Raw genomic sequence first — 134,061 nt, forward strand, 5'->3', positions numbered from 1 at the left:
CTGTCCCCTTCATTATGCTGCCCTCTATCACCACTTCATTACTCATTTCTCCCACTGATTAAATGGCCGCCTATGAGATGGTGTCATGGACAGTTTGCACATCCTGCCCAAAGTTCCCACCCTCATTCATATCTGAGGAAAGGACCGTGTACCTGTCAGACAAGAGTAGATGTTCAGGCTGTAAAAGCTTTCATAGATATGTGAAAAGAAAAAGACTGGTTAAGACAAATATAGGTCCCCTACAGACAGAAACAGGTGAATTGATTATGGGGAGCAAGGACATGGCAGACCAATTGAATAATTACTTTGGTTCTGTCTTCACTAAGGAGGACATAAATAATCTTCCAGAAATAGTAGGGGACAGAGGGTCCAGTGAGATGGAGGAACTGAGGGAAATTCATGTTAGTAGGGAAGTGGTGTTAGGTAAATTGAAGGGATTAAAGGCAGATAAATCCCCAGGGCCAGATGGTCTGCATCCCAGAGTGCTTAAGGAAATAGCCCAAGAAATAGTGGATGCATTAGTGATAATTATTCAAAACTCTTTAGATTATGGACTAGTTCCTGTGGATTGGAGGGTGGCTAATGTAACCCCACTTTTCAAAAAAGGAGGGAGAGAGAAACCAGGGAATTATAGACCGGTTAGCCTAATATCGGTGGTGGGGAAACTGCTAGAGTCAGTTATCAAAGATGTGATAACAGCACATTTGGAAAGCGGTGAAATCATCGGATAAAGTCAGCATGGATTTGTGAAAGGAAAATCATGTCTGACGAATCTCATAGAATTTTTTGAGGATGTAACTAGTAGAGTGTATAGGCGAGAACCAGTGGATGTGGTATATTTGGATTTTCAAAAGGCTTTTGACAAGGTCCCACACAGGAGATTAGTGTGCAAACTTAAAGCACACAGTATTGGGGGTAAATATTGATGTGGACAGAGAATTGGTTGACAGACAGGAAGCAAAGAGTGGGAATAAACGGGACCTTTTCAGAATGGCAGGCAGTGACTAGTGGGGTACTGCAAAGCTCAGTGCTGGGACCCCAGTTGTTTACAATATATATTAATGACTTGGATGAGGGAATGCAGCATCTCCAAGTTTGCGGATGACACGAAGCTGGGCGGCAGTGTTAGCTGTGAGGAGGATGCTAAGAGGATGCAGGGTGACTTGGATAGGTTAGGTGAGTGGGCAAATTCATGGCAGATGCAATTTAATGTGGATAAATGTGAAGTTATCCACTTTGGAGGTAAAAACAGGAAAACAGATTATTATCTGAATGGTGGCCGATTAGGAAAAGGGGAGGTGCAACGAGACCTGGGTGTCATTATACACCAGTCATTGAAAGTGGGCATGCAGGTACAGCAGGCAGTGAAAAAGGCGAATGGTATGCTGGCATTTATAGCAAGAGGATTCGATGCAGGAGCAGGGAGGTACTACTGCAGTTGTACAAGGCCTTGGTGAGACCACACCTGGAGTATTGTGTGTAGTTTTGGTCCCCTAATCTGAGGAAAGACATCTTTGCCATAGAGGGAGTACAAAGAAGATTCACCAGATTGATTACTGGGATGGCAGGACTTTCATATGAAGAAAGATTGGATCGACTAGGCTTATACTCGCTGGAATTTAGAAGATTGAGGGGAGATCTGATTGAAACGTATAAAATCCTAAAGGGATTGGACAGGCTAGAAGCAGGAAGATTGTTCCTGATGTCAGGGAAGTCCAGAACGAGGGGTGAGGATAATGAGGATAAAGGGGAAGCCTTTTAGGACCGAGATTAGGAAAAACTTCTTCACACAGAGAGTGGTGAATCTGTGGAATTCTCTGCCACAGGAAACAGTTGAGGCCAGTTCATTGGCTGTATTTAAGAGGGAGTTAGATATGGCCCTTGTGGCTAAAGGGATCGGGGGTATGGAGGGAAGGCTGGTACAGGGTTCTGAGTTGGATGATCAGCCATGATCATACTGAATGGCGGTGCAGGCTCGAAGGGCCGAATGGCCTACTCCTGCATCTATTTTCTATGTTTCTTCTTGAGGGTGACCATTTGGATCCTTCTTCCTCGTCTCCTGTTGCACCCTCCTATCCTTGTCCTACCATCCATATATGAGGAAATTGATGAAAGAGGTACGACGGTCTCCTGGAAGAGTACCCTGGTACCTTCTCCCTGAGTGGCAGAGTCCCTGAATCTCAGACTCCTGCTTATTAATCCTGGCTGAAGTTCTTCTAACAATGAATACCTGCTGTGGACTTGCCTTGCTTTGCCTTGCCTTGCACCCTTAACTCCTGGTGGAGTCATCGGGACGCCGTCATGACAACCTTTGCACCAGTCTGTTCCATCCGTCGCAGTTGTGTGCCAGAGCCTGGGTCACCGCAATTGTTTTCCCTGTCCATTCTTTAATGTTGTCCATCTATCTTTTCCTCTGTCTGCCTCTTCTTCTTCTCCCCTCTACAGGTCTTTGCAAGGCCACTGGATCTTGTTACGTGGCCGTACCATCTCAGCTTTCTTTCTTTCTTCTTTATTAATCTTTTTATTGATTTTTAAAAAAGCATAAATACAGTCAAGAGGAGAATTATTTCAAATATATATATATGTCAGTAACAATATAAACCAAGATTAAGACAAATGTCAAAATCATAAATATTGTTAAACTAGTATAAAATATATAATAATAAAAAAATGAAAACAACAACACTCCTCTTACCAGTTTATAAAGAGAAAGGAAACAAAAATTGGGTTTTGAATGAAAGGAAAAAAAAACCACTACACTATAATAAAACAAACAAAAAAAAGGGACTGGATACATTTTGAGGATGCAACCAAAAAAAAAAGAAAGAAAGACTTTCTGATCAAATCTAAAAGTTTGATAAAAAGATTGAAAGTGTAATAAATCAAATTAAATGAAAATATTGGATAAAAGGTCACCAGATTTGCTCAAATTTAAAGGATGTATCAAATGTCCGACTTCTTATTTTCTCTAAACTTAAACAGGACAAAACGGAGGAAAGCCAATAAAAGACCGTAGGTGGATTAGAATCCTTCCACTTCAATAAAATGGCTCTCAGCTTTCTTTTCTTCACTGTTGTGAGAAGGTCTTTATGAGTGCCAATGTGGTGCTGGATGGTCTTGCAGACCTGCTCGTTTGTGATGTGGTTCAAGTATGAGATGCCCAAGATGTTGCGATAGCATCTCATTTCCAATGTCTGTATCTTCCTTTGTACTTCCGCTGTGAGGGTCCATGTCTCGCATGCATACAGAAAGATGGAGAATACCAATGTCACATGGTGTGAGCAGAATTATCTGCAGCTTAATGTGAAAAAGACTAAGGAGCTGGTGGTAGACCTGAGGAGAGCTAAGGTACCGGTGACCCCTGTTTCCATCCAGTGGGTCAATGTGGACATGGTGGAGGATTACAAATACCTGGGGATACGAATTGACAATAAACTGGACTGGTCAAAGAACACTGAGGCTGTCTACAAGAAGGGTCAGAGCTGTCTCTATCTCCTGAGGAGACTGAGGTCCTTGAACATCTGTCGGACGATGCTGCGGATGTTCTACGAGTTTGTGGTGGCCAGTGCGATCATGTTTGCTGTTGTGTGCTGGGGCAGCAGGCTGAGGGTAGCAGACACCAACAGAATCAACAAACTCATTCGTAAGGCCAGTGATGTTGTGGGGATGGAACTGGACTCTCTGACGATGGTGTCTGAAAAGAGGATGCTGTCCAAGTTGCATGCCATCTTGGACAATGTCTCCCATCCACTACATAATGTACTGGGTGGGCACAGGATTACATTCAGCCAGAGACTCATTCCACTGAGGTGCAACACTGAGGGTTATAGGAAGTCATTCCTGCCTGTGGTCATCAAACTTTACAACTCCTCCTTTGGAGGGTCAGACACCCTGAGCCAATAGGCTGGTCCGGGACTTATTTCCTGGCACAATTTACATATTACTATTTAATTATTTATGGTTTTATCACTATTTAATTATTTAAGGTGCAACTCTAACGAAAACCAAATTCCCTCGAGATCAATAAAGTATGACTATGACTCGAAAGTCCAAGTGATTTACACAGTCAGTAAGGAGAGACTTCTCTGGAAACAGAATTCTTCGAAGATGTGACATTACCGCTGATTCCGTCCAAAGGATTCATGATGAAGGAAATAAAACAGCTTAAAGGAACTGACCTTTTTCTGGTGAGTGAACACTGCACAAAGCTTCCTGATCTTGCAGGGGTTATCTCAGATGCAGGCCACTATTCCTGAACAAAGATTCAGTAAAGTCGATCCTTTATGAAACCGACGAACGACACCAACTTTACTCAATCCTTTGGGTTCCCATACTTTATTAAGGTTTTCACTCTCCAATACTAGACTGTAAAAGTAAATCAAAGGCGTATAACACAAAAACTGGCAACGATTGGTGAAACTGCCAGTACAACGTGTTTGTATCTTAGAATAGAAAGTAAAACTCCACTTTAAAATGAAACTTCATCATGAGACAAATACGTAGCATAACTGAGTATCTAACGAATTAACTGATGAATTAAAACTGCGTGACAACAGGGATTTCTCCTTTATATACCTGTAGGGAATATGTCATCATGTGATCTCACACTGGTGGGAAAATTACATCACCCCACCATCACAAGACCATTACATCATGCTCACAAGGTACTCAATTACATCTTGGTCATAAGACAGTCACAAGATTCCCACAGGTATGTAACACAGACGTACAAAATTTACACAACAGTCGAGTAAAATTTCCAAGGATGTATTTTCATCAATGAAAACAATTCTCAGCACTCCATGCTAGTACATACAATTCTGATAAGAAGTACACTCCATTGAACTTAAATGAAAGGACAACCCAGAAAAATGAAGAAATTATCACTATGGAGAAAAGATTTACCAATGGAAGGGCATGACCCTCCATGGGTGACATCCCCATGGTCTGAGCTGGATGGATGTTGACAAGGACCCATGAAACACCTGGCTCAGATATGGAAATATCTTCCCAGAAACAGAGGACTTCCTTCTGGTAATACAGGACCAGGTGGTTAACACAAATATTATTATAAATACATCATAAAATACCAATGATACATTTAGAAAATGCAGAGAAAAAAACAGAGAAACATTACAGTATCCTGCAGCAGTTTATCACAACCTGATGGCTTGTGCAGGGACAATCAAGTGGCAAACATTATTCACCAAAATCTTGCTTTCAAATCAAACTCATAAATGAAATCAAACCTTACTATAAATACAAGCCTGATCCAGTTTAGAATCAGAATATCACAAATTATATTATCACTGATCAGTTATTACTGATAGGACAATCCATATTCACCGTCCGGATATAATAATACAAGATAAACGAGCAAGAGCAACTTATTCAAACAGGTATAACTTACAGAAATCAGTAAGTGAAAAAAAACCAGAAATATGCTGAATTAAAAGAGGAAATTGAAAGGCTTTGGAACATGTACAAGGTATACATTGTCCTGATAGCATTCTCTATATCCGGTGTCATCCCAAAGGCACTCACAATAGCACTAATCACTTTGGCCTACAGAGTAACATTAGAGCAAATCTTCAGAAAGCCACAATACTAAACACCACTGGAATAATACAGAAGTTCCCAGCAATTGACAAATGAGCGTGCTTGGCTATACCCTTACCTCAGGTTTTACTAGCTTGAGTTGAAAAAAGAGCACTTGTTCTCTCTTCCTACATCCCACTTAGGATGATTGTTCCAACACATCAGAGTTCTGGGTTCCAAGACAAGTTGGCAAATTGGATATAAGTAATCAATCTAGCTGATGAGCTCCTTCATACATTAAGCACAAGCATTCAAGAAGGTATTGTACCCTGTGGACTTCCAACCAATCCAGTATGTCATGTGATATCAAGGTCAGTACATAACACTGTTTGATGTGGTAAAGCCAGTTTGTTGATGGAATTTACTTTCTCAGAATCAGAATTACCAGGATTCTGATTCTGAATTCTGAATTTAATATCATCAGCCAGCACACCCAGTACGTTTTACCAAGTACACTTTATAGATATTACTAAGTCTATGAAATTAATATAAATTCCATACAGAAAAGGAAGTAATGGAAAATAAGAGGCGCCAGACTTATCAAAGTCCAAGTTCTTCGTGCGCAACCGTTGGAGCTCAATCAATTCCTGACGACCACCCGGATCCTGTTGACTCACGGCTCGTGACCACCCGAAGTGATCGACTGGAGCCTTTCTGCACGTCCGCCGTCCTCTCCATCTCTCCTCCGTCTCCCTGTCAAAAACTCAGCATTATCATCTGAAAAAAAACGATACATGAACACCCTTTGGCTAATAGCACCCTGCTATCTGTAATAACCTAAGCAAATGTCTAGCTAGAGACTTTCTCAGCATTTAACATAACAAAGAAGACATTTTAATTTAATGTACAAAAAAGAAAGACCCCATACAAGTGCAAAAACAGATTTAAAAAGGAATTGATATATTGGTCATGGGTTCAATGTCCATTTAGAAATTGGATGACAGAGGGGAAGAAGCTGCTCCTAAGTTGTTGAATGTGTGCCTCCAGGCTACTGTACCTCCTTCCTGATGAATGAGAAGAGGGCATGTCCTGGTTCTTGGGGGTCTTTAATAATGGATGTCGCCTTTCTGTGTCATCACTCATTAAAGATGTCTTGGAGACTATGGAAGCTAGTACCAATAATCAAGCTGACTAATTTTACAATTTTCTGCAGCTTATTATGATGCAGTATCTTCCCCATGTACCAGACAGTGTTGCAGCCAGTCAGAATGCTCTCCACTGTAGATCTGTGGAAGTTCTTGAGTACGTTAGGTGACACAGTAAATCTCCTCAAAATTCTAAAGAAAGACAGACACTGTCTTGCTTTCTTTATAGTTGCATCAATATTTTGGGACCAGGTTAAGTCCTCAGAGATATTGACACTCAGGAACTTGAAATTGGTCCCTCTCTCCATTTCTAATCCCTCTATGAGGATTGGTTTGTGATACCTCACTTCACCCTTTCTGTGGTCCACAATCAGCTCTTTGGTCTTACTGACACTGATTGCAAGGTTGTTGCTATGACACCACTCAGGCAGCTGGTCTATGTAAACTAGTACGCTTTGCAGATGGTATAAATTCTTTTTAGGCATTCAACTAATCCTTTTTACAATCCCCACACTTGTCCAAACATGAGCAAGTACCTAACAGTTGTTTCAAACAAGTAGGGGAGAGAGGGCAAGGTAGCACAGTGGTTAGCATAATGCCATTATGACTCTAGCTGTAAGATCAGGGTTCAATTCCTGCTACTGTCTTATAAAGATATTATGCACTCCTCGTCACCACATAGGTCTCATCCCTGGTGTTTTGGGTTCCTCTCATGTTCCAAGGAAGGGTTAGGTTCAGGTTAGCGATTTCTGGACATGCTATGTTGCACCAAAAGTGTGGTGACACTCTCGAGCTGTGCAGCATAATCCTCGCTGATTTAATTTCACTCAATCAATGCATTTCACTCTATGTTTCATTGTACATCCATAGGGCAAATAAGATTCATCTTTAGGCAAATGTAAGATCTCCAGAATGACTCTCTGGTTGCCTCTGCCTGCCACTTTACCCACATATCCTCCTGACCATGATGAAGAAAGTCCAGCTTATAGTCTCTTTCTCTTTCAATCTTTTTCTGTTGATTTAAAGGAATAAGGATAAATACAAATCAGCGGAGAGGTTATCTTAAATATATATTTCAATAATAGTACAATCAAAGAAAGGAATATACACTGTCAAAATCATATATAGTGTTAAGCTAATATAAAGAGAGAAGAGAACCACTTCTCCTCTTAACAGTTCACAGAAAAAAAAAACTCAAGATTTTCTATTGTTGAGAAAAAATCCCCACTAAACTAACTTAAAAAAAAAAGCAGGACTGGGCAGTCCTTTTTGAGGATACAGTTAAAAAAAAGTGAAAATCCTTCTGATCAAATCTAAAAATTCAGAGAAAAGAAGTAATTAACTGTAAAAGTAAGAAGAATTAGACCATGTGAAAATATTGAATAAAGGGTCGCCTAGTTTGCTCAAATTTAAAAGATGTATCAAATGTCCGACTCCTTATTTTCTCCAAACCTAAACAAGACATAATGGAGGAGAGCCAAAAAAAAACAGTAGGTGGATTGGGATCCTTCCAGTGCAATAGAATAGCTCTCCTAGCTAATAACATTTCCTGCTTCCGATGGAATAATCCCAAAGATTGCCCTAAGTGAATTAGGTTGTAGGTCCAGACCTATGACTTTTGATAACGTTCTAAAAAACATCTCTCTAAAAGTTATTTAACTTTATACAGGACCAAAACATATGAGTTAAGGTGGCCACCTCAGTTTTGCATCTATCACAAGTAGGATTTATATTAGAAAAAATATGCGCTAGTTTATCTTTTGACATATGCGCCCTGTGCACTACTTGAACTGAATCAAGGAGTGACAGGCACAAATAGATGAACTATTAACTAAATGACAAATTTTATCCCATTGATTATCTGAAAGTGACTCTTGAAGTTCCAATTCCCAAGCACGTTTAACCTTATCATTAGACACCATTCGTAAATTCAATAGCCGTTTGTACATGATGGCTATCAATCCTTTTTGGAATGGTTTAAGCTGAAAGATAACGTGTATCATATTTGGTAAAGGAGCAAATGGGTAATTCGCTAACAAATCGCATAAAAAATTCCTAACTTGTAAATATCTAAAAAGAATTGTGCATCAGATAAGTCATATTTGTCCATTAGCTGAAAAAAGACATTAAACAATCCTCTAAAAACAAATCTAGAAAAGTTATTATTCCCTTAGTTTTCCATGTTAAAAAGGCCTTGTCTGATAGTGATGGTTTAAAAAAAAGAATTCAAATGGATATTACTAGAAAGAACAAAGTTATTTAAGTCAAAAGATCTGCGAAACTGAAACCAAATTTTTAATGTATGTCTAACAATGGGACTAAGATCTTGTCTACCAATCTTAGAAAACAAAAAGGGTAGAGGAGCTCCCAGTAATAAAGCCAAAGAGAACACCTTTACTGAGTTCTCCTCCAAGTCCACCCATGAAGGACAGTTCTGCTTATCTATACAGTGAATCCAAAAAGTAATATAACGAATATTAATTGCCCAGTAATAGAATCTAAGGTTTGGTAAAGCCAAGCCACCAGCTTTTTTAAATTTTTGTGTTAAAGGTTTACTCACTCTAGAGCTTTTATTAGTCCAGATATATCATAAGATCATAGAATCTATTCTATCAAAAAATGTTTTTGGGATAAAGGATGGAACAGCTTGAAACGTGTATAAAAATTTCGGTAAAATTGTCATTTTTATAGCATTTATTCGACCAATTAACAACATCGTCATACCCGACCACTTGGAAAGCATTTGTTGTGTATATTCAATTAAAGGAAGAAAATTATATTTATATAAATCTTTAAAATTTTTTAGTACTTTTAATACCAAGATAGATAAAATAATTTTAACAACATTAAAAGTTATTTGATCATATTGATCTGAAAAATTCTTAATAGGAAATAATTCACGTTTATGTAAATTTAACTTACATCCAGAGAAAGTACTAAATTCAGTAAATATGGATAACATAGAAGGAATAGATTTCCTAGGGTCTGAAATGTAAACTAATACATCATCTGCGTACAACGAAACCTTATGTACTTTATTCCCTCTCTTAATACCCTGAACAGAGTTGGAATCCCTAAGAGTGGTTCTAAAGCCAAATTAAATACTAAAGGACTAAGAGGACAACCCTGACGGGTTCCTGTATATAGTCTAAAATAAAGAGATTTCTGATTGTTAGTTATAACCGCAGCCATCAGGGCTTGATAGATCAGTTTGTTCCAGGAAATAAATCCCGGACCAAAGTTAAATCTCTCCGAAACCTGAAATAAATAGGGCCATTCCACCCTATCAGAGGCTTTCTCTGCATCAAGAGAGACAATGCATTCAGATTCTTGAAATGAGGGAGAATAAATAATATTTAACAATCTTCGAATATTAAAAAGTGAATACCTATTTTTAATAAATCCAGCTTGATCATTTGAAATAACAGTAGGCAAAATATTCTCAAGCCTATTAGCCAGAATCTTAGAGAGAATTTCGAAGTCCACATTCAGTAAGGAATTTGGTCTATAGGAGGCACATTCACATAGAACTTTTCCTTTTTTAGGAATCAATGAGATTGATGCCTCGTAAAAAGTTTTCGGGAGATTCCCAGAGGATATAGAATCAGTGAAAGTTTGACATTGATGTGATGCAAGCATTTCAGTAAAAGTCTTATAAAGTTCCACTGTATATCCATCTGGTCCCGGAGATTTCCCTAGTTGCATAGAGGATACAGCCCTAGCTATTTCCTCTTGTTTAATAGGCGCATCTAATGTGTTAATATCTTGAATAGAAATTTTAGGTATATTTAATTTTTGCAAAAATCTATTCATAAAGATAGTATTATCAGAAAATTCAGATATATAAAGATTAGAATAGAAATCCATTAATATCTTATTAGTTTCATGAGGATCTAATGCTTCAGTTCTATCCGGTCTACGTATTTTCAAAATCTGTCTTCTGACCATATTTGCCTTCAACTGACCAGCCAGCAATGTACCTGATTTATCAGCATGTATTTGAAATTGACTTCTGGATCTTAAAAGTTGCTGCTCAATGGGGAAGGTCAAAAGCAGATCATGCTGTGTTTGGTGTTCAAACCTTTCCTTATATCTATCTTCAATAGGTCTTACTGAATATGCTTTATCTATCCCTTTAATTTTATTAGTAATCACTAAAAGTTCCTCTTTGGTTTTCCTTCTTAAACCTACTGAATATGAAATTATCTGTCCACTAAGAAAGGATTTCATCGTTTCCCATATAACCAAATTTGACATACCTTCAGTTGTATTAAATTCAAAAAATAAAGAAATTTGTTCCTTGATAGAACTAACAAAAGTTGGATCTTGTAACAATATGGGATTCAGTCTCCACTGTGACATTTTCAAAATATTATCAGAAAGCTTCAAAGTTAATTTCAGAGGTGCGTGATCCGACAACGCAATGACATTGTACGCACAATCAGCAACGGAATACAGCAACTGTGTATCGAGAAAAAAATAATCAATTCTTGAATATTTATGATGTACATGTGAAAAAAAAGGAAAATATTTATCATTACGGTGCTTATATCTCCAAATATCAACCAAACCATATTCTAATAGAAAAGAATTAATACACGTCGCCACTTTACTAGGAAGCAACGGATTGGTTGATGACCTGTCAATTGACGGGTAAAGACAACAACTAAAGTCACCGCCCAAAATCAACTTATATTCATTTAGATTCGGGAGCACAGAAAATAGCTTCTTAAAAAATTCAGGAGTGTGTAGATTAGGTGCATAAACACACACTAAAGCTACCTTTTGACCACATAGCAAACCAGTGACAATTAAATATCTTCCAATCAAATCAGTAACAGTATCAAAATGTACAAAAGGGATGTCAGAGTTAACGAAAATAGATACGCCTCTAATTTTATTTATTGATAAAGAATGATATAAAGGTCCCTTCCAGAATTTAAAAAAGCAATTTTCATTCTGTCTCCGTATATGAGTTTCTTTCGTGAAAATAATATCTGCATGAAGTGTTTTTAATTTCTTAAAAATATTTTTACGCTTAATAGGATGATTCATGCTTTTCAAATTCCAAGAAATTATATTATTTTTATAAGCATCCACGTTTAAGATTTAATTTAAAATTTTATAAAGGAAGCTATTGCGCAAGCACAAACTAGATCCAAAGGAAAAAAAAGCACTGACTTGACCAGAAGGGACAACATGATTGATACAAGATATAACCTCTCAGAACTGACCAGTGAGAAAAAAAACTACTCTAATAGCCCCACTCCTCTCCCCCAAAGACCAAAAAGCCATCCAATAGGAGGATAGCATGCTAACCTACGACCATAACCCCAATCACCATTTTGCAGCTAGATTAACAAAGTTATACATTTACACCACCGATTGTAGACATATTAAAGAGATGAACAAATTTCAAATATTGTAATGTTATGTCTAACAATAGTTTAAACGTAGATGGCGATGGCAATCTTAAATTTATCTAAAGTATACTACGGTAATCATGTATTCAGAAAAGGAAAAATCCAAGCAAATAATATATTACAACTGAAATTTTAAAAAAAACTTAGAAACATAGAAAATAGGTGCGGGAGTAGGCTATTTGGCCCTTCGAGCCTGCACCACCATTCAGTATGATCATGTCTGATCATCCAACACAGAACCCTGTACCTGCTTTCTCTCCATACCCCCCGATCCCTTTAGCCACAGGGGCCATATCTAACTCCCTCTTAAATATCGCCAATGAACTGTCTTCAACTGTTTCCTGTGGCAGAGAATTCCGCAGATTCACCACTCTATGTGTGAACAAGTTTTTCCTCATCTCGGTCCTAAAAGTTTATCCTTAAAATGTGACCCCTGGTTCTGAACTTCCCCAACATTGGGAACAATATTCCTGCATCTAGCCTGTCCAATCCCTTTGGAATTTTATACACTTCAATAAGATCCCCCTCAATCTTCTAAATTCCAGCGAATATAAGCCTAGTCGATCCAATCTTTCTTCATATGAAAGTCCTGCCATCCCAGGAATCAATCTGGTGAACCTTCTTTGTACTCCCTCTATGGCAAAAATGTCTTTCCTCTGATTAGGGGACCAAAGCTGCACACAATACTCCAGGTGTGGTCTCACCAAGGCCTTGTACAACTGCAGTAGAACCTCCCTGCGCCTGTACTCAAATCCTCTTGCTATATGAATGCCAGCATACCATTCACCTTTTTCACTGCCTGCTGTACCTGCATGCCCACTTTCAATTACTAGTGTGCAATGACACCCAGGTCTCATTGCACCTCCCTTTTCCTAATTGGCCACCATTCAGATAATAATCTGTTTTCCTGTTCGTGCCACCAAAGTGGATAACCTCTCATTTATCCGCATTAAATTGCGTCTACCATGAATTTACCCACTCATTTAACCTATCCAAGTCACCCTGCATCCTCTTAGCATCCTCCTCACAGCTAACACTGCCGCCCAGCTTTGTGTCATCTGCAAACTTGAAGATGCTGCATTTAATTCCCTCATCCAAGTCATTAATATATATTGTAAACAACTGGGATCCCAGCACTGAGCCTTGCAGTACCCCACTAGTCACCGCCTGGAATTCTGAAAAGGTCCCGTTTATTCCCACTCTTTGCTTCCTGTCTGCCAACCAACTCTCCATCCACATCAATACCTTACCCCCAATACCGTGTGCTTTAAGTTTGCACACTAATCACCTGTGTGGGACCTTGTCAAAAGCCTTTTGAAAATCCAAATATACCACATCCACTGGTTCTCCCTTATCCACTCTACTAGTTACATCCTCAAAAAATTCTATGAGATTCGTCAGACATGATTTTCCTTTCACAAATCCATGCTGACTTTGTCCGATGATTTCACCGCTTTCCAAATTTGTGCTGTTATCACATCTTTGATAACTGACTCTGGCATTTTCCCCACCACCGATGTCAGGCTAACCGGTCTATAATTCCCTGGTTTCTCTCTCCCTCCCTTTTCAAAAAGCAGGGTTACATTAGCCATCCTGCAACCCACAGGAACTAGTCCAGGATCTAAAGAGTTTTGAAAAATTATCACTAATGCATCCACTATTTCTTGGGCTACTTCCTTAAGCACTCTGGGATGCAGACCATCTGGCCCTGGGGATTTATCTGCCTTTAATCCCTTCAATTTACCTAACACCACTTCCCTACCAACATGTATTTCCCTCAGTTCCTCCATCTCACTAGACCCTCAGTCCCCTATTATTTCTGGAAGATTATTTATGTCCTCCTTAGTGAAGACAGAACCAAAGTAGTTATGCAATTGGTCTGCCATGTCCTTGTTCCCTATGATCAATTCACCTGTTTCTGACTGTATGGCACCTACATTTGTCTTAACCAAACTTTTTCTTTTTACATATCTATAAAAGCTTTTACAGTCAGTTTTTATGTTCCCTGCCAGCTTTCTCTCATAATCTTTTTTCCCTTTCCTAATTAAGCCCTTTGTCCTCCTCTGCTGGACTCTGAATTTCTTCCAGTCCCCAGGTGTGCCGCTTTTTCTGGCTAATTTTTATGTTTCTTCTTTGGAATTGATACTATCCCTAATTTCCCTTGTCAGCCACGGGTGCACTACCTTCCCTGATTTATTCTTTTGCCAAAATGGATGCACAATTGTAGTTCATCCATGCGATCTTTAAATGCTTGCCATTGCATATCCACCATCAACCCTTTAAGTATCATTTGCCAGTCTATCTTAGCTAATTCACGTCTCATACCTTCAAAGTTACCCTTCTTTAAGTTCAGAACCTTTCTTACTGAATTAACTATATCACTCTCCATCTTAATGAAGAATTCCACCATATTATCGTCACTCTTACCCAAGGGGCCTCGCATGACAAGATTGCTAACTAACCCTTCCTCATTGCTCAATACCCAGTCTAGAATAGCCTGCTCTCTAGTTTGTTCCACGACATGTTGGTTCAGAAAACCATCCCGCATACATTCCAAGAAATCCTCTTCCTCAGCACCCTTACCAATTTGGTTCACCCAATCTATATGTAGATTGAAGTCACCAATTATAACTGCTGTTCCTTTATTGCACGCATTTTGAATTTCCTGTTTAATGCCATCACCAACATCACTACTACTGTTAGGTGGCCTGTACACAACTCCCACCAGCATTTTCTGCCCTTAGTATTATGCAGTTCTACCCATATCGATTCCACATCCTCCCAGCTAATGTCCTTCCTTTCTAGTGCATTAATCTCCTCTCTAACCAGTAATGCCACCCCACCTCCTTTTCCTTCATGTCTATCCCTCCTGAATATTGAATATCCCTGAATGTTGAGCTCCCATCGTTGGTCACCCTGGAGCCATGTCTCTGTGATCCCAACTATATCATATTCATTTATAATAACTATCTGCACATTCAATTCATCCACCTTGTTACGTATGCTCCTTGCATTGACACACAAAGCCTTCAGACTTGCTTTTACAACACTCTTAGCCCTTATACAATTATGCTGAAAAGTGGCCCTTTGTGATTTTTGCCCTGGATTTGCCAGCCTGCCACTTTTACTTTTCACGTTACTACTTTTTGTTTCATTTTACACCCCTCTGTCTCTCTGCACTTGTTCCCATCCCCCTGCCACATTAGTTTAAATCCTCCTGAACAATAGTAGGAAACGCTCCCCCTCGGTCATTGGTTCCAGTCCAGCCCAGGTGCAGACCGTCCTGTTTGTACCGGTCCCACCTCCTCCAGAACTGGTTCCAATGCCCCAGAAATTTGAATCCCTCCCTCTTGCACCAATTTTCAAGCCACCTATTCATCTGATATATCCTCCTAATTCTACTCTGACTAGCACATGGCACTGATAGTAATCCAGAGATTATTACCTTTGTGGTCCTACTTTTTAGTTTATCTCCTAACTCCCTAAATTCACCTTGTAGGACCTCATCCCGTTTTTTACCTATATCGTTGGTACCAATGTGCACCACGACCACTGGCTGTTCACCCTCCCACTCCAGAATGTCCTGCAGCCGGTCAGAGACATCCTTGACCCTTGCGCCAGGGAGGCAACATATCCTCCTGCAGTCTCGTTTGCAGCCGCAAAAACGCCTATCTATTCCCCTTACAATCGAATCCCCTATCACTATAGCTCTCCCATTCCTTTTCCTTCCCTCCTGTGCCGCAGAGCCACCCATGGTGCCATGATCTCGGCTGCTGCTGCCTTCCCCTGATGAGACATCTCCCCCAACAGTATCCAAAACAGTATATCTGTTTAGAAGGGAGATGACCTCAGGGGACTCCTGCCTACTGCTACGCTGTCTAGTGGCCACCCATTCCCTTTCTGCCTGTGTAGCCTTTACCTGCGGTGTGGCCAACTCACTGAACGTGCTATTCACGACTTTCTCAGCATCGCGGATGCTCCGGTATGAATCCAATCGCAGCTCCAGCTGCTCAATGCGGTCTGCCAGAAGCTGCAGCTGGACACATTTCCTGCACACATAGTCCTCAGGGACACTGGAAGTATCCCTGATTTCCCACATGCTGCAGGATGAACAACCACGGGGCCGATCTCAGCTGTCATTACCTACCCAATACGCTACAGCCTCGCCGCCTTCCTCGCTTCAAATAAAATACCGCTGCAGACCGTTCTCCTTTTAAACGAAATTATCCGGCCTTACCTCGTTTAGAGTGAAGCTCGTCCTCCAGCCTCTGCACGCCGAAGCCTCTCGAGACAAAGCCTTCCGAGCCTGTCTCCCTCTACTCCGTCACCCGCTACAACGTCAAACTGCTCCTTCAAACTGCTCTCTTTTAAATACTCCCACTGCCTCACGGACAGACTCACACGCGCTTGCGCAGTCCAGTCCCGATCAACCGCAGAGAAAAATGAGGTTTAGGAAGCAAGGATCAGATGGGTCTATTGAGGAATATAGGGAAGCAAGAAAGCAGCTTAGGAAGGGGCTGAGAAGAGCAAGAAGGGGGCATGAGAAGGCCTTGGCGAGTAGGGTAAAGGGAAACCCCAAGGCATTCTTCAATTATGTGAAGAACAAAAGGATGACAGGAGTGAAGGTAGGACCGGTTAGAGATAAAGATGGGAAGATGTGCCTGGAGGCTGTGGACGTGAGCGAGGTCCGCAATGAATACTTTTCTTCGGTATTCACCAATGAGAGGGAACTTGATGATGGTGAGGACAATATGAGTGAGGTTGATGGTCTGGAGCATGTTGATATTAAGGGGGAGGAGGTGTTGGAATTGTTAAAATACATCAGGACGGATAAGTCCCCGGGGCCTGATGGAATATTCCCCAGGCTGCTCCATGAGGTCAGGGAAGAGATTGCTGAGCCTCTGGCTAGGACCTTTATGGCTTCGTTGTCCACTGGAATGGTACCGGAGGATTGGAAGGAGGCGAATGTTGTCCCCTTGTTCAAAAAAGTTAGATGGGATAGTCCAGGTAATTATAGACCAGTGAGCCTTATGTCTGTGGTGGGAAAGCTGTTAGAAAAGATTCTTAGGGATAGGATCTATGGGCATTTAGAGAATCATGTTCTGATCAGGGACAGTCAGCATGGCTTTGTGAAGGACAGATCATGTCTAACAAGCCTGATAGAGTTCTTTGTGGAGGTGACCAGGCATATAGATGAGGGTAGTGCGGTGGATGTGATCTATATGGATTTTAGTAAGGCATTTGACAAGGTTCCACACGGTAGGCTTATTCAGAAAGTCAGAGGGCTTGGGATCCAGGGAAGTTTGGCCAGGTTGATTCAGAATTGGCTTGCCTGCAGAACGCAGAGGGTCATGGTGGAGGGAGTACATTCAGATTGGAGGGTTGTGACTAGTGGTGTCCCACAAGGATCTATTCAGGGACCTCTGCTTTTCGTGATTTTTATTAATGACCTGGATGTCGGGGTAGAAGGGTGGGTTGGCAAGTTTGCAGATGACACCAAGGTTGGTGGTGTTGTACATAGTGTAGAGGATTGTCAAAGATTGCAGAGAGACATTGATAGGATGCAGAAGTGGGCTGAGAAGTGGCAGATGGAGTTCAACCCGGAGAAATGTGAGGTGGTACACTTTGGAAAGACAAACTCCAAGGCAGAGTACAAAGTAAATGGCAGGATACTTGGTAGTGTGGAGGAGCAGAGGGATCTGGGGTTACATGTCCACAGATCCCTGAAAGTTGCCTCACGGGTGGATAGGGTAGTTAAGAAAGCTTATGGTGTGTTGGCTTTCATTAGTCAAGGGATAGAGTTTAAGAGTCACGATGCAATGATGCAGCTCTATAAAACTCTGGTTAGGCCACACTTGGAGTATTGTGTCCAGTTCTGGTCGCCTCACTATCGGAAGGATGTGGAAGCATTGGAAAGGGTACAGAGGAGATTTACCAGGATGCTGCCTGGTTTAGAGAGTATGCGTTATGATCAGAGATTTAAGGGAGCTGGGGCTTTACTCTTTGGAGAGAAGGAGACATGATAGAGGTGTACAAGATAGTAAGAGGAATAGATAGAGTGGATACCCAGCGCCTCTTCCCCAGGACACCACTGCTCAATACAAGAGGACATGGCTTTAATGTAAGGGCTGGGAAGTTCAAGGGGGATATTAGAGGAAGGTTTTTTACTCAGAGAGTGGCTGGTGCGTGGAATGAACTGCCTGAGTCAGTGGTGGAGGCAGATACACTCATAAAGCTTAAGAGACTACGAGACAGGTATATGGAGGAATTTAAGGTGGGGGGGTTATATGGGAGGCAGGGTTTGAGGGTCGGCAAAACATTGTGGGCCGAAGGGTCTGTAATGTGCTGTACTATTCTATGTTCTATGTTTACCTGGTTCATCAGCACAGCCTCTTTGATCAAAAAATCACAGCAGCATCTCTATTCCACACCCCCCGCCCCCCCCCGACTTCTAACGTGTGTGTGTTTATGTGTCCTTAACTCCTGGTGGAGTTGTCGGGGCGCTGTCATGACAAGCTTCTCTCATCATGCGGCATCTCTTGGGTGTCTGAAACCTGGTGGACCCCATCACTCTCCAGGATACTTTTTTTTTTATGAAGTCTGGTTGCTAGATCGACACTCAACCCAGATGGAAAGCGTGCACAGGAGCCAGCTGGATTCGAACTCAGGACCTCTCGCCCCGCAGTCCAGCACTGATGCCACCAGTCAAGTGTTGCATATAAGGGGTACTTATCACTGTTATGAACACTCACAGCCATCCAACAATCTCTTTGACCCCCTGCCATCAGGCAGGAGGTACCATAGCATTAGGACAGGAACTGTTAGGATGGGAAACAGCTTCTTCTTCCAGGCTGTAAGACTTGTGAACTCCTTGCCACAGCCCAGGTCTCATCACGTATGAGGCTCCACTAGCATCATACGGTTTAAGGTAGATGCACCTTTTTATTGGTCAATTTATTTGAGGTAATATTACTTTATGTGTTATGTGTGTGAGTTTTTTTTTGTACTGTGTTGTGCAGCTTGATCTGAAGGAATGTTTTCTCTTTTTTGAGATGATGAGAACACTCAGTCCTCTTTTATTGTCATTTAGAAATGCATACGTGCATTAAGAAATGATACAATGTTTCTCCGGAGTGAAATCATAGAAAACAGGACAAACCAAAAACCAAAACTGACGGAACCACATAATTATAACATATAGTTACAGCAGTGCAAAGCAATACCATAATTTGATGAAGAACAAACCATGGGCACGGTCAATAAATTCTCAAAAATCTCTGACTCGATTGGAAATAATGAGAGATGCTGGAAGTTGTGGGGGTGACACAGGAGTTCTGATGATGGAAGGTGGAGTTTGGAAACAAATGGGGGAGGTAGGGAGGGCAGACAGGAATGATGGGGTGGGGTTGCAGTAGGAGGTGTGTGTGGGTTACGGACAGATGGTGTGGGTAGAGGAGGGGAAGGAAGCGGAGTTACAAGGCTTAGGAAGGGTGCAGAAGGATCTCGGGAGATCAGGAGCAGAGAGAGAAGGGACAGATGGGGGAAAGGTTGCCTGAAATTGGAGAACAGAGTGTTCATGCAGTTGGGTTGTAGACTACCTCGTTGGAATATGATGGGCTGTGGAGGAGGCCAAGGAAAATCAGGTCAGTTTTGGAATCAATTCTCTCCCCCCCCCCCCCCCATCAACCTATTACTCCTTCTAATCAACACACACAAAATGCTGGAAGAACTCAGCAGGCTGGGCAGTATCTATGGAAAAGAGTACAGTTGACGTTTTGGGCCAGGACCCTTCGTCAGGACTGGGAGAAAAGTTGGGGAGTTAGAGTAAGAAAGTGGAGGGAGGGGAGGAAGAAACACAAGGTGATAGGTGAAATCAGGAGGGATGAAGTAAACAGCTGGAAAGTTGATCGGTGAAAGATACAGGCAGGAGAAGAGGGAATCTGATAGGAGAGGACAAAAGGCCATGAAATAAGTGTAAGGGGGACAAGCACCAGAGGGAGGTGATGGGTAGGTAAGCAGATAAGGTGAGAGAGGGAAATGGGAATGAGGAATGGTGAAGGTGCGGGGGCTTTACCGGAAGTTTGTGAAATCGATGTTCATGCCATCAGGTTGGAGGCTACCCAGATGGAACATAAGGTGTTGCTCCTCAAATCTGAATGTGGCCTCATCGCAACAGTAGAGGAGGACATGGACTGACATATCAGAAGGGGAATGGAAATGGAATTAAAATGAGTGGCCACTGGGAGGTCCCGCTTTTTCCTGTTGGATGGAGCGTAGGTGCTTGGCAAAGCGGTCTCCCAATCTGCCTCGGGTCTCATTGATAGACAGGAGTCCAAACCAGGAGCGCAAGATACAGTAGATGACCCCAACAGACTCACAGGTGAAGTGTTGCCTCATCTGGAAAGACTGTTTTGGGCCCTGAATGGTAGTGAGGGAGGAGGTGTAGAAATAGGTGTAGCACTTGTTCCGCTTGCAAGGATAAGTGCCAGGTGGGAGATCAGTGAGGAGGGATGAAAGGACAAGGGAGTAGTGTAGGGAGCGATCCCTGCAGAAAGCAAAAAATGGAGGGTGGGAGGAAAGATATGCTTGGTGGTGGGATCCCGCTGGAGATGGCAGAAGTTCTAGAGGATTATGTGCTGGACGCGAAGGCTGGTGCCGTGGTAGGTGAGGACGAGGAAATCTATCCCTGGTGGGGTGGCGGGAGGATGGGATGTGGACAGACGTGCGTGAAATGGAAGAGATGTGACTGAGGGCAGTGATGATGTTGGAGGAAGGGAAGCCTCTTTCTTTGAAGAAGGAAGACACCTTCTTAGTTCTGGAACGAAAAGCCTCATCCTGAGAGCAGATGCAGTGGAGACAGAGGGATTGAGAGAAGGGGATGGCGTTTTTACAAGTAACGGGGTGGGAAGAGGTATAGTTCAGGTGGCTGTGAGAGTCAGTGGGTTTATAATAGACCTCTATACATAAGCTGTCTCCAGAGATAGTGACAGAGAGATCGAGGGAGGTGTCAGAAATGGATCATGTAAATTTGAGGGCAGGGTGGAAGTTGGAGGTGAAGTTGATGAAGTTGACGAGCTCCGCATGCAGGAAGCAGGATCAATGCAGTGGATCAACCAGTTTTCGCACCAACCCTTCACACACCTCTTTATACTGACTACCATTCCTCCAGATGAGAAGTCGACTGTATATTTCACCCCAAGATACTGCCAGAGCTGCCGAGTTTCCTGTTCAGCTCGATTCTGCAGTCTCTTGTCTCTCCCGTAGAGGGAGACAGAAGTTGCAGTCAGAGTGAAAGTGACGAAAACTATGAAATTATATTCCTCCCGGCAACAAATGATGAAAACACCGAAGTGTCTCCTTATTGGTTACTTTGGAACCCTCTTTCTCTTACTTCGGTTGTTTTCTGTATATCTGAATAATATTCAAAGTCAAAGTAATTTGTTATTTGAATGCGTATATATGTCACCATGAGATTCATTTTCTTGCAACAATTTACAGGAAAATAAAGAAATACAACAAAATGTATGAATATCTATACATAAACAGACTGACAGGCAACTAATGTGCTAAGAAAGATAAAAGGTACAAACAAAAAATACTGAGAACATGAGCTGTAGAGTTCTTGAATGTGTATAACCATATAACAATTACAGCACGGAAACAGGCCATCTCGGCCCTTCTAGTCCGTGCCAATCTCCTACTCTCACCTAGTCCCACTGACCTGCATTCAGCCCATAACCCTCCATTCCCTTCCTGTCCATATAGCTATCCAATTTAACTTTAAATGACAACATCAAACCTGCCTCAACCACTTCTGCTGGAAGCTCATTCCACACAGCTACCACTCTCTGAGTGAAGAAGTTGCCCCTTATGTTACCCCTAAACTTTTGCCTTTTAACTCTCAACTCATGTCCTCTTGTTTGAATCTCCCCCACTCTCAATGGAAAAAGCCTATCCACATCAACTCTATCTATCCCCCTCATAATTTTAAACACCTCAATCAAGTCCCCCCTCAACCTTCTATGCTCCAAAGAATAAAGACCCAACTTGTTCAACCTTTCTCTGTAACTTAGGAGATGAAACCCAGGCAACATTTTAGTAAACCTCCCCTGTACTCTCTCAATTTTATTGACATCTTTCCTATAATTCAGTGACCAGAACTGTACACAATAGTCCAAATTTGGCCTTACCAATGCCTTATACAATTTCAACATTACATACCAAATCCTATACTCAATGCCCTGATTAATAAAGGCCAGCATACCAAAAGCTTTCTTCACCACCCTATCCACATGAGATTCCACCTTCAGGGAACTATGCACCATTATTCCTAGATCCCTCTGTTCTACAGCATTCTTCAATGCCGTACAATTTACCATGTATGTCCTATTTTGACTAGTCCTACCAAAATGTAGCACCTCACATTTTTCAGCATTAAACTCCATCTGCCATCTTTCAGCCCACTCTCCTAACTGGCCTAAATCTCTCTGCAAGCTTTGAAAACCTACTTCATTATCCACAACTCCACCTATCTTAGTATCATCTGCATACTTACTAATCCAATTTACCACCCCATCATCCAGATCATTAATATATATGACAAACAACATAGGACCCAGTACAGATCCCTGAGGCACACTGCTACACACCGTCCTCCAATCTGACACACAGTTACCCACCACTACTCTCTGGCGTCTCCCATCCAGCCACTGCTGAATCCATTTTACTACTTTGATATTAATGCCTAATGATTGAACCTTCCTAACTAACCTTCCGTGTGGAACCTTGTCAAAGGCCTTACTGAAGTCCACATAGACAACATCTACCGCTTTACCCTTGTCAATTTTCCTAGTAACCTCATCAAAAAATTCAATAAGATTTGTCAAACATGACCTTCCACGCACAAATCCATGTTGACTGTTCCTAATCAGACCCTGTCTATCCAGATAATTATATATACCATCTCTAAGAATACTTTCCATCAATTTACCCACCACTGACGTCAAACTCACAGGCCGATAATTGCTAGGTTTACTCTTAGAACCCTTTTTAAACAATGGAACCACATGAGCAATACGCCAATCCTCCGGCACCATCCCCGTTTCTAATGACATTTGAAATATTTCTGTCAGAGCCTCTCCTATTTCCACACTAACTTCCCTCAAGGTTCTAGGGAATATCTTGTCCGTTCCCAGAGATTTACCCACTTTTATATTCCCTAAAAGCACCAGTACTTCCTCTTCTTTAATCATCATACTTTCCATAACTACCCTTCTTGTTTCCTTTACCTTACACAATTCAATTCCCTTCTCCTTAGTGAATACCGAAGAAAAGAAATTGTTCAAAATCTCCTCCATCTCTTTTGGCTCCGCACATAGCAGTCCACTCTGATTCTCTAAGGGACCAATTTTATCCCTCACTATCTTTTTGCTATTTATATAACTGTAGAAACCCTTTGGATTTATTTTCACCTTACTTGCTATAGCTGCCTCGTATTTTCTTTTAGCTTTTCTAATTTCTTTCTTAAGATTCTTTTTACATTCTTTATATTCCTCGAGCACCTCATTAACCAAGCTGCCTATATTTATTGTAAATCCCTCTCTTTTTCGAACCAAGTTTCCAATATCCCTTGAAAACCATGGCTCTCTCAAACTTTTAACCTTTCCTTTCAACCTAACAGGAACATAAAGATCCTGTACCCTCAAAATTTCGCCTTTAAATGACCTCCATTTCTCTATTACATCCTTCCCATAGAACAAATTGTCCCAATCCACTCCTTCTAAATCCATTCGCATCTCCTCAAAGTTAGCCTTTCTCCAATCAAAAATCTCAACCCTGACTCCAGTACTATCCTTCTCCATAATTATATTGAAACTAATGGTATTGTGATCACTGGACCTGAAGTGCTCCCCACCACATACCTCCGTCACTTGCCCTATCTCATTCCCTAACAGGAGATCCAACACTGCCCCTTCTCTAATTGGTACCTCTATGTATTGCTGCAAAAAACTATCTTGCACACATTTGATAAACTCCAAACCATCCAGCCCTTTAACGAAATGGGCTTCCCAGTCTATGTGTGGAAAATTAAAATCTCCCACAGTCACAACCTTGTGCTTACTACAAATATCTGCTATCTCCTTACAAATTTGCTCCTCCAGTTCTCGGTCCCCATTAGGTGGTCTATAATACACCCCTATAAGCATCACTACACCTTTCCTATTCCTCAATTCCACCTCTAGTTTGTAGTTTGTGGAATAGTTCAAAGTTGAGATGAGTGAAGTTGTATATATGAATTATTATAAATTACTATAAATTGCACATTGCACATTTAGACGAGGACGTAACATAAAGATTTTCACTCCTCATGTATATGATGGATGTAAGTAATAAAGTCAATTAAATTCCATTTATCTATGCCAGTTCAGGAGCCTGATGGTTGAAGGGTAATATCTCGATGTAAAATTTATTATCAGAGCACTTACATGTCACCAAATACAACCCTGAGGTTCTTTTTCCTGCGGGCATACTCAGCAAATCTATAGAATAGTAACTGTAAACAGGATCAACGAAAGAGCGAGAGCATAGAAGACAGCAAACTCTGCAAATGCAAGTGTAAATAAATAGCAATAAATAACGAGAGCATGAAATTACAAGATAAAGAGTCTTTAAAGTGATATCATTGGTTGTGGAACATCTCAAAAGATGAGTGTGGTTATTCTCTTTTGTTGAAGAGCCTGATGGCGAGAGGGAGTAATTGTTCTTGAACCTGGAGGTGCAAGTCCTGAGGCACTTGTACCTTTTACCTGATGGCAGCAGTGAGGAAAGAGCATGGCCTGGGTGGAGAGGATCTTTGCTGGTGGATGCTGCTTTCCTACGACAGCGTTTCATGTAGGTGTATTCATGTAGGGAGGACGTTACCTGTGATGTACTCGGCTGAATGCACTACCTTTTGTCGGATTTTCTGTTCAAAGGCATTGGTGTTCCCATACCAGCCTGTAATACAGCCAGTCAATACAATTTCCACGACACATCTATGGAAGTTTGTCAAGGTTTTTGACGATATGCCGAATCACTGCAGACTCCGAAGGAAGTAGAGGCGCTGTTGTGCTTTCTTTGCAACTACATTTATATGATGGGTCCAGAACAGGTCCTCTGAGATAGTAACATCCTCCCCACCTCTGATCCTCCAATGAGGACTGGCTCATGGAGCTCTGGTTTCCCTCTCCTGAAGTCTACAATCAATTCCTTGGTCTTGCTGACATTGAGTGAGAGGTTGTTGTTATGACATGACTCAGCCAAATTTTCAATCTCCACCTTTGATACGGCCCACGATCAGCAGACTTGAATAATTAGCCACACAGTTATAGGTGCTAAGTGAGTAGAGTAGAGGACTAAGCAGGGTGTTGAGGGGGCTAGGCTTGCATCCAAGTCACCATGTAGACAGGAGCTGATACATTTCAACTCCAGCCTCTCAAAACACTTCATCACTGTGGATTTAAGATTGCCAGGTATTACCGATTGCCAGATATGATGTTGTAGCCATCACTGAATCATGGCTGAAGGATGGTTGTAGTTGGGAGCTGGATGTCCAAGGTTATGCATTATATTGGAGGGATGGGAAGATAGGCAGAGGAGGTGGTGTGGCTCTACTGATAAAGAATGGCATCAAATCAGTAGAAAGATGTGACATAGGGTCGGAAGATGTTTAGTCCTTGTGGGTTGAGTTAAGAAACTGCAAGGGTAAAAGGACGTTGATGGCAGTTATATACAGGCCTCCCAACAGTGGCTGTGAGGTGGACCACAGATTACAACAGGAAATAGAATTGGTGTGTCAAAAAGGCAATGTTATTGTAGTCATGGGAGATTTTAACATGCAGGTTGATTGGGAAAATCAGGTTAGTAATAGAACTCAAGAGAGTGAGTTTGTTGAATGCCTACGAGATAGCTTTTGAGAGCAGTTTGTCATTGAGCCTACTAGGGGATCAGCTATACTAGATTGTGTGTTATGTAATGAACCGAAGCCAATTAGGGAGTTTAAGGTAAAAGAACCCTTAGGAACCAGTGATCACAACATGATTGAGTTCAACTAGAAATTTGATAGAGAGAAAGTAAAGTCTGATGTAGCAGTATTTCAGTAGCGTAAAGGAGATTACCGTGGTATGAGAGAGGAGTTGTCCAAAGTAAATTGGAAGGAGCTGCTGGCAGAGATGTCAGCAGAGCAGCAATGGTGTGCATTTCTGGAAAAATGAGGAAGGTGCAGGACATATGTATTCCAAAGATGAAGAAATATTCATGTGGTAAAATAGTACAACCATGGCTGACAAGGGAAGTGAAGTGAGGGAAGTGAATTGAAGGAAGTGAATAGAGGATTGGGAAGTTTTTAAAAACCTACAGAGAGCAACTAAAAAAACCATTAGAAGGGAAAGTATGAAATATGAAAGCAAGCCAGCAAATAATATCAAAGTGGATGGTAAAAGTTTTTTCAAGTAAGTTAAAAATAAAAGAGAAATGAGAGTAGATTTAGGACCACTCAAAAATGGGGCAGGAGAAATAATTACAGGGGACAAGGAGATGGCTGATGAACTAAATGAGTGTTTTGCATCAGTCTTCATTGCGGAAGACACTAGCATTATGCCTGATGTTGTAGTGTGTGAAGAAAAAGAAATGGGTGCAGTTACCATCACAAGACAGAAGGTGCTCAAAAAGCTGAAAGACCTAAAAGTACACAAGTCACCCGGACCAGATGGACTGCACCCTAGATTTCTGAAAGAGGTAGTGTTCGAGATTGTGGTGGCATTAGAAATGATCTTTCAAAAATCACTGGACTCTAGCATGGTGCCAGAAGACTGGAAAATTGCAAATGTCACTCCACTCTTTAAGAAAGGATGAAGGCAGAAGAAAGGAAATTATAGACCAGTTAGCCTGACTTCAGTGGTTGGGAAGATGTTAGAGTCAATTGTTAAGGATGAGGTGATGGAGTACTCGATGACACAGGACAAGATAGTACAAAGTCAGCATGGTTTCCTACAGGGAAAATCCTGCCTGACAAACTTGTTGGAATTCTTTGAGGAGATAACATGTAGAATAGATAAAGGGGGATGCTGTGGATGTTGTATATTTGGACATTCAGAGGCCTTTGACAAGGTGCCACACATGAGGCTGCTTACTAAGTTAAGAGCCCATGGTATTACAGGAAAGTTACTAATACAGTAAGAACATTGGCTGATTGGAAGAAGGCAGCGAGTGGGAATAAAAGGATCCTTTTCTGGTTGGCTGCCAGTGACTAGTGGTGTTCTGCAGGGGTCGGTGTTGGGACCACTTCTTTTTATGCTGTATGTAAAGTATTTAGATGATGGAATAGATGACTTTGTTGCCAAGTTTGCAGATAATACGAAGATTGGTTGAGGGGCAGGTCGTGTTGCAGAAACAGGTAGGATGCAGAAGGACTTAAGACAGATTTTAGGAATGAGCAAGAAAGTGGCAAATGAAATATGATGTTGGAAAATGCATGGTCATGCACTTTGGGAGTAGAAAGAAACATATGGACTATTTCCCAAGTGTGGAAAAACTCCAAAAATCTGAGATGCAAAGGGACTTGGGAGTCCTTGTGCAGAACACCCTAAAGGTTAACTTGCAGGTCAAAAACACAAAATAGTCTGCAGATGCTGGGGTCAAAGCAACATGCACAACAGGCTGGAGGAACTCAGCAGGTCAGGCAGCATCTGCGGAAAAGATCCGTCAACGTTTCAGGCCGAGACCCTATAAAGAAGGTGAAGGGAGGGTGGGAAGGAGAAGGCAGGTAGGTTCCAGGTGAAAAACCAGTAAGGGGAAAGATAAAGGGGTGGGGGAGGGGAAGCAGGGAGGTGATAGGCAGGAAAGGTGAAGAAGGAATAGGGGAAAGCACAATGGGTAGTAGAAGGAGACGGAACCAAGGGGGAGATGATAGGCAGCTGGAGGAGGGGCAGTGTGAAACAGGGATGGGGGAAGGGAAGGGGAGGGAATTACCAGAAGTTGGAGAATTAAATGTTCAAGCCCAGGGGCTGGAGACTATCCAGACAGTATATGAGGTGTTGCTCCTCCAACCTGATTTTGGCCTCATCATGGCAGTAGTGGAGGCCATGTATGGACATATCTGAATGGGAATGGGAAGCAGAGTTGAAGTGGGTGGCTACCGGGAGATCCTGTCTGTCTTGGCGGACGGAGCGGAGGTGCTCGGCAAAGCGGTCCCCCAATCTGTGTCGGGTCTCACCGATGTAGAGGATGCCGCACCTGGAGCACCGGATGCAATAGATGACCCCAACAGACTCACAGGTGAAGTGTTGCCTCACCTGAATGGACTGTTTGGGGTCTGAATGATGGTGAGAGAGGAGGTGTAGGGCCAGGTGTAGCACTTATACTTGCAGGGATAAGTGCTGGGTGGGAGACCTGTGGGGAGGGACGTGTGTAACAGGGAGTTGTGGGAGGGAACGATCCCTGCAGAAAGCAGAGAAGGGTAGAGAGGGAAAGATGTGCTTAGTGGTGGGGTCCTGTTGAAGGTGGTGGAAGTTGCGGAGGATAATGTGCTGGATCCAGAGGCTGGTGGGGTGGTAGGTGAGGACAAGGGGAACTCTGTCCCTGTTGTGGTGACGGGAGGATGGGGTGAGGGCCGAAGCATGGGAAACTGAGGCGATGCGGGTGAGGGCATCATTGGTGATGGCAGGAGGGAAACCACGATCCTTAAAGAAAGAGGAAATTTGAGATGTTCTGGAATGGAAAGCCTTATCCTGGGAGCAGATGCAGCGGAGACGGAGGAACTGGGAATAGGGAATGGCATGTGGCAGGGTGGGAAGAGGTATAGTCAATAGACAATAGACAATAGGTGCAGGAGTAGGCCATTCGGCCCTTCGAGCCAGCACCACCATTCACTGTGATCATGGCCGATCATCCACAATCAGTATCCAGTCCCTGCCTTATCCCCATAACCTTTGATTCCACTATCCTTAAGAGCTCTATCCATCTCTTTCTTGAAAACATCCAGGGACTTGGCCTCCACTGCCTTCTGGGGCAGAGCATTCCATATATCCACTGCTCTCTGGGTGAAAAAGTTTTTCCTCAACTCTGTTTTAAATGGCCTACCCCTTATTCTTAAACTGAGGCCTCTGCTTCTGGACTCACCCATCAGTGGGAACATGCTTTCTGCCTCCAGCATGTCCAATCCCTTAATAATCTTATATGTTTCAATCAGATCCCTCTCATCCTTCTAAATTCCAGTGTATACAAGCCCAGTCGCTCCAATCTTTCAAAATATGACATTCCCGCCATCCCAGGAATTAACCTTGTGAATCTACACTGCACTCCCTCAATAGCAAGAATGTCCTTCCTCAAATTTGGAGACCAAAACTGCACACAATACTCCAGCAACACACATCAAAGTTGCTGGTGAACACAGCAGGCCAGGCAGCATCTCTAGGAAGAGGTACAGTCGACGTTTCAGGCCGAGACCGGCCTGAAACGTCGACTATACCTCTTCCTAGAGATGCCGCCTGGCCTGCTGTGCTCACCAGCAACTTTGATGTGTGTTGCTTGAATTTCCAGCATCTGCAGAATTCCTGTTGTTTGCGTTTTTAAAAATAATACTCCAGGTATGGTCTCACCAGGGCCCTGTACAGCTGCAGAAGGACCTCTTTGCTCTTATACTCAATTACCCTTGTTATGAAGGCCAGTGTGCCATTAGCTTTCTTCACTGCCTGCTGTACCTGCATGCTTGCTTTCAGTGACTGATGTACAAGAACACCTAGATCTCGTTGTACTTCCCCATTTCCTAACTTGACTCCATTTAGATAATAATCTGCCTTACTGTTCTTACCACCAAAGTGGATAACCTCACATTTATCCACATTAAACTGCATCTGCCATGCATCCCCCCACTCACCCAGCCTGTCCAAGTCACCCTGCATTCTCATAACATCCTCCTCACATTTCAGACTGCCACCCAGCTTTGTGTCTTCAGCAAATTTGCTAGTGTTACTTTTAATTCCCTCATCTAAATCATTAATGTATATTGTATACAGCTGCAGTCCCAGCACTGAACCCTGCAGTACCCCACTGGTCACCGCCTGCTATTCTGAAAGCGTTAATCGCTACTCTGTTTCCTGTCAGCCAGCCAATTTTCAATCCATGTCAGTATTCTGCCCCCAATACCATGTGCCCTAATTTTGCCCACTAATTTCCTGTGTGGGACTTTATCAAAGGCTTTCTGAAAGTCCGGGTACACTACATCCGCTGGCTCTCCCTTGTCCATTTTCATAGTTACATCCTCAAAAAATTCCATAAGATTAGTCAAGCATGATTTCCCCTTTGTAAATCCATGCTGACTTGGACCGATCCAGTTACTGCCATCCAAATGTATCGTAATTTCATCTTTTATAATTGACTCCAGCATCTTTCCCACCACTGACGTCGGGCTAACCGTTCTATAATTCCCTGTTTTCTCTCTCCCTCCTTTCTTGAAAAGTGGGACAACATTAGCCACCCTCCAATCCGCAGGAACTGATCCTGAATTTATAGAACATTGGAAAATGATTACCAATGCATCCACGATTTCTAAAGCCACCTCCTTAAGTACCCTGGGATGCAGACCATCAGGTCCCGGGACCTTATCAGCCTTCAGACCCAACAGTCTATACAACACCATTTCCTGCCTAATATAAATTTCCTTCAGTTCATCCATTACTCTAGGTCCTTTGGCCACTATTATATCTGGGAGATTGTTTGTATCTTCCCTAATGAAGGCAGATCCAAAGTACCTGTTCAACTCCTCTGCCGTTTCCTTGTTCCCCATAATAATTTCACCCTTTTCTGTCTTCAAGGGCCCAATTTTGGTCTTAACTATTTTTTTCCTTTTCACATACCTAAAGAAGCTTTTACTATCCTCCATTATATTCTTAGCTAGTCAAAGTAGTTATGAGAGTCAGTGGGCTTATAGAAGATGTCAGTGGACAGTCTGTCTCCAGAGATGGAGACCAAGAGATTGAGAAAGGGGAGAGAAGTGTCCGAGATGGATCAAGTGAATTTGAGGGCTGGGTGGAAGTTAGAAGCAAAGTCGATGAAATTGATGGGCTCAGTATGGGTGCAGGAAGCAGCACCAATGTAGTCGTCAATGTAGCGAAGGAAAAGTTGGGGAGCAGTACCAGTATAGGCTTGGAGCATAGATTGTTCCACATAATCAACGAAGAGGCAGGCATTGCTGGGGCCCATGCGGGTGCCCATAGCTACACCCTTGGTCTGAAGAAAGTGGGAAGAGCCAAAAGAGAAATTGTTAAGTGTAGATTGTTCCACATAATCAACGAAGAGGCAGGCATTGCTGGGGCCCATGCGGGTGCCCATAGCTACACCCTTGGTCTGAAGAAAGTGGGAAGAGCCAAAAGAGAAATTGTTAAGTGAGAGTACCAGTTCCGCCAACCAGAGGAGGGTGGTGGTGGTGGGGGACTGGTGAGGTCTATTGTCCAGAAAGTAGCGGAGGGCTTTGAGGCCTTCTTCATGGGGAATGGAGGTTTATAGGGATTGGACATCCATCATGAAAATGAAGCCGTTGGGACCGGGGAACTGGAAGTTATTGAAGAGGTGGAGGGCATGGGATGTATCCCGGATGAAGGTGGGGAGAGACTGAACAATGGGTGACAAAATGGAGTCCAGGTAGGCAGATACAAGTTCAGTGGGACAGGAGTAGGCAGAAACTATGGGTCTGCCGGGACAGTCAGGCTTGTGGATCTTGGGGAGGAGGTAAAACCGAGCGGTGCGGGGTGTGGGAATTATGAGTTTTGTGGCTGAGGATGGAAGGTCTCCGGAGTTGATAAGAGCGGTGATGGTACGGGAGACAATGGTTTGATGTTTTTTGGTGGGGTCCTGTTCCAGGGGTAAGTAAGAGGAGGTGTCAGAGAGCTGCCGTTTGGCCTCAGTGAGGTAGAGGTCCGTCCGTCAGATTACTACGGCACCACCTTTGTCCGCTGGTTTGATGGTGAGGTTGGGATTAGTGCGGAGAGAGTGGAGGGCAGTGCGTTCAGAGGGAGTGAGGTTGGAACAGGAGAGAGGAGTGGTGAAGTTGAGATGGTTGATGTCTCGGCAACAGTTGAAGATGAAAAGATCGAGTTCAGGTAGAAAGCCTGGAGGAGGAGAAGGGTTGGAGACGGGAGAAGGGGTCATCAGTAGGGGCAGGGGAATCCTTGCCAAAGAAGTAGGCTCGGAGACGTAGGCGACAGGAGAAGAGTTCAGCCTCATGGCGAGCACGGAGCTCGCTGAGGTGTGGACGGAGGGGGACAAAAGTGAGGCCCTTGCTAAGGACAGAATGTTCTGCCTCAGAGAGGGGAAGGTCAGAGGGGATGGTGAAGACACGGCAAGGGTTGGGACTGGGGTCAGAGGAGGGTGAAGAGTGGGAGGTCTCAGGAGGGAGGGGGAGTTGGGTTGTTCAGGGAGAGCGGGGTTAGGGGAGGATGAGGGATCAGAGGAATGGAGGGGACATGAGGGGTAGAGGGAAGGTTGGAAGTCGCGGGGAGGATAGAGGACAATGGAGGAGTAAGATAAATGGTTGGAACCAGCAGCAGTAAGAGTGGTCCCAGTCTGGAGAGGGTCAGGACCTCGGTCCGATCTGGGGGTGGCAGAACCTGAGGTCCAAGTTGGAGGCAAGTGAGTCCATGGCCCGCCGGAGACTGGTGGCCATGTCCGGGAGGCCGTGGTTCCAGTCAGGGTCAGAGTTAGAGGCGGGTGGGTCTTCAGCCTGCCGAAAGCCTGAGAAGTCGAGGTCCGAGGGATCGCGGTCCAGGCTGGAGGCGGTTGTCATCGTGGGCTCCAGGCGGGTGAGTTTGTGGTCCTTCTTGGACGCGAGGAAGGAGAAGAAACAGGGTTGGAGGCGTGAATGCGGCGGAGAATGAAGTATAGGAGAGGTCCATGGCAGACGGTGGAGAGAGAGGCCCGGAGTGGTGGCAGAGAGAGGGACAGCGCCCTTAGTTATCTCCGCATGGCAGTGAGCGTAGCACAGAGAATCCGGAGGGACCAGCAGTCAATGAAACGGAGGTACATGGAATCCTCGCTGCGCCCGAACTGGGAGGCCTGGAACCGGAGCTGGAATCCCTGTGGTACAAGATGACAGCGGAGACACGTTCCCAGGAAGGAGACGTGGCTGTGGTAGCGGTTCTGGGTCAGGATGTGGTCAGAGAGGCAGAGATCACAGAAGGGGACCAGTGAGAGAGGATCTCACTGAACTCCCGTCGAAGGGAAAATTTCAACGTCTTCAGGGTAGGCATACCTCGGAGAGACTTCGCAGTGGAGTAGCGAATCATAAACACAAAATACTCTGCAGATGCTGGGATCAAAACAACATGCACAACACGCTGGAGGAACTCAGCACGTCAGGCAGCAACCGTGGAAATGAACAGTCAACGTTTCGGGCCGAGACCCTTCGTCAGGACTGAAGAAGGAGGGGGAAGCAGCCCTATAAAGAAGGTGGGGGGAGGGTAGGAAGGAGAAGGCAGGTAGGTGCCAGGTGAAAAACCAGTAAGGGGAAAGATAAAGGGGTGAGGGAGGGGAAGCAGGGAAGGGATAGGCACCACTAAGCACATCTTTCCCTCTCTACCCCCTCCGCTTTCCGCAGGAATCATTCCCTCCGTGACTCCCTGGTCTACACGTCCCTCCCCACGGATCTCCCACCCGGCAGTTATCCCTGTAAGCGTAAGTGCTACACCTGTCCCTACACCTCCTCTCTCACCACCATTCAAGGCCCCAAACAGTCCTTCCAGGTGAGGCAACACGTCACTTGTGAGTCTGTTGGGGTCCTCTATTGCATCCGGTGCTCCTGGTGCGGTCTCCTCTACATCGCTGAAACCCGACACAGACTGGGGGACTGCTTCGTCGAGCACCTCCGCTCCGTCTGCCACAACAGACAGGATCTCCCAGTAGCCACCCACTTCAACTCTGCTTCCCACTCCCATTCGGTATGTCCATACATGGCCTCCTCTACTGCCATGATGAGGCCAAAATCAGGTTGGAGGAGCAACACCTCATATACCGTCTGGGTAGTCTCCAGCCCCTGGGCATGAACATAGAATTCTCCAACTGCCGGTAATTCCCTCCCCCTCCCTTCCCCTATCCCTATGTCACTCTGCCCCCTCCTCCAGTTGCCTATCACCTCCCTCTTGGTTCCGCCTCCTTCTACTACCCATTGTGTTTTCCCCTATTCCTTCTTCACCTTTCCTGCCTATCAGCTCCCTGCTTCCCCTCCTCCACCCCTCGACCTATCCCCTTACTGGTTTTTCACCTGGCACCTACCAGCCTTCTCCTTCCCACCCTCTCCCCACCTTCTTTATAGGGCCCCTGCCCCCTCCCTCTTCAGTCCTGATGAAGGATCTTGACCCAAAACGTTGATTGTTCATTTCCACGGATGCTGCCTGACCTGCTGAGTTCCTCCAGCATGTTGTGTCTGTTAACTTGCAGGTCGAGTCAGTGGTGAGGAAGGCAAATGCCATGTTAGCATTCATTTCAAGAGGTCTAGAATATAAGAGCAAGGATGTGATGCTGAGGCTTTATAAGGCACTGGTGAGGCCTCACCTTGAGTATCGTGAGCAGTTTTGGGCCCCTCATCTCAGAAAAGATGAGCTGGAATTGGAGAGGGTTCAGAGGAGGTTCACAAGGATGATTCCAGGAATGAAAGGATTATCATACTAGGAACGTTTGATGGCTCTGGGTCTGGACTCACTGGAATTCAAAAGGATGAGGGGGAATCTCATTGAAACCTTTTGAATATTGAAAGGCCTAGACTGAGTAGATGTGGTAAGGATGTTTCCCATGATGGTAGAGTCTAGGACAAGAGGGCACAGCCTCACGATAGAGGGGTGCCCTTTCAAAACAGAGATGTGGAGAAATTTCTTTAGCCAGAGGGTGGTGGATTTGTGGTATTTGTTGCCTCATGCAGCTGTGGGGGCCAGGTTGTTAGATGTATTTAAGGCAGAGATTGATAGGTTTTTGATTGGACATGGCATCAAAGGTTACAGGGAGAAGGCCAGGAACTGGAGTTGAGGAGGAGAAGAAAAAAGGATCAGCCACGATTGAAAGTCGGAGCAGACTTCAAGGGACCAGATTGCCTAATTCTGAGCAAGTGGAGGGATGGGTTAGTAAGTTTGCTGATGACACAGTGGTTGGAGATGTTATGGATAGTGTGGAGGGCTGTCAGAGGTTACAGCGGGACATTGATAGGATGCAAAACTGGGCTGAGAAGTGGCAGATGGAGTTCAACCCAGATAAGTGTGAAGTGGTTCATCTTGGAAGGTCAAATATGATGGCAGAATATAGTATGAATGGTAAGACTCCTGGCAATGTAGAAGATCAGAGGGATCTTGGGGTCCGGGTCCATAGGACACTTAAAGCAGCTGCGCAGGTTGACTCTGTGCTTAAGAAGGCGTACGGTGTACTGGCCTTCATCAATCGTGGAATTGAATTTAGGAGCCAAGAGGTAATGTTACAGCTATATAGGACCCTGGTCAGACCCCACGTCCCACGTGGAGTACTGTGCTCAGTTCTGGTCACCTCACTACAGGAAGGATGTGGAAGCCATAGAAAGGGTGCAGAGGAGATTTACAAGGATGTTGCCTGGATTGGGGAGCATGCTTTATGAGAATAGGTTGAGTGAACTCGGCCTTTTCTCCTTGGAGCGATGGAGGATGAGAGGTGACCTGATAGAAGTGTATAAGATGATGAGAGGCATTGATCGTGTGGATAGTCAGAGGCTTTTTCCCAGCGCTGAAATGGTTGCCACAGGAGAACACAGGTTTAAGGTGCTGGGGAGTAGGTGCGGAGGAGACGTCAGGGGTAAGTTTTTCACTCAGGGAGTGGTGAGTGCGTGGAATGGGCTGCCGTCAACATTGGTGGAGGCAGATACGATAGGGTCTTTTAAGAGACTTTTGGATAGGTACATGGAGCTTAGAAAAATAGAGGGCTAGAATTAAGCCCAGTAATTTCTGAGGTAGGGACATGTTCGGCACAACTTTGTGGGCCGAAGGGCCTGTATTGTGCTGTAGGTTTTCTATGTTTCTACTACATCCTTGCTTTTATATTCTAGTCCTCTTGAAGTGAATGCTAACATCACATGTGCCTTCCTCACCACAGACTCAATCTGCAAATTAACCTTTAGGGAATCCTGCACAATGACTTTCAAGTCCCTTTGTAGCTCAGACTTTTGAATTTTCTCTCATTTAGAAAATAGTCTGCCCTTTTACTTCTTCTGCCAAAGTGCATGATCATACACTTCACAACACTGTATTCCATCTGCCAATTCTTTGCCTATTCTCCTAAACTATCAAAGTCCTCTGCAGTCTATTTACTTCCTCAAAACTATCTGCTCGTGCACCTACCTTTGTATCGTCTGCAAACTTTGAAACAAAGTATCAATTCCGTCATCCAAGTCATTGACATATAAAGTACAAAGGAATAGGTCCTAACACAGTCCACTGTGGAACACCACCAGTCACTGGCAGCCAACCAAAAACAGTGCCATTTATTCCCACTCTTTGCCTCCTGCCAATCAGCCACTGCTTTATCCATGCTATTATTTTACCTGTAATACCATCGGCTCATAACATGTTAAGCAACTTCATGTGTGGAACCTTGTCAAAGACCTTATGAAAATCCAAGTTCACAAAATCCACCAATGCCCCTTTGTCTATCCTGCTTGCTATTTCTTCAAAGAATTCCAACAGATTTGTCAGGCAAGATCTTCCCTTCAGGAAACCATGCTGACTACAGCCTATCTTACCTTGTGCCTCCAAGTACCCCAAAACCACATCCTTAGCAATCAACTCCAACATCTCCCCAACCACTGAGGTCAGACTAACTGGCCCATAATTTCCTTTCTTCTGCCTCTCTCATTTGCAATTTTCCAGTCTTCCAGAAACAGAGACCATTGTGAATCTCGAGAATTCATTGTCAAGTTGAGACCAAGTCATTGCGTAGATTTAAAGGGGAGTTTGATAGATTCTTTATTAGTAAAGCTGTCAATGTTATGTGGAGAATGTTATCTGGTTGAGAGGGAAAATAAATCTGCCATGATTGAGCATACTTGAATTACTAATGGCCTAACTCCGCTCCTATGCTTTCAGGGGTTAAGCACCGACTACTACACTGAGCACCCACTCTAACGCACATATACCCCAACACTCCCTAATACACACAAATAGACACACGCCCGAACTCAACAGATACACTTGCACATTGACCTGCCTCACTCACGGATGGATAAAGTGTCCTCTGCAGTTGAAGGGGGCTGCAGGGTTGACGATAGTACGAATCCTCGAGCCGGCAGCCCTCCTGCACTATCAGCATGTAGTTCGGACAATGAACTTCACTGAGCTGTCTGAAAACCCGCTCTGAAAGTCCGAATGTGCCGATCTGCAAATCCTGGAATGGCGCAATCTGCAGGGAAAGGATGTCCCGGACCGCCGCTGGTTCCCCCACCGGAAGTTTCGGAGACGTGCAGTTTGTTCTCTGTTTCGTTCATCAGTTTTGATTTCCTCAAATAGAGATTTTACGGGAAATACTGAAATAGATCTCCGGGCGTGTTGAAACACAAAGGAGCGGTTCATGAAGTCAACAGTAGTAGGAGGAGCAGAGGTACAGCTGACCGCTCACTCTCCACGTCACAGTCATCAGTCGGGATTCAAGGTTCTTTGTTTGCTGGTTTGCTGTGCTCTTCGGCAACTGGTCCGACCGGTCCTGGGGCCCCTTCTGACTAGCTGAAGGTGCCGGGGAGCTGGTACCGAGGGTCTGAGACGTGTGACAAACAATAGCTGGACTAGACAGGCAACGTTACATTGAGACTGTGGGAAGGCGCTGCACCTCAATAACTAGAAAGAACCTGGATATCGGGTGCTTGGTGAAGGTCCTCGCTAAGCCTTGTTAATTACTCGTGCCGTCTTACGATTCGTCCCGGAATCAAGGCGGCCCGGCGTGGCTCTGACCGCCAACTACACCAATTACAGAGTATAAACAAACGCTTCAGCACAACTGGTCATGCTGATCAGTTTTGGCACCTAAACTGAGCCTATTATAACCCACATAGTTTTAAATATTTCGTGTCCATCTACCTGTCCAAATACTTTTAAGTGTTAAAGTACCTGCCTCAGTGGCTCTTTCTATATAAGATAATGAGACGTAGGAGAAGAATGATGCCATTTGGCCCATCCAGTCTGCGCCGCCATTCAATGATGGCTGATACTTTTTTCCCCTCCTCAGTCCCAATCCCCGGCCTTCTCCCCATATCCTCTGATGCCGTTTCCAATCAAGAACCTATCAAAGCTCTGCCTTAAATTCCCCCAACGACCTCATCTCCACAGCTGCCCGTGGTAACAAATTCCAAAAATTCAGCACCCTGCGGCTAAAGAAATTACTCTGCATCTGTGCTTTAAATGGACACCCCTCTATCCTGAGGCTGTGTCCTCTTGTCCTAGACTGCCCCACTGTAGGAAACAGCCTTTCCACAACTACTCCGTCTAGGCCTTTCAACATTTGAAGGTTTCACTCAGATCCTCCCATATTCTTCTGAATTCCAGCGATTACGCACCCAGAGCCATCAAACGTTCCTCATATGATAACCCTTTCATTCCGAGAATCATCCTTGTGATCCTCCTCTGGATACTCTCCAATGCCAGCACATCTTTGCTTAGATGAGGAACCCAAGTCTGTTCACAATACTCAAGGTGAGGCCTCACCAGAGCCTCATAAAGCCTCAGCATCATAAACCTGCTCCTGTATTCTAGACCTCTTGAAAAGAATGCTAACATTATTATTACTTTATTGTCGCCAAACAATTGATACTAGAGCATAAAATCATCACAGCGATATTTGATTCTGCACTTTGCGCTCCCTGGAGTACAAATTGATAGTAAATGTAATAAAAATATAAATTATAAATAATAACTAGAAAATAAAAAAGGGAAAGTAAGGTAGTGCAAAAAAAAACAAGAGGCAGGTCTGAATATTTGGAGGTACGGCCCAGATCCGGGTCAGGATCCGTTCAGCAGTCTTATCACAGTTGGAAAGAAGCTGTTCCCAAATCTGGCTGTACGAGTCTTCAAGCTCCTGAGCCTTCTCCCAGAGGGAAGAGGGACGAAAAGTCGTGTTGCCTGGGTGGGTCATGTCCTTGATTATCCTGGCAGCAGTGCTCCAACAGCGTGCGGTGTAAAGGATGAAAGATTGGTTTGTGTAATGTGCTGGGCTGTGTTAACGATCTTCTGCAGCTTCTTCCAGTCTTGGACAGGACAACTTCCATACCAGGTTGTGATGCACCCTAGAAGAATGTTTTCTACGGTGCATCTATAAAAATTAGTGGGGGTTTTAGGGGACAGGCCAAGTTTCTTTAGCTTTCTCAGGAAGTAAAGGTGCTGGTGGGCCTTCTTGGCAGTGGACTCTACTTGGTTGGACCAAGTCAGGTCACTTGTGATATTGATCCTGAGGAACTTAAAGCTTTTGACCTGTTCCACTTGCGCACCACTGATGTAGATGGGGTCGTGTGGTCCGCTACTCCTTCTGAAGTCAACAACCAATTCCTTCGTCTTGCTGACATTGAGGGATAGGTTATTGTCTTCGCACCATGCCACCAGGTTCTTAATTTCCTTTCTGTACTCAAACTCATCATTACCCAAGATACGGCCTACAATTGTGGTGTCATCAGCAAACTTGTATATTGAGTTCCATGGAAACTTGGCTACACAATCATGGGTGTACAGTGAGTACAGCAGGGGGCTAAGTACACAGCCTTGTGGGGCACTAGTGCTCAGAGTGATTGTAGAGGAGAGCTTGTCCCCTATTTTTACAGCCTGGGTCCTGTCTGTGAGGAAGTTGAAGATCCAGCTGCAGATCTGGGTGCTAAGGCCCAGGTTCTGAAGGTTAGGAATCAGTTTATTTGGAATGATGGTATTAAGGGCAGAGCTGTAGTCAATGAAAAGGAGCCTTACATATGTGTCTTTATTCTCCAGGTGTTCTAAGGAGGAATGTAGGGCCAGAGAGATGGCATCTCCCATGGACCTGTTGCTCTGGTAGGCCAATTGCAAAGTGCCAAGGTTGACTGGTAGGCTGTGGTTGATGTGTGCCATAACCAATCACTCGAAGCACTTCTTAGCAGTTGATGTCAGAGCCACAGGTCGATAGTCATTCAGGCATGCCACCTTGCTCTTCTTCGGCACTGGGATTATGGTTGCCTTCTTAAAACATGAGGGGATCTTAGACTGAAGCAGGGAGCAGTTGAAGATGTCAGCAAACACTCTAGCTAGCTCGCATGCACAGCACTGGAGAATCCGTCCCGGGACACCATCTGGGCCCGTTGCCTTCCTTAGATTTATTTTCAGGAAGGCCCTCCTAACGTCCTCCTCGGTGACGATGAATCTCGATGCCACCAGGCCCGGTTCATCCGGAGGGGGCGGGACGCTCCTCTTCTGCTCGAATCTAGAGTAGAGTACATTAAGTTTGTCAGGAAGGGAAGTGCCACAGTTATTGATATTCTCAGCCTTTTCTTTGCACCCAGTGATCTCATTTAGACCCTGCCATAGTCTACTGGCATCCCTTTGGTTAGCCTGGGCTTCCAACTTGGCTTGATATTGCCTCTTGGTGCCCTTAATGGTTTTCCGGAGTTCACTCCTGGATTCCGTGTAGTGACTGGTATCCCCAGAACTAAAAGCCGCAGCTCTAGCCTTCAAAAGGGACTGGACCTCATAATTCATCCAAGGTTTCCGGTTAGGGAATACCTGGATTGTCTTGTGAGACACACAGTCCTCTGTGCATTTCCAGATAAAGTCCGTGACAGCTGAGGCATACTCATCGAGGTTAGCTGCCGAGTCCTTGAATACTAACCAGTCCACCGATTCAAAGCAGTCATGGAGGACCTCATCCATTTCCTCTGTCCAACGCAACACCATTTTTGACACCGTGACCTCCCACTTCAGTTTCTGTTTGTAAGCCTGGAGGAGGAGTACGGCCTGATGGTCCGACTTTCCGGAGTGAGGTCGTGGGACGGAACAGTAGGCATCCTTGACTGCTGTTTAGCAGTGGTCAAGTATATTCGGGCCTCTAGTGAGGCAGGAGACATGTTGGTATAACTTTGGCAGCACCTTTCTGAGGTTGGCCTGGTTAAAGTCCCCGGCTGTAATGAGCAAAGTCTCCGGATACCTGGTCTCAAGTTCACTGATGTTGGCATACAGTGTGTTCAGAGCACACTCCATGTCCACCTGGGGGGGGTGGAATGTAGACCGCTGTCAGTATGACCGAGGTGAATTCCCGTGGCAGATAGTAGGGATGACACTTCACCGACAGGTGTTCCATGTCTGGGCTGCAGGAGCTTGTCAGTACCACTGTGTCCGAGCACCACGCAGTGTCGATCAGTAGGCAGACACCACCTCCCCTTGACTTGCCAGAAGACGCCGTGCGGTTCATCCGATGGATCGAAAATCTCTCCGGTTGGATGGCACAGTTGGGGGTGGCGGGAAGAGCCAGGTCTCGGTGAAACAGAATACACAGCAGTTGTGCATCTCCCTACAGTAGGTGAGTCTCCCTTTAAGATCATCCACCTTGTTCTCTATGGCTTGCACATTAGCAAGTAGGATGGTGGGCAGAGGGACCTTAAAGCCCCTCAGCTTCAATTTGACCAGCAGCCCAGCTCTGTTCCCACACTTCCTCGGTAAAAAGTGCATCTTTCCGGGTTTCCATCGATGCAATGTGTTGTTGGCAGCTCTTTGAAGTTGGAGGATGCATCCCGCGGGGATCGATCGGTGGGTCATTGTGTTTGCCTTCCTCACCACTGACTCACCTGTAAGTTAACCTTTAGGGTATTCTGCACAGGGACTCACAAGTCCCTTTGTTTCTTAAATTTTTGGATTTTTCACTGTTTACAAAATAGTCTGTACATTTATTTCTACTACCAATGTGCATGACCATACATTTTCCAACACTGTATTTCATTTGCCACTTTCTTGCCCATTGTCCTAATCTGTCTAAGTCCTTCTGCAGCCTACCTGTTTCCTCATCACCAACTGCCCCTCCACCAATCTTTGTATCATCTGCAAGCTTGGTAACAAAGCCATCTATTCCATCATCTAAATCATTGATATACAGCATAAAGAGAAATAGTCCCAATACTGACCCCTGTGGAACACCACTAGTCACTGGCAGCCAACCAGAAAAGGATCTTTATATTTCCAATCGCTGTCTGCTACCAATCAGCCATTGCTCTAACCATGCCAGTAACTTTCCTGTAATACCATGGGCTCATAACATGGTAAGCACCTTCATGTCTGGCACCTTATCAAAGGCCTTCTGAAAGTCCAAATAAAACATCCACTGCATCCCCCTTTATCTATCCTACTTGTAATCTCATCAAAGAACTTCAACAGGTTTGTCAGGCAAGATTTTTCCTTAAGGAAACCATGCTGACTTGATCGTATCTTGTCCTGTGTCACCAAGTACTCCATAACATCCTTAACAATCAACTCCCAACAATTTTACAACCACAGAGATCAGGCTATCTGGTCTATAATTACCTTTCTACTGCCTTCCTCCTTTCGTAAAGAGCAGAGCTACAATTCTCACTATGTCAGAGTCCAATGATTTTGGAAAGATTATTACTAATGCCTCCAAAATCTCTACTATTTATTGAGAAAAATGATCCAATATTACATGCATTTGTTGGAAAAAGTATGTTAACATTTGCTTTCAGTTATGTTTGTGATACAGGCATTGGAAATGAGATGCTATCGCAATGTCTTGGGCATCTCATACTTGGACCACATCACAAATGAGCAGGTCCACAAGATCATCCAGCACCACATTGGCCCCCATGAGAACCTTCTCACAACGGTGAAGAAAAGAAAGCTGAGATGGTATGGCCACGTAACAAGATCCAGTGGCCTTGCAAAGGCCGTTCTACAAGGAACTTTGGAGGGGAAAAGAAGGAGAGGTAGACAGAGGAAAAGATAGATGGACAACATTAAAGAATGGACAGGGAAAACACTTGCGGTGACCCAGGCTCTGGCATGCAACCGCGACAAATGGAACAGACTGGGGCAAAGCTTGTCATGACGGTGCCCCAATGACTCCACCAGGAGCTAAGTGTGTGAGGAAGGAAGGAAGGATGTTTGTGACCCCCTTGTACAGCAATAACTTCAACCAAGTGTTTCCAGTAACCGTTGTTCAGTCCCGCACATGGGCTCGGTGGAACTTTAGGTCATTCCTCCTTACAAAACTGCTGCAACTCTGGGATGTTGGTGAGCTTCCTCGGATGAACTGCTTGCTTCAGGGCCTTCCACAGCATTTCTATAGGATTAAGGTCAGGACTTTGACTCAGCCATTCCAAAATGTGAAATTTCTTCTTCTTTAACCATTCTTTGCGAGACTGACTTGTGCAATTAGCGTCATTGTCTCACTGCATGACCCACTTTCTCTTGCGCTTCAGTTCATGAATGGATATTCTGACATTTTCCTGTAGAATTTGCTGGTAAAATTCAGAATTCCTAGTTCCGTCAATGATGGCAAGCTTTCCTAGTCACAAGGCACCAAAACAGACCCAAACCATGACGCTGCCCCCTCCATGTATCTAGATGGGATGATGTTCTTATGGCGTAATGCAGTGTTTGCTTTTCACCAAACTTAACCCTTCTTATTTAAACCAAAAAGTTCTATTTTGGACTCATTTGTCCACAGAACATTCTTCCAATAGCCTTCTAGCTTATCCATTTGGTCTTTATCAAACTTTAGATGGGCAGCAATGTTCTTATTGGAGAGTAGTGGCTTTCTCTTTGCAATCCTGCCATCGTTGTTCAGTACTTGCCTGATAGTAGTCTCATGAATACTGACATTAGCCAATGCAAGAGAGGCCTGTAGCTCCTTAGATGTTACCCTGAGGTTCCTTGTGATCTGGAATATTACACGCCTTGCTCTTGGAGTGATTTTTGTTGGTTGACCACTCCTGGGGAGAGTAATAGTGGTGTTGAATTTCCTCCATCTCCAAAAGCTGAAAGTTTGTTCACAAACTTTCTAGTGCTACTCTATGTACCCTTAAGTCTTTCAGCTTTTTGTGCACATTCTCTCTTGAAATAGTAAATGCACTCATTTGTCTTCCCTCACACCCTCCAACATCTGGCACACTGCCAGTGTCTTCCACAGTGAAGACTGACGCAAAATACTTATTTAGTTCAACTGTTATCTCCTTGTCCCCCGATATTATTTCTCCAGCCTCATTTTCTCGTTGTCCTATATCCATTTTCATGTCTTTTATTTCTTACATACTTGAATAACCTCTTACCATCCACTTCGGTATTGTTTGCTAGCTGACTTTCATATTTCATCTTTTCCCTCCTAATGATTCTTTTAGTTGCTCTCTCTGAGGTTTAAAAGCTTCCCAATCCTCTATCTTCCCATAAATTTTTGCTTTATTGTGCCCCATGAGCTATGACTTCTTTTTTCAGCCATGGTTGCACTACTTTGCCATTTGAGTATTTCATTGGTTTGCAATACATTTATCCATCACCTTCCTCATTTTTCCCAGAAACTCATACCATTGCTGCTGTACTGTCGCCCCTGCCAGCATCTCCTTCCTAGTTACTTTGGCCAACTCCTCTCTCATACCACGGTAATTTCCTTTACTCCACTGAAATACTGCTATATCAGATTTTACTTTCTCCCTATCAAATTTCAGGTTAAACTCAATTATATTGTGATCACTGCCTCCCGAGTGTTCTTTCACATTAAGCTCCCTAATCGCCTCTGGTTCATTACATAACACCCAATCCAGCACAGCTGGAATTGGATGCTGCCTGGCCTGCTGCGTTCCCCCAGCATTCTGTGGGTGTTAGCTGATCCCCAGTTGGCTCAATGACAAACTGCTCTAAAATACCATCTCATAGACATTCAATGAACTCAGTCTCTTGAGATCCATTACCAACCTGATTTTCCCAATCCACCTGCGGGTTAAAATCTCCCATGACTATCATAACATTACCCTTTTGACATACCTTTTCTACTTCCCATTGTAAACTGTGGTCCACATCCCAGCTACTGTTGGGAGGCCTATATATAACTGCCATCAGGGTCCTCTTACCCTTTCAGTTTCTTAACTCAACCCACAATGATTCAACATCCTCTGATCCTCTGTCACATCTTTCTATTTATTTGATGCCATTCTTTACCCGCAGAGCCACACCACCCCCTCTGCCTACCTTCCCATCCCTCCAATACATTGTGTAACCTTGGACATTCAGCTCCCAATTACAACCATCATACCTGACAATCTAAAAGTGCAACAAGATCATCCACCTAAGTTGCTGGTGAATGCAGCAGGCCAGGCAGCATCTCTAGGAAGAGGTACAGTCGACGTTTCAGGCCGAGAGCCTTCATCAGGACTAACTGAAGGAAGAGTGAGTAAGGGATTTGAAAGTTGGAGGGGGTGGGGGAGATCCAAAATGATAGGAGAAGACAGGAGGGGGAGAAATGGAGCCAAGAGCTGGACAGGTGATTGGCAAAGGGGATATGGGAGGATCATGGGACAGGAGGTCCGGGGAGAAAGACGGGGGTGGGGGGGAACCCAGAGGATGGGCAAGGGGTATAGTCAGAGGGACAGAGGGAGAAAAAGGAGAGAGAGAAAAAGAATGTGTGTATATAAATAAATAACCCGTGGGGTACGAGGGGGAGGTGTGGTCTTCCTTCAGTTAGTCCTGATGAAGGGTCTCGGCCTGAAACGTCGACTGTACCTCTTCCTAGAGATGTTGCCTGGCCTGCTGTGTTCACCAGCAACTTTGATGTGTGTTGCTTGAATTTCCAGCATCTGCAGAATTCCTGTTGTTTAAGATCATCCACCTTATTTTTTGTACTCCATGCATTGGGATATAACACTTTGAGTGCTGTATTTGCTACCCTTTTTGATTCTGCGTCCTAAATGCACTGATATCACGCTGCTGGCTGCAAATTTGTCATATCAAATGCCTGTTGTTCTTGACAGTCTGACAGCATGTTATCTTTGCTTTTTCACTATCCATCCTATCCTGAGTCTCTTCATTACGGTTCCCACCTCCCTGCCAAATTAGTTTAAACCCTCCCAAACAGCTCTAATAAACCTGCCCGCAAGAATATTGGTCCCTCTCAGGTTCAGGAGCAACCAGTCACTTTTGTTCAGGTTATATCTCCCCCAGCAGAGATCCCAATGATCGAAGAACCTGCACCAACTTCTCAGCCACACACTTATCTGCCAAATTGTCCTGTTTCTGTCCTCACTGGCTCATGGAATAGGTAGCAATCCAAAAATTACTACCCTGGAGGTCCTGCTTCTCAGTTTTTGGCTTATCGACCAGCCTCTGGATAAAAAAAAACTGCCCCTCTAATTCCTATTTAATCTGTCCCTACTCACCTTGATGCAAAAGCCTGTAGTTCTTGATTTACCCAAACTAGGGAAAAGACAGCACATTCACTCATACTTTTCCCCACCTCTGTATGATCACTCCTCAATTTCCAACCTGCTCAACCTCTTTCCATAATTCAGTCTCTCTTCTCTAGGCAACATCCTCGTAAATCTCCTTTACAATATTTCCTGCTGAATTATATATGTCCAATAGATGGATAACTAAAACTGAATATTCTAAATGTAGCCTCGCCAAAATCTTGTAAAACTTTTACATAACGTCCCAAATTTTGTACTCAGTGCCCTGACTGGCAAAGGCTAGAGTGCCAAAAGGCTTATTCCCCATTCTGACTACCTAAAAATGCCACTTTCAGGGAACCTTGGACTTGTACTCCGAGAACCCTCTGTTCTACAACACTCCATTCACCTGTAAATGATTTTATTTGTCTCCTGAAGGTGCAACACCACACGCTTATCTAAGCCAATCTTCATTTTTGTCATTCCTTGGCCCACTTGCCTAGCTAACCAAAATACTTCAATAATCTCTTTGACAGGAGCTCAGTGTGAACCCCTCTTACTGTTCCCACTCTTACTACACTGTTGAGCCAGAAGGGCCTATTCTGCACGGTATGAAAAAATAGTAAAATAAATAAACTTTTATCCTAGTATTTTACCATTCCCTCCCTATTAATACCTGGATCTTCTTGTCTCCTGCAACTTTGCCCTTGGCACACATTGGACAAACAATGGCTGCGGGTCTGCCAGGAGGAAAACGTTTTTCACCAGTATCTAATCTCAAGTACGTACATCCATGCACATCTTCTGGCTATTACCACACTCCAAGCTGACACCATTTTGAGTTACACATTTTAGCATCAGTCGTGCATATATTATGGAGCAGATTTTGAGGGAAAATGTTTACTAGTTTGGAAAGGATGGAAATGATTAGGAATAATCAGCATAGTTTTCTGTGTGGAAGATCATGTCTCATGAATTTGATTAAGTTTTTTGCAAATGTAATCAAGAAAGTTGACGATACGGAATTCAGTAACACCTTTGATAGGGATCTGCATGATAGGTTGCTATGGATTGCATGGCATCCAGAGAGAGCTAACCAACTGGATAATGAATTGGCCTTATGGCAGGCAGCAGAAAATTATGTAGGAATTTTTTTTCAGATTAGAGGCCCATGACTAGTGGTGTTCCCCAGAGACTGGTACTGGGCCCATTGCTGTCTGTCATCTATATCAGCGTCACAAACATCAGAAAATCTGCAGATGCTGGAAACCCAAAACAACACACACATAATGCTGGATGGAACGCAGCAGGCCAGGCGGCACCTATGGGAAAGAGTAAACAGTTTCGGGCCGAAACCCTTGATCAGGACTGGAAAGAAAGGGGAGGTCAGAGTAAGGAGGGGGAAGGGGACTAAGAAATATAAGGTGCTCAGTCACACGTGAAACTGGGAGATGTGGAGGGGGTGAAGTAAAGAGCTAGGAAGTTGATTGGTGAAAGAGATACAGGGCTGGAGAAGGGGGAATCTGATAGGAGAGGACAGAAAACCATGGAAGAAGGGGAAGGAGGAGGAGCACCAGAGGGAGGTGATGGACAGGTAAGGAGATAAGGTGAGAGAGGGAAACAGGAATGGGGAATGGTGGGGAGAAGGGGGACATCACCAGAAGTTTGAGAAAGTGATGTTCATGTCATCAGGTTGGAGGCTACCCAGAGGTACTATAAGGTTTTGCTTCTCCAAACTGAGTGTGTCCTCATAGCGGCAGTAGATGAGGCCATAGACAGACATGTTGGAATGGGATTGGGAAATAGAATTGAAATGGGTGGCTACCAGGAGATTCCACTTCTTCTGGTGGATGGAGCATAGGTGCTCAGTAAAGTGGTCTCCCAATCTACGTCAGATCTCACCAATATACAGGAGGCCACATGAGGAGCACCTAATACAGTAGATGACCACAAAAGACTCTCAGGTGAAGTGTCGTCTCACTTGTAAGGACTGTTAGGGCCCTGAATGATAGTGAGGGAAGAGGTGTAGGGGCAGGTATGGCATTTGTTCTGCTTGCAAGGAAAAGTACCAGGACAGAGATCAGTGAGGAGGAATAAATTTACAAGGGAGCAATCCCTGCAGAAAGCGGAAAATAGAGGGGAGGGAAAGATGTGCTTGATGGGAGGATCCCTTTGGAGATGGTGGAAGTTACGCAGAATTGTGTGCTGGACGTGGAGGCAAGTGAAAACCCTATCCCTACTGTGGTGGTAGGAGGATGGTGTGAGATGGTACACAAAATGAAAGGGATGCAGGTGAGGGCAGCATTACTGGTGGAGGAAGGGAAGCCCTTTTCTTTGAAGTGGGAGGACATCTCAGTATTACTAGAATGAAAAGCCTCATCCTGAGAGCAGGTGCAGTGAAGACAGAGGAACTGAGAGAAGGGAATGGCCTTTTTACAAGTGACAGGGTGGGATGAGGTGTAGTCCAGGTAGCTGTGAGAATCAGTGGGTTTATAAAAGGTATCAGTAGATAGAGTGTTTCCAGAGACGGAGACAGAGTGATTGAGAAAGTGGAGGGGAGGTGTCAGAAATGGACCAGGTAAATTTATGGATAGGGTAGAAGTTGGAGGCAAAGTTGACAAAGTTGACAAGCTCCATGTGGGTGCAGGAAGCAGCAGCAAAACAGACAACAATGCAGTGTAGGAAAAGTGTGCGACAGACACCAGTGTAGGCTTGGAACTTCGACTGTTCCATGTAGCCAACAAAAAGGAAGGCATAGCTGGAACCCATGCAAATGTCCATGGCTACTGATTTTGTTTCAAGGTATGGGAGGAGCCAAAGAAGAAATTATTAAGAGAGAGGAGAAGTTCTGCTAGACAGTTGGTTAGTACCTTTGCAAATGACACTAAAATACAGTGGATGATTGCATTCAGAGTGAAGACGACTATTAGGATTTATAGAGGTATATTTATCAGTTCAATACAAGGGCTGAGAATTGGCAAATGGAATTTAGTTTGTATAAAAACATGGTTTTTCATTTTGGGTAGACAGATTGGTGTAGGATAATCACAGTCAATGTTAAGACCCTGGGGAGTGTTGCACAACAGAGGGATCTCAGAGTAGAAGTGCATGGTTCACTGAATGTAGCATCACAGTTAGATAGGCTGGTGAATTAGGCTTTTGGCATGCTAGCTTTCTTCAGTCAGGGCACTGAATATCATAGTTGGGATGTTATGTTATGTTATGTTGCAGTTATAGAAGTTTTGTGTTTATCGTTGGTCACCCTTCTATATGAATGATGTCATTAATCAGGAAAGAGAGCAGAGGAGATTAAGAGATGTTTTCGGGCTTGAGGGACTGAGTTCTGGAGAGAAGCTAAGCAGGTTAGGACTTTTATTTATTGGAGCAGAGGAGACTTTAGAGAGGTATACAAAATCATAAGGGGGACGTGGACAAAGATAATGCATACAGTCTTTATCACCAGGATTGGGGAATGAGGAATTAGAGAACAGTGCATCTCTATACTGGGGGAACTCGGCAGGTCCGACAGAATCCATGGAGGGCAATGTTTCAGGTCAGGACCCTTCATTAGGACTGGAAAGGAAGTGGGTAGAACCCAAAATCAAAAGCTGGTGATAGGGAGAATGAGGAAATACAAAATGGCAGGTAATAATGAGACCAGATGAGGGGGAACAGGTGGGCGAGGGTGGGGCATGATGTAAGAAGCTGGGAAATGGAAGACGTAAAGGAGTGAAGAAGAAGAAATGTAACAGGCGTTGAAAGTGGCCCACGGAATAAAGGAAAGGAGGAGGGGAAGTGATGGGAAGCTCATGAGGGCTGGGGAATGGGGAAAAAAGAGAACAGGGAGAGAGAATATGGGGGAGGGTAGAAATTACGGAAGTTCGTGAAAGCACGAGGTTAGAGACTGCCCAGGTGGAATATGAAGTGTTGCGACTTTGGCCTCAGTGGCAGCAGCGAAGGTCACGGACAGATATGTCGGTGTGGGAATCGGATGCTGAATTGTAACGAAGGGACGCCTGATCGCCTGAACATTGAACTCTCCAACCGCCGGGAATTTCAGCCCCGCCCCCACTTGTTCTCTGCTGCCATGGTGGAGAGCAAACCAACCGCAACTTCTGCTGTGGAAGTTCAGCACCGCCCCCTCTGTTTGTCCCTTTCGTTTCTTCTATCTACGTAAAACTAGTGTTACATGGACAATCTCTGCTCGTGGAATCGAAACTGATGAGCAAATCAGAAAGTATATCTGCAGGACTCGGCCCAGTCTGTGCAGAAGGGATACAGTGCAGTACTTGAACCGGTCCAGGACGGCTTTTCCCTGCATATATCGCTACTCAACATTAATGTCAACTCGAGCATTTGTCTGAAAACACAACGGAGCTCCGAGCACGGGTACTTTAATCAACCCAGTGAGGTTTAGAGTCTGACCCACGTACAGACAGCGCAGTGGGGATCCCCACTGAGACCACTCGAACCAGCGCTGCAGTCCCTCGTCAGCTGCAGACAGACAGACATCCGATCTACAGGTGAGTGAAACAGGTTGCCTGTGAGGGAGGTAGTGTGTAGTTGTGTGGGGGGCTGCATAGGTGGGGCTGTTTCTGTAAGACGCCAATCGTTGGTTGAAATTTATTTTTCTCCACTTAGGTGTAAATTGAAGAAACCAAACCGCTCCTTGTTCACTAAGCAGCTAAACGCTCAATAACAATCTGCTTTGCGCTATTTTATTGTAGTGGGTAAATTAGAGTTCAGATGTGAGTTCAGACCACAGAGCAGTTCAGCACAGGAGCCACTCATTCGGACCTGGTGCCTGTGCCGACCAGGATGCCAATGGAATATAATCGCATCTTGTTTTTTCAAAAAGTGTCTAATTTGTTTTCACTGGGAATGCCTACAATGCTTACGTAAATTAAGTTTTAATTGTACCTGGGCATACATTTACTGGTGCATATGACAATAAACTTGATTTTAGACTGGCCCATGGACAAAGAGATGCAGTTGATAGATTTGAAAAGTTGTCACAAATAAGGTGACAGTCTCTTGGAGTCGAGGGAGGGACAATTTCTTTGAGCTGCATGTAATGGTTACAAATCTTCCCACTGATGAATTTAAATCAGCATTGACAAACTTCAGCAGCTGGCCCGACCGATCCAGTGTCCCCTTCACCGTCAGGTCTGACCACATGAAGGTGTTGGGGATCTGGTTCGGAGGGGCTGAGGCGTGCAACAAGAACTGTCAGTTGCGGACTACCAAGGTGAAAAAAGAAACCGTGACTGTGGGGAGGGCGCTCCCTATCGATAACGGGCAAGAACCTGGTCATAAGGTGTGAGGTGCTCTCAGGGCTGCTGTAGGGTGCTCTCAGGGCGCAGGTGTGGCCCGTCCTCCGCTCCTACAGCTCGGAAATCACCCGAGCTGTCTTCAGATTCGTCTGGGGATCCAAGATGGAGCGTGTCAGACGGGCTGTCATGCACAAGTTCCTGGACAATGGGGGAAAGAACGTCCCCATTGTCGCCCTCACCCTGATGTCCAGCTTCGTGTGTGGGTGCATCAGGTTGTGTGTTTAACCGAGATACGTGGGCACCAAGTACCACTATGTGCCCAGGTTCTACCTGTCGCCCTGGCTGTGAAGGATAGGTCTGGCCCCACTCCTGCGCAACGCCCCCGTCAGCTGGTCGTTGCCGCCATACCTGTCCTTTGTAAAAAAGTTCTTCCAGGAGAACACCTTTGACCACAGGGCCATCAGGCAGTGGTCGGCACGAAATGTCTTGCAGGCACTGCAGGAGAAGGCCGTGATGGACACAGTGGGGTGGTTCCCGGAGCAGACTGTCCAGTTCATCTGGCAAAATGCCTCATCGCCAGATCTAACCAACAGGCACCAAAACCTCGCCTGGCTGGCGGTGAGAGGGGCCCTCCCAGTCAGAGCCCTCCTGTACGCCCGGAACGTCGTCTCCGCACCCCACTGCCCACGGGAGGACTGCAGTGAGGAGGAGTCTGTGACCCACCTCTTTGCACACTGTGAGTTCGCAGAGGTGTGGAGGAGGATGGACAGGCTCGTGTCACATTTCATCCCCAGCAGCTGCGTAACAGAGGACTCTCTGATCTACCGGCTGTTCCCGGAGACGCACACGGAGACCATCATCCGGTGCTGCTGGCAGATCATCAACTCGGTGAAAGACGCTCTTTGGTCGGCCCGAAACTTGATGGTCTACCAGCACATGGAGATGTCCGTGGCAGAATGCTGCCGACTGGCACATTCTCGGCTGCAGGAGTACGTGCTGAGGGACGCACTGAAACTCGGTGCAGCCTCCGCAAGGGCCCGGTGGGGAAGGACCACTATTTAGGTTTCTTATCCCGCGGGAGTGGGTGGGGTCGGGTGGTGGGGAGTATACCCCTCAACAATGGTGTGGAAAGGTGATACAATGCATTGCCACGTGGGTGGCTAAAAGTGTAGACATCCAGAGGCCATGGGGGAAACGTATGTAAAGGATCGAGAGTGATTGAATGGTTTATTGTATATAATTTAAAAGTGTATTTTGAAATTTAAAAAAAAGCATTGACAGACAAGAGAAAAATATGCAGATGCTGGAAGTCCAAACAACAAACACAAAGTGCTGGAGGAACTCAGCAGGCCAGGCAGCATCGAAGCAAAAATAGTACAGTCGATATTTCCGGCCGAGACCCCTGGGCAGGACTGGAGAACAAAAATCTGAGGAGTATATTTAAAAGGGTGAGAGGAGAGAGAAACACAAGGTGATGGGTGAAACCTGGAGGGGGAGATGAAGTGAAGAGTTTGGAAGTTGATAGGTGAAAGAGACCGGCTATGGAGGAAAGGGGGGGGGTAGAGAGAACCAGAGGGGGTCGATGAACGGGTAAGGTAGTAAGCGAGAGAGAGAAAAGGGGGAGGAATTAGTGAACGGGGGCGGGGGCGGATTACCGGTAATTCGAGAAATCAATGTTCATGCCATCAGATTAGCGGCTACCCAAAAGGAATATAGGGTGTTGTTCCTCCGACCTTGGTGTGGCCTCATCACGACAGTGAAGGAGGCCATGGATAGACATATTTGATAGCGCATAGGTACTCGGCGAAGGTGTCCCTACACCTCCTCCCTCACTGCCATTTAAAGCCCTAAACAGTCCTTCGGGGGAGTCGACTCTTCACCTGTGAGTCTGTTGGGGTGATATACTGTGTTCGGTGCTTGGGGAGGGGCCTCCTGTATATCGGAGAGAGCCGACGTAATGGTAGACCGCTTCTCCGAGTACATATGCTCCGTTCACCAGAAAAAGTAGGATCTTCAGTGGCCACCCATGTTAATTCCACTTCCCATTCCGATATGTCTATCCACGGACTCCTGCACTGTCGTGATGAGGCCACATTTAGGTTGGAGGAGGAACACCTTGTATCCCGCTTCGGTAGCCTCCAACCTGATGGCATGAACATGATTTCCCGAACTTCTGGTGATGCCCCCATCTCGCGTCGCCTTCGCACACCCCCAGTACCCACGCCCTCGCCTCCTCCCCGTCCCCAATCCCCACTCCCTCCCCTCCTCCCTGTCCCCAATCCCCACTCCCTCCCCTCCTCCCTGACCCACTCCTCCATCCCTCCCCTCCTCGCCATCTCCCGCCGCCTCCCCACTCCCTCGCCTCCTCCCCGTCCCCAATCCCTATTCCTTCCACTCCTCCCCGTCCACAATCCCTACTCCCTCGCCTCACCCCCGTCCCCACTCCCTCGCCTCCTCCCTGTCCCCACTCCCTACTCCTTCCCCTCCACCCCCTCCCCAATCCCCACTCCCTCTCCTCCTCCCCGTCCCCACTCCCTACTCCTTCCCCTCCACCCCCTCCCCAATCCCCACTCCCTCTCCTCCTCCCCGTCCCCAATCCCCACTCCCTCCCCTCCTCCCTGACCCACTCCTCCCTCCCTCCCCTCCTCGCCATCTTCCGCCGCCTCCCCACTCCACCAATCCCCACTTCCTCGCCTCCTCCCAGTCCCCAATCCCTATTCCTTCCACTCCTCCCAGTCCACAATCCCTACTCCCTCGCCTCACCCCCGTCCCCACTCCCTCGCCTCCTCCCTGTCCCCACTCCCTACTCCTTCCCCTCCAACCCTCCCCAATCCCCACTCCCTCTCCTCCTCCCCGTCCCCAATCCCTACTCCTTCCCCTCCTCCCGGTCCCCAATCCCTACTCCTTCGCCTCCTCCCTGGCCCCACTCCCTACTCCTTCCCCTCCTCCCCCACCCCAATCACTACTCCTTCCCCTCCTCCCCCTCCCCAATCCCCACTCCCTAGCCTCCTCCCCGTCCCCAATCCCTACTCCCTCGCCTCCTCCCTGTCCCCAATCCCTACTCCCTCGCCTCCACCCCGTCCCCATTCCGTCGCCTTCTCCCCGTCCCCACTCCCTAATCCTGCCCATCATTATTTCCCACTCCTCCCTCCTCCCCATCATCACTCGCCACTCCCTCCACTCCTCCCCATTGGCACTCGACACTAGACACTTGACACTCCTTCCACTCCTCCGCGTCCCCACTCCCCACTCCCTCACCTCTTCCTCGTCCCCAATCCCCACTCCCTCGCCTCCTCCCCATCCCCAATCCCTACTCCCTCGCCTCCTCTCGATCCCCAATCCCTACTCCTTCCCCTCCTCCTCATCCCCAATCCCCACTCCCTCGCCTCCGTCCCGTCCACAATCTCTATTCCCTCTCCTCCTCCCCATCCCCAATCCCTACTCCTTCCCCTCCTCCCCGTCACCAATCCCTACCCCTTCCCCTCCTCCCCGTCCCCAATCCCTACTCCCTCGCCTCCCCCATCCCCCAATCCCTACTCCTTCCACTCCTCCCCGTCCACAATCACTACGCCCTCACCTCACCCCCGTCCCCACTCCCTCACCTCCTCCCTGTCCCCACTCCCTACTCCTTCCCCTCCTCCCCTCCCCAATCCCCACTCCCTCTCCTCCTCCCCATCCCCAATCCCTACTCCTTCCCCTCCTCCCCCACCCCAATCCCTACTCCTTCCCCTCCTCCCTCACCCCAATCCCCACTCCCTAGCCTCCACCCGTCCCCAATCCCTACTCCCTCGCCTCCTCCCTGTCCCCAATCCCTACTCCCTCGCCTCCACCCCATCCCCATTCCATCGCCTCCTCCCCGTCCCCATTCCCTAATCCTGCCCATCATTATTCCCCACTCCTCCCTCCTCCCCATCATCAATCGCCACTTCCTCCACTCCTCCCCATTGTCACTCGACACTAGACACTTGACACTCCTTCCACTCCTCCGGGTCCCCACTCGCCACTCCCTCGCCTCCTCCCCGTCCCCAATCCCCACTCCCTTGCCTCCTCCCCATCCCCAATCCCGACTCCCTCACCTCCTCCCCATCCCCAATCCCTACTCCTTCCCCTCCTCCTCGTCCCCAATCCTCACTCACTCGCCTCCGTCCCATCCACAATCCCTACTCCCTCGCCTACTCCCTGTCCCCATTCCCTACTCCTTCCCCTCCTCCCCTCCCAAATCCCTACACCTTCCCCTCCTCCCCATCCCCAATCCCTACTCCTTCCCCTCCTCCTCGTCCCCAATCCCCACTCCCTCGCCTTCGTCCTGTCCACAATCCCTACTCCCTCGCCTCCACCCCGTCCCCATTCCCTCGCCTCCTCCCTGTCCCCACTCCCTAATTCTGCCCATCATTACTCCCCACTCCTCCCTCCTCCCCATCATCACTCGCCACTCCCTCCACTCCTCCCCATCGTCACTCGACATTAGACACTTGACACTCCTTCCCTTCCTCCGCGTCCCCATTCCCCACTCCCTCGCCTCCTCCCCCTCCCCAATCCCTACTCCTTCCCCTCCTCCTCATCCCCAATCCCCACTCCCTCGCCTCCGTCCCGTCCACAATCCCTACTCCCTCGCCTACTCCCTGTCCCCACTCTCTACTCCTTCCCCTCCTCCCCTCCCCAATCCCCACTCCCTCTCCTCCTCCCCATCCCCAATCCCTACTCCTTCCCCTCCTCCCCATCCCCAATCCCTACCCCTTCCCCTCCTCCCCGACCCCAATCCCTACTCCCTCGCCTCCTCCCCGTCCCCACTCCCTACTCCTTCCCCTCCTCCCCCACCCCAATCCCTATTCCTTCCACTCCTCCCAGTCCACAATCCCTACTCCCTCGCCTCACCCCCGTCCCCACTCCCTCGCCTCCTCCCTGTCCCCACTCCCTACTCCTTCCCCTCCAACCCTCCCCAATCCCCACTCCCTCTCCTCCTCCCCGTCCCCAATCCCTACTCCTTCCCCTCCTCCCGGTCCCCAATCCCTACTCCTTCGCCTCCTCCCTGGCCCCACTCCCTACTCCTTCCCCTCCTCCCCCACCCCAATCACTACTCCATCCCCTCCTACCCCTCCCCAATCCCCACTCCCTAGCCTCCTCCCCGTCCCCAATCCCTATTCCTTCCACTCCTCCCTGTCCCCAATCCCTACTCCCTCGCCTCCACCCCGTCCCCATTCCGTCGCCTTCTCCCCGTCCCCACTCCCTAATCCTGCCCATCATTATTTCCCACTCCTCCCTCCTCCCCATCATCACTCGCCACTCCCTCCACTCCTCCCCATTGGCACTCGACACTAGACACTTGACACTCCTTCCACTCCTCCGCGTCCCCACTCCCCACTCCCTCACCTCCTCCTCGTCCCCAATCCCCACTCCCTCGCCTCCTCCCCATCCCCAATCCCTACTCCCTCGCCTCCTCTCGATCCCCAATCCCTACTCCTTCCCCTCCTCCTCATCCCCAATCCCCACTCCCTCGCCTCCGTCCCGTCCACAATCTCTATTCCCTCTCCTCCTCCCCATCCCCAATCCCTACTCCTTCCCCTCCTCCCCGTCACCAATCCCTACCCCTTCCCCTCCTCCCCGTCCCCAATCCCTACTCCCTCGCCTCCCCCATCCCCCAATCCCTACTCCTTCCACTCCTCCCCGTCCACAATCACTACGCCCTCGCCTCACCCCCGTCCCCACTCCCTCACCTCCTCCCTGTCCCCACTCCCTACTCCTTCCCCTCCTCCCCTCCCCAATCCCCACTCCCTCTCCTCCTCCCCATCCCCAATCCCTACTCCTTCCCCTCCTCCCCATCCCCAATCCCTACCCCTTCCCCTCCTCCCCGACCCCAATCCCTACTCCCTCGCCTCCTCCCCGTCCCCACTCCCTACTCCTTCCCCTCCTCCCCCACCCCAATCCCTACTCCTTCCCCTCCTCCCTCACCCCAATCCCCACTCCCTAGCCTCCACCCGTCCCCAATCCCTACTCCCTCGCCTCCTCCCTGTCCCCAATCCCTACTCCCTCCACTCCACCCCATCCCCATTCCATCGCCTCCTCCCCGTCCCCACTCCCTAATCCTGCCCATCATTATTCCCCACTCCTCCCTCCTCCCCATCATCAATCGCCACTTCCTCCACTCCTCCCCATTGTCACTCGACACTAGACACTTGACACTCCTTCCACTCCTCCGGGTCCCCACTCGCCACTCCCTCGCCTCCTCCCCGTCCCCAATCCCCACTCCCTTGCCTCCTCCCCATCCCCAATCCCGACTCCCTCACCTCCTCCCCATCCCCAATCCCTACTCCTTCCCCTCCTCCTCGTCCCCAATCCTCACTCACTCGCCTCCGTCCCATCCACAATCCCTACTCCCTCGCCTACTCCCTGTCCCCATTCCCTACTCCTTCCCCTCCTCCCCTCCCAAATCCCTACACCTTCCCCTCCTCCCCATCCCCAATCCCTACTCCTTCCCCTCCTCCTTGTCTCCAATCCCCACTCCCTCGCCTTCGTCCTGTCCACAATCCCTACTCCCTCGCCTCCACCCCGTCCCCATTCCCTCGCCTCCTCCCTGTCCCCACTCCCTAATTCTGCCCATCATTACTCCCCAGTCCTCCCTCCTCCCCATCATCACTCGCCACTCCCTCCACTCCTCCCCATCGTCACTCGACATTAGACACTTGACACTCCTTCCCTTCCTCCGCGTCCCCATTCCCCACTCCCTCGCCTCCTCCCCATCCCCAATCCCTACTCCTTCCCCTCCTCCTCATCCCCAATCCCCACTCCCTCGCCTCCGTCCCGTCCACAATCCCTACTCCCTCGCCTACTCCCTGTCCCCACTCCCTACTCCTTCCCCTCCTCCCCTCCCCAATCCCCACTCCCTCTCCTCCTCCCCATCCCCAATCCCTACTCCTTCCCCTCCTCCCCATCCCCAATCCCTACCCCTTCCCCTCCTCCCCGACCCCAATCCCTACTCCCTCGCCTCCTCCCCGTCCCCACTCCCTACTCCTTCCCCTCCTCCCCCACCCCAATCCCTACTCCTTCCCCTCCTCCCTCACCCCAATCCCCACTCCCTAGCCTCCACCCGTCCCCAATCCCTACTCCCTCGCCTCCTCCCTGTCCCCAATCCCTACTCCCTCGCCTCCACCCCGTCCCCATTCCATCGCCTCCTCCCCGTCCCCACTCCCTAATCCTGCCCATCATTATTCCCCACTCCTCCCTCCTCCCCATCATCAATCGCCACTTCCTCCACTCCTCCCCATTGTCACTCGACACTAGACACTTGACACTCCTTCCACTCCTCCGGGTCCCCACTCGCCACTCCCTCGCCTCCTCCCCGTCCCCAATCCCCACTCCCTTGCCTCCTCCCCATCCCCAATCCCGACTCCCTCACCTCCTCCCCATCCCCAATCCCTACTCCTTCCCCTCCTCCTCGTCCCCAATCCTCACTCACTCGCCTCCGTCCCATCCACAATCCCTACTCCCTCGCCTACTCCCTGTCCCCATTCCCTACTCCTTCCCCTCCTCCCCTCCCAAATCCCTACACCTTCCCCTCCTCCCCATCCCCAATCCCTACTCCTTCCCCTCCTCCTCGTCCCCAATCCCCACTCCCTCGCCTTCGTCCTGTCCACAATCCCTACTCCCTCGCCTCCACCCCGTCCCCATTCCCTCGCCTCCTCCCTGTCCCCACTCCCTAATTCTGCCCATCATTACTCCCCAGTCCTCCCTCCTCCCCATCATCACTCGCCACTCCCTCCACTCCTCCCCATCGTCACTCGACATTAGACACTTGACACTCCTTCCCTTCCTCCGCGTCCCCATTCCCCACTCCCTCGCCTCCTCCCCATCCCCAATCCCTACTCCTTCCCCTCCTCCTCATCCCCAATCCCCACTCCCTCGCCTCCGTCCCGTCCACAATCCCTACTCCCTCGCCTACTCCCTGTCCCCACTCCCTACTCCTTCCCCTCCTCCCCTCCCCAATCCCTACACCTTCCCCTCCTCCCCGTCCCCAATCGCCACTCCCTCACCTCCTCCCCGTCCCCAATCCCTACTCCTTCCCCTCCTCCCCGTCCCCAATCCCTATTCCTTCCCCTCCTTCCCCACCTCAATCCCTACTCCTTCCCCTCCTCCCTGTCCCCAATCCCTACCCCCTCGCCTCCTCCCCATTCCCAATCCCTACTCCCTCGCCTCCTCCCCGTCCCCAATCCCTACTCCCTCGCCTCCTCCCCGTTCCCAATCCCTACTCCCTCGCCTCCTCACCATCCCCAATCCTTACTCCTTCCCCTCATCCCTGTCACCAATCCCTACTCCTTCCCCTCCTCCCCGTCCCCAATCCCTACTCCTTCGCCTCCCCCGTCCCCACTTCTTCGCCTCCTCCCCGTCCCCACTCCCTAATCCTGCCCATCATTACTCCCCACTCCTCCCTCCTCCCCATCATCACTCGCCACTCCCTCCACTCCTCCCCCTCATCACTCAACACTAGACACTTGACACTCCTTCCCCTCCTCCCGGGCCCCAATCCCTACACCCTTGCCTCCTCCCCGTCCCCACTCCCTACTCCTTCCCCTCCTCCCCCTCCCCAATCCCTACTCCTTCCCCTCCTCCCCATCCCCAATCCCTACTCCTTCCCCTCCTACCCATTCCCAATCCCTACTCCCTCGCCTCCTCACCATCCCCAATCTCTACTCCTTCCCCTCCTCTGCGTCACCAATCCCTACTCCTTCCCCTCCTCCCCCACCCCAATCCCTACTCCTTCCCCTCCTCCCCTCCCCAATCTCCACTCCCTAGCCTCCGCCCCGTCCCCAATCCCTACTGCCTCGCCTCCTCCCTGTTCCCAATCCCTACTCCCTCGCCTCCACCCCGTCCCCATTCCCTCGCCTCCTCCCCGTCCCCACTCCCTAATCCTGCCCATCATTACTCCCCACTCCTCCCTCCTCCCCATCATCACTCGCCACTCCCTCCACTCCTCCCCATCGTCACTTGACACTAAACACTTGACACTCCTTCCCCTCCTCCGCGTCCCCACTCCCCATTCCCTTGCCTTCTCCCCGTCCCTAATCCGCACTCCCTCGCCTCCTCCCCATCCCCAATCCCTACTCCCTCGCCTCCTCCCCATCCCCAATCCCTACTCCTTCCCCTCCTCCTCGTCCCCAATCCCCACTCCTTCGCCTCCGTCCCGTCCACAATCCCTACTCCCTCACCTACTCCCTGTCCCCACTCCCTACTCCTTCCCCTCCTCCCCTCCCCAATCCCTACACCTTCCCCTCCTCCCCGTCCCCAATCACCACTCCCTCGCCTCCTCCCCGTCCCCAATCCCTACTCCTTCCCCTCCTCCCCGTCCCCAATCCCTATTCCTTCCCCTCCTCCCCCACCTCAATCCCTACTCCTTCCCCTCCTCCCCGTCCCCAATCCCTACCCCCTCGCCTCCTCCCCATTCCCAATCCCTACTCCCTCGCCTCCTCCCCGTCCCCAATCCCTACTCCCTCGCCTCCTCTCTGTTCCCAATCCCTACTCCTTCACCTCCCCCCGTCCCCACTTCCTCGCCTCCTCCCTGTCCCCACTCCCTAATCCTGCCCATCATTACTCCCCACTCCTCCCTCCTCCCCATCATCACTTGCCACTCCCTCCACTCCTCCCCATCATCACTCGACACTAGACACTTGAAACTCCTTCCCCTCCTCCCCGTCCCCAATCCCTACTCCCTTGCCTCCTTCCCGTCCCTACTCCCTACTCCTTCCCCTCCCCAATCCCTACTCCTTCCCCTCCTCCCCATCCCCAATCCCTACCCCTTCCCCTCCTCCCCGTCCCCAATCCCTACTCCTTCCCCTCCTCCCTGTCCCCAATCCCTACTCCTTCCCCTCTTCCCCATTCCCAATCCCTACTCCCTCGCCTCCCCACCATCCCCAATCTCTACTCCTTCCCCTCCTCCGCGTCCCCACTCCCCACTCCCTCGCCTCCTCCCCGTCCCCACTCCCCACTCCCTCACCTCCTCCCCATCCCCAATCCCTACTCCCTCGCCTCCTCCCCATCCCCAATCCCTACTCCTTCCCCTCCTCCTCGTCCCCAATCCCCACTCCCTCGCCTCCATCCTGTCCACAATCCCTATTCCCTCGCCTACTCCCTGTCCCCACTCCCTACTCCTTCCCCTCCTCCCCGTCCCCAATCGCCACTCCCCCGCCTCCTCCCAGTCCCCAATCCCTACTCCTTCCCCTCCTCCCCGTCCCCACTCCCCACTCCCTCCCCTCATCCCCCATCCCCACTCCCTCCCCCTTCCCCTCTTCTCTACTTCTTCGCTTCTTCCCCACTCCCCACTCCCTCCCCTTATCCCCACTCCCATAATCCTCCCCTCCTCCCCGTCCCCACTCCCTCCCCACTCCATTCCCTCCTCCCCATCCCCACTCCCTCCCCATACTCCACTCCCTCCCCTCCTCCTGACTCCCTCTTCCCCACTCCCTCCCCATACTCCACTCCCTCCCCTCCTCCTGACTCCCTCTTCCCCACTCCCCACTCCCTCCCCACTCCCCACTCCCTCCCCCCATCCCCACCCCCCCGCTCCTCACTCCCTACCCACTCCCAACTCCCCACTCCCTCCCCACTCCCCATTCCCTCCCCTCCTCCCCACTCCCCACTCCATTCCCTCCTCCCCACTCCATCCCCTCCTAACCACTCCCACTCCATCCCTTCCTCCCCACTCTCACTCCCTCCTCTACTCCTCCCCACTCCCTCCCCACTCCCCACTCCCTCTCCTCCTCCCCACTCCCCACTCATCCCCTCCTAACCACTCCCACTCCATCCTTTCCTCCCCACTCCCTCCCCTGCTCCTCACTCCCCACTCCCTCCCCCTGTCCCCACTCCCCACTCCCTCCCCTGCTCCTCACTCCCCACTCCCCACTCCCTCCCCTCCTACCCACACCGCAGTCCCTCCCCTCCTATCCACTCCCCCCTCCCCCTCTCCCTCACCACACTACCCCCCCCCCACTTCCACTCTCCCTCGCTCCCACTCCTTCCACCCCCTCTTCCTACCCCGGTGGGGAACCGGGTTGTTCATGGGGCCGCTCCCCAAAGGCACATGTCTGCCCGGCCGCACACGGAAATATCAAATCAGCAGGCCACATGGTGAGTCTGAGAACGAGCAGCCATCGCCCGTGGAGAAGCGTAGTGTGAGCTGCCGCTGTAGATCACAGACTCCGACAGCACCCCAACCACTTTGAAAAGAAGAAAGAGACATTAGAAAAGAAGAAGAAGCTGTTCACAGGTAAACTGGAAGAAGTCACCTGGGTCTACAAAAAACTCTGGTGCCATCTTTTCCAGCCTCACAATTTTTCCTTGTGGCTTAGGCCTCCAAATCCAGGCATCAGTCTGGTAATTAACTTCTGTACCCTTTACTCCTATAGCAGGGCAACCAAAGCTGTACAGAATACCCACTTGCAGACTCGACAAACTGTTATGTAACTGCAACACAACTTCCTAATTCCTATACTCAGTGCCCTGTCCGAAGAATGCCAGCAAGCCAAATACATTCTTCACTACCCAAATGGCAAATAACGCTGAATCTGGTCAACTATAGACTTGTACTCTTATAACCCGCCGATCTGTAACACTCCCAACGACCCTATCAGTCACCGTGTAAGTCGCTTCCTGGTGTGCTCTCCCAAATACCATGCTTCACATTTACCTGATTGAAAGCCATTAGCCAAACTTCAGCCCATGTGCTGAACTCATCAAGATTCCTTGTAATTTCATGTAATTTCATAGGATTTACATAGGCTTTTGCATGATCTACCACACCACCTCTTAGTCTCATTGCATACTAAGCATGATTTGTACACTTTCATCCAAAATGTTTACATAAATCACAAACTACAGAAGTCCTAGCATTGACCCCTGTGGCTTGAAACTTGACACAGGTCTTCATTTTGAGAAATACCCCTCTTCCTAACTCTAAGCCAGTTATGTATCCAATTTACCATTTCCCTCCAGTCAAGCATAACTTCCCATGCACAAAGCCATGCGAACGCCTCCTAATGAAACTGTCTATCCCAATATTGTTAGATCCTGTCCTTCAGAATTCCCTCCATAACATCCGCTCTACTCATATCAGACTGACAAGACTGTATTTCCCTCGCTTGTGTTTTCTACCTTAAATGATGGGACAGCAGTGAGTACCCCAGTTTTTGGAAACTTCACCTACGGCTAATGATAAAGAAAACATTACTGTACGGGCCCCTTCAGTTTCTTTATCCAGTCTCCCACAACGTCGGAGATGCTCTTGGTCAGACTCTGGAGATTTATCCACCTTAAAGCACTGTAGGGCTGCCAATACCTCCTCCTGATAATCTGAATTTCCTCCAATACATCTCCATTGTTTCCCTTAACTCTTACGAAATCATGACATTTTCCTCAGTAAACAATGAGGAGATATATTTATTGAAACTCCCACCTGCAACTTTCTCCTGAGCCACCCTTGTGTTGGTTATATTGCTAGAGACTACTTGGAATTTTCCTCAACCTTTCCAGCCTGATCCATCTCATACCTTCTCTTTGCCTTCCTGATATCCCTCTAGAATATTCTCAATATTTTCTTAAATAGTCTTCACTAATTTAATCATTTTTTCTAATCATTTTACATTGATTAAGAGAAATTTCTTCTCCAAGGTTGTGGTGAACATATTCAGTTCAACTGCATGAAATAAATTAAAGTCAAATCATTCAATATATTCAAGAAGCAGCTGAATATTGTTTGTATCTGATGGAATCAAGAGATAGAGGAAGAAAACTCTCTCCAAACAGCCAATCATGATGTATTACTTCTCATCTTTGTTACCAGGAGGAATATAGTCTCCCTGTCTTTGCTGTTTTACTCTGCTTGCCTGAGAATTCAGTCGCCCTCTACAGGATAGACAAGAGACTGCAGATGCTGGAATCTGAAGCAACAGACAAAATGAATCAATTAGCTTTATTATCACTGACATAGGTCATGAAATTCATTGTTTTTCAGCATCAATCCAGAACATGTAAAATGATGATAAATTATAATAACTAATGCAAAAGAGGAATAGTGAGATTGTGTTCATGGATTGATGGTTTGATCAGGAATCTGAAGGAAGAGAGGAAGAAGCTATACCTGAAACATTGAATGTGGTTCCTCAGTCTCAGTACTTCCTCTTCACTAGTAGCAATGAGAAGAGGGTATGAAACAGCTGCTGAGGGTCCTTAATGTTGGATGACACTGCCTTGAGACACCAACTTTTAAGACAAAATACTGGAGGAGCTCAGCAGGTCAGAGTATCTACAGAGAGGAAAGAAGAACCAACATTTCATGCTGACAGCGTGTCTTCGATGGTGTGGACTGTCCTGTCTGTGATAGCCTCTCACGATCCTGTGCATTGGAGCCTCCGTACCAAATGGTGATGCAACCAGGCAGAATGCTCTCCATCTGTAGAAATTTGCAAGTGTTTGGTGATTTACCAAATCTCCTTCAGCTCTGAATGAAGTGGAGCCCCTGGTACTTCATCAATGTACTAGGCACAGGATAAATCTTCTCCGATGTGCATGGAGAGTCAGTGAGATTGTATCGGCTGTAGACCTGTACCAGAATCAGAATCAGGTTTATTTCACTGACATGTTGTGAAATTTGTGGTTTTGCAGCAGCAGTACAGTTCAATAGTGGTAGCAATACTGGCAGTAACAAATTACAGCAGGTCCAGGTCCTTGCTCAGGCAGGAGATAATTCTAGCCATGACCAACCTCTCAAAGCACTTCATTACAGTGGGAGTCTTTGAGGCAGCTCACCCGACTCTTATTGGACACAAGTATGATTGTTGCCATTTTGAAGTATGTGGAAACCTCCGACTACAACAGTGATAGGTTAGAAACCATAGAAACCATAGAAACTACAGCACAGAAACAGGCCTTTTGGCCCTTCTTGGCTGTGCTGAACCATTTTCAGCCTAGTCCCACTGACCTACACACGGACCATATCCCTCCATACACCTCCCATCTATGTATCTGTCCAATTTATTCTTAAATGTTAAAAAAGAACCCGCATTTACCACCTCGTCTGGCAGCTCATTCCACACTACCATCACTCTGCGTGTGAAGAAGCCCCCCCCCAATGTTCCCTTTAAACTTTTCCCCCCTCACCCTTAACCCATGTCCTCTGGTTTTTTCTCTCCTTGCCTCAGTGGAAAAAGCCTGCTTGCATTCACTCTATCTATACCCATCATAATTTTATATACTTCTATCAATTCTTCCCTCATTCTTCTACGCTCCAGGGAATAAAGTCCTAACCTATTCAACCTTTCTCTGTAACTGAGTTTCTCAAGTCCCAGCAGCATCCTTGTAAACCTTCTCTGCACTCTTTCAACCTTATTAATATCCTTCCTGTAATTTGGTGACCAAAACCGAACACAATACTCCAGATTTGGCCTCATACAACCTCATCATAACATTCCAGCTCTTATACTCAGTACTTTGATTAATAAAGGCCAATGTACCAAAAGCTCTATTTACGACCCTATCTACCTGTGACACCACTTTTAGGAAATTTTGTATCTGTATTCCCAGATCCCTCTGTTCTACTGCACTCCTCAGTGCCTTACCATTTACCCTGTATGTTCTACCTTGGTTTGTCCTTCCAAAGTGCACTACCTCACACTTGTCTGTATTAAACTTCATCTGCCATTTTTCAGCCCATTTTTCTAGCTGGTCCAAGTCCCTCTGCAGGCTCTGAAAACCTTCCTCACTGTCTACTACACCTCCAATCTTTGTATCATCAGCAAATTTGCTGATCCAATTTACCACATTATCATCCAGATCATTGATATAGATGACAAATAACAATGGACCCAGCACTGATCCCTGTGGCACACCACTAGTCACAGGCCTCCACTCTGAGAAGCAATTCTCTACTACCATTCTTTGGCTTCTTCCATTGAGCCAATGTCTAATTCAATTTACCACCTCTCCATGTATACCTAGCGACTGAATTTTCCTAACTAACCTCCCATGCGGGACCTTGTCAAAGGCCTTACTGAAGTCCATGTAGACAACATCCACTGCCTTCCCTTCATCCACTTTCCTGGTAAACTCCTCGAAAAACTCCAATAGATTGGTCAAACATGACCTACCACACACAAAGCCATGTTGACTCTCCCTAATAAGTCCCTGTCTATCGAAATGCTTGTAGATTCTGTCTCTTAGTACTCCCTCCAATAACTTACCCACTACTGACGTTAAACTTACCGGCCTATAATTTCCCGGATTACTTTTCGATGTTTTTTTAAACAACGGAACAACATGAGCCACTCTCCAATCCTTCGGCACCTCACCCGTAGACAGCGACATTTTAAATATTTCTGCCAGGGCCCCTGCATTTTCAACACTAGTCTCCTTCAAGGTCTGAGGGAACACCCTGTCAGGTCCCAGGGATTTATCCACTTTAATTTTCCTCAAGACAGCAAGGACCTCCTCCTTTTCAATCTGTACATTTTCCATGATCTCACTACTTGTTTCCCTTAATTCCATAGACTTCATGCCAGTTTCCTTAGTAAATACAGACGCAAAAAAAACATTTAAGATCTCCCCCATTTCCTTTGGTTCCGCACATAGCCGACCACTCTGATCTTCAAGAGGATCAATTTTATCCCTTACAATCCTTTTGCTCTTAATATACCTGTAAAAGTTCTTTGGATTATCCTTCACTTTGACTGCCAAGGCAACCTCATGTCTTCTTTTAGTCCACCTGATTTCTTTCTTAAGTATTTTCTTGCACTTCTTATACTCCTCAAGCACCTTATTTACTCCCTGTTTCCTATACATGTCATACAACTCCCTCTTCTTCTATATCAGAGTTGCAATATCCATTGAGAACCAAGGTTCCCTATTCCTATCCACTTTGCCTTTAATCCTGACAGGAACATACAAACACTACACTCTCAAAATTTCTCCTTTGAAGCCTTCCCACCTACTGATCACATCCTTGCCAGAGAACAAGCTGTCCCAATCCATACTTCTTAGATCTTTTCTCATTTCTTCAAATTTGGCCTTCTTCCAGTCCAGAACCTCAACCCTAGGACCAGATCTATCCTTGTCCATGATCAAGTTGAAACTATTGGTGTTATGATCACTGGAACCAAAGTGCTCCCCTATACAGACTTCTGTCACTTGTCCTAACTCGTTTCCTAACAGGAGATCCAATATTGCATCCCCTCTAGTTGGTCCCTCTATATATTGATTTAGAAAACTTTCCTGAACACATTTTACAAATTCTAAACCATCTAGACCCCTAACAGTATGGGAGTTCCAATCAATATATGGAAAATTAAAATCCCCTACCACCAGAACTTTATGTTTGCTGCAGTTGCCTGCTATCTCTCTGCAGATTTGCTCTTCCAATTCTCGCTGACTATTGGGTGGTCTATAATACAATCCCACTAATGTGGCCATACCTTTCCTGTTTCTCAGCTCCACACATAAGGACTCAGTAGACAAGCTCTCTAATCTGTCCTGCCTGAGCACTGCTGTATTATTTTCCCTGACAAGCAATGCCACTCCCCCACCTTTCATTCCTCTGCCTCGATTACATCTGAAATATCGGAACCCTGGAATATTAAGCTGCCAGTCCTGCCCCTCCTGTAGCCAAGTTTCACTAATTGCTATAACGTCATAATTCCACGTGTCAATCCACGCCCTCAACTCATCCGCCTTCCTCGCAATACTCCTAGCATTGAAATATATACACCTCAGAAGATTTTTACCACCACTCACAACCTTTCCATGAGCGGATTTGCTTGAACTTTTAACATCATTTATTTTCACCCCAGCCACACTGTCAGCTCTGGCACTCTGGTTCCCATCCCCCTGCGAATCTAGTTTAAAGCCTCCCCAATAGCACTAACAAACCTCCCTGAAAGGATATTGGTCCCCCTGTAGTTCAAGTGTAACCCGTCTCTCTTGTACAGGTCCCACCTGCCCCAGAAGAGCTCCCAATGATCCTGAAATCTGAAACCCTGCTCCCTACACCAGTTCCTCAGCCACTTGTTCATCCTCCAGAGCATCCTATTCTTACCCTCACTGGCGCATAGCACAGGTAACAATCCTGAGATTACCACCCTCGAGGTCCTGCTTTTCAACTTCCTACCAAGATGATAGATGTTGAAGATATTCTTGGGGACTTCCGGTAGCGCTCATGGAGTGAAGTCGCGTTCTTGACTCGCTCCATTACCTCTGAGTTTTTCTTCTTATGATCAGCTATATTTGAATTAACCATTAAGGCATCAACTTTTACAATACTTTGAAATAAATTGGGCTCTTCGATAATTGGATGCGTTTAAGGTCTGCTATGTCTAAGAATGGAAAAAACGGGAAGGACGGCAAACCTCCGGGTAGACCGAAAGGTACCGATTTCCCTCCGACTGAACCACCAGTGACTTTGAAAGCTATATCGGAGCTAATTCGTGAGGAAATTTCAACTAGTTTCCAGAAAATTGCCGATTCAATCGAGAAGATACAAATATCTATTATGGAACATCGGTCGGCTATATCTGATCTTCCAAAATCCACGCAATAAAGTGAGCTCAAGATGGAGAAAATCGAAGAAACAATTAATGTAATGAAGAAGAAACTCGACTTTCTGACCTTTAAAAACTCTGACTTAGAATCCAGAATGCGACGGCAGAATCTTCGAATGATTGGGGTGCGTGAAGCTGTTGAATCTGATAACCCTATGAAGTATTTTTCTCAACTTTTAAAAGATGCATTTCCTACTGTATTTCCTGACCAACCACCGTTATTGGATCGTGTTCACAGAGTTCCATCATACTCGCCTAGGTCAGATAAACCTAGACATGTCATTTTACGTTTTCATTACTTTCAAGACAAGGAGAAACTGTTTCGTTTCGTTCGATCTAAAGGTTACATTGATTTTCTGGATCTTAAGTTCCGATTCGTGGAGGATTTCAGTAAACCAATCCGGGATCAACGGGTTCATTACAGATCTGTGATGTCGGAACTCTACAAGATGGATTTAAAACCAGCGCTGCTTTACCCTGCACGTTTAAGGATTCGTACGTTGGATGGAGCCCTCCATTTTTTTTTAATCTCCATCGGATGCCCAAAGTTATCTGGATCAATTTTCACCTTCAACATCTTAATCATAATTTTTAACTATCTCCGTTGATCGGAGTTTGTGAATTTTTCGGTCTTAATTTTCTTTTTTGCCCTATATGGGCAGAAAAGTTTATTTTTCATTATTTAATATGGTTGCTAAATTTTCTTTTTAACTGCGTCATTTCTTTCTTTTTCCCAGGGGATTCTGGGTGGTTATTTCCTCACCGTCATTTTACGTATTTCCTTTGTGGCCTTAAATTTTGTAGTTTTTTAAAATCTATTTTGTTTTGTAGGTTTTTATAACTAGTTTATGTTAATAATCTCATTTTTTTTTGTTTTGTTTACTCATGGGTCTGGGGTTTATTGCGGTTTTTTTTATATTTTCTGGCTTTTATTCTGTTATATTATGTGTTTATTTTAATTGAGTTATTTTTTTTTATTCTTTTACTGTTTTATAATCAGCTGATCTTTTTTATATTTACACTTTTTTTAGGGAGCGTATACCGGAAGTCATGGGGGTAGTTTTAGTGCTTGCTTCTTTCGGGCTGGTCTGCGTTAGATTTAGCCTTGGGGTCATGGGGTGGGGTGGTGGGAGGGGCTTCACGTTTTAGTTTCCTTCTTCTTGGGCTATGTACATTATTGAAGTATTGGTTGCGTTCTTCTTCCCAGTATCTCTTGTATGTTCTGTTCCCTTTCCGGGTTCGTGGGTCGAGCCTATTGTCAATCCTCCTTGTTGTGGGTTGACTTTAGGGTTTATGGAGTCTATTATTAATTTTGTCTCCTGGAGTACTAATGGTCTTAATCATCCTATTAAAAGGAAAAAAGTTTTTAAAGTGTTCTGGAGACTTAAAGCACAAATTTTATTTTTACAAGAGACCCATGTGCGGAGGGGGGACAGACTACGTTTTTTTAAATTCTGGAAGGAACAACAGTTTCATTCGAACTCCAATGCTAAGATTCGAGGCGTCTCTATTTTTATAGACTCCTCAGTTACTTTTATACAACATGATATTATTTCTGATCCGAATGGTAGATTTCCATTGGTTAGTGGTCTACTATTTAATAAAAAGGTAGTTTTGGTTAATGTCTATGCTCCTAATATGGACTGTCCGGAATTTTATAAATCATTATTTAATCAGTTCCCGAATTTGAATGAGTTTTCATTGATCTGGGGTGGAGATCTTAATACCTGTTTGTCTCCAGCTTTGGACCGTTCGGCTCCTCTACGGACCTTACCTGATAAATCTGCAACTTTGATTAATTCATTCCTTTCTGATTCTGGGTCGACGGACATTTGGCGTTTTTTGCATCCTCAGGAAAAAGATTTTTCTTTTTTTTCACATGTTCACCATTCCTATTCAAGAATTGATTATTTCTTTATTGATTCTCGTCTTATTTCTTCAGTGATTAAATGTGATTATGACTCTATAACCATTTCGGATCATGCTCCACTGAAGCTTTCTATTAAAATTCTGGCCAATATACAAAATAATAGACAATGGTGTTTTAATTCGCTGTTGCTTCAGGACTCGGACTTTGTTAACTTTATGAATGAACAGATTGATCTTTTTTTTACAATTAACTATACAGAGGATATTTCTGTGAACATTCTTTGGGATACTTTTAAAGCTTATATTGGTGGTCAGATTATCACGTATTCTGCTGCTTTGAGGAAGAAGCTGAAGCAGGAGGAGTTGGTAATTGTGGACAAGATTAAGGAAATTGATAAGAAATATGTTATAGCTCCTTCTGAGGAGTTATATAAACAAAGAACTGAACTTCAAATGGAACACAGTTTATTACTTTCGTCCTCGATTGTAAACCAATTAAAGAAAACAAGAAGTGAATTTTATGTACACAGTGACAAAATGGGCAAACTGTTGGCTAATCAACTGAAGTCTAATTATGCTAAATCTCAAATTAATCAGATTTATAACCAAAATTACCGACTGATACTTGATCATGTGGGGATTAATCAAACCTTCTGTGATTTTTATTCTTCCTTATATCAATCAGATTCTCCTCAAGATTCTAAATATATGAATGATTTTTTAGATAATCTAGACTTCCCTGAGATTTCACAGGATATGTCTTCTATGTTAGATACTCCCATTACCACGGATGAGATTAAGAATGTTATTTTCTCTATGAATTTGGGGAAAGCTCCTGGCCCTGATGGGTTTACCGTAGAATTTTATAAGTGTTTCGCTCCTTCATTAATCCCTTGGTTCTGCAGGGTTTGAGAGGCTTCATTAAAACTTGGTAAACTTCCTGAATCTTTCAATAGAGCGTCAATTTCTCTAATATTAAAGAAGGATAAAGATCCTGCTCAATGTGCATCTTATAGACCAATATCTTTATTAAATGTTGATTCTAAAGTTTTTTCTAAGTTATTAGCAAATAGATTAGAAAAAGTACTTCCTTCTATTATTTCGGAAGACCAAACGGGTTTTATTAAAGGTCGTTACTCTTTTTATAATATTCGCACACTGTTAAATATTGTTTATACTCCCTCACAAAATGTTCCTGAGTGTGTTATCTCTTTAGATGCTGAGAAAGCTTTTGATAGAGTAGAATGGCCTTATTTATTTAAGGTGCTTGAAATGTTTAATTTTAGCTCGAAATTTATATCCTGGATTAAACTGTTATATCATTCTCCTGTGGCCTCGGTCCGTACTAACTCTTTAAGTTCACCTTTTTTCCCTCTTTCTCGAGGTACTCAACAAGGTTGTCCTCTTAGTCCTTTATTATTTGATATTGCATTAGAACCTCTTGCAATTGCCATTCGAGAATCTCCAAATATTACTGGGATAACTCGGGGCTTAAAGTCCCATAAAATATCACTCTATGCTGATGACTTACTTTTATATATTTCTAATCCCCAAAAATCCATCCCGGCTGTTTTAGAGCTATTAGCACAATTTGGTCTTTTTTCAGGTTATAAATTAAATCTTAGTAAGAGTGAACTTTTCCCGATTAATAAACAAATTCCCTTATCTCATAACTTTCCATTTAAATTGATTAATAATTATTTTTCATATCTTGGGATTAAAATTACTTGTAAATACAAAGATTTATTTAAGATTAACTTTTTACCATTAATAGACCATATTATTCAACTTTCATCTAAATGGTTTCCTTTATATTTAACTTTGATTGGTCGTATTAATGCAGTTAAGATGTTTTTTTTTTGCCAAAATTTTTATATATATTTCAGGCATTACCAATCTTTGTTCCAAAATCTTTTTTTGACAAAGTTGACTCTAAAATTTCTTCATTTATTTGGCAAAATAAAAACCCGAGACTGGGTAAAATACATTTACAGAAAGCTAAGAGAGATGGAGGCTTAGCATTACCTAACTTTAGATTTTATTATTGGGCAATTAATATTCGACATATGAAATTCTGGTTACTTGACCAGGATATACTATCCATTCCTAAATGGGTAGCATTGGAATTACAATCTGTTCAGGGTTATACACTTGGCTCTATTTTAGGTTCCTCTCTTCCTTTTGATTTGAAACGCCTTAAACAGGTGTCTAACCCGATAGTTAAATATACCTTACGTATTTGGTTTCAATTCAGATTTTACAATTAGTAGATTAGCAGATTTTACAATTAGTCAATACTTCCTCTATCTGTGCTAAACATTCCCTAATTCAATTTAAAGTGTTCATAGAGCACATATGTCCAAAGATAAATTAGCGCACTTTTATTCTCATATTAATCCTTTTTGTGATAGATGTCCGGGGCAGATAGCCTCTTTAACTCATATGTTTTGGTCTTGCCCTACTCTGGAAACTTTTTGGAGAGGCATTTTTAATATTATCTCCAAGGTATTGAATATAGATATCTCTCCTCATCCTATTACTGCTAACTTTGGACTACCTAAAATTTCCAGTAATCTTTCCCCTTCAGCCCGTAGAATGATTGCATTTCTTACTTTAATGGCAAAAGATGTATCTTACAACATTGGAAAGAGCTTAATGCTCCAACTACCTTTTTTTGGTTTTCTCAGACGATATTATGCTTGAATTTGGAGAAAATTAGAAGCAATCTTTATGACTCCTCATTTAAATTTGAACAGACCTGGAGATCTTTTATTCAATATTTTCATTTAATGTAATATATACCCTTCTTGTTTCTTTTTACTGTTTTTAATGGAGGTCGGGATTGAGGACGTGATTTTAAGTTTTTTAACTCTGTTTGGTTTCAAGTTAGCCCATTGCTTTGCTTTGCTTTTAGTTAGTTGCACGGTGGGTTTTTTTTGGGGGGGTTTTTTTCCTTTTCTCTATTGATATATGTATAAAAATTAGTATACTATTATGTTACCTTGGTACGTTATGTTTAAATTACATTGTTTGTAGTATTTTTTTTGTATTAATATCTTCTGTAATTTTATTATATTCTAACAGTGTATTAGTGCCTATATGGCTTACCTTTTTGTATACTTATTCAATAAAAAGATTTAAAAAGAAAGAAAAAGATATTCTTGAACACTCCAGCCAGCCGGTCGGCACAGTTTTCCTGTATCCTGTCAGGTACACTGTTGTGTTCTGCTGCCTTGCGAGGGTTCATCCTTTTGAAGGATGTTTCAACGTTGACCTCTGATCCGAGCTGCTGGGGGGGTTTGCACAATATAGATTTATTCTCCATTTCAAAGCAATCATAAAAGACATTGATCAGATCAGGGTTTGAAGCTGATACTTGTGATGACAGCCTTTGCCTTATAAGAAGTAACGGCATGCAGACCCTGCTACAACTGTTATGTATCTAACCACGTGAAATTGCCTTTTCATTCTCATGGTGGCCTTCCGTAGGTCATGTGTGGGCCTCTTCACGATGTCTAGACCATCGGCCTTGGGCACCACAGATCTGCCACACGGTGGACTGTGAATCCCCTGGTTCATCAATGGCTTCTTGTTTGGTTAGACTCAGTATGTTCTCAAAAATACACACTTACCCACGCAAGTCTCGATGAAGTCAGTGAAGGCTGTGGCTGTCTTTCAGATCTAAGATGAACCCCTGAATATGGTCTAGTTGATTAATTCAATGCAGTCCTGTAAGTGTTCTTCTTCTTCCCTTGACTATCCCTTCGTTGTCCTTCTATTTTTCTTCATGTGGACTCTCAGAGGCTGATGGGTGACTTGATAGGAGTGTATCGTGCTATGGGCAGTACAGATAGTCAGAGTCTTTTTCTGGGAATTTCAAATACTGGAGGGCATCAGTTTAGTGAACAGAGGGATGTGGATGATGTGCAGGCTGATGGGATATTTTAAAATTGTTCTATATTCAGCACAGATATGGTGTTGCAGGAAATCAGCATCCATCATTACATAATCATAGTCATAGTCATAGTCATACTTTATTGATCCCGGGGAAAATTGGTTTTCATTACAGTTGCACCATAAATAATTAAATAGCAATAAAACCATAAATAGTTAAATAGTAATATGTAAATTATGCCAGGGAAATAAGTCCAGGACCAGCCTATTGGCTCAGGGTGTCTGACCCTCCAGAGGAGGAGTCGTAAAGTTTGATGGCCACAGGCAGGAATAACTTCCTATGTGTTGCATCTCAGTGGAATGAGTCTCTGGCTGAATGTACTCCTGTGTCCACCCAGTACATTATGTAGTGGATGGGAGACATTGTCCAAGATGGCATGCAACTTGGACAGCATCCTCTTTTCAGACACCACCATCAGAGAGTCCAGTTCCATCCCCACAACATCACTGGCCTTACGAATGAGTTTATTGATTCTCTTGGTGTCTGCTACCCTCAGTCTGCTGCCCCAGCACACAACAGCAAATATGATCACACTGGCCACCACAGACTCGTAGAACATCCTCAGCATCGTCCGGGAGATGTTAAAGGACCTCAGTCTCCTCAGGAAACAGAGACGGCTCTGACCTTTCTTGTAGACAGCCTCAGTGTTCTTTGACCAGTCCAGTTTATTGTCAATTCGTATCCCCAGGTATTTGTAATCCTGCATCATGTCCACACTGACCCCCTGGATGGAAACAGGGGTCACCGATGCCTTAGCTCTCCTCAGGTCTACCACCAGCTCCTTAAGTCTTTTTCACATTAAGCTGCAGATAATTCTGCTCACACCATGTGACAAAGTTTCCTACCGTAGCCCAGTACTCAGCCTCATCTCCCTTGCTGATGCATCCATCTATGGCAGAGTCATCAGAAAACTTCTGAAGATGACAAGACTCTGTGCAGTAGTTGAAGTCGGAGGTGTAAATGGTGAAGAGAAAGGGAGACAAGACAGTCCCCTGCGGAGCCCCAGTGCTGCTTATCAATCTGTCAGACACACAGTGTTGCAAGCACACGTACTGTGGTCTGCCAGTCAGGTAATCAAGAAACCATGACACCAGGAAAGCATCCACCTGCATCGCTGTCAGTTTCTCCCCCAGCAGAGCAGGGCGGATGGTGTTGAACGCACTGGAGAAGTCAAAAAACATGACCCTCACAGTGCTCGCTGGCTTGTCCAGGTGGGCGTAGACACGGTTCAGCAGGTGGACGATGGCATCCTCAACTCCTAGTCGGGCTGGTAGGCGAACTGGAGGGGATCTAAGTGTGGCCTGACCATAGGCCTGAGCAGCTCCAGAACAAGTCTCTCCAGGGTCTTCATGATGTAGGAGGTCAATGCCGCTGGTCTGTAGTCATTGAGGCCGCTGGGGCGCGGCGTCTTCGGCACAGGGACGAGGCAGGATGTCTTCCACAATACAGGAACCCTCCGGAGCCTCAGGCTCAGGTTGAAGACATGGCGAAGTACTCCACATAGCTGAGGGGCACAGGCTTTGAGCACCCTGGTACTGACACCATCTGGTCCTGCAGCCTTGCTTGGGTTGAGATGTTTCAGCTGTCTTCTCACCTGTTCAGCTGTGAAGCCCACCATGGTGGTTTCATGTGGGGAAGGGGTATAGTCATGAGAGCAGGGTGGGGCACTGTGAGGAGGGGTAGGAGGGGAGAGTGGAATATGTGTTGGCTGAGGGCCGACAACAGATGACTCATGTGGGGGATGAGCAGGGGCCACAATGTCAAATCTGTTAAAGAACAGGTTAAGTTCGTTGGCCTTGTCCACACTGCCTTCAGCCCCTCTGTTGCTAGTTTGCCGGAACCCAGCGATGATCCTCATCCCACTCCAGACCTCTCTCATGTTGTTACGGACCCCCATCACACAGGACATGCTCTCTTCTTGCTGCTGTCATCAGGAAGAAGGTACAGGAGTCTCAGGGCTCTCACCATCAAGTTCAGGAATAGTAACTTCCTCAACCATTAAGCTCTTGAACCAAAGGGGATAACTTCATGCAACTTCACTTGCCCCATCATTGAAATATTTCCACCAACAATGGACTCACTTTCAAGGACTCTTCATCTCATGTTCTCAATAGTTGTTGCTCATTTATTTATTATTATTAATTTTTTTTGTATTTGCACAGATTGCTGTCTTCTGCACTGTGGCTGAATGCTCAAATTGGGCAGTCTTGTATTAATTTCATTCTGGTTATTATTCTATAGCTTTATTAATCTTTTGGAAAATTATAGAAAATTAATCGTTGGGTTGTATTTGTTGGCATATATGTACCTAATTACTTTGAGTAAGTTGCTTTAGGGGTGAAACATCATAATGGTCAGTTACAGATGGGACTAGATCTGAGGAGATGCAATGCAAGTTATCATGGGGGATCCAGAAAGGAGGTTCAGAGATCAGACTGTGGTGCAGACAGAGGTAAAGAATCTCCTCTGGCACTGATTCCAAAATAATACCACCATCTGCACAAAAATGTCACCCCTCAATTTCCTCTTAAAGTTTTCCCACCAGAACTCTGTGACTATGACTCAGCGCATTTGCAACACCTATGCCCCTCATGATTTTATTCACCTCTTGTCTCTTACACTCTAAGGAATAATGTCCTAACTAGTCCAATCTCCCCCTATAATTCATTTCCCCCAAATCCTAGCAGAATCCTTTTCTCTGCACTCTTTCCAGTTTAATAACATTTTTCCAATAGCAGGCTGACTAAAACTGAACACAATACAGCAGAGTTGGCTCACCGGTGCCTTGTGCAAATGTATCATGCTCTCCCTACTTTTATACCTGGTACCCTGACTTATGAAGCCCAGCATGCTAGAAGCCACCTTCTCCACCTTGTCAGCCGGTGCCTCTATTTTCAATGAACCATGTATTTGTAGTCCAAGGCCCCTCTGCTCTATAACACTCCCCAGGGCCCTGATGTTTATTGTGAAATTACTACCTGGATTAGACTTGGCAAAACACAACATTTCACACATACTTGAATTAAAACTCTTATTTGCCACCTTCATTGTCCAGTCTACCACCTATTTTGTTGTCGTAGAACATAGAAATCTGCAGCACATTACAGGCCTTTTGGCCCACAATATTGTGCCAAGCTTGTAACCTACTCTAGAAACTGCCTAGAATTTCCCTACCGCATAGCCCTCTATTTTCCTAAGCTCCATGTACCAATCTAAGAGTCTCTTATGGTTTCAGACCCTATTGTTTCAGCCTCTATCACCATTGCTGGCAGTGTATTCCACGCACCCACCGCTCTCTGTGTGAAACCTCTGTGTCATGATCAACCTTACTAACCATGTCTTAGTCATGTCTAAACTGTTGATATAGATGACAAACAGCAATGCCCACTGTCAAGCACAAAGGTATACCAAAATTTACGGGCATTTGGTCTGAGAAACAACCTTTCGGAATCCTTTTCTGCTTCCTACTATCAAATAAACTGTGTATCCAGTAAACCAGATCTTCCTGTATTCCATGTGATCTATTCTTTCTGAGCAGCCAACAACCTGAAATCTTCTCAAAGATCACAGGACATAAGAACAGAATCAGGTCATTCAGCTTGTTGAGTCTGGTCCACTGTTCAATCACGGGTGATTTATTTTCCCTTTCAACTCCGATTCCCCTGCCTGCTTCCTTTAACCTTGACACCCTTACTAATCAAGGACCTATCAGCCTCTGGTTTAAATATACCCAATGCTTTGGCCCCCAAAGCCATCTGTGTCAATGGATTCCACACATTCACCACCCACTGACTGAAGAAATTCCTCCTCATCACTGTTCTAAAAGGATCTCCTTGCATTCCGACATTGTGCCCTCTGCTCCTAGACTCTCACACTAATTGAAACATCCTCTTCACGTGCACTCTATTTGCTCCCTTAAATATTCATTAAGTTTCAATGAGATCCCCCTAATTCTTCTAAATTCCTTTGAGTACAGGCCCAGACCCGTCAAATGCTCTTCATACATTAACTATTTCATTCCCCAAATCATTCTCATAAACCACCTGTGAACCTTCTCCAGTGCCCACATATCCTTCCTTATGGGGCCCAAAACCACTCACAGTGTATCACTTGTGATCTTATCAATGCCTTATTGAGCTCAGCATAATATACTTGCGTTTATATTCTAGTCCTCTTTGAAATGAATGCTAACATTACATTTGCCTTCATTACTATCAACTGAACCTGCAAGTTAACCTTCAGTGAATTCTGTACTAGAACCGCACATTATCACTCCCAAGTCCTTTTGCACCTCTGACTGATTTCTGAATTCACTCCCCATGTAGAAAATAGTCTGTGCCTTAAAATTTGCACAAACACTGTCCAAGGGATGGACCCATTAACCAGAAAGCCCCTGAGTCAAACTGATCAGAATAAAACTGTTACTCAGGGATTGTCAGCCACAATTTCCCTAAATCTGTGATGAAATAAATCAGCAATTACCTCTCGATTTTCAGCAATTGATACACTTGTAAAACAGACAATCCAGCACATGGCATGCTGGGGGTTCCAGGACAGCTGATTTTGCCTACTATTGGATGCTTCTCCTATTAATATTTCACCACTTCCATTTCACTATTTTCCATAGAATATGAAGCCCATCAATGCTTTAAGCTCAGTGAGTTCATGTATTATGCAATAAAGGTATTCAAACTCAATGAGTTTCAGGGAACTTGGGAAGCAGAACCTGGTGAGTTTCAGCCGGTGTGTTTCAGGCCCACTCTCCAGACCCTGGCTCTGCACACACTCACAGCCCACATTCAGCATCCTGGCTCCAGCTCCAGATCCCAGCTCTGTCCACACACAGGACCACCGGTCCACACTCTGGAGCTGGGCTGCTAATGCACACTCTGTCCTTTCAATTGGTCCACACTCCAGACCTGTCCTCTGCCCACATACCCTGTGTGCAGCCACAGTAAAATTAGCACAGCCTCACAAGTAGACACCTTGCAGATGGCAAACACTTGGTGAAGTAATGAGTGAGTCATATGTCACTCAACTGGTATTTTGAATACGGGATTATCAGAATTTTAGTGTATGAGGTTCTAAGATTGGCCTCATATTTACATCTTACTTTTAAAATATATATGTTCCCCATTTTTTGCACAGTTTTTAATCGGTTCAATATGCATATACTGTAATTGATTTACTTATTTATTATTATTAATTTTTTTCTTCTCCTTCTCTATTATGTATTGCATTGAACTGCTGCTGCTAAATTAACAAATTTCACGACACACGCCATTGATAATAAACCTGATTCTGATTCTGATTCTGACATACAGTGCCGAACAGGCCTTCTGGTCCTTTGAGTCTGCACTACCCAGAAATCTCCTGATTTATTCCCTAGCCTAATCATGGGACAATTTACAATGACCAATTATCCTACCAACATGTACGTCTTTGGAATGTGGGAGGAAACCGGAGCACCCAGAGGAAACCCACATTATCACGGGAAGAATGTACAAACTCCTTACAGACAGTGGTGGGAAATGAACCCAGGTCATTGGTACTAAGCTACCAAGTGGCCCATATATTTCATCTCAAAACAGGGGCATATTCAATACAGTGCCTTATGTGTGTCAATTCAATTCAGCTTTTTATATTTTGTTATATCTTTCATTTCAGGTCACAGGTGATTATTGAGTTTCCAGCTCTCAGTGGAATGATGTGTGAAGTCATGGAACTGGCTACTCTGGGCCGTCCTTTCCAGCTAGGAATGCTGTATGACTGCCGGTCAGATACTCTGATCCCAGGTATTGGAAGATCATCATATGAAAGAGTCATGGTCAATACAGTGTGGTAGATTCAGTTTACAAACCACAAGGTTCTGACAAGAACTCTGTAAATTTCAAAGCAGTTATGCAAATAAATAAGGATGCTCTAGGATTAAGATTGCTGGTTTACAATAAGGTCAATTTCAATATCATAAGATAACACCTGGCAAAGTCCATTGGGAGCAGCTACCTGCAGCAAAGTCTCCATCAGACAAGTGGAAGTCATTCTAAAGGGAAATATCAGAATTCAGAGCAAATGTATTCCCAAAGGATGAAAGGCAGGTTCAGTAAATCCAGGAAAACTTGGATGTTAAGGACTGTCCATGGAGCCAGATCACGTAAATTTATTCAACCAACACACACAAAAAATGCTGGTGGACACAGCAGGTCAGGCAGTATCTGTAGGAAAAAGTACAGTCGAAGTTTTGGGCCGAGACCCTTCGTCAGGACTAACTGAAAGAAGAGATAGTAAGAGATTTGAAAGTGAGAGGGCAGGGGGAGATCCAAATTGATAAGAGAAGACAGGAAGGGGAGGGATGGAGCTAAGAGCTGGCAAGTTGATTGGCAAAAGGGATATGAGGCAGGAGAAGAGAGAGGATCATGGGATGGGAGGCCTAGGGAGAAAGAAAGGGGAGGGGAGCCCACTATAGTGAGAGGGACAGAGGGAGAAAAAAGAGAGAGTGGAAAAAAAAGGGGAAAAATAATAATAATAAATACATAAGGGAGGGGGTACGAAGGGGAGGTGGGGCATTAACGGCAGTTAGAGAAGTCAATGTTCATGCTATCAGGTTGGAGGCTACCCAGACGGAATATAAGGTGTTGTTCCTCTAACCTAAGTGTGGCTTCATCTTGACAGTAGAGGAGGCCGTGGATAGACATATCAGAATGGGAATGGGATGTGGAATTAAAATGTGCAGGCACTGGGAGTTCCTGCTTTCTCTGGTGGACAGAGCGTAGGTGTTCAGCGAAACGGAAATTTATTCCTCATCTGAATTCGCCAAGAAGAGGCACATTGTTCAAAAATATTAGATATTGTGATGGTGAAATTCCAGTACAATTTATTAGTATGGCTAATCTAATAAGGTGTTCCATAGGCAGGCAGGGAGGAGATTGCTGGGATCCAGACAGAGATTGTTAACTATTCACTGGCCACAGGTGAGGTGTTAGTCCAGACAGGTCAGGCAACACCTGGGGAATTTGAAGCAGTAATGTGTCAGACCAGAGATCATTTGTCAGAAATTAAAGAGAGACAAAAATTCAGTAGCAGAGAAGGTGGGGAAAAGATGGAATGCAGAAGGGGAAGATTTCCAATAGGGTGAGAAATAATGAGCAAATGTGACTGTTAGATGCTTATGATACTGGAAGGGTCTGTCTCCTGTGCTGCATGCAGTTCAAGTTCAAACACTGATACAACCTCCAGGGCAGATTCCCACGACCTATCAACTGCTGCCTGAATGGCCTTCCTTTCATCATGAGGTCAGAAGTGTGAATGTTTACCAATATTTTCACAATTTGGATTCTATTTGCAACAAGATGATAAGTGACATTCACACTACAGAAGTTCGTAACAAGGATCTTGTTTGGGTCAGGCTGGTGAGCAGTTGTGGTCACAGTCGGCTGAGGGGCAATTAGGAATGTTCTAGCAGGGAAAGTAACTGTTCTAAACCAGTAAATTAATTGGTTCTGTTGGTCCTATATGTTATACTGTTACGAACCCGCAGGTTTCGTTTGCTGTGGACTGGCAGTTTAAAAGAGCGCTTCAGTGAGGCAGGACTATGATGTTGTTCACTGACTGACTCGCAGCTTGTTTACCTTAAAAACAAGGACACAGACAGTCACAGTCAGAAGTCACGAGAGAGAGAGAGAGAGAGAGAGAGAGAGAGAGAGCAAAAAGCAAAGGAAACCCTACCACCCCGTCTCCTTTCCCCTTCCCAGCCCTACCCTCCCCTCACGCCTCCCGCATATGCTGTTTAGGTCCTACCATCCCCCACACTTAGTTCAGCTGTCGGTCTCTTCTCAATACAACAGTAATGGTTGCCAGATTTTTAAAAATTCCTTGAGTCTGTCCTTGATAACGTATCTTATCCTCTCTGGATGCAGAGTCTCCATTAATGCAGCCCGCCATTGTCTGAGTGATGGAGTTTCCTCCTTTTTCCAAAACATCAGTATGAGTTTCTTTCCATTAAGTCTGCCATAGGTCAGGAGTTGTTGCTGAACAGTCTGGAATTTATTTGACCTCGCAGAAGTTCCAAAAATTATTAAAATGGGGTCTGGTAGTATCTGAACCTTTAGTACCCTCGATAGGACCTCAAATATTTGCTTCCAATACTCTTGTATCCTGGGACATAAAACATAACTATGTAACAAATTTCCCTCTGAGGACTTGCATTTCTCACACATTGAGGACACCTCTGGGAATATTTTATGAATCCTTTCTTTTGAGTAATGTAGTCTATGTAGCATTTTAAATTGTACTAAACAATGCCTGACATTGATGGAACAGGAGTTAACATACTCCAAAGCCTCATTCCATATAACCTCCTCTATCTCTGTACCCAACTCCTTTTCTCACTCTTTTTTAATATTATCCATTGTTGTATGGCAATTGTTTTGTATGGCATCATACAGATTGGCTTTGATGTGTCCTGTCCCTAAACATGTTCTTAAATGAATATCTAATTTATCAGTTTCTGCCATTTCAAAACCAAAAAGATGTGATCTTGTATACTGTCTGAGCTGGAGATACCTGAAAATCCCAATTTGTCCTGGAGCTGCCAAAATGACGCAAAAATCCTTCGTATATATAAGTCTCCAATGCTGCATATCCCTAATTCTCGCCATGCATCAAAGGCCCCATCTATGCATGAGCGGATAAAAGAGGGGTTCGCTGATATAGGTACAAGAAAAGAAAATGTTCTGAGTTTCAAATGCTTCCCCATTTGTCTCCACATCTGTTTGGTGCTATGGATAATGGGATTGCCTCAATAACAGGCTTTATTTAACCAAATAGGGGACGTAATGATTGCCCCTATGTAGGCAATCCTCATGCTCCATCTCCAACCATCCGAGAAGTACAACTGTCTCATCTATCCAGTATGTTATATGGCTAACCTTATCAGCCCAATAATAAAAAATAAAGTTGGGTATTGCCAGCCCCCTACTAGACTTATTCTTGCAGAGATGCTCTTTCCTAATTTGATGGGTTTTATAATTCCATATAAAAGGTAGAATTATTGAATCTAATCCTTTAAAAAAGGGTTTGGTAAGATAGAGGGGCAGGTTCTGAAACAGATAAAGCAGTTGGGGAAGAAAGATCATCTTGACTGCATTTACTCTACCCACTAAAGAAATTGGGAGTGTCTTCCAAAATTCTATTTTCTTTTTAATCTTTTCAATTACAGGGATAAAATTTGCTTCAAATAGAGAACTATATTTTTTGTTTATTACAATTCCAAGGGAAGTAAACTTCTCAAGGGTTATTTTGAATGGAAGTTGTTTAAGACCCTCCTGTTCTACTTGGACCGGGAATGATTCACTTTTCCCCCAATTAATCTTATACTCCTAGAAAGTGCCAAATAAATTGACTATTTCCAGCAATTCCCTAGATGACAGCAAGCCGAGCGACCCTGAGGGTGGCCAGGGGGGGCTACAACTGGAATAGTAATATATGGTTTCATTATAAAGAACAAAACATTGTCCGCATAAAGGGAAATTTTGTTGATAGTATATTCTGTATTGTACGCATTAATTTTGGGGTGAGAACGTATAGTCTCCACCAGTGGTTCCAGGGCCAACGCAAACAATAAGGGACTTAATGCACAGCCCTGTCTTGTGCCCCTGTGCAAACTGAATGGTTCCGAGAGGGTCTGATTAGTTAGTATTTTAGCACTAGGGTCACTGTACAGTAGCTTAATCCAAGTTATAAATTTGTCTCCCATTCCAAATTTTTCCAAAACCTCGTAGAGGTATTGCCATTCCACTTGGTCGAATGCTTTCTCAGCATCTAAACTTAATCTTATAATGTCTTCCTTAGGATTGTCTTGGGGAATGCATTATATTAAGAAGGTGCCTAATATTATGGAAAGAATTCCTTTTTACGGATAAACCCTGTTTGATCTGAATGTACCAATTTATTTATCTGCTGACTGAGTCTCCTTGCCAGCGTGTTAGTCAAAAATTTCTGATCTGAGTGTAGCAGTGAAATCGGCCTATAAGATCCTGCCTCCTCTTGCTCTTTGTTCTTTTTCAGAGTAAGCGTGATTATGGCCTTGTTCAGGGTTTGGGGTAACTTGCCAATTTCAAACGACTTTCTATACATACTTACCATATAAGGTGTTAATAAGTCACTAATCTTCTTATAAAACTCATTACTTATTCCATCTGAACCTGGACTCTTGCCATTTTTCAGGGATCTTATTGTTCTTACTATTTCGTCATTTGTAATCTCTGCTTCCAAAGCCTGACACTCCATCAGATTGAGTGAAGGTAGCCTACAGGTGTCTAGAAATGTATGCACGCTCCCCGTCAGTACATTAGATTGAGCTGCGTATAATTTTTCATAATACTGACGGAATCTTTGATTAATGTCTTTGATTGACATCAACGGAGTGCCCGAGTCTGATTTAATTTTATGAATGGCCCGATCACTTTCCAATTTGCGTAGCTGTCTTGCCAGCAATTTGTGCGGTCTATCACCAAATTCAAAGAAATTCTGTTTTGGAACCATAAAGGCTTTGCACATCCTTTCTGAGAGTATTTGGTAAAGTTTGTATTTTAATGCTGAAATTCTGTTGTTTTTTCTGCCAATGGTCGTTGCGCATTCTCCGTGTCTAGTTTACGTATTTGTTCTTCTGGTTCTATTTGTTCTGCTCTACTACGTTTCTTTAGGGAAGACTGAAAAGAAATTATACTTCCTCTAACATAAGGTTTAAATGTTTCCCATAGTAGTCCTGGGGTATTTCACTATTGTCATCTGTATCAAAAAACAATAAAATTTGCAATTCTAAATACTCACAAAATTTTGGGTTTGTAAGTAGCTGAGGATTAAACCTCCAATTTCTATGTATTTGCGTCGATTCACCCAGCTCCAGTGGAAAAAGTAACAGGGCTGTGGTCTGAGATGACAATATTATGACATCTTACGTTATCGACTTATGGCAGTATTTTGCCATCAAGGAGGAAATAGTCAATCCCGGTATATGAACTCTATGAGTGGAATGAATACTCCCTCCCTGTTGTGTTGAATAGTCTTCATATCTCACACAGATTCATATTGTCTATGTATGTTTTCAGCAGGTTACTTGCCTTTGATGGTAATGCCCTCTGATTGAAAGATCTGTCTAAATATGTATCCAGAACAAAATTAATATCCCCTCCAGTAACTAGGTTAGTGCTGGAGACCTCTGGTATCAATCCTAGAACTCATCTAAAAAATTCCAGGTAATCCCAGTTTGGTCCGTAGATATTCAGTAAGGTAACTGGCATAGATTGTATTTCCCCAATAACTATATCATATCTCCCATCCTTGTCCGCTATTGTCCTGACGAAGGGTCTCGGCCTGAAACATCAACTGTACTTCTTCCTAGAGATGCTGCCTGGCCTGCTGTGTTCACCAGCAACTTTTATGTGTGTTGCTTGTCCGCTATTGTTGTTAGGTGATGAAATGGAACGTTTCTGCGAATTATTATTGCCACACCTCTAGATTTCATTGGAAACTTTGAGGAATATACTTGGCCTATCCACTTGTCCCTAATTTTACAGTGAGCTTCATACTTCAAATGTGTTTCCTGCAAGAAGATCACATCGGCCTGTAGCGATTTTAGGTGAGACAGCACTTTACCACTTTTCACCAGCTCATTAATCCCGGGAACAAAAAGTAATGCGATTTCTTGTCCTCTGACCTCCTACCATCTCAGTATTTAACATCTGTACGATAATGTTTTTGATCTGTTCTGGACCTTGTAAATCTATCCGCTCATCAGAAATGAATGGACCCTAAACAGCACTCCCTTACCCCTGTCCCTCCCTCCCCCGACAACTCTCATCACCCTTGAAAGCTTGAAATAACCATCAAAAAAATCCATATCTCCATACACAAATACACCTAGTCAAAACCCTAGGAATAACTTCTTGATCTCTAACACTTCTCTGAACCAATTTAGTAGCTCCCCAGTTATATAGATGGTCACAAAGCCAAATCTGGCATTGGAATGAAAAAACTGAGAAAAACTAGCAAACAGAGATTATCGAGATGTTAAAGTAAGTGTGATTCTCAAAGCTATAACTTACTCTAGCACCAGAAAGTCTACCATTAACAACGTACTCCAGTTTAGACCAAGTCTTATTACTATCTGTGCACTCATAGGGCCTTAATCCAACATAGTACAATCCAAATATAACTCAGAGAGTCCTGTTTTCTACAGGGATTAGAGGTAGGGCCTCATTAATGTTTGAAACGTTCACAATTTCCTACCGTGGAGTTTTACTTGGGGCATCTTCATTCTGTAAGGGGTTTCTTCTCACTGTGCACAGTCACTTCTCAGCATTTCCCAAATGATGTTCCACATACCGGCAAGCTTCTTCTGGATCTGTAAACACTGCCTCGGTTCAATTAATTGTCACTCGTAGCTTCGCGGGATAGAGGAGGCCAAACTTGACTCTGGGTCTATCCGGCAGCAACCTCCTGACTGGTGTGAAAGCTGCACGTCGTTTAGCCACCGTGGATGGAAGGTCTCTGAAGATCTGAATCCTTTGTCCTTGATATTGTAGATTCTTGGTACCTTTCGCCTTCTGCATTATATGTTCAAATACATGGCAATAATTGACCCTCACAATCAGGTGTCCCGGCGGCTCGTCCCCCCCCGGGCGGGTCCGAAGTGCTCTATGTGCTCGGTCTATCACCGGAGCTTCTTCCAGGTTTGGAGCTTCTTTTGGCATCTGTGCCACGAAATCTCTTGTCCATGTTCCTTCCCCTCTTGTAGGCCCACAATTCTCAGATTCTGTCGTTTCGAACGTCTCCCTAAATCCAGGCATTTTTCATAAAGTTGTTCAACTTGCCCACAAAGTCGTTTCACCTTGCTTTCCAACTCCACAACCATGTCTGAAGCTCCATTAGCTGGCTCCGCTATCTCTTTCAGAGTTTGATCTTGTGTGTTCAACTGGGCTTTCGATGCGGTGATCGCGGTGTCATTTTCCGCTTTCAACGAAGCAATTTCATGTCTCAGAGACCGCTACCTCTGCAACTTTTTCTTACAGATGTCTGACTTCACTGTCGTTAGTTCTGCATGTAGCGACTCTACGGCCACCAATACTGCATTGTTGTCCATACTCTGTTGTCCTCACTCATGAGATCCGAGGTGTCAATTGGGCCTGTTTCTTTGTTCATCTCTGCCTTAGCCTTTCCTCTTCTCGGCATTTTGTAGTGCACTCCTTCACTCTTTCTCCGTCTGGTATGTATTGAAGAGCACCTTCCCTTCGTTTGCCACCCTAAACCCCAAATTGACTTTGTGTAAATGAAGTTTTAATATCAAATCTGCCGGAGCTACAGGAGGGTGTGTCCTACTTGCTCATGGCTCAACAGCGCCCCCTGACAACTGGTATCTATTAATTACCATCGTGGAACCTGTGGAATTCGACGTAATTGCCTTCTCTCTACTTTTACCCTGGATTACAAATCTCTCTCTCACCATTTATTCCGTGGATGAACTGAACTTCAATACTTTACCACCTCAGACATTAAGCCTTTTTCCCCTGAGCGCAATAGTTTGGGAGTTATATTTACACACACATACACATGACACTGTTAACTTTTGTTTATCTTGGTTAAGTTGCTATACTACAAGTAGATACAAATAAAGATAGTGGTTTTATCATCAAATCCAGACTCCAGTGCGAACTCTATTCCTGCTGGTTTATTTCTAAACGTTACAGTTCATAACAATATATTCATTCTAAATAGACACAATTCTCTGTCAAAAATTATTGAGAGTCTCAAAGGCTGAGTTGTCTGCCTGGTGCACTGGTTCAGAACATCTCAACTGACCTGCAGAGGAATTTAGAGTGGAAGAGGAAAGATCCAGTTGTGGTTCTTGTGGAAGCAAAGGAAGATGTTCTGTTGTGGGTATTTAAGCAGCTAGTGACGAAATAAAAGGCAGAATCAAAAAGATGATGATCTCCGGATTGTTTCCTGAGCCATATGCAATTTGACACTGGGTTTGAATTCGTGGAAACTGCCAACGGGACATCAACTGTCTCGACTTCACCACACCTTGTTCCAATTCCAACCTCACTCCTTCTGAACGCTCTGCTCTCCACTCCCTCCGCACTAATCCTAACCTTACTATAAAACCCGCTGATAAGGGGGGTGCTGTTGTAGTCTAGCGTACTGACCTCTACCTTGCTGAGGCACAGCGACAACTCGCGGATACCTCCTCTTATTTACCCCTCGATCATGACCCCACTAAGGAGCACCAGGCCATTGTCTCCCACACCATCACCGACTTTATCCGCTCAGGGGATCTCCCATCCACTGCTACCAACCTTATAGTTCCCACACCCCACACTTCCCGTTTCTACCTCCTACCCAAGATCCACAAACCTGCCTGTCCTGGTAGACCTATTGTCTCAGCTTGCTCCTGCCCCACCGAACTTGTTTCTGCATACCTCGACACGGTTTTATCCTCCCTTGTTCAATCCCTTCCTACCTATGTTCGTGACACTTCTCACGCTCTTAAACTTTTCGATGATTTTAAGTTCCCTGGTCCCCAACGCTTTATTTTCACCATGGATGTCCAGTCCCTATATACTTCCATCCCCCATCAGGAAGGTCTCAAAGCTCTCCACTTCTTTTTGGATTCCAGACCTAATCAGTTCCCCTCTACCACCACTCTGCTCCATCTAGCGGAATTAGTCCTTACTCTTAATAATTTCTCCTTTGGCTCCTCCCACTTCCTCCAAACTAAAGGTGTAGCTATGGGCACCCATATGGGTCCTAGCTAGGCCTGCCTTTTTGTTGGCTTTGTGGAACAATCTATGTTCCGTGCCTATTCTGGTATCTGTCCCCCACTTCTCCTTCGCTACATCGACGACTGCATTGGCGCTGCTTCCTGCACGCATGCTGAGCTCGTTGACTTTATTAACTTTGCCTCCAACTTTCACCCTGCCCTCAAGTTTACCTGGTCCATTTCCGACACCTCCCTCCCCTTTCTAGATCTTTCTGTCTCTGTCTCTGGAGACAGCTTATCCACTGATGTCTACTATAAGCCTACTGACTCTCACAGCTATCTGGACTATTCCTCTTCTCACTCCGTCTCTGGCAAAAATGCCATCCCCTTCTCGCAATTCCTCCGTCTCCACCGCATCTGCTCTCAGGATGAGGCTTTTCATTCCAGGACGAGGGAGATATCCTCCTTTTTTAAAGAAAGGGGCTTCCCTTCCTCCACTATAGTTAATTCAGAAACAAAGGTTCTGAACTTAAAGAGGGGTAACTTTGAAGGTATGAGACGTGAATTAGCTAAGATAGACTGGCAAATGACACTTAAAGGATTGACGGTGGATTTGCAATGGCAAGTATTTAAAGGTTGCATGGATGAACTGCAACAATTGTTCATCCCAGTTTGGCAAAAGAATAAATCAAGGAAGGTAGTGCACCCGTGGCTGACAAGAGAAATTAGGGATAGTATAAATTCCAAAGAAGAAGCATACAAATTAGCCAGAGAAAGTGGCTCACCTGAGGACTGGGAGAAATTCAGAGTTCAGCAGAGGAGGACAAAGGGCTTAATTAGGAAGGGGAAAAAAGATTATGAGAGAAAACTGGCATGGAACATAAAAACTGACTGTAAAAGCTTTTATAGATATGTAAAAAGGAAAAGACTGGTAAAGACAAATGTAGGTCCCCTACGGACAGAAACAGGTGAATTGATTATGGGGAGCAAGGACATGGCAGACCAATTGAATAATTACTTTGGTTCTGTCTTCACTAAGGAGGACATAAATAATCTTCCAGAAATAGTAGGGGACAGAGGGACAAGTGAGATGGAGGAACGGAGCGAAATACATGTTAGTAGGGAAGTGGTGTTAGGTAAATTGAAGGGATTGAAGGCAGATAAATCCCCAGGGCCAGATGGACTGCATCCTAGAGTGCTTAAGGAAGTAGCCCAAGAAATAGTGGATGCATTAGTGATAATTTTTCATAACTCGTTAGATTCTGGACTAGTTCCTGAGGATTGGAGGGTGGCTAATGTAACCCCACTTTTTAAAAAAGGAGGGAGAGAGAAACCGAGGAATTATAGACCGGTTAGCCTAACGTCGGTGGTGGGGAAACTGCTGGAGTCAGTTATCAGAGATGTGATAACAGCACATTTGGAAAGCAGTGAAATCATCGGACAAAGTCAGCATGGATTTGTGAAAGGAAAATCATGTCTGACGAATCTCATAGAATTTTTTGAGGATGTAACTAGTAGAGTGGATGGGGAGAACCAGTGGATGTGGTATATTTGGATTTTCAAAAGGCTTTTGACAAGGTCCCACACAGGAGATTAGTGTGCAAACTTAAAGCACACGGTATTGGGGGTAAGGTATTGATGTGGATAGAGAATTGGTTAGCAGACAGGAAGCAAAGAGTGGGAATAAATGGGACCTTTTCAGAATGGCAGGCTGTGACTAGTGGGGTACCACAAGGCTCAGTGCTGGGACCCCAGTTGTTTACAATATATATTAATGACTTGGATGAGGGAATTAAATGCAGCATCTCCAAGTTTGCGGATGACACGAAACTAGGTGGCAGTGTTAGCTGTGAGGAGGATGCTAAGAGGATGAAGAGTGACTTGGACAGGTTGGGTGAGTGGGCAAATTCATGGCAGATTCAATTTAATGTGGATAAATGTGAAGTTATCCACTTTGGTGGCAAAAATAGGAAAACAGATTATTATCTGAATCGTGGCCGATTAGGAAAAGGGGAGGTGTGATGAGACCTGGGTGTCATTATACACCAGTCATTGAAAGTGGGCATGCAGGTACAGCAGGCGGTGAAAAAGGCGAATGGTATGCTGGCATTTATAGCAAGAGGATTCGAGTACAGGAGCAGGGAGGTACTACTGCAGTTGTACAAGGCCTTGGTGAGACCACACCTGGAGTATTGTGTGCAGTTTTGGTCCCCTAATCTGAGGAAAGACATCCTTGCCATAGAGGGAGTACAAAGAAGGTTCACCAGATTGATTCCTGGGATGGCAGGACTTTCATATGAAGAAAGACTGGATGAACTGGGCTTGTACTCGTTGGAATTTAGAAGATTGAGGGGGGATCTGATTGAAACGTATAAAATCCTAAAGGGATTGGACAGGCTAGATGCAGGGAGATTGTTCCCGATGTTGGGGAAGTCCAGAACAAGGGGCCACAGTTTGAGGATAAAGGGGAAGCCTTTTAGGACCGAGATTAGGAAAAACTTCTTCACGCAGAGAGTGGTGAATCTGTGGAATTCTCTGCCACAGGAAACAGTTGAGGCCAGTTCATTGGCTATATTTAAGAGGGAGTTAGATATGGCCCTTGTGGCTACGGGGATCTGGGGGTATGGAGGGAAGTCTGGGGCGGGGTTCTGAGTTGGATGATCAGCCATGATCATAATAAATGGCGGTGCAGGCTCGAAGGGCCAAATGACCTACTCCTGCACCTATTTTCTATGTTTCTATGTTTCTATCAACTCTGCTCTCAAACGCATCTCCCCCATTTCACACACATCTGCTCTCACTCCATCCTCCCAACGCCCCACTAGGAATAGCATTCCCCTGGTCCTCACCTACCACCCCACCAGCCTCCGGGTCCAACATATTATTCTCCGCAACTTCCACCACCTCCAACGGGATCCCACCACTAAGCACATCTTTCCCTCCCCGCCCGCTCTGCTTTCCAGAGGGATCGCTCCCTACGTGACTCCCTTGTCCATTCGTCCCCCCCATCCCTCCCCACTGATCTCCCTCCTGGCACTTATCCATGTAAGTGGAACAAGTGCTACACATGCCCTTACACTTCCTCCCTCACTACCATTCAGAGCCCCAAACAGTCCTTCCAGGTGAGGCAACACTTCACCTGTGAGTCAGCTGGTGTGATACACTGCGTCCGGTGCTCCCGATGTGGCCTTCTGTATATTGACGAGACCCGACGCAGACTGGGAGACCGCTTTGCTGAACACCTACGCTCTGTCCGCCAGAGAAAGCAAGATCTCCCAGTGACCACACATTTTAATTCCACATCCCATTCCCATTCTGACATGTCCATCCACGGCCTCCTCTACTGTAAAGATGAAGCTACACTCAGGATGGAGGAACAACACTTTATATTCCATCTGGGTAGCCTCCAACCGGATGGCATGAACATCGACTTCTCTAACTTCCGCTAATGCCCCACCTCCCCCTCGTACCCCATCCGTTATTTATTTTTATACACACATTCTTTCTCTCACTCTCCTTTTTCTCCCTCTGTCTCTCTGACTATACCCCTTGCCCATCCTCTGTTCCCCCCCCCTTGTCTTTCTCCCCGGACCTCCTGTCCCATGATCCTCTCATATCCCCTTTGCCAATCACCTGTCCAGCTCTTGGCTCCATCTCTCCCCCTCCTGTCTTCTCCTATCATTTTGGATCCCCCCTCCCCCTCTCACTTTCAAATCTCTTACTAACTCTTCCTTCAGTTATTACTGATGAAGGGTCTCGGCCTGAAACGTCGACTGTACCTCTTCCTAGAGATGCTGCCTGGCCTGCTGCGTTCACCAGCAACTTTGATGTGTGTTGCTTGAACACGTGGAACATTGGCCCCATATTGGGGAAACATGGAAGTGCTCTGATGGACTGGGTTCCTCTAGGTTATGCCAGGTCCTAGCAAATCACAAAAAGTTTATTAAGGATAAGAAACTAACATGAAAAAAATGAACAGGGTGGTGAATACAGGACTGCATATTTTATATTTGAATGTATCCAGCTCAGTATAGGTAATAAGGTGGATGATCTTGTAGTGGAGTTAGAAATTGGTTGTCATTATGTTGTGTACATCACTGATTCGAGGCTGGAAAAAGATCATAGCTGGGAGCTTAACATCGGAGAATACATATCATATTGAAAAGACAGGTAGGTAGGGAGAAGTCGTGGGGTGTCTGTTGGTTTAAAAAAAATCAAGTAAAATTCAGAGAGAGAAGTGACATATGATAAGAAGATGTAGAAACCCAGGTGAGTAGATGTAAGATACTGTAAGTATAAAAAGACCCTGTTGGGAGTTATATACCGGCCTCTGAACTGTAGCCAGGGTGTGGGGTACAAATGGTGAGATAGAAAAGGCGTGTAAAAAAAAGGACAATGCTATGATGGTAATGAGATTTTTAATATGCAGAAATTGGGAAATTTAGGTTTGTGCTGGACCAGAAGAAAAACATTTTAGGATGCATATGAGAAGGCTTTCAGAGCAGCTTGTGGTCAAGCCCGCAAGGAAAAAGGTTATTCTGGATTAGAAAATGTGTAATGGAATGGATTTGATTAGGGAACTCAATGTAACGGAATATTTAAGAGGTGGTGATCATAATATGATAGAATACACCCTCAGTTTGAGAGGGAGAAGCTAATATAAAATATATCAATATTAGAGTGGAGTAAAGGGAACTAGAGAGGTATAGAAGAGGAGCTAGTCAAAGATGATGGGAAGGGGAACATGAGCAAGAATGACACCAGAGCAACAATGACTGGAGTTTCTAGAAGTAATTCGGAAGGCACAGGATTGGCTGATCCTCAAAAAGAAGCACATTGAGAAGCAAAGTCAAAGACAGCACAAAAGAGATGATATAATATACAGTGGGAAGCTTTCAAAAACCAATATAAGTCACCTGAAAGACCAATAAGGAGAGAAGATGAAATATGAAGGTAAGCTAGCCAATAATACAAAAGAGGATCCCAAAAAGGTTCTTTTTTACAGATTTATAAACCGTAGAGGCAAGAGTGGATATGAGACCACTGGAAAATAATGCTGGTGAGGTAGCAGAGGGAGACAAACAAATGGTGGAGAAACTCTATGAGTATTTTGGTCAGTTCTTCACTGTGGAAGACACAAGAAGTCTGCCAGAAATTTGAGTGTGTCAAGTGGCAGAAGTGACCGCAGTCTCTACTGTAAGGAATAGCTGCTTGGGAAGGTGAAAGGTCTGAAAGTAGATGTCACCTGGATTGACTAGATTCTGGAATGGATTGGGAGGTCTGGAAACTTGCAAATGACACTCCACTCTTTGAGAAGGGAGGGAGGCAAAAGACAGAAAATTATTGGCCAGTTAGACTGACTAACGATGACCATGGTTGGCAAAATGATGGAATCCATCTATAAATAGGAGGTTTCAAGGTACTTGAAGGCACATGATAAAATAGGTCAAAGAGAGCATGGTTTCCTTAATGGAATATCTTCCGTGAAAAATCTGTTGTAATTCTTTGAGAAAATAACAGGAAAGATAGACAAATGCGAGTCAGTGGATGTTGTTTACTTACAATTTCAGAAGGTCACTGATAAGGTACTGCACATGAGGCTGCTAAAGAAGAACACATGGTAAACTGTGTCAATGACTGGCTGATGAGTGGCTCACAGGCAAGAGGAAAAGAATGGGAATAAAGGGGATTCCCGTGATAAGTATTGTTCTCAGGGGCCAGTATTGGGACCATTTGTTTTCACGTTATACTGTATGTCAGTGATCTGGTTGGTGGAATTGATAACCTTGTGGCCATGTTTGCAGATGATATAAAGGTTGGTGGAGTTCGGGAAGCAGGAAGTCTGCAGAAGGACATGGACAGATGAAGAAAATGAACAAAGAAGTGGTGTATGGAATACAGAGCAAGGAAGTGTATGTTCATGCATTTGGCTGTAAGGAATTAAGGCATAGACTGGTTTCTAACCATGGAGGAAATTCAGAAATCAGAGGTACAAAGAGAGTTGGGAATCTTAGTGCAGGATTCCTTAAAGGTTAACTTTCAGGTTAAGTTGGTAGTAAGGAAGGCAAATGCAAAATTACCATTCATTTCAAGAGGCTAGAACATAAACATAACAATATTCAGGCTTTATAAGGCATTGGCCAAACTGTACTTGGAGTATTGTAAGTGGTTTTGGCTCCTTATCCAAGTAAGGATATACTGGTGCTAGAAATGTCTGGAGGAGGCTCACAAGAATGATTCTGGAAATCAAAGGGTTAACATATGAAGAGCATTTGATGGTAATGTGCCTGTAACTGCTGGAGTTTAGATGGATGAGGGATGATCTCTTGGAAGCATATGAAGTATTTAATGCTGAGATGGAGTGAGGATATTACTAATAATGGGAGAGGCAAGGAGCAGAGGCAAGTCTCAGAATACAAGGACGTCTTTTAGAACAATGAGCTTTTTTCAGCAGAGGTTGGTGAATCTGTGAAATTCAGAGAGATAGCTGTGGAGGCCATGTTGGGTATATTTAAATTGGAGATTGATAGTTTAGGGCATCAATGATTAGGGAAGGCAGGAGATGGGGCTGACGGAGATAATAAATCAGCCATGGTCAGGTGGAGGAGCAGAGTTGATGAATGGCCTAATTCTTCTCCTATGTCTTATGGCCAAAATACAGCCTTTGCAGGAAATCATTCATCATTTACTTCATTTGCACAACTGAACTTAATTTGACTGTTTTCTGTTGTTTCATTCCATAGACATCACCTTGTGGGATTCACAGACACTGCAAAACAACCTCAGTAGTCGGGATCATCCCAGCACTGAGTTTCACATCATCACATCAGACTCCATGGAGAAGAAAGTTGCCGCACTCAATGTGTCGGAATCACTGAAAGCAAGTCTGCTGAGTGGTGCAGTGGAGGTGAAAGGATCAGCAAAATATCTCACTGACACAAAGGAATCAAAACAACAGGCACGAGTTACCCTTCAGTACAAAACAACAACCAGCTTTGAACAGCTGATAATGAGCCACTTGAGGAAGCTGAACATCAGTGACTCGAGTGTGTTTGACGAGGGGTTGGCAACCCACGTCGTTACAGCAGTGCTGTATGGGGCTCAGGCTTTCTTTGTGTTTGATCAAATGGTCTCTCCAGCAGAGAAACTGCAGAACATCCAGCGTAATATGGAAGCAATAATTACACATCTCCCTGAGTTTGCAGTTCAGGGGGAAGACTCACTGAAAATGACGGAAGAGCAGAAGTCTAATTCTGAGAAATTTAGCTGCACCTTTTATGGTGATTTCTCACTGAAGAACAATCCCACCACATTCCAAGATGCCATCAGTACCTATGCAAGCCTCCCAAGCTTACTGGGATCAGGTGGGGAGAATTCAGTGCCTATGAGAGTCACACTTTATCCACTCAGTAAACTAAACTCAAAAGCTGCTCAGGTGGTGAGGGAGATAAGTGTGGGTTTGATCAGTCACTGCCAGCGTGTCCTGGAACAGCTCAGTGAGGCAGTGATGAGATGCAATGATATGCTGAAAGACAGGGTCTCCATTCAGTTTCCCGAGATTGGAGATGGGACAAAACAATTCAGAGAGCTGTGCTTGGAATACAAACTGGTTTTCCAGGGGACTTTAGCAGGAGTTTTGCTATCTATCCGGAGAGGTAAAGAAAAGGAAGGTTTACTGGTGGATATACTGAAGAACAGGGAACTGTCACCATTCAGTCAGCAGTCACTGGTCACATGGTTGGATGATAAGGAACAGGAGATGAAGGCAGTGGGACATTACCTCAGGATATTTGAAGATATACCTTTGGTGAAATCAAAGACAGAGTTGGATGATGAGCTGATGGATCCAACAATAGACTATGTGGTCTGCTTCACATTTACATCACTGCGTCAGGATGATCTCTATCTGTCAGAGGCAAAGAACTACCTCCAATCTCTCACAGATCAGAAAATGCAGTCACCAACTCCTACTGGGGCCTGTGCGACACGACACAGCAAGCAGTGGTTTTGCCAACAGTCTGTGTCCCATAAAATGGAGGAAAATTCTCAATTATTCCTGGACTTTGCCACAGCCAACAAAGCAGATGGGAAAATAAAATTTCTTGTTGCGTCTGTGAAGGATGGCAGTCAAACAGGATCAGCTATTTACCTGTATCGGGGAGGGTCTCTGGAGAACCCATGCTTTGAACCCCCATCACAGCCAGAGAGACCTAAATTTAGTCAAACAACACATGACAGTGTGACTCTGCAGTTACATCCACCCAGATACGGTGCCGGTGAGATTGTGGGTTACAGAGTAGATTACCAGGGCCCCCAGCAGGAGGGATGGACATCTGTGGTTACACCTGATAAATCCCGGTCCTTCACACTATCTGGGCTGCAGCCATACAGGAAGTATAATTTCCAATACAGAGCTGTGTCTAAGGCAGGTGTCAGCAAGGCCAGTGACAGCTCTCGGTACATCACTTGTCCTACAAGTCCACCTGGTCAACTGGCCTTCCAATATCGTTCACCAATTGCCACTCTGACTTGGGACATTCCAAAACAGATTGGAGATGGTGTTAGAATCATTAAGTACAAAATTGATTATAAAGAAGAGACAACAGTTGGGTCCAAAATGGAGTGTGGATTATGGAAGGAAGTGAGGACAAATGATAGACAATGTCACTGTGAGCTAAAGGGATTGAAACCAAAGAGAAAGTACAGAGTCCGAGTGTCTGCTGACTGTGGGGAAGCAGGTTGCAGTGCAGCAAGTGATGAGCTTTTATTAGAAACAGTAAATGCACCAAACAGAATAGCCCAGAAACTTTTGAGCAGATCTCCAGTGATATCCAAAGGAAACCCTTCCATTTATAAACTCAACCTAAAGGAGAAGATATTTGATCATACAAAACAGCTTGTGAAATGCTCCTTTGGAAAACCCAGTACAAAACATAGAATGAAGACAATTATGGTTCTGGGAGCAACTGGGTCAGGAAAGACGACCCTCATCAATGGGATGATCAACTACATCTTGGGCGTGGAATGGAAAGATTACTTCAGATACAAGTTAATAGATGAAGAGACAGGAAAATCCCAGGCTGAAAGTCAGACATCCTCCATCACTGCCTACGAACTCCACCATCAGGTAGGATTTAAAATTGATTACTCTCTGACTATCATCGATACACCAGGATTTGGAGACACCAGGGGAATAAGCCGAGATCACTTGATCACTGAGAACATCCGAGAGTTTTTCACCTCCCCACAGGGTGTTGATCAAATTGATGCTGTGTGTTTTGTTGTTCAAGCCTCTTTGGCTCGCCTGACACACACACAGAAATATATCTTTGATTCAATTCTTTCCGTTTTTGGCAAAGATATTGAAGAGAATGTTCAGATATTGGTGACATTTGCAGATGGACAGCCTCCCCCTGTTCTGGAGGCTTTGAAGGTAGCAGAGGTACCATGTCCCAAAGATAAAAATGGTATGCCAGTTCACTTCAAGTTTAACAATTCAGTTGTGTTTGCCCAGTGTATGGCATCTAGAAAAGCTGCCGATAAGGATACTTCTGATGACAGTGAAGAAGAGCATGATGATAATTTTGATGCAATGTTCTGGAAGATGGGAGAAAACAGTATGAAGAAATTCTTTCGGGCTCTGAACAAGATGGAAACAAAAAGTTTATCTTTGACCAGAGAGGTTTTGATGGAACGTAAGCAGCTGGAGACTGCAGTGGAGGGGTTGCAGGTTCAGATCAGAGTTGGCCTGACCAAACTGGAGGAACTCAGGAAAACACAACAAGTTCTGAACCAACACCAGACTGAGCTGGAAGCAAATAAAGACTTTGAGTATGAGATTGAAATTACAGTTCCTGTACAGGAAGATATCAGCAGAACAGGCCATTACATAACCAACTGTCAAAAATGTCGCTTCACCTGTCACTATCCCTGTATGATTGCAAATGATGCAGAAAAATCTGGGTGTGCAGCAATGAATAGGGATGGGAAATGCAAAGTCTGTCCCCAAAAATGTGTCTGGAGTGTTCACTTCAACCAGAAATACAAGTTTGACTATGTAACCAAAAAGGAGAAGAGAACATACGATGAGCTGAAAAGAAATTATGAGATGGCCTATGGTGAGAAGATGACTCAGCAGAATATCATGGAGAGCCTTCAGCAAGAGTTTGTTGTGGTTCAGAATGTTGTGTTGGAGTTTATTGAACAATTATCCATCAGCATTAGGAGACTTGAAGAGATAGCTCTGAGACCAAATCCGTTATCCACCCCAGCTTATATTGAGCTCCTGATTCAGTCTGAGAAAGAAGAGGCCAAGCCTGGGTTTCTGGACAGAATTCAGGCACTGAGGGAGGTCAAGGAACGGGCAGAGTTAATAGAGAAAGTTACCAATGTGAATATGTCATCAGAGGAACAGAAGCAAAATCCAACAGAGTCAAAAAAAAGCACTGGAAACTGGGTTACAAAAAACCTTTCTATCATTTTTAATTGGTTCTCTACCAATAAATAACTGGAAGACATTGCAACCATATCCAAAATGGGAAGCAGTTGTTTCACCCAGCTGATAAACAATCTGCTGATTGCAATTCACCCTCCATCTTCTCCAACATCTGCCCGCAGTGTTTAAGACCACATTGTTTTACCTCAATGCTGCCCTCCCTCAGACATGATGGGAGCTGTGGACAGAGAATTTAGCCACATTACTTCCTCTTTCCCATCTACGTCCCATCCCTTGGAAACAGCATTGGAATCGCAGCCTCTATTACCCCTGTACACAGTCTACTCACAGCTCCACCCCCACCAACTCCTCCTTCAATCCCTATTCTCTCCATGTTGGCAGACAGCACATTCCCTGATCTTGTACGAAATGATGGTAAACTTTCTCCCAGTTGTATGCTTCTCTCTGACTACTGTCAGAGTCTCGCCCATGGGATGGGTGGAGCATGGATGTGTTCCATGAAATTCAGCACAGAAAAATATAAAGTAGGAGAAATAAAATAAGACTTAAGTTATCAAATGATATAGGAAACCATTAAGCTCACTGAACCAATGCTAACTTACAAATCAACAGCGTCTGTCACATTCTCCTACTTTCCCCATAACCTGCTCACTGACATTTCCCAACTAATGCACTCATTTGCTCATAAATTAAGAAAAAAATAAATGTGTGATGGAAATCTGTAATGAAAAAACCAGGAAATGCTGGAACTGCTTAGCAGGTCAAGTAGTGTCTGCTGAGGGAGAAACAGTTAATGTTTCATACCCTCAACCTGCAATAGATTTTTTGATGCTCTTCTTTGGAATGTCTGAACATTGGAGCAAATGTAGCTTGTGCAATCAAAATATTAACTGTTTCTCTCTCCAGCATATTTGCATGTTCTTTTAGTGATTATGCTTGGACAGAAAGAACAAGATTATCCTGTTCCTTAAAATTCCCTGGGGTCCTACATTCATTGTGTACACCGTCTCCTTATTCATCCTCCCAACATACATCATCACTTTTTCTTCCTGCCATCCGTCTTTCCATTTCACCAACTTAACAATATCAATGTCACTAAAAACTACCCTGCTCACTATCTGCTGGACACAGGCATCCACTCACAAACACGGCCATTTGTGACAATGAATTGCACAGATTAACCACCCTCTAGCTAAAGAAATTCCTTCTCATCTCCATTCTGATGCTGTCGTGCCTGGCCCTAGACTTCCCCACTATAGGAAACAATTCTCTTCACAACCACTCTATCTAAACCTTTCAACATTTGATAGGTTTTGGTGAGATCCCCCTCATTCTTCTAAGCTTCAGCATGTACAGGCCCAGAGCTATCAAACACTCTTCGTAGATTAACCGTTTCATTCCCAGAATCATTCTTGTGACTCTCCTCTGGACCCTCTTTACTACCAACTCACTTCCCTTCACTGCATTTCCACATGACACTTATTTGCCCAATCTCTCAACCTGTCCAAGTCCTTCTGCAGACTCCCTCAAGGTCTGACTACTCACTACATTGACATGTATACCAAATGCCCCATCATCAGCCCTGTCACTCAATTCTCATCCCCTTGCCAGTTTAGTTCCTACCGTCCCCAACAGCTCTAGTAATCCTGCCCATGAGGATATTCGTCCCCCTTGAGTTTAGGTGTAACCCATCATTTTTGTACAAGTTTCTTTCATTCCTTCCGCAGAAGAGATCCTAATGATCTTGGAATCTGAACTGATCTGTCTGTGCCATCATCCTATTGCTGCCCTGACGAGCATGTGGCACTGGGAGTAAGACAGAGATTACTACCCTGGAAGTTCTGTTCTTCAGCATTTTCCCTGACTCCCTGTACTCAGTGCAGGATCTCTTCCCCCTCCCCCACTTTCTGCCTGTCATTGTCCCATGGTGCACCTCGACCTCTGGCATTTCACCCTCCCTTGATATTTTTTTGCAGCCGCTCTGAGACATACATCTATGCAATTGGGTCTGGATCCACTGAGCTCTAACCCTTTGGATTTATTGTCTCTGACAATATCAGACATGGGCAAACAACAACCAAACTGTCCTTTACAATACATTCTGTTACCTCTTCAAAATGTTGCTCAATTGGTCAAATGTCTTTTTTTGGTAATACTTCTTTTGTTAATCTATGAGTAATCACTAACTTAGCAAGCATGTATGATTCATGTCATTCAGATTTTGTTTCTGCACAACCTCACATCCTTGTCCTACCCCGCTTGATCTGGTCTGCTATTCTGGAATACAACTATCACATTACCAGCTCTTTGGTCACCTTTCTCTTCACTTGTGGGTAGTTTAACAATAAAAATTTCTGCTGGGGCCAGAATAGTCTATCACATGCCCCACATAACAGACTGGGATACATCTTAGTTCCTTGGGGAGATAAATCCTCAAACTTTATACGATACCAAATACGCCTTTTTCAATGATAACATGCACTATGAAGAGATTCCCAATGGAATCAACTTATTTGCTGGTTACCCTTACTACGCTCATTAAATGCTTTGGGGTTTTCCATTAGCTTTCCTTTCTTTTTCATTTTCATGTTCCCCTCTATACCAGTGATACATCTGTTCAAATTAAAGTTTATTATTGGAGTACACACATAAAAAAATGGTGAGATTCTTTTTCCTGCAGGCACATTCAGCAAATCTATAGAATAGTAACTGTAAACAGGATCAATGAAAGAGCAAGAGCACAGAAGACAACAAACTGTTGAAATGCAACTACAAATAAAATAGCAATAAATAATGAGAGCATGGAATATCAAGATAACATGATAGATACTGCTTTCCTACAACAGCATTTCATATAGATGTACTCAATGGCTCAGAAAGATTTGCCCATTATGTACTGGGCCAAATCCATTACCTTTTGTAGGGTTTTCTGTTCAAAGGCATTGGTGTTCGCATACCAGACTGTAATGTAGCCAGTCAATACACTTCCACTACACATCTCTCGAAGTTTGTCAAGGTTTCTGATGTCATGCTGAATGTCTGCAGCCTTCTAAGGAAGTTGAGGCACTGTCGTGCTTTCTTTCAAATTGCATTTATATAATGGGCCCAGGACAAGTCCACTCGGATGGTGACCCTCAGGCATTTGAAGTTACTGACCCTCTCCACATGTGAAGGGTATCTTCATTTTTAATATGCCTTCTTGCCAACATCCTTCCTTTTTATCCAACCCTCCAGATCACTTGTCATCTAAGTTCTTTTGGATTTGCTGTTCTTGCCGTTCACCCTTGTGGAACACATTGTGCGTCAACTCTAATTCTTCAAGTGTTACGTGATTATCATTTGTCAGATTTTAGAGTGGACATCTATGACTATCCCATCACAACAACATGAAGACAGTGATACATCACCTGAACCAACCATTAATGCATTTTGAAGTATTCTCTGATTTTCCAATGGACATTCTTCTGATTAAATAACCTTGTTGCTATTGCATTTTAAAGCATTCAAGCCTCAAAAATTTTGAATTACCATAAATATATTGCTTACTCCAATAGCAGTTGATAATCAAATTAAAAATTATAGATGTAGTAGGATTGATTAATGGACCATCTGTGCAAGCTCAGACCTATTTGCTGGGAAGAGAGCATCTTGTTCCAGGAGAAATATGTTGGGTCACCAGAGACTGAAATTCAAGGAAAATGAACACACCTGCCAAATACTGATCAGGCTATGCAGAACGAGGTGAGTGTGTCGAAATGGGAATGGTGATGAGGTGAGGGAGAAGCAGAGATCAGTGTAACAGGTAAGGTGAGAAAGAGAATGTGGAGAAACAGAGGGAGTGAAGGAGAGGAAGAGTGGGGACAGAGAGTGCGAGAGATGGGGTGTGGAGGGGAAGAGAAGCAACAGGCAGAGGAGGGAAGTAATGGGAAATGTGGGAGAATGGCACACATCAGAAAGTGGGAGAGAGGAAGTGAAGCCATGGAAAAATGGGAAACATGATGAAAATGTCGAACAACTACTTCCATATCCCTTCTGGAACAAGGTGAAATTTTCCCCTGCAGTGTGAGCTTTAGCGTGTAGTTGTTCAATCAAGTAATAAAATGTTTACTAACATCAGTACCAGTCTCTGTGCTTCTTGCTTCCACTCAGAGAAAACAAATAATGCAGTTATTTCTCTGAATTCATACCATAAATGAACATGATGTAAAGTGAACACAATACAGCTGTGAATACTGTGAACATTTATCACAATCTCCAGAAGACATACAGGGTTGTAAGATAGGCATATAATAACAAGGATGATTTAATTCAAAGGAGCACAAAGAGATTCCGTTCGGTAAGAATACAAGGAACAAGAACATAAATTTATGTCAGTGTAATGGAACATAAGGACGATCGTCACAAGTTCCACCAACGACAGCTCACAGTCAGGTGCAGGGCCTGGCAGAGAGAGCGGGAGAAATCCAGAGTCTGGCAGGAGTGGGGGCGGGGAGGATATAGCGACAGAAAAGGGGAATTCTTATTCTGACTTATCCCCTTCCTTTCCAGTCCTGATGGAGGGTGTCAGCCCGAAAAAGTTAGCTGTTTACTCTTTTCATAGATGCTGCCTCCCCTGCTGAGTTTCTCCAGCATTTTGTTTGTATTGCGTTAATTATCACCGACTATTTTTCTTTTAAATTGTACCTCAGATTTTTCACATTCCCTCAGCAAACCTTACCCCGGCCTGTCGGTGGGATAAGTGCCCACTTGGACCACAACAACTGGATCATTCCCTTCCATTACCAAGTTTCGCTCCAGCTCAGAAAGGAAGATCCTTACCCTAGCAAAGCCTTTGGTGTTCTGTATCTTTGCAGCAGCAAACACCGCCTGTCCCCTTCATTATGCTGCCCTCTATCACCACTTCATTACTCATTTCTCCCACTGATTAAATGGCCACCTATTACAGTTGGAAAGGAGCTGTTCCCAAATCTGGCCATCCAAGTCTTCAAGCTCCTGAACCTTCTCCCGGAGGGAAGAGGGACGAAAAGTCCGTTAGCTGGGTGGGTCGTGGCCTTGATTATCCTGGCAGCACTGCTCCGACAGCGTGCGGTGTAAAGTGAGTCCACGGACGGAAGATCACTTTGTGTGATGTGCTGCGCCATGTTCACGATCTTCTGCAGCTTCTTTCGGTCTTGGACAGGACAACTTCCATACCAGGTTGTGATGCACCCTAGAAGAATTCTCTCTACTCTGCCTCCATAAAAATTAGTGAGGGTTTTTAGGGGACAGGCCAAATTTCTTTAGTTTTCTCAGGAAGTAAAGGCACTGGTGGGCCTTCTTGGCAGTGAACTCTGCTTGGATGGACCAAGTCAGGTCACTTGTGATATTGACCCCGAGGAACTTAAAGCTTTTGACCTGTTCCACTTGCGCACCACCGATGTAAATTGGGTCATGCAGTCCGCTACTCCTTCTGAAGTCAACAACCAATTCCTTCGTCTTGCTGACATTGAGGGATAGGTTATTGTCCTCACACCATGCCACCAGGTTCTTAATTTCCTCTCTGTACTCAAACTCATCATTACCCGAGATACGGCCTACAATTGTGGTGTCACCAGCAAACTTATATATTGAGTTTGATGGAAACTTGGCTACACAATCATGGGTGTACAGTGAGTACAGCAGGGGGCTGAGTACACAGCCTTGTGGGGTACTAGTGCTCAGAGTGATTGTAGAGGAGAGCTTGTCCCCTATTTTTACAGCCTGGGTCCTGTCTGTGAGGAAGTTGAAGATCCAGCTGCAGATCTGAGTGCCAAGGCCCAGGTTCTGCAGCTTAGGAATCAGTTTATTTGGAATGATGGTATTAAAGGCAGAGCTGTAGTCAATGAAAAGGAGCCTTACGTATGCATCTTTATTCTCCAGGTGTTCTAAGGAGGAATTTAGGGCCAGAGAGATGGCATCTGCCGCTGACCTGTTGCTCCAGTAGGCGAATTGCAAAGCGTCGAGGTTGACCGGTAGGCTGTGGTTGATGTGTGCCAAAACCAATCTCTCGAAGCACTTCATAGCAATTGAAGTCAGAGCCACAGGTCGATAGTCATTCAGGCATGCCACCTTGCTCTTCTTCGGCACTGGGATTATCGTTGCTTTCTTAAAACACGAGGCGATCTTAGACTGAAGCAAGGAGCAGTTGAAGATGTCAGCAAACACTCCAGCTAGCTCGCTTGCACAGGCCCGGACAACCCGTCCTGGGACGCCATCTGGGCCTGTCACCTTCCTTGGATTTATCTTCAGGAAGGCCCTTCTAATGTCCTCCTCGGTGACGATGAATCTCGATGCCACCAGGTCCAGTTCATCCGGAGGGAGCGGGACGCTCCTCTTCTGTTCGAATCTTGCGTAGAATACATTAAGTTCATCAGGAGGAGAAGCGCCACCGTTATTGATACTCCCAGCCTTTTCTTTGCGCCCAGTGATCTCATTTAGACCCTGCCATAGTCTACTGGCATCCCTTTGGTTAGCCTTGGCTTCCAACTTGGCTCGATATTGCCTCTTGGTGCCCTTAAGGGCTTTCCGGAGTTCACTCCTGGATTCCATGTAGCGACTGGTATCCCCGGACCTAAAAGCCGCAGCTCCAGCCTTTAAAAGGGACTTGACCTCATAATTCATCCAAGGTTTCCGGTTAGGGAATACCCGGATCGTCTTGCGAGACACACAGTCCTCCGTGCATTTCCAAATAAAGTCCGTGACAGCTGAGGCATACTCATCGAGGTTAGCTGCCGAGTCCTTGAATACTAACCAGTCCACCGATTCAAAGCAGTCACAGAGGACCTCATCCGTTTCCTCCGTCCATCGCGACACCACTTTTGACACCGTGACTTCCCGCTTCAGTTTCTGTTTGTAAGCCGGGAGGAGGAGTACAGCCTGATGGTCCGATTTTCCGAAGTGAGGTCATGGGACAGAATGGTAGGCATCCTTGACTGCTGTGTAGCAGTGGTCAAGTATACTCGGGCCTCTAGTGGGGCAGGAGACACGTTGATATATATATACATATATATTAATACATATCAACAATTTTCTTAAAAATCCAGAAAAAGTGCCCATATTTTTAACAGAAGGTAAAACACATATCTTGCCTTAAAGAGAAAATCACAAATGATCCATCAAAATATCATCCCAGTACTCGTTACAAACTGTACATAAAATTGTCACATCATGCTTCTCACAACTAATCACCGCTCACTTGGATAACCACAATATGCTTACAGATGAGTAGAAAAGATGCCATAAGGATATGAAGGGATGTAAAGAACAACTGATAATAGACAATGTAATTCTAAATCAAGCCTGGTGGAAAAGCAGAAATCTTTCTTGTTGTTATATTGACAACCAAAAAGCATTTGATACTGTCCCACAGTCAAGGCTAATAGAATTTCTTAACATGCAAGTATAAAGTACACTCAATACTTGTGAAATTCCTCCATCATCTGAGGAAGCACTGGTCTATAATCACCCAATCTACTAACAACCAAAGATGAACAACCACTATTAACAAATTGAGACATTTTTCAGCGCAACTCTCAAAACCCACTATGGTTTTGTCTCGCTTTCAACCAATCTCTAATTTACTGAATCAGATAAAAATAGGATATCAAATCAGAAACAACTGAAGAAATTATACCTTGAGATACATTTGATACATGGATAATTTGAAATTTTACGCATCTTGATCAGTAAAGCTATAGCAATTAATTCAAATAGTAGAACTACTTTTGAAAGATATAAACATAACTTTGGACTCGATAAGTGCAGAACATTAAACACAAAGAAAGATGCAATAGACCTAACAGAATACAAAACAGAGCAGCAGGATACAATACAACCAATGGATGAATATGAAACATATAGATACCTGGGACATCAACAAGGAATGAAAATAGATCATCGTGCAATAAAGAGAAAACTTTCAAGGCTCAAGAGGATCTGGCAAATAGAGCTCAACAGGATAAATATCATGATGGCAATAAAAACTCTACCCATATTAATGTTTTCTTTTCATGTTATGTCTTGGTCTGAAACTGATCTGGAAAATTTACAAAGAAAAATAAGAACTGAAATGAGAAATTTTTGTAAACACTATATACACTGAAATGTGCTGAGATTAACAGTTTCTAGGACAGAATGAGGACGAGGAATAACAGATTTACAAAATTTACACAACAGTCAGGTAAAATTTCCAAGGATATATTTTCATCAATGAAAAAAGATTTCAGCACTCCATGCTAGTACAAGCAATTCTGATAAGAAGTACACACCATTGAACTTGAATGAATGGGCAACCCAAAAAAATGAAGAAATTATCAGTATAGAGAAAAAATTTAACCAATGGAAGGGCATGACCCTCCATGGGTGACATCCCCATGATCTGAGCTGGATGGATGTTGACAAGGACCCATCAAACACCTGCCTCAGATATGGAAATATCTTCCCAGAAACAGAAGGGTTCCTTCTGGCAATATAGGACCAGGTGGTTAACACAAAAATTATTATAAACACATCACAAAATAACAATGATAAATTTAGAAAATGCGGAGATAATAAAACAGAAACATTACAGAATCGTGTAGCAGTTTATCACAACCTGATGGCTGTGATAAACTGCTTTGTTTATCAAAATTCATCAAAATCTTACTTTGAAATACAAGCTCATAAATAAAATCAAACCTTACTATAAATACAAGCCTGATCCAGTTCAGAATCAGAATATCACAAATTATATTATTACTGATCAGTTATTACAGATAGGACAATCCATAATCTCTGTCTGGATAATACAGGATAAACGGGCAAGAACAACTTATTCAATAGATGTAGCCATGCCAAACACTCATAGCTTACAGAAATCAGTGAGTGAAAAAAAAACAGAATTAAAAGAGGAAGTTGAAGGCTTGGGAACATGTACAAGGTATACATTGTCCTGATAGCATTCTCTACATCTGGTGTCATCCCAAAGGCACTCACAATAGCATTAACCACTTTGGCCTACAGAGTATCATCACAGTAAATCTTCAGAAAGCCACAATACTAAACACCACTGGAATAATACAGAAGTCCCCAGCAATTGACAAATGGGTGTGCTTGGCTATACCCTTCTCAGGTTTTACCAGCTTGAGCTGAAAAAAGAGCACTTGCTCTCTCTTCTTACATCCCACTTAGGATGATTGTTCCAACATGTTAGAGATCTGGGATCCAAGACAAACTGGCAAATTGGATATAAGAATTCAATCTAGCTGATGAGTTCCTTCATACTGTAAGCACAAGCATTGAAGAAGGTGTTGTGCCCCATGGCTTTCCAACCAATCCAATATATCTCTTGATATCAAGGTCAGTACAAAACACTGTTTGATGTGGTAAGTCAAGTTTGTTGATGGAATTTACTTTCTCAGAATCAGAATCAGGTTTAATATCACCAGGAAATGCCGTAAAACATTTTTAAATTTGCGGCAGCAGTACAATGCAATACGTGATAAATATAGGAGAAACTGTGAATTACAGAAAGTATATATAGTAAATAGTTAAATTAAATTAGTAGTGCAAAAAAAAATAAAAAGGTAGTGATGTATTGTTCATGGGTTCAATGTCCATTTAGAAATTGGATGGCAGAGGGGAAGAAGCTGTTCTTAAATTGCTGAGTGTGTGCCTTCAGGCTTCTGTACCTCCTTCCTGATGGTAACAATGAGAAGAGGGCATGTCCTGGGTGCTGGGGGTCCTTAATGATGGATGTCGCCTTTCTGTGTCATTGCTCATTAAAGATGTCTTGGAGACTATGGAGGCTAGTACCAATAATTGAGCTGACCAATTTTACAACTTTCTGCAGCTTATTATGATGCGGTACCTTCCCCACGTACCAGATAGTGTTGCAGCCAGTCAGAATGCTCTCCACTGTACATCTGTAGAAGTTTTTGAGAGTTTTAGCTGACAAAGTAAATCTCAAACTTCTAAAGAAATATAGCCACTGTCATGCTTTCTTTATAGCCGCATCAATATGTCGGGACCAGGTTAATTCCTCAGAGATATTGACACTCAGGAACATGAAATTGGTCCCTCTCTCCATTTCTGATCCCTCTATGAGGATTGGTTTGTGATACCTCACCTCACCCTTTCTGAAGTCCACAGTCGGCTCTTTGGTCTCACTGACACTGATTGCAAGGTTGTTGCTACGACACCGCTCAACCAGCTGGTCTATGTAACTAGTAAGCTTTGCAGATGGTATAAATTCATTTTAGGCATTCAATTAATCCTTCTTACAATCCCCATACTTGTCCAAACATGAGCAAGAACCTAGTCGTTGTTTCAAACAAGTAGTGGAGAGATGGTAAGGTAACACAGTGGTTAGCATAATGTCGTTATGACTCGAGCTGCAAGATCAGGGTTCAATTCCTGCCACTGTCCTTAAGAAGTTTTTATGCACTCCTCGTCACCACCTGGTGTTTTGGGTTCCTCTCATTTTCCAAGGAATGGTTAGGTTCGGGTTAGTGATTTCTGGACATGCCATGCTGCACCAAAAGGGTGGTGACACTCTTGGTCTGGGCAGCATAATCCTCGTTGATTTAATTTCACTCAGCCAATACATTTCACTCTATGATTCGATGTACATCCATGGGGAAAATAAAATTCATCTTTAGGCAAATGTAAGATCTCCAGAATGACTCTCTGGTTGCCTCTGCCTGCCACTTTACCCACATATCTTCCTGACCTTGACCAAGAAAGTCCAGTTTATAGTCATAGACACAAGTACGTGTATGCACAGTTGCAGCAGAATCACACAGACCTAGCATTAGGTCAAATATTCATGAAAAAATATAATTGAGCTGCCTGGTGGTTCTGATGTTCAATATTGGGAAGAGTTCCAAGAGGCTGGTGATTACACACATTAACTCCAGCTTCCCTAGACAGCCTCCAGTAGTTGCAGAGGTATGGTAGCCACATTCCTCTGAGAAAGTCATATTGACCTTGACTTTGGCCTGGTACCGTCAAGCATTGATATATCTCACCATTTTCTTTACACCTCCAACGTTTAAAGATGCCAGTGTTATGGCTGTAATTGGTTTAAAAGTCACAGTTCTTCTCCAGGTATACCCAAAACTTGTTGGTCTACCAGCACAGTGAGATGCCAGTGGATGAATCATGCCAACGGGCACATTCCGGGCTGCAGGTGTACTTCCCGAGAGACACACTACAGATTGGTGCAGCCACTGCAAGATCTCAGTAAGGAAGGGCCACAATGTAGGGTTCTCCTACTGGAGATGAAGGGGCCAGATTATGGGAGGAAGCCCCTTAATTTCTTTTGGTGAAACATATCACCTCAGTATACTACATGAATGGCAGCAGAGCCATTGACATCAAAGAATGAGATTGAACAGTACAGAAAGTATTGACTATGCATGTGAAGAAAAAAAAATGCATTGAACAGTTTATTCCAGTAAATAGCTTTTTATTATACACAGAGTTTGTTAAAGAAAAATGCGTTTGAGGAAGTGAATCAGAGGGATGTGTTTGTCTCCTGGAACACATTCTCCAAACACCATCTCATCCATGATGTGGCCCAGGGTAGTTTTGCGACTGGCGAACAATCCTGGAACACCAGGTCAGCAGTAGACTTGAGGGACGTGTGATGACATCTGACCTTGCTGATACTAACCTTGGTCATTGCTGTCTATCAGAAATGATACTCATAGCTGTAATGTGGTCACTTCTGTAGGAGTGAGATATATTAAGTGTATCCAGAGTTGTCCATCACTCCTGCTGGGAACCTTTGTACTATGAAATGTAACCTCCAATCACTCCTGCACCATAACTGGGTGACTGTAAATGCAATGTTACACTGTCATGAGATGTTACGAGCCTGAGATGGTAATCTGAAGCACCAGGTCTTTTTTGCAGAAAGCCCCATACAGATCAAATGATGCTCTTATTTGGTGGTCATTCTTCACAGAAGCAATGAGAAATTTTATGAGAATTTTCCGGCTGTCCTGTTGGCTGCAGCAAAATCCAGGAATGATTGTCCATTGTACAATTCATCAACAGCATCCAACTTACAGTGGGGATATTTTTGACCATCTTCAGATAATGTCCTACTACCTTCACCTGTCGTTCCTGTTCAACCAGCCATGAGATCAGTGGCTGGTGTCTAAAGGATGGTTGTTTCCTGTTCTTCAGCATATCCACCAGTGACCCTTCCCCCTTTCCAATTTCTCAAAGTTGCAGTATCCTCTCAAAAAACCTATGAACATAAGAAATAGGAGCAGGAGTAGGACATCTGCTCATTGAGCTTGCTCCACCATTCAATATGGCAGATCTGGCCATGGACTCTCTCTGAACTCTGAAACTGAATGGGAACCCTGTCTTTCATTACATCATTGCATCTCATCACTGCCTCACTAAGCTGTTCCAGAACATGAATGCAGTGAGTAACTAACCCCACACTTATCACCCTTACCAGCTGAGCAGAGTTGAGTCGAGCTCAGGCAGAGGATAGAGCCAGACTGTTAGGGCTACTGAATGCTCCCCACGTGATCCTGGTGAACTTGGACAGGTTGCACAGGTGCTGATGGCATCTTGGAATGTGGTGGGATTGTTCCTCAATGATAAATCACCATAAAATATACAGCTGAATGTATCAGCATCAGATTTTTGTTTTCCTGTCATTTCTAGGAAAGTTTCACCTGAATTGTGACCTTGGGCAGATGTTTTGACTCCATGCTACTTTGGATATCCTGCATGTTCTCTGCTGAAGAGAGCAAGCGATCAAACGCAGAGAATGCTTGTGCCCCATATAGCATTTCTGTAACACCATGGGTTGCTGTCCCCTCATCAAACATACTCTGGTGGGTGATAGTCTTCCTCCGTAACTGACCCATCATCCTTTGTTCAAACCTAGTTGTTGTTTTGTGCTGAAGAGTAACTCATACTTGTTCCACTGATCACTTTGTTTAATTTCAGTGCGATTTTTTGCAGATCCTTTTGCCTCCACTAACCCACCAGGAGATTTGTTTTTTACAGATCCCGACACATCTCTCCACATCTCTGTTTTAAGTGGATGCCCCTCTATTCTGAAGCTGTGCCCTCTTGCCCTAGACACCCCCACCATGGGAAACATACATCTAGTCTGTCTAAGCATTTCCATATTCAATTGGATTCAATGAGATCCACCTTCAGTCATCTAAATTCCAGTGAGAACAGGCCCAAAGCCATCAAACGTTCCTCGCATGATAACGATTTCATTCCCGGAATCATCCTTGTGAACCTCCACTGAATGCTCTCCAATGCCAGCACATCATTTCTTAGATGAGGAGCTCCAAACTGTTCACAATACTTAGGTGAGGCCTCACCAGTGCCTTATAAAGCCTCAGCATCACATCCCTGCTCTTGTGTTCTAGACCTCTTGAAATGAATGATAACATTGTATTTGCCTTCCTAACCACTGACTCAACCTGCAAGTTATCCTTAAGGGTGCTCTGAACAAGGACTCCCAAGCCAAGTCCCTCTGCATCTGTGAGTTTTAGATTTTCTCCCCATTTAGAAAATAACCAGCACATTTATTTCTTCTACCAAAGAGCACGACCATGCATTTTCCAACATGGTATTTCATTTACCTTTATCTTGCCCATTCTCCTAATCTGCCTAAGTCCTTCTGCAGCCTTCTTGTTTCCTCCACACTACCTGCCCCTCCACCAATCTATGTAGCACCTGCTAACTTGGCAACAAAGCCATCTATTCGATCATCCAAATCATTTACTTACAGCATAAAAAGAAGCCGCCCCAACATTGACTGCTGTGGAACACCACTAGTCACTGGCAGCCAACCAGAAAAGGATCCTTTTATTCCCACTCACTGTCTCCTACCAATCAGCCAATGCTCTAATCATGCTAGTAAATTTCCTGTAGCACCACGGGCTCTTAACTTCGTGAGCAGTCTCATGTGTGGGTCCTTGTCAATGGCCTTCTGAAAATCCAAATATACAAAATCCACTGCATCCCCTTTATCTAACCAACTTGTAATCTCCTCAAAGAATTCCAACAGGTTTGTCAGGAAAAATTTTCCCTTTAGGAAACAATACTGACTTTGTCCTATCTGGTCCTGTTTCACCAAGTACTCCATAACCTCATCCTTAAAAATTGACTCCAACATCTTCCCAATCACTGAGTTCAGGCTAACTGGTCTATAATCTCCTTGCTGCTGCCTCTCTCCTTTCTTAAAGAGTAGAATGACCTTTGCAATTTTCCAGTCCTCTGGAACCAAAACTGAGTCCAATGATTCTTGAAAGATTATTATTAATGCAACTACAATCTCTACCGCCACCTCTTTCAGAACCCTCAGGTGCAGTTCATCTGGTCTGGGTGAGTTATGTATATTCAGGTCTTTCAGCTACTTCAGCACCTTCTCCCTTGTAATAGTCACTGCACTTACTCCTCTTCGCTTACTGGTACACTGCTAGTATTTTCTACAGTGAAGACTGATGCAAGTTACTCATTTAGTTCATCTGCCAACACTTTGTACCCCATTATTATTTCTCTTACATTACTTTCCAGCAGTCCTATATCTCTCTTTTATTTTATGTACTTGAAAAAGCTCTTTCTATCCACCTTCATATTGTTTGCTAGCTTGCTTTCAAGTTTCATCTTTTCCCTCCTAACAATTGTTTTAGCTGCTTTCTGAAGGTTTTTAAAAGCTTTATAATCATCTATCTCCCTGCTAATTTTTGCTTTCTTATCTGCCCTCTCTTTTGCTTTTGCATTAGCTTTGACTTCCCTTGTCAACCATGGTTGTATAATTTTGACATTTGATTATTTCTTTGTTTTTGGAGTACATCTACCCTGCACTTTCCTTATTTTCCCCAGAAACTCAAGCCACTACTGTTCTGCTGTCATGCCTGCTAGCATCTCCTTCCAATTTACTCTGGCCAACTATGGAAAGTTAGATGGCATGGCATCCAGAGAGAACTAACCAACCGGATAATGAATTGGCCTTATGGCAGGCAGCAGAGGGTTACGCAGGAATGTTGTTTATCAGATTGGAGCCCAATGACGGGTGGTGTTCCCCAGTGGTTGGAGCTGATTTTGATGAGATTGGTTAGTACCTTTGGAAGTGACACCAACATCGATGGTTTCATTCAGAGTGAAGATGATTATTAGAATTTACAGAGGGATCTTTATCAGCTGGATAAGTAAGGTGAGAATTGGCAAATGAAGTTCATATGCATAAACACATGTTTTTTCACTTTGTGTAGACAGATTGGGATAGGATAATCAGTCAATGTTAAGACCCTGGAGAGTGTTGCATAACAGAGAAATCTCGGAGGACAAGTGCAAGGTTCACTGAATATGGCATTGCAGGTAGGTGGGGCTGTGAATTAGGTTTTCGGCATGCTGGCTTTCTTCAGTCAGGGCACTAAATAGCAGCCTAAGTGCTACACCTGCCCATATACCTCCTCCCTCACCTCCATTCAGGGCCCCAAACAGTTCTTCCAGGTAAGGCAGAACTTCACCTGTGAATCTTCTGGGGCCATCTATCATGTCTGGTGCTCCCGATGCAGCCTTCTCTGCATTGGTGAAACCTGTCATTAATTGGGACTGCTTCATCTAGCACCTCTGCACCATCGGCCACAAGCAGGATGTTCCCAGTGGCCGAACATTTTAATTCCCATTTCAACATGTCAATCCATGACCTCCTCTAGTGCCAAGATAAGGTCACCCTCAAGGTGGAAGAGCAACACCTCATCTGGATACCAAAAGGATGGGATGAATATTGCTTTCTCCTTCTGGTGAACAAAGTTGCTCCCCCCACCCCACGTTCCCTATGCCCCACTCTGACCTTTCACTACTTCACACCTGCTTGTTACTTCCCCCTGGGTTCCCTCCGCCTTCCCTTTCATCAATAGCCAATAGACAATAGGTGCAGGAGTAGGCCATTCAGCCCTTCGAGCCAGCACCACCATTCACTGTGATCATGGCTGATCATCCACAATCAGTACCCTTTTCCTGCCTTCTCCCCATATCCCTTCACTCTGCTATCTTTAAGAGCTCTGTCTAACTCTTTCTTGAAAGAATCTAGAGAATTGGCCTGCACTGCCTTCTGAGGCAGAGCATTCCACAGAACCGCAACCCTCTGTGTGAAAAAGTTTTTCCTCAACTCCGTTCTAAATTGTCTACCCCTTATTCTTAAACTGTGGCCTCTCGTTCTGGACTCCCCCAACATCGGGAACATGTTTCCTGCCTCTAGCGTGTCCAATCCCTTAGTAATCTTATATGTTTCTATCAGATCCCCTCTCATCCTTCTAAATTCCAGTGTATACAACCCCAGTCGCTCCAATCTTTCAACATATGACAGTCCCGCCATCCCGGGAATTAACCTCGTGAACCTTATCAAAGGCTTTCTGAAAGTCCAGGTACACTACATCCACTGGCTTTCCCATGTCCATTTTCATAGTTACATTCTCAAAAAATTCCAGAAGATTAGTCAAGCATGAGTTCCCCTTTGTAAATCCATGCTGACTCAGACCTATCCTGCCACTGCTATCCAAATATGCCGCTATTTCATCTTTTATAATTGATTCCAGCATCTTCCCCTCCACTGATGTCAGATTAACTGGTCTGTAATTGCCTGTTTTCTCTCTCTCTCCTTTCTTAGGAAGTGGGATGACATTAGCTACCCTCCAATCCGCAGGAACTGATACTGAATCTATAGAACATTGGAAAATGATTACCAATGCGTCCACAATTTCTAGAGCCACCTCCTTAAGTACCCTGGGATGCAGACCATCAAGCCCTGGGGACTTATCAGCCTTCAGTCCCATCAGTTTACCCAACACCATTTTCAGCCTGATGCGAATTTCCTTCAGTTCCTCTGTTACCCTAGGTCCTTTGGCCACTATTACATCTGGGAGATTGTTTGTGTCTTCCCTAGTGAAGACAGATCCAAAGTACCTGTTCAGCTCATCTGCCATTTCCTTTTTCCCCATAATAATTTCACCCCTTTCTGTCTTCAAGGGCCCAATTTTGGTCTGAACTAATTTTTTCCTCTTCACATACCTAAAGAAGCCTTTATTATCCTCCTTTATATTCTTGGCTAGCTTACCATCATACCTCATCTTTTCCCCCCGTATTGCCTTTTTAGTTATCTTCTGTTGCTCCTTAAAAGTCTCCCAGTCCTCTGGCTTTCCACTCATCCTTGCTATTTTATACTTCCTCTCTTTTATTTGTGTACTGTCCTTGACTTCCATTGTCATCCACAGTCACCCCTTACTCCCCTTAGAATCTTTCTTCCTCTTTGGAATGAACTGATCCTGCACCTTCTGTATTATTCCCAGAAATATCTCCCATTGTTGTTCCACTGTCATCCCTGCTAGGGTATCTTTCCAGTCAACTTTGGCCAGCTCCTCCCTCATGAGTCCTTAGTACCCTTTGTTCAACTGTAATACTGACACTTCCGATCTTCCCTTCTCCCTCTCAAATTGTAGATTAAATCTTATCATAAATCTGGCTCACTACACAACACTAAATCTAGAATTGCCTTCTCCTTGGTAGGCTCTAATACACGTTGCTCTAAGAATCCATCTCTGAGGCTCTCCACAAACTCCCTTTCTTGGGGTCCAGTACCAACCTGATTTTCCCAGTCTACCTGCATGTTGAAATCCCCCATAACAACCGTAAAATTACCTTTGCGACATGCCAATTTTAAATCTTGATTTAACTTGCACCCTATATCCAGGCTACTGTTTGGGGGCCTGTAGATAACTCCCATCAGGGTCTTTTTGTCCTTACGGTTTCTCAGATCTATCCATACTGACTCTACATCTCCTGATTCTATGTCCCTCCTCGCAAGTGACTGAATTTCTTTCCTCATCAACAGAGCCACCCCACCCCCTCTACCAATCTGTCTGTCCTTTCGATAGGATGTATACCCTGAATAATCATTTCCCAGTCCTGGTCCTCTTGCAGCCATGTCCCTGTTATTCCCACAACATCATAATTGCCAATTTCCAACTGAGCCTCAAGCTCATCCACTTTATTTCTTATACTCCGTGCATTCATATATAATACTTTTAATCCTTTTAAAGTAATACTTTTACTCCCCTCACCTTTCACATCGATTCCTGTTGCACTTGGCCATACTCTCCGAACCCTTCCTGAGCTTTCTCCTATTGTCCACTCTTGTCTCCAAGGAGATTCTATCTCTCCAGCCCTTGACCTCTCTCACCCACCTGGCTTCACCTACCACCTTCCAGCTGGCCTCTTTCCCCACCCACCATCTTTTTATGTAGACATCTCCCCACTTCTTTCTCAGTCCTGAAGAAGGGTCTCAGCCCAAAATGTCGACTGTGTACTCTTTTCCATAGATGCTGCCTGACCTGCTGAGTCTCTCCAGCATTTTTTGTGTGTAGGTTTGGATTTCCAGCATCTGCAAACTTTCTCCTGTTACTGAATGAAATTGTTGGGATGTTATGTTGCAGTTAAACAAGACACTGGTGAGGCTACATTCGGAATTTTGAGTTCAGTGTTGGTCACTGTGTTAATAGGAATGATGTCATTAATCAGGAAGGACATTTAAGAGATGTTCCTGGGCTTGAGGGGCTGAGTGATGGAGAGAGGTTGAGCAGGTTAGAATGTTTCTTCATTGAAGCATGGGAGATATTGGAGAGGTGTACAAAATGTTAAGTCGGTCATGGACAAGTATAATGCATGCAGTCTTTATCACCAGGGTTGGGGAATCAAAAATTAAAGAACAGCACTTGCACCATGCTGGGGGATCTCAGCAGGTCCGACAGCATCCATGGAGGGCAATGTTTCAGGTCAAGACCCTTCATTAGGACTGGAAAGGAAGGGGATAGAAATCAGATTCAAAAGGTGGTGAGAGGGGGAAGGAGGGAATGTGAAATGGCAAGTAATAGGTGAGACCAGATGAAGGGAGCTGATGTAATGGGACAAGATGTAAGAAGCTGGGAGCAGGAATAGGTTAAGGACTGAGGAAGAGGAAATGTAATAGATGTCAAATGTAATCCAAGGGATAAAAGGAAGGAAGAGGGGAACCTCCTGATGGAAGTGATAGACAGTTCATGAGGGCTGGGGAATGGGAAAAACAAGAACAGGGAGGAGTGTGTGTGTGTGTGTGTGTGTGTGTGTGTGTGTGTGTACTGTGTTAATGGATATTTCTGTAACACACCAATCATTGGTTTAAATTGACATTTTGACTTGTGAGTAAGATGAAGAAACCAAACCGCCCCTTGTTCACTGAACGACAAAGCGCTCAATGACAATCTACGTTGTGCTATTTTATTGTAGTCTGTAATGTTAGAACAGACCACAGAGTAGATCAGCACAGGAACATGTCACAATGACGGAGGCTTTAGGAACAAAGGTGGACCCAAATGCAAGACACATCTTGTGAGGTTACTTAGATTTATTTTATTTTTCGATACCATGAGAGCTAGGCAGGAGCAGGAGTAGCGAACTGGACAAGGACTGAGGACTACGACCAGGCTGGGACCAAGGGTCTGGGCTAGGACTCGAAATCGGCTCCAAGAACTAGAGGAGACATGAAGAGGCTAGGGTATGAACTCCGAGCCAGAGACTGGGCCAGGACCCAGTACCTGGGTTTTGCCTCAGGTTTGGACCCCAGAACCAGGCAAGGACATGACATGGGCTAGGGAGAGGAGGAATATGGGAACACAGAGCCTCGGTCTCGATGGACACATACACAGAACACAGAGTCGGGACCCCTCCTTGGGTACCGGACATAGGGCTGGGACTCATGACCCTCCTTGGGTACAGGACATAGGGCTGGGACTCATGACCCTCCTTGGGTACAGGACATAGGGCTGGGACTCATGACCCTCCGCGGGGCAATGGCAAGATGGCCTGACTTATCCCACGGAGGTGAGGACAAGACACGACAAGACATGACCCCCCGCGGGGCAACCGCAAGATGGCCTGACCTACCCCACGGAGGCGAGGACAAGACAAGACAAGACCAACACAAATGAACACCAGACAGTACCAATCTAGCTCCGGTGATGGAACTAAACCGAAGTGCAGGCGGGGGCTGCAGACAAGGGCTAGAGGCGAGAGGGGCAGAGAAGGGATTCAGACAAGGGGGTAGGACAGGAATCACAGACCGCCAGGGCCAGGACTTGACTCAGAACTGGGAAGCTGCCAGAGCCAGGACTTGACTTGGTACTTGAATGCCCCCAGAGCCAGGACTTGGCTTGGAGCCTCCGAGTAGCGGCGAGCTCTCAACTCGGCCCAGGAACAGTAGACAGCGGTTCTTGATTCCCTCTGGCGGGTTAACTGACAGACCCACCTCAGTGAGGAAACTTTGCAGGCTTGCTTTGTCGAGGTAACTGGACAGGGTTGCTCCGGTGAGGAGAGGCGAATTACTGGCACTCGCTTCAGCAGAGACTAGGCTTGCTCCGGCCAGATGACATCGGCACACCGTACCTGGGATGACTTTGCAGACACTCATGCACCAAACAGCTGAAAGCCGGAGACTATAAACTACCGGTTCAGCCGAGTGTTAATTGCCTCTAACCACCAAAGTCGAGGGACACGGGAAAACAGGGAATCAACGGTCTGGATTGTAACATAAACAAGCTAAATTTAAAGGGACCCTGATCCGGACCATGACAGAACAAGCCATGCGGTCCTGGTGTCTTGCGCTGACCAGGATGCCAATATAAGCTAATCACATCTAAAATGGACATTACTTGTTTAAAGAAAAAGTGTACAATTTGTTTTCCTTGTGAACGTTACTTATACTGTATGTTGTTATGTGCCTGCGCTGTAGATGAAACAAAGTTTTAATTGTTGATTTTGACTGTTTCATGAGGAAAGCCTAATGGAGATGCAGTTGGAAGATATGGGAAGTTTTCTCTAGTTAGGTAACAGCCTTTTGGAGTCAAGAGAGAAAGAGAGAGCAGCCCAAAGCCCCGAGCTCTAGTGCTTTCGGCTCTTTTCCAGAGGCTTCACTTAGAGTGGGACGGATAAAAAGAAAGGAGGTGTAAGTAGACCGGCCATTGTTGGAATGGGCTGGTATTAGTGGTCAGGCTCTGGTTCGAAAAGCTTATGTGATAACAGACTTGTGGAAGCACAGGTAGAGGTTCTACAACAGTAAATAAGTTTTAAGTAAGTTTTTTTCATTACTGCATAACTAGTTCACTAAGAGTGGGTTTGGAGGTGGTGGCATGTTCTTTTTAGATTATGAGAACACTCAGTCCTCCTTTATTGTCATTTAGAAATGCATACATGCATTAAGAAATGATACAATGTTTCTCTGGAGTGATATCACAGAAAACAGGACAAACCAAACACTAACACTGACAAAACCACATAATTATAACATACAATTACAGCAGTGCAAAGCAATACCATAATTTGATGAAGAACTAACGATGGGCATGGTAAATAAAGTCTCAAAAGTCCCCGAGTCAATCGACTCCCGAATCCCCGATAGCAGGCGGCAAAAGGGAGAAACTCCCTGCCATAAACCTCCAGGCACCGTCAACTTGCCAATGCCTTGGAAGCAGCCGACCACAGCCAACACTGAGTCCGTCCGTCCAAAAACTTCGAGCCTCCAACCAGCCCCTCCGGACAGCCTCCCGAGCGCCATCCTCTGCCGAGCGCCTTCAACCTCTCCCCGGCCCCTGAAACACGCAAAGTGAGGATTTTGGGGCCTTCTGCTCCAGAGATTCTGGTTACCACACAGTAGCAGTGGCAGCGAAGCGGGGATTTCAGAAGATTTCCAGATGTTCCTCCATACTCTCACATCCATCTCCATCAAATCAGGATTGTGCACGGTCCCCTACTTGATAGATAACAGACATCACCACCGAAGTGGCAGCGTGTGCTGTGTGAGATGTGGAAACTCTGGGAGACCTCTACTATCCATTATGATTTCACCTGTATGAAGTGCTCTGAGCTGCAACCTCCTTAAGGAATGTGTTAAAGCACATTCAATGACCTTCAGTTATTATGTGAAATTTAAGAGCTGCTAGATAGGAGCTACAGGGACGTAGTCACACCTAAGTTGCAGGCGGCAGGTACAAGGATGACTGTCAGAAGAGGGAAAGGGAATAGGCAGCCAGTGCAGAGAACCCCTGTGGCCGTTCCCTTTGGGTACACCACTTTGGGTGCTGTTAACGGGGATGGCCTACCAGGAGGAATCTGCAGCAACCAGGTCTCTGGCACTGAATCTGGCTCAGAAGGGAAGGGAGAAGAGGAGTGCGGTTGTAATAAGGGGTTCCATAATGACAGGAGCAGAAAGCAGATACGCTGGATGTGAACGACACAGCTGGATAATATGTTGCCTCCCACATGCCAGGGTCAGGGATGTATTGCTTTGAATTCATGGGATTCTAAATGGGGAGGGTGAATAGCTGAATGTTTGTATAAATGACAGAGGTAGGAAAAGGGAGAAGGTCCAGAAGGGAGAATACAGGGAGTTAGGAAGAAAGCTGAAAAGCAGGACCTCCAAGGCAGGAATCTCTGGATAGCTGTTGATTTCATTGCCAATAGTGGCTGTGGAGGCCATTATTGGGCATATTTAAGGCAGAGGTGAGAGTATGAAGGGATATGGAGATAAGGCAGGAGATTGTGGCCGAGAGGGAAAATGGATCAGCCATGATGAAATAGCGGAGTGTAACTAATGGCCTAATTCTGTTCCTATATTTTTGTTCTGCAACTGGTTTTGTTGGCCAGAAAGAATGACGGTCTACAAATCCATGAATTCAAATGAATCAAGGACAGTGGAAGCAGACAGACTAATTGTCTTTGTTCTTGCTGCATGCTTGGGGATGGAAGCTGCCATTTTGTGAAGACACTCTATTCTCCATTTTGTGAGCTTGACATGCTGGGCTTGATCAATGTTTTAAAGACACAATTATACTTCAGGTAATCTGCTGGACTGGAGATCATTTCCAAATAAGAAGTTATTTGTGAGATGTTCCTTGGTTGGATACAATATGCAGGTTTGTGAATGTTGTGTTTGGTGCCTGCCTGCAGTGATTCGAGCTCGTTGCTGGTTGAGAACAAAGGGTCATGAATTATCGACTGTCACTTGATGGGAAAAGGGCAATAAATGGATGCTGGCTTGGAGCAGAGACAATTACAAGGTGTTAAAGGACAGACACATGACCTGTGGCCAATGACACTGGAATGCGATATGTGAATGATAAGGAATGGATATAGAAGTGGATGCTTCGTGTGTGCTGGCAGCGGTAACTTCGAAGAACAACCATCGCTGATACAAACGTGAGCAACCCTGCATGAAATACGTGGGGAGTAAATCAGGACTACGAGGAACGCCTGGCCAGCGTAGACACTTTAACCGGGTAATACCTCTGCTATTCTTTGGCAGTTCGGGAGAGTCAGGGATACTTAGCGGGTGTGTACACAAGGTATTTAGTATATGAATTCACGTACTTGTTAGTTTAAACAATAAAGGTACTTCTACATAAATTCAGATCTCTCCGAGTCTCACTAATCAACGTTATAACCGTATAACCATATAACCATATAACAAATTGCAGCACGGAAACAGGCCACCTCTGCCCTTCTAGTCCGTGCCGAACTCTTACTCTCACCTAGTCCCACCAACCTGCACTCAGCCCATAACCCTCCATTCCTTTCCTGTCCATATATCTATCCAATTTAACTTTAAATTACAACATCGAACCTGCCTCAACCACTTCTGCTGGAAGTTCATTCCACACAGCTACCACTCTCTGAGTAAAGAAGTTCCCCCTCATATTACCCCTAAACATTTTCCCTTTAACTCTCAGCTCATGTCCTCTTGTTTGAATCTCCCCCACTCTCAATGGAAAAAGCCTATCCACGTCAACTCTATCTATCCCCCTCATAATTTTAAATACCTCCATCAAGTCCCCACTCAACCTTCTATGCTCCAAGGAATAAAGACCCAACTTGTTCAACCTTTCTCTGTAACTTAGGAGATGAAACCTAGACAACATTCTAGTAAATCTCCTCCATACTCTCTCAATTTTATTGACATCTTTCCTATAATTCGGTGACCAGAACTGTACACAATAGTCCAAATTTGGCCTTATCAATGCCTTATACAATTTCAACATTACATCCCAACTCCTATACTCAATGCTGTGATTTATAAAGGCCAGCATACCAAAAGCTTTCTTCACCATCTATCCACATGAGATTCCACCTTCAGGGAACTATGCACTATGTATTTTTTTTACAACAGTCTTATAGATTGCTGCCTGTTCCGAAGGTAAGAATAGGATGAGTTGGCAGATGAACGTACACATGAGTAATTGTTGCATGGGGCAGGGTTTCAGATTTCTGGATCATTGGGATCTCTTCTGAGGAAGGTATAACCTATACAATAAGGATAGGTTACACCTGAACCCGAGGGGGACCAATATCCCTGTGGGCATTTTGCAATATCTGTGGGGAAAGGTTTGAACTAATTTGGCAGAGGGATAGGAACTGATGTGATTAGACTGAGTTGGGGCAGTTGGTATACAACTAGACACAGTGTGCAGCAAGAGTGGGATGAAGGACAGTAAGTGGGACGAGCTAAACTATAACAGGGGGCCAAAATCAACAAGGGTGATGAATCCAGGACTAAAGATGTTATATTTGAATGCACACAGTATATGGAGCAATCTGGATGATCTTGTAGCGCAGTTAGAGATTGGCAGGTATTATGTGGATATAACTGAGAGGTGACTGAAAGAAGATCATAGTTGGGAGCTTAACATCCAAGGCCAAATAATGTCTTGAAAGAATAGGTAGGTAGGCAGAGTGGGTGGGGTGGTTCTGTTAGGAAAATAAAATGAAATCCTTAGAAAGAAGTCACATAAGATTGGAAGATGTAAAATCCTTGCAGGTAGAGATAAGAAACTGCAAGGGGAGAAAGACCCTGGTGGGAGTTATAGACTGGCCTCCGAACAGTAGCCAGGATGTGGGCTACAGATTACAGCAGCATGTAAGAAAGGCAATGTTACTATAGTAATGGGGAATTTCAATATGCTGGTAGAGAGGAGCTGGTCAAATTTTTTGGAAAGGGACTGTAGCAAGGATAATGGCTAAACAGGGACCGCTGGGGTTTCCGGGGGGAATTCGGAAGGCACATCCCAGAAATGAAGAAGTATTCTAAAGTGGGGATCAGGCAACTGTGGCTGACAAGGGAAGTCAATGACACCAAAATGCAAAGGAGATGCCATATAATATAGCAAGATTTTGTGGGAGGTCGAGACCATAGGATGTAGGAGCAGAATTAGGCCAATCAGACCATCGAGTCTGCTCCGCCATTCCAGCATAGATGATCCCAGATCCCACTCAACCCATACCCCTGCCTTCTCAGCGTATCCTTTGATGCCCTGACCAATCAGGAAAACATCAACGTCCACCTTAAATATACCCACTACTTGGCCTACACCATAGTCTGTGGCAGAGCATTCCACAGATTCACTACTCTCTGGCAAAGAAATTCCTGCTTACCTCTGTTCTAAAGGGTAGCCCTCCAAGTTTTGAGGCTGTGCCCTCTAGTTCTGTATAGCCCAACCATAGGAAACCACTCCACATCCACCCTATCTACTCCTTTCAACATTCAGTAGACTTCAATGAGATCCCCCCTCATTATTCTAAATTCCAGTGAGTACAGTCCCAAAGCTGTCAAACACTCCTCATATGTTAAACATTTCATTCCTGGAATCATCCTTGTGAACCTCTTCTGGATGCTCTCCAATGACAACACATTTTTCCTGAGATCTGGGGTCCAAAACTGTTGACAATATTCAAAGTCCAGCTTGACCAGTGTTTTCTAAAGGCCGAGCATTATCTCTTTGCTTTTATATTCTATTTCCCTTGAAATAAATGCCAACATTGCATTTACCTTCTTTACCACTGACACAACCTGTAAATTAAAACTTCTGTGAGTCTTGCATGAAGACTCCTAAGGCTCTTTGCACCTCTGATGTTTGAACATTCTCCCATTTAGATAATAGTCCACACTATTGTTCCTTTTACCAAAGTGCATTATCATACATTTTCCAACACTGTATTCCATCTGCCACTTTGTTGTCCATTCGTCCAATTTGTCTAAGTCCTGCTGTATTTGCATTGCTTCCTCTGTCTAATCCTCCACTTATCTTCATATCAGCCTCAAACTTTGCCACAAATCCATCGTCCAAACCACTGGCAAACAATGTGAAAGGTAGCAGTCCCAATACCAACCCCTGAGGAACACCACTAGTCACCGGATGGGAAGCTTTTAAGAACCAACAGAAGGCAACTGAAAAGAACCTTATGGTTTAAGATGGCACTACTGAATTTGGACAACAGCTTACTGTTGGTTCATAAAGCAAGAAATGCAAATAAATACTTTATTAATAACACTTTTTCTGTGGCAATGGAATACATACTATGTATGAGGTGGCAGCAGTAGTGGCCACAGACAGATCTGTCAGTGTGGGAATCGGATGCTCAATTGTGATCAGTGGACACCTGATGCCCTGAACATCAATTTCTCCAACTTCTGGGAGTCTCTCCCCATGTTCTCCACTCTCTTCTCCTCGACTGACAATGTGGAGAGTGTGTGTGCTCTTCTGCAAATCTGCAGCATGTCAGCTGAATTTTCTTCTGTTGATTTTGACATATAGATGAGGGTAGTGCAGTGGAAGTGATCTATAAGGATTTTAGTAAGACATTTGACAAGGTTCCACATGGTAGGCTTATTCAGAAAATTAGAAGGCATGGGAACCAGGGAAGTTTGGCCAGGTGGATTCAGAATTGGCCTGCCTGCAGAAGGCAGAGGGTGGTGGTGGAGGGAGTACATTCAGACTGAAGGATTGTGACTAGTGGTGTCCCACAAGGATCTGTTCTGGGACCTCTACTTTTCGTGATTTTTATTAACGACCTGGATGTGGGGGTAGAAGGGTGGGTTGGCAAGTTTGCAGATGACACAAAGGTTGGTGGTGTTGTAGATAGTGTAGAGGATTGTCAAAGATTGCAGAGAGACACTGATAGGATGCAGAAGTGGGCTGAGAAGTGGCAGATGGAGTTCAACCCGGAGAAGTGTGAGGTGCTACACTTTGGAAGGACAAACTCCAAGGCAGAGTACAAAGTAAATGGCAGGATACTTGGTAGTGTGGAGGAGCAGAGGGATCTGGGGGTACATGTCCACAGACCCCTGAAAATTGCCTCACAGGTGGTTAAGAAAGCTTATGGGGTGTTAGCTTTCATAAGTCGAGGGATAGAGTTTAAGAGTCACGATGTAATGATGCAGCTCTATAAAACTCTGGTTAGGCCACACTTGGAGTACTGTGTCCAGTTCTGGTCACCTCACTATAGGAAGGATGTGGAAGCATTGGAAAGGGTACAGAGGAGATTTACCAGGATGCTGCCTGGTTTAGAAAGTATGCATTATGATCAGAGATTAAGGGAGCTAGGGACTCTTTGGAGAGAAGGAGGATGAGAGGAGACGTCATAGAGGTGTACAAGATAATAAGACAAATAGATAGAGTGGATAGCCAGCGCCTCTTCCCCAGGGCACCACTGCTCAATACAAGAGGACATGGCTTTAAGGTAAGGGGTGGAAAGTTCAAGGGGGATATTAGAGGAAGGTTTTTTACTCAGAGAGTAGTTGGTGCGTGGAATGCACTGCCTGAGTCAGTGGTGGAGGCAGATACACTAGTGAAGTTTAAGAGACTACTAGACAGGTATATGGAGGAATCTAAGGTGGGAGCTTATATGGGAGGCAGGGTTTGAGGGTCAGCACAACATTGTAGGCCGAAGGGCCTGTACTGTGCTGTACTATTCTATGTTCTATGTTCTATGACTGTGACATCTGGTGTACTGTACACCCCTCTTTTTCCTAACTGTTCCTGGATGTGATGCTGAGGCTTTATAAGGCACTGCTAAGTCCTCACCTTGAGTACTGTGAACAGTTTTGGGCCCCTCATCTTAGGAAAAATGTGCTGTTATTGGAGAGGATCCAGAGGAGGTTCACAAGCATGATTCCAGGAATAAAAGGGTTATCATATAAGGAACATTTGATGGTTCTGGGCCTAAACTTGATGGAATTCAGAAGGATGAGGGGGGATCTTATTGAAACCTTACAAATATTGAAAGGCCTAGACAGAGTAGATGTGGAAAGGATGTTTCCCATAGTGGGAGCAACTAGGACAAGAGGGCACAGCTTCAGGAACAGAGATGCAGAGAAATTTCTTTAGCCAAAGGGTGGTGAATTTGTGGAATTTGTTGCCACATGCACTGTGGAGGCCAGGTGATTGGGTGTATTTAAGGCAGAGATTGATAGGTTCTTGATTGGACATGGCATCAAAGGTTACAGGGAAAAGGCTGGGAACTGGGGTTGAGGAGGAGATTAAAAAAAAAGGTTCAGCCATGATTGGATGGCAGAGCAGACTCGATGGGCTGGATGGTTCATTTCTGCCCCTATGTCTTACGGTCTTAAGTTCCTATGCCTGTACAGAAGCGTTTTGAATCTTGATGTTGTATTGTATTAATTTCCATCTCTTCTACCACCTGATAATAACCACCATGACACTGATAATTGGATATTGGTCTTTTTTTAATAGGTTCTTTCTGGTTTCTTTCTTTCTAGCTGCCTGTAAGCAGACAAATCTCGTGGTTGTACTATTTATACATAGTTTGAAAATAAATGTGCTTTGAAATTTGAACTTGAACTAAAGAGAGAAAAGATGAAATATGAAGATAAGCTAGCCAATAACAGCAAAGAGGATAGAAAAAGTTTTTCCAAATATATAAAGAGTAAAATTGAGATCAGAGTGGATATCGGACCTCTGGATGATTATACTGGAGAGGTGGTAATGGAGGACAAGGAGTGGCTGCTGAATTTCCTAAGTATTTTGCATCAGTCTTTACAGTGGAAGACACTAGCAGAATGCCAGAAATGCAAAAGTGTCTGGCGGCAGAAGTGAGTGTCGTTGCTCTTACTATGGAGAAGATGCTGGGGAAGCTGAAAGGTCTGAAGGTAGCTCGATTACGTGGACCAGATGGATTACACCCCAGTGTTCTGAAAGAGGTAGCTGATGAGATTGTGACTAGATTCTGAAATGGTTATCAAGGACAGGAAAATTGCATATGTCACTCCACTCTTTAAGAAGGAAGGGTGGCTGAGAAAGGAAATCACAGGCCAGATAGCCTGACTTCAGTGGTTGGAAGGATGTTGGAGCCCATTATTAAAGATGAGTTTTTTGTGTACTTGGAGTCATGTGATAAAATAGGACAAGGTCAGCATGGTGTCCTGAAGAGGAAATCTTGCTTGACAAATCTGTTGTGATTCTTTGAGGAAATAACAGCCATGATATACAAAGCAGAGTCATTGGAAATTGTTTATTTGGATTTGCAGAGGTCTTTGACAAGGTGCCATGCATGAGGCTGCTTACCAAGATAAGAGATCCATGGTATTACAGGATATAAATCGCAGGGTATAAATGGGAACTATTTTGCTTGGATGCTGGAGCCCAGTAGTATGCAATAAGAGTGGTGTTGGGACTGCTTTTTATCACATTATATGTAAATAATTGGATGAAGTTATTGATGGGTCTGGGTCAGTTTGTGCATGATATGAAGATAGTTGGAGCAACAGGTACAGATCAAGAGGAAGCAGGGTATCTTAGAAGGACAGAAAGATTGGGATAAAAGGGCAAAGAAGTCGAAGATGAAATATAGTGTAGCAAGTTGCATCGTCATGCACTTTTGCAGAGAGAATAAAGGTGTGAACTATTTTCTAAATGGGGAAAAAATTCAAAAGACAGAGTTGCAAAGGGATTGGGGGTCCTCGTGCAGCATTCCATAAAGGTTAACTTGCAGACTGAATCAGTGGCAAGCAAGGGAAGTGCAATGTTAGCATTCATTTTGAGAGGACTAGAATACAGAAGCAAGGACATAAAGCTGAGGAACACACGCAAAATGCCGGAGGAGCTCAGCAGGCCAAGCAGCATCAATGTTAACGAGTAGAGTCGATGTTTCAGGCCAAGCCCCTTCCTCAGGACTGGAGAAAAAAAGATAAGAAGTCAGAGTTAGAAGGTGGAGGATGTTTTCTGAAGTGGGGGTAGTCTAGGAATAGAGGATACAGCCTTAGAACTGAGTTTCGTATTGTTGAGAATTTCTCATTGGAAGTTATGGAAGAACGTGCTAAGTTTAAAAAAGTTATAGCAGAACTTTATAGTAAAAACTTCAAGCCTTCTCTTCGCTGTCCGGCTCAGCTGAGAATTACAATGCAAAATGGCTCAAAGAAATGGCTTTTTACGAACTAAGAGGCTCAGAAATTTTCAGACTTACAAATATAACTGTTTAATATTTTTCAGTATGAATAATTGCTTCTTTTGTTTGGTAAAACTGCATAAGCTTATTTTTTACTGCAGTTTGCTTTGTCTTGGTTGGAACAGTAATCAGCCTTGAATTCTTTGGAGCGGATCCAGCAGGCGTTTCTGGGGGGATGATATTAGTGGGGGTAGGCATCTGCTGCCTCTTGGCCAATTTTCTCTTTTTGGGAGGAGGGAGGGGGATGGGGAGTTCTTTTTTCTTGAAGCTGATTTGGAAATTTAGTCAACTCTGTTGACTAGTTACCATATCTCAAGGTTTATTGTTTGGGTTTAATATACATTCTTCTGATTGTTAATTTAACCTTTCTTATAAATAGTTCTAAAATGGATCAAAGTCATAATTTACTTAGTTTTAACGTGAAAGGGCTCATGTTCGTAAATGTGACAATTCACACCTTTTTAATCGACGGAGAGGTCTCATTTCCAGTCTTCGTTTCAGGCCAAAGCCAGAGAAGATTCGATCCTTATAGAGAATAAAGTTTCCTTTCTTCAACATAAAGTACCAATTCTGATACAAATGGGCATTTTGTTATAGTATCATGGAAGCTAGGTAACAAATCAATGGAATTTGCTAATGTGTATGCTCTGAATAAAGATGACCCAGGCTTCTTTGAGCATTTTTTTTTCATTTTTGCCAGTTCTGAATCTGTACTCATTGGTGATGGGAGGAGATTTTAATTGTTGTTTAGATCCAGCTTTAGATCGTTCATCTTCTAAACTAGTGACACCAAACAAATGAGCTGTGTTTATTAAATCTTTTCTAATGAAATGTGGCATTGTTCATGTTTGGCATTTTTTTCATCCAGTAGACAGGGAATATTCGTTTTCCTTTCAAGTCCATCATACATATTCCAGGATTGATTACTTTTTTACTGATAGCCAAATGATTCCATTAGTTAGATCCTGTGAATATAAAGAAATTGCTGTCTCGGATCATGCTCCTGTGCTCTTATCTTTAAATCTCCCTGGTCTTCTTCAAACAAACAGGTTTTGGCGTTTTTATCTAACTTTGTTATATGATAAAGATTTTTTAAAGTTTACGGAGAGACAAATTACTCTTCTTTTTTGAAGAGAATACATTAGAGGAGACTTCTAGTCTTATCAGATGGGATGCCTAGAAGGCGTATACTAGAGGACAAATTATTTCTTATACTGCCAGTATTAAGAAAAACATCTAATAAAGAGAGAAGTGATTCAGCTAACCAGTTGAAACAATTAGACCAACAGTATGCCTTGATTCCAGATCCTGCTTTATATAAAAGGCAGGTTGAAATTAAAACTAAATATGATTTCCTTTTAACTTATCCAATTGAAACTCAACTCCTAAAAGATAAAAGTCAATTTTATATTCATGGAGACAAAACAGGTAAATTATTGGCTAATCAAATTAAAACATTTATACCTAAACATCAGATTAAAGAAATACATAAAGCTAATGGTGATAGGACAATTGATCATTTAGAAATAAATGATACTCTTAGAGAATTTTATTCTGGACTCTGTAGCGCTGACTCTCCTAAGGATAACACTGTAATGAACATTTTTTTTAGACCAATTAAACATTCCCAGAATCTATGTTGACAACAGAAAGCAGCTGGAACAACCTATTACTTTTGAGGAAATTGCCGAGGCTGTGCGTTCATTACACTCGAGGAAAGCTCCGGGTCCAGGTGGATTTTCTGGAGAGTTCTATAAGACCTTTCCCTCACTGCTTGTACCTAATTTATGTTCAGTTTTGTTCAGATTCATTTATGTTGGGCAGGTTGCCTCAATTTTTCTATCAGGCTTCCATATTGCTTATTCTCAAACAGAATAAGGATTCAATTGAATGTTCTTCCTATAGACCAATTTCTTTACTTAATGTTGATACTAATATCCTATTTAAAGTTTTGGCCCATAGGATTGAAAATATTATACCATCTGTCCTTTCTGATAATCATACTGGATTTATCAAAAACTGATATTCTCATTTTAATATTCGTCACTTATTAAATGTCATCTATTCTCCTTCTAAAGAGATAGAACACAGAACATAGAACATAGAATAGTACAGCACAGTACAGGCCCTTCAGCCCACAATTTTGTGCCGACCCTTAATCCCTACCTCCCATATAATCCCCCACCTTAAATTACTCCATATATCTGTCTAGCAGTCTCTTAAATTTCACGAGTGTATCTGCCTCCACCACTGACTCAGGCAGTGCATTCCACGCACCAACCACTCTCTGAGTAAAACACCTTCCTCTAATATCCCCCTTGAACTTTGTTAATCCCTTTTTAGTAGGAGATCATTGAGGGAAAAGTAACAATAAGATCATGGTGCGCTTTGAAACAGTGGCACTTTTGATCCAAATAAAGGTGTATTTGTAAGTCTTTCTTATGATTGCAAGCCACTGCTAGATACTCAGTACTTCAAGTAGTGAAGGATAGAAACATAGAAACATAGAAAATAGGTGCAGGAGTAGGCCATTCGTACTTTCGAGCCTGCACTGCCATTCAGTATGATCATGGCTGATCATCCAACTCAGAACCCTGTACCTGCCTTCTCTCCATACCCCCTGATCCCTTTAGCCACAAGGGCCATATCTAACTCCCTCTTAAATATAGCCAATGAACTGGCCTGAACTGTTTCCTGTGGCAGAGAATTCCACAGATTCAGCACTCTCTGTGTGAAGCAGTTTTTCCTCATCTCGGTCCTAAAATGCTTCCCCTTTATCCTTAAACTGTGACCCCTTGTTCTGGACTTCCCCCACATTGGGAACAATCTTCCTGCATTGAGTCTGTCCAATCCCTTTACAATTTTATACGTTTCAATAAGATCCCCCCTCAATCTTCTAAATTCCAGTGAGTATAAGCCTAGCTGATCCAGTCTTTCTTCATATGAAAGTCCTGCCATCCCAGGAATCAATCTGGTGAACCTTCTCTGTACTCCCTCTATGGCAAGAATGTCTTTCCTCAGATTAGCGGACCAAAACTGCACTCAATACTCCAGGTGTGGTCTCACCAAGGCCTTGTACAACTGCAGTAGAACCTTCCCGCTCCTGTACTCCAATCCTCCTGTTATGAATGCCAGCATACCATTCGCCTTTTTCACCACCTACTGTACCTACATGCCCACTTTCAATGACTGGTGTACAATGACACCCAGGTCTCATTGCACCTCCCTTTTCCTAATCGTTCACCAGATAATAATATGTTTTCCTGTTCTTGCCACCAAAGTGGATAACCTCACATTTATCCACATTAAAATGCATCTGCCATGAATTTGCCCACTCACCCAACC

The 134,061-nt window shown here is 44.7% G+C and overlaps 1 long non-coding RNA gene across 1 annotated transcript; it reads left to right on the forward strand.

Moving 5' to 3' along the window:
* The first annotated feature begins 50,811 nt into the window (after positions 1 to 50,811).
* LOC134346168 (uncharacterized) lies at positions 50,812 to 96,929 on the forward strand. Its single transcript, XR_010017848.1, has 3 exons — positions 50,812 to 51,046; positions 80,858 to 80,985; positions 96,692 to 96,929. It is a non-coding gene; the product is annotated as an uncharacterized LOC134346168 (long non-coding RNA).
* The last annotated feature ends 37,132 nt before the right edge of the window (positions 96,930 to 134,061 follow it).

Source organism: Mobula hypostoma, chromosome 5 (genome assembly GCF_963921235.1).
Source record: "Mobula hypostoma chromosome 5, sMobHyp1.1, whole genome shotgun sequence".
NCBI lineage: Eukaryota > Metazoa > Chordata > Chondrichthyes > Myliobatiformes > Myliobatidae > Mobula > Mobula hypostoma.